Source organism: Anthonomus grandis, chromosome 10 (assembly GCF_022605725.1).
Source record: "Anthonomus grandis grandis chromosome 10, icAntGran1.3, whole genome shotgun sequence".
Lineage (NCBI taxonomy): Eukaryota > Metazoa > Arthropoda > Insecta > Coleoptera > Curculionidae > Anthonomus > Anthonomus grandis.
Window position 1 is genome coordinate 15,171,371 of NC_065555.1, and position 144,179 is coordinate 15,315,549.

At 33.6% G+C, this 144,179-nt stretch overlaps 3 protein-coding genes across 4 annotated transcripts; 2 read left to right on the plus strand and 1 right to left on the minus strand.

The window, feature by feature from the left end:
* The first annotated feature begins 4,988 nt into the window (after positions 1 to 4,988).
* LOC126741287 (uncharacterized) lies at positions 4,989 to 95,657 on the plus strand. 2 transcript variants are annotated; one of them, XM_050447673.1, is made up of 6 exons: positions 4,989 to 5,011; positions 9,726 to 9,846; positions 42,205 to 42,524; positions 80,014 to 80,145; positions 80,866 to 80,977; positions 95,346 to 95,657. In XM_050447673.1, exons 1-6 carry the CDS (start codon positions 5,003 to 5,005, stop codon positions 95,537 to 95,539), a joined length of 888 nt encoding a protein of 295 aa, XP_050303630.1. In that variant the 5' UTR covers positions 4,989 to 5,002; the 3' UTR covers positions 95,540 to 95,657. The 2 variants fall into 2 exon arrangements, with proteins under 2 accessions (XP_050303630.1, XP_050303631.1); XM_050447674.1 differs by lacking the exons at positions 4,989 to 5,011; positions 9,726 to 9,846 and adding an exon at positions 25,011 to 25,388.
* Positions 59,213 to 60,845, minus strand: LOC126741289 (uncharacterized). Its single transcript, XM_050447676.1, has 2 exons — positions 60,706 to 60,845; positions 59,213 to 60,443 (listed from the first exon to the last, which is right to left on the minus strand). The coding sequence occupies exon 2, from the start codon at positions 60,350 to 60,352 to the stop codon at positions 59,531 to 59,533; it is 822 nt and encodes a 273-aa protein (XP_050303633.1). The 5' UTR covers positions 60,353 to 60,443; positions 60,706 to 60,845; the 3' UTR covers positions 59,213 to 59,530.
* A 45,016-nt stretch (positions 95,658 to 140,673) lies between the features above and the next one.
* Positions 140,674 to 142,070, plus strand: LOC126741421 (uncharacterized). The gene is made up of 4 exons (XM_050447826.1): positions 140,674 to 141,072; positions 141,126 to 141,317; positions 141,373 to 141,715; positions 141,771 to 142,070. Exons 1-4 carry the CDS (start codon positions 140,870 to 140,872, stop codon positions 142,068 to 142,070), a joined length of 1,038 nt encoding a protein of 345 aa, XP_050303783.1. The 5' UTR covers positions 140,674 to 140,869.
* Positions 142,071 to 144,179: the final 2,109 nt, after the last annotated feature.

Below are 144,179 nucleotides of genomic sequence, written 5' to 3' on the forward strand. Positions count from 1 at the left end.
CTTGCTGGTTTCTCTATATTTTTAACACTTAAGTATGTCTCTCCTCTAATTCTTTTTTGTTTTCTGATATTTTTTTTCCAACTTCCAATGTTTTTCTTCTTCCTCTTTAGTGGAAGTTTTTCTGAAATAAAAAGCAATGAGTATTTGTATTTTTAAATATTTTTTTATAACGTACTTGTTTCTTCGATTGTGTCCTTAGAAGAACTGGAAGAGCTTGAGGATGTAGAGCAAGTGAAGCAACTAGAAGAACTGCTTGTACTATCAGATTCATTTTCAGGATTATAATTATCTGACGATGATGCTCTGTTGTCATAGTTACTATCAAATTCAGTTATTACAACATTTTGTTCTTTAACATGAGATAGTGTTTCTTTTTCATCTTCTGGACGTTCATCTAAGATAATAAAATTAACTTGGTCAAAAAAATACACCTAAAACAATAATAAAAAAACTACCTGCTATATTATTGATTGTATGATTTTCATTGCTAGCAAGTATTGATTTGGTAGTTGAAACATTTTGAATTTCAGCCAGAGGTAGTATGTCTTCTTGAGCATCGGTGCCAGAAATTGAATCTAAAACAATATCTTGGCTTTCAAAATAATTCACCAATATTAAAAAATATTATCTCTACCTGTTATATTATTCTGTATTGGTAGGAGAGTGTCATAAATTTTAATGTCTCCTGCATCGCATGCCACCTAAAAAAAATAAATAAAATTATATTTTCTATTTTGATGCAAAGTCAACCATAATTATTATTACCTTAGTTCCATTTTGGTCCATACATTGCTTATCTCTTTCATGTTTAGACCTAACGCTATCCATTATTTTTTGTGTTCTAGATGTCACGTGAATAATTTTATAATTGATTTTTTACTACTCAAAATCTATACACGAATGTTACAAAGTATACCATACACTTACAATGTCAAAACAACAAATGTACCACATTCACTGACTAGAAACTTTTAATGCAAGGCCAAAACCACGAAAGTGTCACATTCACGATACGCACGTTGCGACAGTCGAATACAAACCAAGATACGTCAAAGGCAGTACAGCTACCCCCACCAAAACCATGATGTTTTTGAAGGTGGTAGACAATGGTACAGTGAAAACATCTTGTCGGACTTGCATTGTCTTATTTATTTAATGTAACACGACGTTTCGGTTGGTAAGTATCTCCAACCGTTATCAAGTGTAAACTGGTTGTTAAACACTTGATAACGGTTGAAGATACTTACCAACCGAAACGTCGTGTTACATTAAATAAATAAGACAATGCAAGTCCGACAAGATGTTTTCAAAACCATGATGCTTGCAGATTCGTTGGTTTGGCATTGTCAAGAACTGGTTTAGAGGTGCTTGAAAATGTAGATAGGTAAAAATTGTCAATTTTGCACATTCATGGTTTTGCCTTGGGACCGACGATATGATTCAAGTCATTTATAAGACGGACCTCTTATACCATAATGAAAGATCTTATTTAATAGTAAAGCATGATTAATGGTATCAAATGCTTTAGTAAGATCAAAAAAGATACCAACAGAGTTTAATATAAATTCAAAATTATTCAATATATTTGTATAAAGAGATATTATAGCATCTGATGTAGAGAGTCAAGACCTGAATCCGAACTGATGACAAACAGAACAAAACAAAAGAATCTAAAAATGCAATAAGTCTTTTTTTAAAAGATTTTTCAAAGATCTTTGAGAATACAGAGAGGAGAGCAATAGGCCTATAGTTACTCACTTCTGCTGTCTCCCCCTTTTTATGAAGAGGTATGACAACAGCTGATTTTAGCTCTTTAGGAAAATAGCTAAACTGAAATGATAAATTTAGAAGATAGGTAAGTGGAGACATAATATGTTCAGCACATGCTAGTAATAAGTAACAAGGTACCTCGTCTACACCAGATGACTTTTTCCTGGAGGAAGATTTATAATCTCAAGTGTTTCTCTTTCAGTGAGAGCGAATAGAAAAAGAGATTGGGATAAACTGTTGAAAGGCACATTCATTCCCATGGGTGCATGAAAATTATCTGTGATCTTTCGCACTGACTGTACAAAAAAATTATTAAATGTATTAGCAATATTGAGGTTGTCAGTAACTTTCTTTCCTTTATCAGTAACCAAATTAGGAACACACTTTGTTCCGCGATTTGAAAAGTTCGTGATTGAGTTAATAATTTCCCATGAGGCTCGAGTTATATTATTAGAAGTAAGCAACTTTGTTGAATTATAGGCTTTTTTAGCATTTACGATATATTTTCTATGTACCTTCAATCTCCTTCTATAGGATGTCAGTAACTCATGGTCATGAACGGTCTTTAGTTGAGTATGAAGGAGCCTCAATTGCTTGCCCTTATTAATTATCAATGGTGTTATCCACTGATGAGACTTTCTGTGATATGGCTTCGATTTGTTTACATAAGGAAAGCTCATATTAAATAAACTGGAAAACGTGTCAAAGAAGTAAGAAAATTTACTTTCAAAATCCAGAGTCTCAATAACTGACAGCCAATGTTCTTTGGACAACAAGTTGTTAAAATAGCCTATGTTTTCATCAGAGAATTATCTAGAACTCATAGAAAATTTGCTTAAATCGTGACTGATTGGGTTTCCGAAGTCAAAACTTAGTATCTGAACACAATGATCAAAAAACGCTACTTCAAAGGTTTTAGTTAAAAACAGTGCAGCGTTAGTGAATATATTATCAATCAAGGTACAGGATGATCCCTGAGATCTAAAAGGTTCAGAAAATACTAGTTTAAGACCATATGAGCTAAATGCGTCCACAATATGTACTGATTCTTTACATCTGGAAATAAAATCATAGTTAATATCATCACAAAAATAAACAATAAAATATTAGGTTTATATAAAAGCTTTAACAATTTCTCAAAGTATTCACTAAAAGTTTTAAAATCAGAGCTAGGAGGACGATATATACAAAAAACTAACATCTTAACACTATTTACAGCCTGGAGAAGAGCAGCAGCACATTCAAAGTTACCGGACAGTGAAAAGTCTTTATTCTCTACATGTTTATAAGTACTGAAATCAGATCTGACAAATATTGCCACACCACCACCACCACACGAGTCCCTACAGTAGTATGACGCGACCTCATAGTGATTAAGTTTAAAACATGTAATCTCTATATCCGACAACCAAGTTTCTGTGATGCAGACAATCTCGGGATAGACATTTAAGTGTAAGAACAGTTCCAAGTCAGCAGATTTAAGTCGAATGCTTCTTGCGTTTAGATTAACAATCTTCACTCCGTTTGTGACTTTAATTTTTTTTTGGCCTTTCCCGAATTTGGTTGACCTAAAAAATTCAGATGATGAGATGGATCTTCTACAGATCTGGGCTCAGGCGTCCTCTGAGGCTGCAATCCTATATCATTATTCACAACAGTAATATAGTTCCGGCTCCCATTTCGATCTTCCGATATCTTATTTATATAGTTGTGGCAAAAAAATAGCATTGGAATTGCGGAAGTAGTGTTCAAGAATTCTATCTTGCTCTGTAATAAAATCATTCAACACCGGTCGATTTGGAGATTGTGGAGCACCAATTAGAAGCAAATTAGTATGCTGGGATGCCCCAATGAGTTTTGTGATCGCAGGAGTATCAATTGGAGTTCCTCTTAAGGCATTTTCTTGTCCCACAAATAGAACTACACAGTCCTTTTTAGAGAGTTTGCTGCTATATTCCATAAATTCAGAAACCAAGTCCTTAAATGGTAGCAGACCATCAGCTTATATCGTGTGAACTCTTATGTAGAATACCTAGTAGGAATTTTGTGTAAATTTGTTATATTTAGGAGTTTTAAATATTTTGATCTTCATCATCCAAGTTTCCTAAGTTTGAGGTACACGAAGGCTCATGTCGGTTTATTGGTCAAAATTCTTTATCCCAGTAGAATTCCGAATTACCTGAAAAAATACTTTTTATATATATTTAAAAAACCACATCAGAGACATCCACAGGTATTAAAGAAGCAAAATTTTACCATAAAACAGTACCCAATAATAGATTTTAGGTAAAATAACTATTTCAAGTTAAGCTATAGATTCTGCTTAAATCTTTTTATATAAATAAGCCTTATTTTAATATATGTATACTTCCTATATCATAATTAACGCACTACTTTCCAGGTGTGTTACTCAGTTACGTTTAATAAGCCACATAAAAATAAACTGATGAAGTAAACGTAATCACTTAACGTGCACGTTATGTTCTGATGTTTGAAAACTGAAATATCCACTTAATTATGCGATTTTTACAAATAAATTAAAATACGAATCAAAGTTTGATTCTCGTAGTATTTTATTTTAATTTGGACTTCAGTTATCTTGAAGTAAACAGGTCTTACGTCAGCGCAATCTTTTAGGATACGCTTCTATATTCTAATTTCTTGGGGAAAACAAGCAATTTAGAAATTGCAGACCCACGCACACGCTTCCAGGTCCGTTAACAATTTTTTTTTTATATATTGATAAGATAAAGTGTATCAGTTATTTTTGTTATGAATGATCTGCAAAAAAAAATTGAATCAATGTAGGGTTTACGATTTAAGTATTTAGTAAAGTACCTATTTTACTTAAAGTATCATGTAGTAGTCATAAAAAGAAAGTTATTAACGAGGCAAAGAGAGTCATTCACCATTTTGTGTACATCTTCTAAAGTTTTAATAACGTCATATCAACTTATAAATAAAGTTTTTCTCAATATATTGGTCCAAATCCCTAGAACCTGACAAAGTAAATCCTACACAAATGGTTTTTTTCCTTCACTTCCCATCATCTCCAACGTAAACAGCACCTGATTTGAGTAAAGTCTAAAAATATTTACAAAAATGGAGGCTCGCCTTTTTACGTCACATAGGTAAGCCTACGTTTGTTTACCCACGTGAAGTTTATTATATAAAGTTTGTACATAACGGAGGTTGTAGCCAAAAAAAGTATGTATAGTGTTGCAACATGTAAATGTTACAGGTACGATGTTTTATATAAAAGATTATTAAGTAAAAGAAAGTGGCGCCCAACAGATAAAAAAATGTCAGTTATATACTCAAAAATACTGCTGTAAAGAAATTATTTTATCTGGTTGAGTGTAAACACTAAATAAAAATAATCTTTGTCATAACATTTTATTTAAATCTCGTAAGTACTTTGCTAACTTCGTAGCATAAAGTGGTAAAACTGTTATAGCTTTAAATTTTGTTGTTTCTTTTTCTTAGAGAAAGTAGAGGTTCAGTCATAATTTTGAGCCGAATTAAAAATGTAATTTTTTTATATTTTTTAACATTTTAATGTATTCTTTAAGGATTTAATAGGCCATTAAGGGAGCAGGATTTAGGAATAATTCCTGCAGGTCACATTATAATTATAAAATGTAAGTGAAAGATAAAAATTAGAAAAGAAATTATTCAAGCTTACAGGGAAGCAATAAATTATTAAAATTTTTTTTATGCGGGATTTCTTTAAAAATTTATGTTTTTTGCAGGAAGAAAAAGCCTTATTAAAATTAAAAAATATTGATAAACCTTATTCGTTTGAAAGTTTAATAATTCTTTTTGTACAAGGATTCAAATTAAAGGAAGAGCAAAAGATTATTTAAAATTCTACCAAAAAAATTGAGTTTTGTTGAAATTATCAATTATTAAATTTCTGTAATAATTTTGTCTTAGCAGCATATCTTCGAATGCAAGTATTTAAGTGTATAAATAATTGGAGTGCCTGGGTACCCTTTTGGTGTTTTTCCTGTAATAATATTGTGAATACATGTACAAATTATACACCATTTGTACCAATTTGTGTTTGGAAAGTCTTATATAATTTTAAGTAACATAAAAAGTAATTTAGATAGCTTGTATATTTTTGATTATTATCCAAAAGAACTCAAATTCAGAATACAAAAGGCTTGGTCGTCAAGGTCTCACTAGCTCCAAAATGTCCTCCACCAACACCGCTATCATCACACTGATCTTAGCGATAAGTTAAAAAAAAAATTTTAGTACAAAACTTTTGGGGTTTTACTTTAAATTTTTGAATCCGATGTCAAATTTTTTTTTTCGTTTAGAAACGTCAAATTTTGACAGATGATTTTTCTTATGGAACTAATATATGACTTCATAGTTAAAAAGAGCCAAATTTTCTGATTTCAAATATATATAGTTTAACTACGTTTTATTAAACCGTTTCGGAAATATCGGGCTCCAAACTTTAAAAAAATAATATATTGGAGATCTTGGTGAGCGCTGCATTGTTATTGTTTGGCGTTTTTTTTAAGATAAGTGAATTGAGTAGAAACAATAAAAACAAAAGATTTATTATTACTAAGGTGATATTTAGCATCTTTTTGTTGACAAGGATACATTATTTTAACAATTATTGTTAAACTTTAATTTAGACGTAATTATAACTAGAACTGCTCCATATGACCACCACCATTATCAATAAAATTTATATAATCCTGCTCAATTTTGTATTTCTTATAAATTGTCTATGATTTTGATTAATATCATCTATCGCGGTAATAATTTTTCTGCGGAGCTTCTCGACATTTTCAGTTCTCTGTTCGTAAACTTTATTTTGCAGGTAACCCCAAAGAAATGAATCAAGAGGTGTCAGGTCTGGACTGTTTGGTGGCCGACACGAATTGGCCCAGTTCGTCCAATCCACAGGTTATATCTTTCATTTAAAAATATCAAAACAGGTAACACATTATGCGGTGAGGCACCATCTTGATGCCAAACTATTTGCTCGTATTGCCTTATGGGTAGATCTTCAAGTTCAATTTGATAAGTAAGCATCTCTAGGTATCTCTCGCCCGTCAAGTTGCCGTTATAAAAAATAGGTCCTATGACCTGGTCATTTAAAATTCCATACCATACATGTAGAGATTGCCGCCCTTGAAACTTAATTTTCCTTGTTATTCGGGGGTTTGTTCTTGACCAAAAGCGAACATTTTTTCGATTGTAAATGCCCGCGGTTGTAAAGGTGCACTCGTCGGTATACAATTTTTTTTTAAAAAAGGTATTGTAAGACCCTGTTTATTTTCTAAAGAATTGAAATATTTTTCTTAGTCATTAAGATGAAATTTATCGGTCTGACCGAAAAGAGGTCCAGGATATTTACAAAACTAAAGCTAGCTCAGCGATACCGTAAGTAACCAAATACGGTTTACACTTAGCGTTTCCCCTCGGGAATTATTTTTATGGGTTTCGATAAAAGAGTGAGATAAATATTTGGTTTATAAAATTCATTTGAGTTTTGGTCACTAAAGAGTGAAGTTATTTAATAAAAACAATAAAGGGTGTTGCGACGTGAAATAAGCTGTGTTGGTTTGGTGTAGTGTTTTACTACAAGAAAGGGTGAGTGTTTTCACAGAGTATGCTTATTTCTTTCTTATTGAATACACCGATGTTTTACCTTTTAATTAAAAATGAGATTAATGAAATATTTTAATGACCGATTGTTGTTTGTCTTGCTTGTGTTGTTGTGACGATTGTTTATTGTTTCTTGTTAAGATACTGAGCTGGTCTGGGACCATTGCACAGCTCGTTGTATTTAACAAGGCTTTGTATTTGGAGAGGACCCTCGCGTTTTGGTGTCCATTGCACCCCTCAGTACAAAGTGTGTTATCGTCAAGTGGTCTAGATCGGAGATTGCTGTCTCAATCTCATGTTTTATGATAATGTTTTTGGTAGCATTTAGGCTACGGTTTGTGAGTAATGTAGTGCTCACGTTTTGGCATATTGAACGATTGTATATCATTCAATATCAGTACGTTGTCGTTACTGGGATATTTAACAATCGGATAAAAATAATAAATTGGTGAATAATGAATTTTGGGATATTTAAGTTAAGTGGTTAAATGTTGGTGAACATGAATTAAATGGTTATCGTAAAAGTAAAATCACTGAGCAAGTTTAAAACATATTAATTCATATTTTTCATATTAATGAGTTTTGATTAATTTTTTTATTTAATTAATTTTACGTGAATAAGTGTGCTCAGGTTACTTTTATTATTTCAGGTCTACACGTCACCATCTCTACTTTGGAGTCGCCCAAGCGTCCAGTTGTTTTACAAGGTGTTTATTCTATTTTTATGATTTATTTTGATTATTTTGGACTATTTTGAATTTATTTAACGTATTAAAAATTATAGAATTATTTAAATGACGCTCACAGGTTTTAATTATTATAGTATTATCTTCTTCTTTTAGTACTAACATCTCTTGACAAAATTCCACCCGTTTATTTCTTTGCTCTACACTTAAAGTTTGAACAGGTATTATTCGAAAAGCAAAATATTTATACTTTTTTAAAGTTGAATAAATTTTTTTGGCCGATCGATCAAAGTAAATTCTGGCATCTTCTATGGAATGATTTCGGTGTTCTAAAAAGAAATTCAACATTTTTGATGGGCAATTTGAGGGAGACAAAGGCCCGAACATGATAGCGTAGATCTAAATGTATTCAAAAATTAGTAAAAACCTTCGAAATATAGCAAAATATGTAATTCTTCTTCTGGATCAACAAGAACTGTCCGACGTTTTCTTCGTGTCCGAGTTTTCCTGATGCAAAATGCTCGTTCTATATTTTTAAACGTATTTTTTGCCGGACTGGCACGTAAAGGAAAGGTTTGACGATATTCCTCTCTGGCGGCATTTGCGTTATTATTATTTTTATAAAATATACGCACGATGTCACATTTTTCTTCATCACTGTATGGCATTTTTTAACATTTATGGGTCAACAAACAAGTAACCACAATGTCATCTGAATGATTTGTTTTTTAATAAATGTCAAACAATAACAATGCAGCGCCTACCAAGATCTTAGTAGTTAAACTATATATATTTGAAATCAGAAAATTCGGCTCTTTTTAACTATGAAGTCATATACAGGGTGTTCCATAAAAAAAACTGATCATCTGTCAAAATTTGACGTTTATAAACGAAAAAAAAAATGTTGACATCGGATTCAAAAATTTAAAGTAAAACCCCAAAAGTTTTGTAATAAAATTTTTTTAATATGATATTTAATTTTTTATATATATTTAATTTTTTATGGGGAAAGACCCTGTACATAGTGCTCTTTTTAGCTGTGTCTACTGATCAACTAAAAACCCTTTTGTCCTCAGTGAGCTTATGTAGAGGCTTTGCAAGGTTAGCAAAATTTCTTACATATAATAGGTACATACAAAGGCCCAGAAAGCTTTTTAACTGGTATTTGTCAGTGGGTCGTAGTCAATTTTCGATTGCTTCTATACTTTATTGACATCTTTTCCCAATATTACATAATAATAATAAAAATAATAGACAGTTTATATTTCCTCATAAGATATTACATATGCTCACTCATAGATATAGATAAGTTTACAATATAAATATAAATGCAAAGAAAGAAAATCCCTCAGTGCGTATTAATTCAGTATGTAACTGTAAAGAGGAAATAAAGGTCATGTTTTAGCTACTTTCAGATAAAGGAGCTGTTAGGACCTTGGATATTACACTTATAATTCAAAAAAAAATCGCGAACCGCATTATTAACTGTAAGAATAGCATGCATACCCTAAATCCATAACTAACCGAAAAGAAAAAAAATCTAAATTATCCCAGCTTAATTATTATTTACTAATAGGAGGCAGGAAATAAGGAACGAGGGGCATAGGTATATTGACTATTTTTCTGTTCTAGACTCTTATAGTAGAAAAAAAATATACATATAAAAATGTATATTTCCAAACGCGCGTCAGATACAAACACGGAATGCTGACACAAGAGAGAGCAGAACCAGGGCTACAGATTTACCAGAGATGTGAGTATTAACAAGAAATAACATAAATTATTTTCAATGCACCAAATATTATTTTGTTTAGATCAAAGAACCATTTTTATTGATTTTTTGAAAGCCGATGTAGATTTAGAAAAATCCCAAATTTTGTATTTATTAATTTTGGACACAATATTGTAAGAAAATGACTTACTAAAAATTTCTTTATGATGTAACGGTATAGACAAAAGGTCATGTCTGCAAATATTTGTATTGTGAATGTCAGTACGATATCTGAGCTTATTATAGATATAGAGATATCGTGCTGCTTTAAATTTCATTATTTTATAAAAAAAAAAGTGCAACTCTCGGCGATTTAATATATTAAGCCATTTAAATTTAACTAATTTATGTGATACCTTTTCCCTACGTCTAATTTCACAAATAAACCTTATACACGAGTTCTGTAATTTTTGAATTCTTGCAGACTTAGCGCAGTCTAAAAATGGTCCATATACTATATCTGCATAATTAAAATAGGATGGAATTAATGAGTCGCATACATTTTTTTTTGTTTCTTTTGATAACAAAAATTTATGCTTGTAAAGTTTTTTAGCATTGAAAATCCTTTCTCGAGACAACTTGTAATGTGGTCTATGAACTTTGGCTTGACGTGTATCATTAGGCTTAGATTTTTAGTTGAGACATGAAAAGGGATACGTTCTCCATTAAGAATTGTTTGGACATGATTCAAAACCGCCTGCTAATATTCTACTATTATTACTACAAAACAACATTTCCACGCTCTTGCTTGGATTTAATTTAACAGAATAACTGTCGAGACTCTATTTATTAGAGCAAGGTCAGCATTCAAACAAAAATTAGCTCTTTTAGCATTACCAGCATTAAATGATAAATATAATTGTGTGTCGTCTGCGTAGAGGTGGTATTTACAGAATTGCAATTGATCCATAAAAGCCGACGTTAAAATGCTATACAACAAAGGACCCAGAATGCTACCTTGAGGGACGCCAGACCTTACTATTACCACCCTAGAATTATCTTATCCAATTAAAACTCGTTGTGTTCTATCACTTAAAAAAGATAAAGTTAATTTAGTCGCTGTAGTATGAAAATGAAAATAATATAAAATATTAATCAAAAGTTTGTGATTTAGCATATCAAATACCTTAGAGTAATCAAGCAGTATTAAAATCATTGCATCACTCTTGTACAAACTGGCGACAACCTCATCGATGACGTCAGTATGAGCGGTAATACAACTAAATCCCTTTCGAAATCCCGACTGTTTTTGTAATATAATATTCATATCAGTAATATAGGCGGTTATTTGTTTTTCCAATACTTTTTTTAAGATTTTTGAAAGGGCTGGTAAAATTAAAATTTATCTAAGTTTGCTATATTTTAAGGGATTATTATTTTTAGGAAGTGGCAAAATAAAAGCAGACTTCCAAGATTTTGGCAAGTAGGAGTATAACAGACAAATATTTATAATATGGGTGATTAATGGTAATATAAATGGACAAAAAAGAATTATTAATGTTGTGTTTAAATTATCATGCCGAAACGCCTTAGATTTAAGTTTAATAATTAAATTTGACAATAAATTTTCATCGACTGGTGTAAAAGAAAATAAAGGTGGAAACGCCTGATTAGATCTATAGAAATTGAAGGTTTCGTTTGTCGGAGGAGTAATATTAGAAGTTAATTGACTGAACCAGTCGTTAAATTCATCGACTTTTTTTAGATGTTCGGAAATTTGTCTGGATTTGTAATTTATTCTATTTAACTTATAAAGCTCCTTCCGTTTGTCTCGAGTAGTGCAGTTTTAAAATGTGTTATATAAATAAGCCTTTTTTTCATTGCGTATGGCAGTGGTGGTAAAATTTCTGATCTGCTTATAATAGTTCCAATGTTCCAAATTTCTTGTTTTCCGAAAGCGCATTAAAGCCCGATTTCTGTGTTGCTTCATTATTTTTATATTATCAGTAATACAAGGATAGTAAGGTCTGTTTTTACAAGTTTTAACAGTAAGAGGTGCGTAAATATCTCTGTCAACATGTCGAGCACTTGTGATATTTGTTTAGTCAAAATTACCAGCCCACGAAAAGTAATTAAATGCCTAGAAAGGAGCTGTCCTAATATATATCACCAGGATTACCTAAAGAGACCTTTAGATGATTGGAAATGTAAATTATGTTCTTACTGCCCATCACAAAGGGATCTCTTTGAAGAGATGCAGAAAATTTCCAAGTCGTTGGTGGAAATGAAAACTGAAATGGTGTAGCGCGTAACTCGGTTCAAACCAATTTATTTCCAACCCGTGTGAGTCATACCTACCATCCAACCACAAAAAAAATTACTAAGTCCAGACAAGCAAATTTTGTTTTAAAAGATTCAGAGATTTGGTGGCCGCCAGCTTTTAGACAGTGGAGAAGGTAGTGGGAGAAATTTTAATAAGAGCGCCACTAGATTTAAATATTTTACACCAAACCCTGATATTTTATGATGGTAATATAAGCCCCCCCTTAATCAAGAAAATGATGACCTATATTTATGCTTGTACCTAGATCCTAAAAGCTGAAAATAATTTGGGAAAAACTCAAATAACAATCCATAGGTCCACCAGATTGATATAATCATCCAAGAATTTACATAGTCACTTCCATTTATATAAAAAATTAAATTCCACTGAGATATTTAAATTTAGATAATTATTCAAAATGTAATACTGTAGTAATTTTAAGTAAATAAAAAAAAATTGATAAAAGAATTAAGAGTTACTTGAGGCGAGGAATTAGTAAGAAAAAAAAACAAATCCGCACTGAACTACTGTTCAAGGGGAAAATCCAAAACGTGATCACGTGTTGTTTACAAGAAGTATATGTTTGGAGCCTAATTCACAATACCTCACTGGCCCTAAATACCTTTTACAAACTCTAGTCAAGTCACATTAATCTAAATAAAACTTTTAAATAGTAAGGTTCGAATTTGAAAGCCTATTAATGGTATGTTGAACTTATTAACCAACAACCAACATTATGACTAAATATGTTATTTGTAGCAAATAGCCGATCCCTTACAAGGTGATCCAGGTTAAATGTCAAAATCAATTATGTCGATGCTCGACTCAAATGAAAACCCTCAGGTTAATATTAATAGACTTAGCAAGAACCCCTTAACGTTTTTGTTTTACATAAAAGAAAATAAACCCATAAAATTGAAATTAATAAATCAACCCCCAACCCTAAATCAAACCGTTCAATAAGAGAAAAATAAAATAAAATGTGCAAAAACTTGCGTGTCCTCTAATCTCTTGTGTATTTTGGCTAAGGTAGCTTAACTCGACAGCTCTAGAACCAGTCAGCTACAACCAGGGTAACGACCACATGGGCAAGTCGATTTCAGGCAAGTTCCAATCCAAAATCGCAGAGCCACAGTACAATGCTCAGTCCAGGCTGTGTTGAGGCTCACTTCAGCCGGTCTCCAACAGTGTTGGGATGACCAGAAGAAACCAAAGAATAGGAAGAGACCAGAGAATAGGGGAGAGAATAAGAAAAAGGAGAGGCCTCTAAAATAGAGGACAAAAAAAATCAGTAAAATAAACACACAATCAATTCTATGGCAATTACCAACATGTTGCTACATACCTTAGGTGGTGAGCGAGGCCTAGAGTCTCGTTTTGTCGTTAGAAAATTTCAAAATCCCATAAATGGTGTGGGAGCAGCCGACCAAATCCAAAAATATCAGGTCAATCCGAAATCCTCTCGGCTACAACTTCCCACTAGACGTTCATCAAATTAAACCCCAAAACTTGGGAGGAATATTTTTCCATTCAACCAAATTACCGGCAAGATGAACTTAAATTTTCCATTTTTTTTTAAAACCACAAAATGTCTACTGTTCTTCCTGATAACGGGATGGCTACAGGCTGGACAAGGAACTGACAACTGACCAGACAGTGACAGGTGACATTAGCAGTGAACTTGTCACTCTCTCTCTTCGACACGATCTGACCCTGACTCTTGGTGCAAACTACGCGGAGCCTCACTCTATCAAAATAGAAATTCCGCGATACCACAGCAAAATGATACTGTTCGGATACTAAAACATGGAAAACTAACAAAATTTTGCCAACGGGGCTACGAAATTCCAATTTTCCTCTTACGTCGCTCTGCCTGATTTATGACGCTCCGTCATCCGCCAAATGGAAACCAAACTTTAATGGGAAACAGCAACGCTGCCAAACCTCCACAACAACAAGTGTGTCAATAGTCATTACTGTCAATCGGCTAGTAGGGTTAGAAACCAGATGTCAACGCACGTTTATTTACTAAAACTTAACTTGAAGAGTTGAAGGGAAATATAGCAAGCAAAACTGGGGAGGCCAATTTTAAATCAATTAGGATACCTTGCCCAACATGATTCCGCTATAGAAGAAAGTATTTGTAAGTTTTCCTACACTAACGGATCACCATCTAAAAGGTCTTATTTACTCCACTCATAGCGCAATCTGTGGCACAACAGCGCCCTCTAGAAGTCCCTCCATACCTTAGACATATACCGGCCTCATAGAAACTCTTGACAAATAAATCAAAGGTCAGAAAGTTCCCAACACCAGGTACATGAATAAGGACTAAGGAAACATAATACGACTAACTCCACAGAAGTGTGCTGACAGGATAGGGTAGGTAAATACATTCCTAAAAATAATCAAACCCCAAAAGCCTTAAAAAAAATAAATTGCATTACTATCAAACCCCAAATTCCATTTATAAAACTGTAAATCACACAACCCTTTCAAGCCGATACCAAAACCCATAAACTTTTGCCCGAATTTATATGAAATCCCATGTTACATGCTTAGGGCAAAATCTGCATGTAACAATGGGAAAATCGATTGAGTTTTGTCATGGCTCATTTGAAGAAAATAATAGCTTAATAAAAAAACAAGACAAAAAAATCTCAGAATGTCAGATAAAATAGAAGCTCTTCAGAATAAATCTATCCAGCTGGAAAAAGAAAATATTGGCCTCAAATCGCTCCTTAATGATTAAGAACAACATTCAAGTTCTAAAAGTGTTCAGATAGTTGGCGTCCCTGAACTAAGGGATGAAAATGTAATCTCTACAGTCGTTAAGATTGCCAGAGCATTAAACGTCAATATTGGGGAGGATCACATAGATCACTGCTATCGTATAGAGGAGGTCCAGGAAGAAAAACATGAACCTCGTTCCATGTATGTGAAGTTCATTTCAAAGATTAAAAAGGAGCAGTTTCTTATTGCTAAAAAATATAGACGGAATCTTTGTGTGGGCAATATATGAGGGTGGGCAGGGGATTCACGCGAAAAAACCCGTGTCTAATCGTGCGTTGTTTAAGAAGTGCCGTGACTATAAAGAGAAAGAAAACATAAAATACTTGTGGGTGAGGGATGGAAAAATTTGTATGCGAAAAAATGATACTTCGAAGAAGTTTGTAATCTATACATAAAATTCATTGATTGATGTTAACTGATAATGAAGGTAAATATTTAAAGTTTACTATCAAAACTGTGAAGGTCTTAATTCTAAGTTATTTAATCTTAGGCTATCAATCTCTTCTTCAGATTATGATGTTATTGTCTTGACGGAGACTTAGATCCAGCCATCTCAAATCAAAGATCAAAGGTATATAGTTTATCGAAAAGATCGTGACCTAATTCGATCAGGTAAAGGAACGAAAGGGGGAACCCTGGTCGTCGTCAAGACAGAAATATCATCCCAACTGTTACCCATATTGTGCAATAATAGTAACATAGAGGATATCTGGATTAAATTATGTTTTTCTTCTCACAACTTGTATTTATGTAAAACTTATATGCCTCCAAGGATGTCATATGACACTTATAATGAATTTTTTGATACTGCAGAAAGGTTTTAGGGGACTTTAGTATACCCACTTTAGTAGATGTGGAAAATAGGAATATTTTTAATAACATAGAAAGTAGATTTTTACAAATGATAAACCTGTTAGACTTGCGACAACATAATAAAATTCTTAACGACAGAAATAGGACTCTTGATCTTATTTTGATCAATTTTTCTTTAACTTTAAATAGAAAATATGTTCGTTTCAGTATGATTTTGTATCATTTATTACGTTACTTCGCGTTTAGATATATTTGTTTTTCGTTTAAATATGTCATTAGCCTAGTCTAAATGATACTTAGTAAAAATCTTTATTTTTTATAATGTTAAATAAATTTGCTTTGGAACTTTAAGCATCACTTTTGTTTTCTTTTATAAGGGAATATCCGGATCATCCCACTTTGTTTTGCAAACTTGAATTTAGCAATACTTATAACAAAAAAACGTTTAATAGCCAATATGACTATAAAAAGGCAGACTTTTTAAAACTTTACAGATTGTTTTAATTAACCAAGTAGCAAATATTTTTTACAAAAAATATATGATATTTTAGAGATAAATGTGTGCCAATGGCACGTGAATGTAAAAAGGATTACCTACCGTGGTTTACTAAAGAAATAATTTTAAATTTAAAAAGAAAGGAAAGATTAAGAAAAAATACAAAGAATCTAATAGTCCCGCAGATAGAGCAAATTTCAGTTATATCAGAAGTAAAGTAAAAAGTGACATTAAAATTGCATATAAAAAATACATAGAGGAGGTAGAAACAAAAATAGTTAGCGACCCTAGTAACTTCTGGAGGTACACAAGTTCAACAAAGTCAGGTACTTATTCATCCAATACACCAATGTTATACAGAGACCAGGAAATAATCGAGAGCAGGGATATCGCCGACGCATTTGCCTCGCATTTTTCTAGTATTGTTCAATCAGATCCCTCTGGCTACACCCTGGATTTTACTTCGGCGGTTCCTCTGATAAATGCGACTTTGTTTATAAAGGGTATTATTGTGGAAAATATTAGGGTCGCCGTAAAAAAATTAAAACCTAAAAATCGGTCGGTTCAGATAAGATACCACCCTATATCTTTAAAGCATGTATTGATTTTCTAATTGAGCCCCTATTAATAATATTTAACATATTATTAGAAAAAAAAATGTATCCAGATTTATGGAAAACCTCAAAAATAGCTCCTATATTTAAAAGTGGTGACAAGGCTGATATTTCAAATAATAGACCTGTAGCATTAATTTGTTGTCCAAGCTAAATTTTTGAATCAATATTATATAACAAAATTTATAATCATTTAATCGGTGTTATTCCTGAAAAACAGCACGGTTTTATGAATAAGAGGTCAACAGTCACAAATTTAACCACATTTTTGCAGAAACTGAATGGCGTGGTTGACTCTAACGGACAGGTAGATTTATCGATATATACCGATTTTTCTAAAGCGTTCGGCAGAGTCAACCACGACATTTTGTTAAGAAAGCTAGATTGGTTTGGCTTATCGCACGATCTTCTGCAGTTGCTTGCTTCATTCTTGCAATCAAGGATAGAGTATGTAGTATATAGAGGGTGTACATCTCGAAGTTTTGTCGCTTTGTCAGGGGTGCCTCAGATGTCTAACCTGGGGCCATTGATTTTCTTATATCTTATCAACGATCTACCATTGTGCTTAAAATATTGTGATGGTGAAATATTTGCCGACGATTTTAAATTTTATAGAGCAATTAATAGTATTAAGGACTGCGAACTCCTTCAGCATGACCTGATTAGAGTAATACTTTGGGCAAAACAAAACAAATCATCTTTCAATGTTGAGAAGTGTATTACAGTAAATTTTACTAAAAAAAAGTGCCAATTAATTACAATTATAAAATGGGTACTAATGTCTTAAAATGTAAAACAGAAATAAAAGACTTGGGAGTAGTTTTCAACAGTAAGTTGCATTTCGATGCTCATATTAATACAGTTGTTAATAAGGCATTTAAGATTTTAGGATTTATAATTCGTAATGCCTGTAACCATTCCATTACTTTTTCCAATATTTTTGATAGCGTTGGAAGAATGCTTATTGGTCTCAGATCGCTTAATGTAAGAGGATTTAACGTCTTGGGTGCTTTTTTCCACATTAAAGGAAAAACAGAATTTTCGAGACAGAAGTTTATGACATAAACAATATAAGGTAGTAGAAAAGACAGGCATAGTCAAATGGTAAGTATATTAATTTCATCAATGCCCGTAGCAGTAGTTTGATTGTTATTAATAATCTTTACAATATCATACTCCGATATGGCCAAAAACCTAAAACTCTTCTGAAATAAGTAATTTTTAACACTTTTATAATAATTTAGAGTATTTTTATTTAAATTAATTTTTAGAACATAGTTAATAAAAAACTAAATAATTTTTTCAACTTTTTCACTATTCTTAGGAATATTATTTTTTGATAATTTTTTAGGTTAAGTAATTTTATTAAAGGCCAAACATCTTTTTTAGCAGTTAATTGTAAGTTAAAATATGTTTTTTTTCATTACGTATTGCAAGAGTGGTCATATTTCTTAGGAGATTATAACTATTCCAGTCATCAATACTTTTTTTTTGTATTTTGCTAGCATTCTATCTCTATCCTGTATCATAGCCCTTACAGCGTCAGTCAACCATGGAGCGTACGGCTTGGCAATGCGAAATTTTATAAGTAGTGCATGTAAATTAAGCAACGCAACTATTTTGTCGGTTATAAAAGAAATGTTTTGATCAACATCTGTTCAATGATATATATTGTTCGAGGGTATAAACCGATAATCCGACTCAAACTGTTGCAGATTTATACTTTTGAAACAGCGTGTTGTCTTAAAAATAGGCGCATTTTTGGTTGAATAAAACGCAGTCTCTATATAAATAAGTTCATGATCACTATATAAAAGAGTATACTACTATATAAATTACTTATATAAATAAGTTCATGATCACTTCCATCACAGGACGTTGTTCCACTTGCTATTACAGAATCTTTGCTCGTTGTCAGGTCATAGTCAATTACTGAATAGAGGAGGATGTTATGCGCGTTGGTCCCTCATTTATCTTAAAGTTAAACCCAATGCATTAAATAACTCATTAATTTTAATTACATTCGAATTTTTATAGTTAAGTGGATTTATATTGAAATCCTTAATACAATAAATATTATAATGGACTGGAATAAGATTTATCAGAGTATTTTCATTAAATTAATAGTAGCATCTTGGCCCGACTGCTTGTTAAAGGCATCCACTAAAACAGGCTTCTAAATATCCCTTACTTTTGATATCAATTGTAACGAAATTTGGGAACACACTTTTATTGGCAACGTCAAGAACACTAACTTAACTCGCCTTGACTGTCGTTTAATTGTTTCCAAGTAAAGACTGACTAAATAATTAAAACTGAATAAAATATCACGAAGCGCGTCTTTTTAAAGCCCGATGGAACAGTTTCGAAATATTTAACATTTTCTTCATTGTTTTGGACGAAAGAGATCAATAATATTAAAAGAATACTGACAGTCAAAGCAAGCAAGTATGTATACCAAATCTAGAAAGTTTAAGATACAATGATTTACAATAATATAACCTAAATAACCTAACTTTTCCCTATTTGCCCCTAAACAAAATGAACTACTTAAAAACTAGATAGTATGATGAAAATATTAAGCCAAACGTAAGTAAAACCCTAAATAAACCCTACGGATCAACTTTAACTACAAAATATGGATAAAATAGGACAAAAACTAGGAGAATTATTACCGTATATTCATTTTCATAATAATATTTAAAGGACACTTTTAGGGACTGCACACAACAAGACTAGGGAACCTTGGGGCCGTCAAGCCCATACTAATGAATATTCTTTGCCCCCTGACGGGAATAACAAAGTTATAGAGATATTAATAAGCTAATAATGCATTAGGTCTAACTACCTAGATTGTCAACGATCGGGCCAAGTGTCTCAATCAATTTATCGTTAAACAGTCTATTAAGGTATATTCTGACATCATTACATTGATGAAAGGTGCTTCATCCTGTTGGAAATAGATTTGTTGCCGTGTCTCCAAGTTAACATTATCCAAATAAATTTCCAGCGCTCTATATATTATGAGGTCAACATAACTTCTTCTTTACAAAACGTTTATAGTAAATTGATTTTAAGGCTTTTTGGGATCAGTAAAGATTTTCTTGAGACCAATATTTAAAACTGTCAAATTTTGACAACTGGGAAAAAATTTGACAGTCATAATTTAACAGACGTAATCTAAGACCTGGAAATCTAATAAAATCTATTTCCCTAATGATTTTTGATATAAAATATGTGACGTTAGTTTTTTTTCTTTCTTGTCCTCAGCAATATACTAAGTAAAAGGTTGTAAATTGAATAAGATACTTCAATAAATATTACAACATTTATATGCTAAATAGCTTTACCTTTAAGCCCGTTTCAAAAAAATCCAGTGACTTATAAGCTTAACGTGTTATAAATATTAATATTTTGACTATAAACCTCACACCCATTATCTATATCCCAAAAGCGTATTTTTCGGCTGTCAAACTTCGTCTTTCTGGCGCTTTCACTCATTTTAATCCTATAAATATTAGGGTTGTCCTAAAATTATTTAAGGATAAACGCATTATTGCATACGATGATTACGATGAATATTGACAATAATTTACTTGACATACGAGATGAAGTAGATGGATAATTTCAATGACGCCACCGTATAAAACTGAAATTATCAAGTATCACCTGATATTATCTGTCCAGCTGTATGGCTATAAATATCTATTTTGAAAATCCTTTAAATTTATTGTGGATCCGTAATTAAATCGGCAATAACCATATATTATTATCGTTTCGTATTTGGTCATTTATTATTTTTGTTTAATTTAGCTAAAGTAAATAAGAAAAGGTTTATGGCCATACAATGTAATAATATAAATAATCGTTAGTCATGTAGAATTAAGTTATGCTAAAACATGACTATTTATTAATTAAACTACTCATTAGAATTTACTTATATCTGTTATGGGAGTCCTCGTGTACCAAAATCGGCTTTAATTGTATAGTGTACATTTTCATTATTAAAACATACCTTTGCTTTAATAATTATTTTTTCCCACCAAATTATACAGTTAAAATATTATCATATGCTTCATATGCATTACGTAACAGATTGCAAAAAGGCAGTATTCTTTCGTTATCGTCAGGCAACAATGTTTGTCCTGGTCGATACTTATATGGCGCAAATTTGTGTTTCTTTAAGATCCCGCATTTTATTACTAAGCTCATATCGTAAGCTCCTGCTAAATCTCTAGATTCGTTTTCGATAAGGGCTTCGAAATATGTCAAAATAAAAATTTCAACATTCTTGCTTACTTCAAATGGATTAGTTCTTTTAAATGTACGTTTTCGTTACTTCACTAAATTTTCTGTAGAGAATTATATCTATCTTCGTTTTGGCAAGTTACGAGTCTAGAATCTTTGGCAGTACTTTTCTAGCGCTCTGTCACTATTTTTTCGGCATACAAGGTAACATTCAACCATATAAAATTCTTTAGTATGCGTAAAAGGCATCTTAGATTAAAAAAATCACAAACTTTGCTATCGTATAACTACCAGTATTTATTTATTTTATTAAATCTCTATGGCGGCTGTCATTTTGTTATTCAAACAATGATTTATTTGTTTTGCCCTTAAAAAGTCTAAAATTAGCTATTAATTGCCTTAATTTGGTAAAATTATTATTATTGCTAAAACTTTGTTATTTTTAGGTTTAGGCAATAGAGGTAAATAAACTTTTTCATTAATTTTTTTTTTGTTAATGTAACATACGTATTCGCATATTATACAAAAAAATTAGATTACTAATAATATATAAATGAAGTATTCGACGCTTATCCAAATTTAAAGGCAGTTAATCTCCTTATAAAACGGTGAAATGTGATCATATTTTTTTATATAAGAGAGAGAAAGAGAGATATTTATTATAGACCAACCGGTAACTTAGACCTTTTGGCGTCTATCAGAAATTTTTAATAGATGATCAGATGAAAACATGTATAAAATGTCTATGTATAATGCAAAAGTATGTGTATTTAAATAAACAGATAAATGAATACAATAAATACAAATAAATAAATAATTCTAAAATATCTATGTACAAATCACAAATTATCTGTCGGGACATCAGGGTCTTGTTCGTCTGAGTATAGGGCAGCCAAAGCAGGGATAAGATCTTGAAGAAAATGCAAATAGCGTTGTCCTGTTAAGTTTTCTTGGAAAAAGTATGGCCCTATTACTTTATCTTCCACGATACCAGCCGAAACATTAATAGATTTACTGTACTGTGTATGAGCCTCAGTTACCCAGTGTGGATTTGACACTGACCAGTACCGACAATTTTGCCGATTTACGTCACCGTTTAAACAAAAGGTTGCTTCATCCGAAAACAAAACTCGTAACACAAACTGACGGTTATTATTGCAAATGTTCATCATTTGCTCGCAAAATTCAAATTCAAAACAAATTTATTTATCATGAAGGTAAATAAATAATCATATACAAAATTGTAGCATAATAATATACATATGTTGTACAACCCACCAAATACATGATAAATAGGATCATGCCTCGATTATAGAGAACCGTTTACACACATTCATCATAAGATAGAACCTGTGTCGCATAGCCCTTCAAGAACCTTAAAAGTAAAAAGTAAAAAAAATAGAGTTTCTTAATTAATCGAGACATGCATGTGTTGAGTATCATATTTAAGTATTTAAGTAAGGCAAAGCAGGCGGGGGTTCTGGATATGCAGGAAAGGTAAATTAATTAATATTTATAACAATAATAAGTAGACAGCAATAAAAGATCGAGCGGCTCAGCTCTTTTAATTTTTATCGTAGATTAAGTATTGTTTTTTTGAGAATCAAGTAGTTTATTACGAATATATTTTTTATATGCAGTAAACAAAAAACTTTTGCGATTAGCCGGAAGTCTATTCCAAAGTTGAGAGGCGACAAAAACAAAAGATTTTTGAAAATTTGCTGTTTTATGTTGTAGTATTCTAAATAAATTTATAAATCTAGTGTTATGCTCATGAAAAAAATTTGTAAAATTGTTAGCTAAATATAATGGCTCCCTAGTTTTTATAACTTTATACACGAAAGAATATATGTGATATTTTCTACGATTTTTCATATTTAGAATTAAGTTATTGTTTAAATAAGGAGAAATGTGACTTCTAAATGGAATTTTGCAAGCAAAACGCATACAACAATTCTGAAGTTTTTGTATTGAGTAAGCGGAGTCTTCAGTCAATGAATCCGAATATACCACATCACAATAATCAAATAAGGATAAAACAAGTGTGTTACATAAAAAATATTTAGTTTTAGGAGGTAAATGATTTTTTAAGCCGTAAAGTTTTCTTAAGCGCATGTATGCAATTTTGAGCTTATTCTTTATATGTGTTTGAAATGAAATACCGCTATCAATGTATACTCCTAAGTTTTTGACCTCTCGTACTACTGGTAGCTGCTCATTACGAATTTTTGCATTTAAAGTTGTTGCTGCATTAAGGGCGTTCTTTCCACCACCCAGAAAAATTACACATGATTTAGACGAATTTAATTTCAAATTATGGTCGCAGGAAAAGTTATCTATATTTTCTAAATTCTTATTAAATTGTTCTTCTATTATGGGTAGAGTTTCACGTGAAAATGAAGTATACAGCTGGGAATCGTCAGCATATTGTTGTAACATTGAGTACTTTATGCAGGATTTCATATCTGCAACATACAATGAAAAAAGCAACGGCCCCAAAATAGAACCCTGGGGAACACCGGTAGATACAGGATAATAACTTGATTTTTCAGTTGTGGAAGCCTTGTTGATTACTACGCAATTCGCTCTATTATTAAGATATGACTTAAAGAAATCAATCGCGTTATTCGAAAAACCAAAATAATAAAGCTTTGCTAATAACATTTCGTGGTTTAAAGCTTTTGGTATATTGGCCATCCTTGACTTGAAACAAGTTTATTAAAAAACGATTCATTTTATTAATATTTTTATTCAAAAACCATTCGTTTTATAAAAATATTTATATAAAACTTTTTTGTTTTTCATTAAAAACCCCTCAATATAAATCAAATTTTACCAAAATCCTATAAAATTGTCATATTTATGGCCACTTTTTCTGAAAAATCGGCCAACCTTTACTTGGAACAAATTCATTCAAAAACTATTAACTTCTTTCAAAAACCTATCGTTTTATCAAAATATTTATAGAGACAGAACTTTTTTGTTCTTCATTAAAAACCCTTTAATTTAAACCAAACTTTATCGAAATTGGGACATTTATGGCTCTTTTTTAGGAAAATTGGTGAACCTAGAACAAATTTATTTAAAACCTATTAATATTATTAAAATGTTCATAGGAACAAAAAACAAAATATTTTTTTCTGAATATAAAAGGAACAAAATGTAAAACTAAGTAGATACATATACAATTTTGAGTTACCATTTAATTTGTTACTTTATTGGTAATAAATTCACAGCAATATTATTTCACCGTACGACATTTTTAATCTAACCTAATTTTAAATACAATAAATAATCTTATTTTCAAAGAAGTACAGATTTCTCTTAGTTTTAACCATATAGAATAATTTACATAACCAATATATTTTTATTTAATACTATTTTGATATGTATATTTCTTCTTAATTTTCTCAAACATAATTAATTAAATATACTTTAATTTTTATTGGATAAATAAAAAAACAAACAATCAAAGCCTTAATATTTTTTATTATATCAGAGTGTTTTTTCTGTGTATATCCAATATTTATTACCAGACAAATAAGTATTAATTTTTTTGGTTATATTTTAGTCACAAAAGGGGCATAAAATCAAACTTTAATGATAGTATACGTAGTATTTTTTGACAAAAAAAATTGTTAAATTTTTAATTGTAGTGGAATAAGTACTTAATTTAAAAACATATGTGGTGGCTAATGGAAAATAGTCCAGCAAAGTTTATGTGAAAACAAAAAAAATCTTTGTTTATTTTCAAACAAATTTTCAATAAATCAACTTAAAACATAAAAATAATTTACGTTAACCTTCATTTTGATAAAATTCTTTATTCATTTTTCAAACTTATTACGTAAACCCATAAAATATTTAAAAAAACAATAGACCAAAGTATATAAACTATCAATGGCTGTAACAACCTGTACATACATAGCCCAAACGCCAAAAACGCGCGTGAATTTTCTAAAATTAAATTCGGAAAATATTTTCGGTCGTGTAACGTCATTAACCAGGCCTAGTTTTCGCAACAACGCTCCTGATCAGTCTGCGAAGGTGACATTTGCGTGAATTTTTACCCAGAGGAAAACTCGTGGTTTGATTTTTACAGGAATCGTAGAAACCCTACAAGGAAACAATTAAATTGTCATTAAGTGCAGTTGGGGGCCCGTCTGGTGTTCCACTTAATAAATTAATTTTTTCAGTGTTTGGCACGCGGTGACATTTGAAGGACTATTTAGTTAGTTTCGGATTTTTTTTTGGTCAAGTGAGAGTGATTTGGATTATAACTAAATAATACTTAAAGGTAAATAAACTTTTAATTAATTTCATTGATTATTAATATATAATATTCTAAATAAAGTTTTTTGGAAATTAACAATATTAATATATTTTACTAAATTACGATTAGTTTATATAATGTTATATGTATTACCTAAGGGGTTTAAATATTTATAAATAATTAGGAAGAGAAAATTTTAAAAAAAATTATTAATTAAATATCATAAAGAATCACAAAAAAACTTGCAAAAAAAATATTTTTTTAGTTACTATTTTAGTTATCTATAGTAAAAAAATAACAATTAAACCAAGCAATATCGATTGTCTATTTTAATGTTGTATATTATGGACACAATTTTTGTCAAAAAATTTTATCCAAGCACTGATGAACCTATTTCTGAGTGCATCTAAGCATTCTCTTTGGCGGCAAAATATTCCCTTTAAAACTACGAAATTTCCATAAAAAAATCAAATACTGTCTGGTTCCTTTTTACTGCATTTTTAGGTATTCCTTTGCAAATAAAATTTTAAAAAAATAGGCAAATATTGTAACTGTAAACTAGTTATTTTCACTTAGCTTTTTGGTTTATTTATGGTATATTTAAAAAAAGTTAACACAGAAAAAGAAACGTTTTTTTATTTTTCTTTAAATATTCATACCACACAATTTTTTCTAGAGTAAATAAATATTTCTTGGCTCATAGAGACATTTATATCAAGAATTTTTGGCGAAGAATTCACTTTTATTGAATTTTTGGAAAAAAAAACTTAATATTTTGTTAAATATTTATATATTTCATGCTTCTCTTGATCCATTTTTAATAAATATTTTTAAATTATACGTTCAGTAGAAGAACCTACTAAAAGTCAACTAGGACAACTAGAACCTATTAAAGTCACGTTTTAGTATTTTTTCTCTGCCCATAAAGTTAAGTCAATATTGAAATCACTGTTTTTATTAGGTAACCAAAGATTGGCTGATTCGTTGTTAATGCTTTTTTAAGAATTTCTTGTGAAAATAGCATAAAAAATAATCAAATATGATACCCATACTAACTAGAATTAGGTTGTTTTATATTTTTTTAGTTTATTTATGCATTTTTTTAAAGAAAAAATCAGCAATTAAAGCAACAATAAAACTACTTAGATGTAGTCCCAAACATTTTTTTGGGACATTTTTAGTTACTTTTAATACATTTTTGATTAAAAAAAAAACTAAAAAAATAGTCAACTATACATCTTCTAAACTGCCCACCTTTGTTTTATGCTTCTTCTTCTTAAATTATAATGCCAGCGGAAGATCTTCCTTTTGGTCATATTTTAGTATTTCTTTCCTTTGGCATAAATTATGACGATAAAATGAATATTAAAACCGCGAAATTTTTACTAAATTACTAAATATCATCTGGCTAATATTAACTATTTTTTATACCAAAAAAAGATGTAAGAAATAATTAAATATTAGCCATTAAATGATTTAATTATATTTAAATGTCAGAACATAGTAATTGTCCAGAACATTGGTGAACTTTCAAACATGGCACTAGGTACATGGAAACTATTTATGTGATGGAACGTTAAAGTCCGATTTAAAATGTCTAAATTCCTTTGTTGAAATAAGCATTATTCTTAAAATAGTTTTCATGTTTTCTAATAAATATCAGTAATTTATAGAAGTATAACAAAAAAGATTAACATGATATTTAACAAATAAGGGAGTGACATGTGTTCTTCTTATGATTACTAATTTTAATTAGTATATGTATCATATTTGGTTATTTTTTTACACTTTATTGGTAGGAAATACTTAAAAATGACTAAAAACCAATCAGACATTTTCGGTTACTTAATAAAAATTTGACGAATTTAATATTGATTTTATTTTATCGCTAAAAAAATAATTATTCTTAATGGTTCTGAAAGGTTCTGCTAAAAATATAACTTAAAAATAAGTATTAAAAATAGGATAAGAGAAGCATTATATAGATTAATAAATACTTATTATTTTTTCTTGTTTTTTTTCATTTAAAGTAAATCCTTGTTGAAAATTTCTCTAAAAATGGACCAGAAAATATTTGATTGCCCTATGATTACCCTATGATAATTAAGTAATTTAAATATTTCGATTAAATTTAAAAAGAAAATAAGTTTGTTCTGCTATATTGTATGTAAAGATACTAAAATATGCTTAAAAATAGGCATTAAAAAACTTTATTTTATAAGTGGTTGGGGTATTTTTATTGTTTTTTTTGACAAAAAAAGACTAAAAGTATGATTAAAATAGCTTTAAAATATTCTTAAAGCAGACAATGGAAATTTCTTGGTTTACTTTTTTTTATCAGAAAACGATTGTTATATAGTAATAGTTTTATTTTAGATCAATCACTTAAACGTAGTCTATTCAAGAGTTTAGTATTAAGTAATTTTTGTTATTGTGAATATTTGTATGGGTTTTATTTAGAGTAGAGCTTAAAAAGCGGCCATGAGAAAGTGCCTTTTATTTTTCCATATCTCTTTAAATAACGCCAGAAAAAAAATAAAAATGAAATCGGCAAATTTCGGTTTTTCTCGAATGTCTCCGGATCTACTCAAAATTTTAAAACTTTCTAAACGGCGCGGGAGTATTGTTAGGCTCTAAAATGCGCAACTTTTCTCTAATTTAATTAACCTCGTATCTCCTATAGCTGCCGAGATCTCCATGATAGACATCCTTATTTTGGACACACTGTATAGTATATTACGGTTTTGCAAAATAAATTAAAATAAAATGAGGTTATTTTAAATTAATTTTAGTGTATTGACAGCCATTTGTTTAAAATATAAAGAAAACAATTAAAGCAATTTGAAAACCACTTAGTCGTCATAAAGCAACTAAAACTTTTTTAAATTATTTTTTAGATCCTTTTTACAAATTTTTGACCAAAGAAAACTGTAGATACTATATACTATAGATTTATATTTCTTAGGATTGGCTTCTTTCTTTTCTTTGTGATCGTTGTTTCCTATTTATATTGTCAGCACACAATATTTATTTTGGTCACATTTTAGTATTTTTTCTCTGGGCATGAAATGACAACAAAATAAATATTAATTAAATATTATTATTAAACACTAGATTTCGATTAAGTTAGTTTGGTTGATTTTAAGTAATTTTTTTGTTAAATTAGATCTTTTTGTAGTCATTATTTAAATAAAGGCGGTAAAAACACTCTTATTTTAGTCATATTTTAGTACTTATTTTGACCAACATAATTAAATTAACAATAAAATCACTAAATATTAATTAAGCATAAGAATTTTTTTTCTTTCAGCTTTATTTTAAAAGTAAATTATGGTAAGTAAGGTAGAATTAAAAAAAGACTTAAATTGGTTTAAAATATTAAGATAATTTCTGGATCTGTTTAAGTCTTTTTTATGGAAATTTTGGCTAAATATTCGCTAAAGATAACTAAATAGCTTTTCTATAGCTATCATTTTTAATACAAAAATGCAGTATAAAAATCTTCATTTTGGTCATATTTTAATCACCAAATATAACAATTAGTAAAGAGAAAAAAAAACATTTTTAATCTAGCTGGTTTTCTGTAAAATTTATTTAATTACGAAATTCAGCATATTTTTAATTAATTTTCTGTTTTTTTAATAAAATAAAAAAACAAAATATGTAAATATTATTGTTCAAAAATCCGGATAAAATTTTACTTAGGATTCAAAAAAAAGCAATTAAACCAAAAAATATCCTTTTTCTACTTGTCTAATTTCTTTTGTTAAAAAAACAAACAAACACTCATTAAAATTAATTGTTTTTTTGTATTTGTAGGCGTCTGTTAGTACTTTTGTTTGCGCCAAAATATGGCCATTGAAGCTGTTAAATTGCCATGAAGCAATTAAATATTATCTGGCTTTTTTTTAAGTCATTTAAAGTATCTCTTTTTAAAAAATAAGTATATATCGTAAATTTACTAACTATAAGTAAGTTATTTTATATATATTTTAGCTTATTTATGGTAATTTTTTAAAAGGTCATTATTTATAGAACAAAAAATATATATTTTCTGCCTAATTATCTCTAAATATTTAAACCACTAAATTGTTATGGAGTAACCAAATATTTGTAGGCATTTTTTAAATTAAATAAAAATGAGTTTTTGGCCACGAATTTCCTTTTAATGAACTTTTGGGAAAAAACAATTAAATACTAAGTTTTTTTTGTGCTTCTCTTAACACAATTTGAATTGTTACTTTCAAATTTCAAATATGAATTATTGAAACGATATTAAGATCACAAATTTTCTATTAAGTAAGCAAGCAGCTTCGCCAATAAAAAATAAAAATAACCAAATGTAATAACCTTTACTAACTAGAATTATTTTATTTTATGAATATTTTAGTTTGTTTATAGTAATTTTTAGCCAGGAGAAGGTGATTGTTTTAAGGAGCGTTCAAGTACTACGTAACAGACTTTTTAGGAACCTCCTAACGTAGCATAACAAAATCAGACTGACCCTCTATAATAGTGCGTTACCTAACTCATTATTTGTTTTAATAATTCAGCTTGATAGTATTCCTTGAAGTGATTTTCTTTTAATATTACCTGATGGAGAAACTTTTAGGAAAATACTTGTTTTTCATAAAAGTTGACTGTTATTGTTCAAATACTGATACCTACATGTGTAAAGGCTATTGGAATAATTCTTATTTGATTTGTTACTCAGACCTTAGCTAAGTGATTAAGACTCTGACGCTTTGTGTATAATATTTCTTACAAATACTGATAATTATCATGTATTGGTTGTGTGCTAGCACAAAGCAATTGATATTTAGAGAAAAATCTTTTTTAAGTGCAGTTCTATTTGATGCCCATTATTTGGATGGAATAAGAAATGTGTTACGGTGTGAATTGTATTTTTATGTATGAATTGTGCATCTGTCGGTTTAAGTTAAATTTGAGGATTTCCAAACATTCCTATATTACATTAACATTAATATTAAAAAACAAAACTAAAATAAGTAATGTCTTCTATTAGAAAACCAAAAACGTGTCTCTTCTTCTCAACATGATCACTGTCTTTTAATGTACTAAACTTTACCTTACTTTTCCTTTACTTGTTCAAACAGTGATCACTCGCACTACATTATCTGACCCCGGATGAACTGCTGTCACTCGACCAAGAACCCACTTGCACGAAAGGAGGTTATCCTCTTTAAGAAGTACCATAGCATCCAAGTTAATATTCGTTGAAGGCTGTCTCCATTTGCGTCTTTGCTGTAGCTGATTTAAGTAGCATTTGGATCAACGTTTCCAAAACTCTTGAGTTATTTTCTGAATTAGCTGAAACCTTGTAAATTAGTAGCCTAAATTTCACCTCTTCAAAACATGGATCAGGAATTCCCAATTAAAAAGTGAGCTGGGGTTAATGGTTCAAATTCGGAAGGAGAGGATAAAGGAGTTCCTTCTATTTAAGCTAATATAGTAGAAAATTCTTCATAAGTTAAAATGGTATTTTGAATAACCCTTTTTAAGTGATGCTTAACCCCCTTAATATTAGATTCCCATAATCCACCAAATGTTAGTGATCGTGGAGGAATAAAGTGCCACTCGAGATTGGTCAAAATCTTGGTAAACGAATTTGATAAAAATTCAAATAATTTAGACAATTCTTTGTTTGTCCTTACAAAATTTGACCCATTGTCTGAATACAAATGTGAAGGCTTACCACGTCTTGCAACAAATCTTCTAAATGTAACAAGAAAGGCATTCGTACTTAAATCTGTTAGAAGTTCGAGGTGCACAGCTTTAGTACTAAAACAAATAAACAAACAAATATAGAATTTGTATTGTTTTGCACTGCGACCTTTACGATCTTTTAAGATAAAAGGATTGGCTTAATCTACACCTCCAATAGCAAATGGAACAGAAATTGTCCCGCCTGGCAATCTGCAACCTGGCAAATCTGCCATAATAGGATTGCTGCTTTGAGAATTACATCTGAAACATGTAACGCACTAAAGTACTTGTATATCTCTATTTAAAGCCTTTAAAACTATAAATAGATATAGTTTGAATAACAAGTTGAAACAGTTAAGAATTAGGGGGATTGTTTTACACTGGTTAAAATCCTATTTGTGTAATAGGGTCCAACGAGTAAAATATAAAATTGTTATGTTAGAAATTTTTAATGTTTCGTATGGTGTTTCCCAGAGAACGGTCCTATATTGTTCATTCTTTATATCAACGATATGGTACCTGCAATAAAAAGTGTTAAATAAGTTTGTTTGCAGATAACACTATGTTGTATGTAGTAGAAAGGAACCTGCATGAGATGCAGGCAGACATGAACGGTGACCTTTGTAATTTATTCGAATGGCTCTGTATAAATAAATTAAGCTTAAATACAAACAAGTCTAAATTTTGCGTCTTTGCAAAGAAATCAAAAACTTGTAAAGCTGACATGAATAATGTGCGGATTATTGTGAATTGTAAAGAGATTAAGTATCTGGAAGTAATTTTAGATGCTAACCTGAAATTCCTTACCCATGCAGACTACATTATAAGAAAATTTTCGAAAAAAGTAGGATTTCTGACACGAATCTATCAAAATTTATCTATGCAAACAAAATTACAGCTATACAATGCCCTTGCACTTCTCCATTTACAATTTTGTTCTGCGCTGCTGTTTGGTTTGCCTCAGTATAAAGTCGACCAACTGGATATAATACAAAACATAGCCATGAGATTAGTATTAAAATGTGATCGTTATACTCCTGCTGCGTCTATGTTAAATGACCTAAATATGTTATCTGTAAAACAAAGAATTATGTTTAATGTGTACTTGTTTATCTTTAAAATAAAGAAACGTCTACTACCCGAATATATTTGTCAAAAATTGAGAGTATTCGCAGATGTACATGAATACAGCAAAAGAAATCGTACAGATTTTATTGTGGTAGATAGATGTCGAACCAGTCAAATGCACAATACTGTTTTATTTAAGGGCTTAATTGAGTTTAATAAGCTACCCACTGACATCAAATATTCTGATAATTTAAACCAGTTCAAGCGTCACCTGAGAGGATTAAAAAAATTTTAAATAAATGTCGAAACATTGTGAAATTTATTTTATTCTTGTCTTCGACAGTTTTGTTCTAATCTTTTGTAGCCGTTGTATATCTAAAATTTTAACTTTTATTTTAAGCTCATAATTTTATCTTTATCATTTTATATTTACAATTTTACCTTTACCATTTTATATTAGCAATTAATTTTAATTTTAATCTTGGAATTCTATTTACAATTTTAAACTTTTTCACTTACCATTTTTAATCTAGGTTAGATTTATCATTTTTTAATGTTTAGTTTTTCATGCTTCTCAATGTTTTTGTATTTTTTTCTTCTTGCAACCCTATGCATTTTGTAGTTTGTATATTTTGTATACTTTTTTTGATACCAGTTTTTTGTATGTAGCCATTATGCTAAATAAACGATTTAGCATAATGGTTATGAATCATGAAGAATTGTCCTCCATCCAATAAAAATAGATATATTTTATTATAGCTTATTGAGGCATGTTTTAATCTGCCACCAACTCTTAAAAACTCTTCAGCATCAATAAATGGACTTTGTGCTTAAAGTCTGTCTTTAGGTTTTAAATTTCCTCCCTTAACCAAAAGTGATAGTTCATTGGATGACTAATTCAGTCTGAGCTAGTTTTACTAATAAAATTATTGCTTTTTCTAACTCTTTAGGAGAAAAAGGACCTACTAACCGCTTATGTTTATCAGCCAAACGTAATTTACTATTAAATACAATACGACAACAGTATGACTAAACTCAACTGTCAACTTCATTTACTTGAAGAACACTAACATTTTTTACTAACTCCGGTAATTTATATTTATTTGAAAATATCGTTTGTTGGAATGATATTTTGAAATAAAACGCGTATCTTTAAAAGGTTGAACCCTGCCACCAAGAGTTACATTTAACTAATTCCATAGAACCCATACCACGAGTTGCGATATTCGCAGGGTATCGCAACTGGTATTTACTTGGTAGTCACATACTTTCAAGCTTCTAACTTGGTTAAATTTCTTATTTCTGATACTCTATTGCGTACAAAGACTTGTAATTAATCAAGAGGTATATGTAGCCAATGTAGGACTATCTGGGAATCACGCCAAAGAAAGTAACTTATATTTGGCTGCAATGCTTCACAGATAATTTTAATTAAACGAGCCAATATAAGAGCTCCACATAGTTCGAGCCTTGGCACCATTGTAGACTTTAATGGTGTGACTTTTGCTTTTGCACATAACAAATTAACATGTTGGTTGCCTTGAACATCAAGAATACGAACATAAATAACAGCACTATATGCTTTCTGCGTAGAATCACTAAATCCATGTACTTCAACACTCGAATTTGTTGCTACTACAAGAACATATCTAGGAATTTTTACTGTATTAAACGCTTAAACTGTTACGAAACTGATTCCATGTTAGTTTATAATTTTCAAGAACATCATCATCTCAATTCAATTTAACAACGCGGCACTCCTGAATTAAAATCCTAACCAAAATTATCGATGGACTTAAAAGTCCCAACGGGTCAAATATTTTGGCTATACTCGATAATAAATTTCGCTTGGTAGCAGGGAGTGAGGTATCGATAATTTCGATATTTAGATAAACTGACCCATTGAATCCCCAATGTCTTTACTTGTTGATCATCTCCAGAATTTAAAACACTCAAGGGTTCTGTGAAGCTTCTCAATGAAGCTAATACCTTAGGAGGATTCGAAGTCCCTTTCCGCAATGGAAAAGACCCGAACAACACGAGACTAGAGATTTCATAACAAGCATCGATTGCTTTTGTAATATTAATAAATCCCGTTATAAAGTCATCCACAGAAAAATCCTTCAGAATAATTTCTAAAGCCTTAGGAAACTTATCCTGATTTTCAAAAGCAAGATGTTTTATACATGTTATAGCTAAAATGGTGAACTGACCATTCTATAAATCACAGTATTCGAGACAAAAAAGGAAAGTGGTTTACTTGGATCAACCCTTAAAACAATCTTTTGTTAGCACTATTTTTGGGATCTAACTACAACTTTATATGCTCTAAACCTTAAAAAAACATTATTTTGTATGGGAGGACCTTTACTCAATCTGATTTACGGATTTACTATGACTTGGAACCACAAAATCATCAAACACCACTCGTAACTTTGTACTCAAACTCTCTTCTCTAATAACGCCGTGATGTGATAAAAATCCAAAAACATTTGTTGTATCTTTGATCTGCTCTAATTCCATATATCCGAATTTTCTATATTCAATTATAAATTCTTTATATTTAACTTTAAATTCTTCATTATGAGTAAATTTACGCTCCAAATTTAGAAAGCGTTGAATAGCAAGACCCTTTGTAACTCCCAATTTAGTTATCAGCTCTTTCACAGGAATTCTAAAAACCAATCGTCCTTCGAAATTTCTGTAGTATCGACTAATAAGTTGATGCTCACAAATATCATCATCCTCTAACAAAATAACACTGTTACTTGCTTCCAGAACTTCATCTCATCTTCATGAATTTTTTCAAAAGTAACAAATAAAGAATTAACTAGTTTGCTTGAGGCTTTCAAAGTTATTATAAGTAACTAAACCCAAAGTTAATAAAATTAATAATAATAATAATAATAAATCTGAGTTATTGTTATAATCGACTCTCTGAGTCCACTTTGGTTCTGTCTAGCCATGAATCCTCTATCATCTCGACTCAATTCCACCTCTTAAGGCTTTGCTATTAAGAAGAATAGTAGGGAAATCGCAAGAGTCAATCATTTGCTCTATATGGACGATCTGAAGCTAATGGGTGCCACTAGTAATCAACTGAATCAGATGCTGAATATCGTGGAGGAATTCTCTGCTGATATCGGAATGAGGTTTGGGCTGGATAAGTGTCGTATTAACAACATTGTACGAGGAAAAATGCAGCCCGGATCCTTCGAGATGCAGGATGGCCAAACTATAGATGCCATGGAAGAGGGTGATACATACAAATACCTAAGAATGGTGCAGGCAGCGCGAATAGACCACCGAACAATGAAAGACAAACTCACTGCTGAGTTTACAACAAGAGTAAAGCACATAGTGAAAACGAGCCTCAACAGTAATAATCTATTTAAGGCGTTGAATACGTATGCCTGTACAGCACTATTCATTTGTACACAACATATTCATTTGGAATTGTGGGATGGAGCAAGACGGACATCTAGAACTTGTAACGGAAGGCACAAACATTATTGACTAAGGCTCAAAAACACCACCCATGAAGTGCCACAGAAAGAACTACGCTACCAAGACATCAGGGAGGTAGAGGATTGGCAGACATTGGCAAACAGTTAGACCGACAAATTTCAGTTCTGAGAAATTTCTTTCATGAAAAGGCTAGATCGTCCGCTCTGCACCGTGCTATATGCGAGGTCGATGACTCTACACCTCTGAAACTGAAGAATCGCGAAATCGAAAGTCACCACGTCACTGATGAAGAAAAACATCGATCATGGGCACAAAAACCACTGCACGGGAGACACGTCAACGAGGTTAGCCAGGGACATGTCGAACCAACGCGTCGAACTACTGGTTAACTTCGGGACAACTGTTTCCCGAAACGGAAGGCTTCCTCTTGGCCATACAAGACCAAGTTATTCCAACTAGAAACTACTTGAAGTGCATTATTTCGGATCCTTCAGTACAGAGTGACAAATGTCGATATGGATGCCAAGTGACAGAATTCATCCAACACATAACGGGAGGATGTCAAACGTTTGCCCAAACTGAGTATAAGGCACGTCATGACTACGTGGGAAAAATACTGCACCAAGAACTTGCATTTAAACTGAACCTCTTGAGGACGGACAAAGTTCCATATTACAATTATACTCCAGAGCCAGTTCTTGAAAATGGCGAGTGTAAATTGTACTGGGACCGAACTGTTCTCACCGACCAAAGAACTGTCTACAATAGACCAGATCTTATCCTGGTGGATAAGCGACTAAGGAGAACCACGCTGATTGACGTTGCTATACCTAATAACAATAACCTCCAAGGAAAATACAACGAAAAGATCATCAAATATCGAGATCTTGAAGGCAAATCAGACGGCAATGGGAGATGGAGCATGTTCAAACAATTCCGATAATAATCTCGTCAACTGGACTTATACCAAAAACCCTTGTAGAGAACCTCAAACAACTGGGACTAAGTGAGCACCACTACAAAAACATGCAAAAAGCGGTGCTACTGGGGATAACACGGGTCGTCAGAAAGTTTATGGGTACAGAAGACCGAACACCATCCAGGGCCCGACAACCTGGAAAGGGTCCCCTCAGAGCTTAATCCTTTTGATATCTTAGATATCTGGGATAACTGAATGTTCCCCGTAAAACGGGAGTGTGATTGCCGCAAGGCAAAAATTATAATAATAATAATAATAATAATAATTTCTTTATTGCTTTCAAGATCTAATTAAAATAGACAATAGCAACGTCACAAAACAAACAAAATTAAAATTTGATAACATCTACACAGTACCTACTGCTAATAAAAATAGTAAGAACAAAAAGATAATGTTGGACATAATAATGGGTGCATTACCTTACCACTTGTATCTCAAGTATGATGAATGATGAAGATAAATAAATTAGTAAACAAATCCTTAATATAAATCATAATACACATTTAAAATTGTAAATCAAAACTATAGATACACTTGCCCAACAGATACCTTGCAGTGTCTTTCCTAAACTTCATGATATTTTTCTCTTGCCTTAGGGCGAGAGGTAATCTATTATATGTTTTAATAGCAGCAAATGCAGGAGATCTTTGAAAAAAGGCAGAGTGATGAGTTGGGACACTCAGTTCAGCTCTTCCCCTTGTCACAATAGACATACCCTCAGCATATTGATTTTCATTAGTTTGAAAAAAAATGCAGGTGTTTCTTTGCAAAAATAGCTAACATAAGAACGTACAGAGCTGGAACAGTGAGTAGACCAAGCTTAGTAAAATAAGTCCTAGAAGACGTTTGTGGTGTGAGTCTGAGCATGCATCTTATGATGCGTTTTTGTGCTACAAAGACTGACACGGCGTCAGTTGAAGATCCCCAAAATCACGATGCATAGTAAAGTTGCTTCAGACAATTTAGGGAAAGCTCTTCTCGTAGACGCCTTATTAACGCGCAGAACTACTTAGTTTTTTGCCAATTTTTCTTTTGAGTGTCTATGTGTGGGACCCATGTGAGACAGGAGTCAATTTGTATACCAAGGAATTTTAAGGAAGCTACCTCTCGAAGAGACTTTTTTTCAAACTTTACTAGTAGGTAATTTTGAGGTAAAGTTTTGGAGAATGTCAGTAGCCCGGTTTTATCAGCATTTAGCTTCAGAGCATGATTGTCACACCACTCCTGCATCCTCTCTACCACCTGAGAAGCTCTGACAGATAGTTCTTCAATCAGATGTTCTGACAAGATTATGGAAGTGTCATCAGCATATTGGTTGATCAAACATTTATTATTAAATCAATTTGATTAGATATGAAATATTTTTAGTCAGCAAGAACAATATTAGCAGGTATATTCTACTGTGAAATGCCAATATCAACCATGGGTAAATTTTTGGTAATTTTAGGTTACACTAAGAAAGAAATATTTAACGAGAACTCATTACACTAATACTTTACACTATTACTTCACACCTTTTTTTTAATACGATAACCTTCATTATTTATTCTCACTACTGACATATTTGCATTATAAACTTGTTAATCTAATTCCTTACAAAACCTCTCGGAAATAAGTCATGACTGACTGCCACCATTTTAAACTGCCCGAGCAGTACAATATCTATTTTGACTACCTTTTACCAAAGTCTCTGCAGTGGATAATAAAACATAATCTCTTTTAGCATTCTGACTTGTCAGCGCAATAGCCATTTTAGAGTTATCTATTTCCTGAGAGACCTTTAATGAAGTCTGATTAATTTCTTTTGCTGTTTTACTTTTAATTTCAAAACTAGACTTTCGTTGAGAATTTGAATACAATAATGTGTAATGCCTTAACTTACATTTTTAAAACCCTCACATTTTAGAGAAATGTCCCTTACACAAACAGTTTGAGCATAACTTTAACTCTTTTACCCTTTCCCATCTTTTAGGAATTGAAAGCCCTATAAAATCATTATTATAGTATAAATGGCATGATCTTAATTATATAAAAAACATATTAATATTTTATTTTCTTTAATAAAAAAGGAGTTGTGGGGCTTATATATTATAATAAAATAATTGTGGTTATCGACCGTACTGTTAAGAAATACAAATTTATTATCAGGTAATAACCGGTTATTACTGGTAGACAGTCGCACTTCTCAGCATCTATATACAGGGTGTCCCGTAATTAATTGTACATAGGTTAATATAGGATACCTGACAAGAAAATAAACCGTTTGAGCTCAATATCGCTGAGCAAAATGTTATTGGTTTTCGTTCTACGGGGTGTTAAAACTAATTTTTACCAAACACTTATTGAAATGTTTTGGAATTCACTGGACAGATTTATTATTTGGCGTACTCTTATTATTTGGGATGAGGAACACGAATATGATATTTATTTTACCATTGCCACTAGATGGCACCACATACAACAACATTGAGTGATTAGAAAGGTCATAACTTTTTTGACCTCCCTGTACGTACATTTGCGAGTGAATATAATAAAACAGCATTTAATTCTAGTCAAAAAAGATATACTTCTTTGATCTCCAAAAAGTAGACCGTTTTCGAAATAAACGCATTTTTTTATTAGGTTGCGTATGAACACTTAATCTAAAATTTAATTAACAACGATAAAATTAGCAAAAGCTCTTGATTATAATAATTGTTCAAAATGTTCACCATCCACTAGGACACATTGTCTAATTCTTTTATTTGAATTTTGGCTGACCTCAAACAATGATTCTTCTTGGGCCCTGATGGTATTGACTCCTTCCACAATATTTTGCCACAATTCCTGATGGTTATTTATTTTATTTTTATACACAAGTGATTTCAAGTAGCCCCAGAAATAAAAATCATAGGGATTTAAATCGGGGGAGCGCGCTGGTCAAGCCACTGGGCCTTCCCTCCCAATCCAACGTCTAGGATATCTTTGGTTCAAATATTCCCTGACAACGCGACCATTATTTGCCGAACATCCAATGGCACATCTTCTTAAAGTTCAGGCAGTACATCACGAAGAAAAATCAAATAATTCCCTGCAATGAGACGTCTTGGCAAAATATACGGACCAATCAAGTTCTCCCCTACAATGCCTGCTCAAACATTCACAGAGAATTTTTGTTGGTAGCCACGGATAAATTTAGCGTGAGGGTTTTCATCAGTCCAGACATGATTGTTTCTTGGGTTGAAATGTCCCTCTCGGCAAAACGTTGATTCATCACTAAACAAAATAGCTTGGTGAATGTCTGGGTGTTCAGCCCCTTGTTAAAGGTACCAAGTGGCAAACGCGAACCTATTAGCATAGTCTTGGGGCAACAGATGCTGAACCTTTTGTTTTTTAAATGGATAAAAATGGTTATCATGCAAAACTTTCCAAACTAACGTTTGGCTTATCCTCAGGTGATCAGCAATTTTTCGGGTACTTGTATTTGGATCCTCTTCAATATTGTGAAGTATTTCCTCCTCAACATTATCACGAATAGGTCTTGCACGAACTCTTATGCCTGGGTTCACCTAAAACAAAAAGTACATGTTAATTTTTTGTTTTTATTTTTTTTAAGTAGGTACTTACTTGTAATTGTCCTCTCTCACGTAGACTTCTGTCGACCTTAAGAAAAAATCTTCTCTCTGGGGCCATTCGATTAGGAAAACGTTCCGCATAAATCGCGCGAGCCAATACAGCATTTCCTCTGGATTCACCAAGGGTTAAATGCATATCTGCCAATTCATTCCACGTAAATCGCTCCATAACATTTAAAATAAAGCAACGGCAGAACAACTACCTTATTTAAATTAATCAAGAAGATGACGTTATAACAAAGTTTTGATTCGTATGTCAAAAATATCCTAGCAACGGTCAAAGCTATTAGTTATTTTGTTATCATGTCCCTCTTTGCAATTTGCATGGCATTGAGTTAGCGGATATGCACACTCAGTGAATCCGATGAGAAATTGCTGGACACCAACTTTATCCAATTAAAAAACAAAGAGTTCTACATCTGTTGACCCATCTTCAACAAGGGGCTAAACACCCAGACATTTGCCAAGCTTTTGGTTGTGGTGGCCTGCATGGTTTCTTAGCCAGCGAGAACCCCTAATTGAAATCCTTGTAATCTTATTTATGGGATCAGTTTCATCTACTTATTTACTTGACACCAGTTAAAGAATCATGTGGCTCGCATTGCCAGTAGCTGCAGGCTAAATTAAAGATAGGGGTGAAGTTATTAAGATAATTCACGACAATTTAACATTACGCTGCAGGCTCTGTATCCAACAAAATGGCGGCCACTTGAGCACCTTTTAAATTAATTATTAATTATTATTATTTATAATTTAGTATTTTTTACCGTTATCCAATAATTTTTTTTTCCTTAGTTTTTATTAAAGTTATTTATTTTTAAATTCTGATAAAATGGTGCCTTTTAAGAAAAAGATGCAGGGTATCTTTTTTTCTGTTAAATAAACCAAGGATTCTTAAAATTTTTGATTATCAGTGGCGTACTATTTTTTTTTATTAAAAAATTACTTTAATGCCTATCTGATCTACGCCACTGGTTGAAATGAATGACTTACTATGATGAATTTACTTTTTACATTTAAAGCATCTTTATTTGGTAGCTTTATTGAGAAAATATGACACCGATATCTTAAACAGTCAAAAAACTAAAAATTAACTTCTTAATTTTTTTAAAAACTGCAACCCCGTGTATTTTGCTTCTGAGGCATTTCCGACCCATAGTGTCTTATATCAAAAGTTATATTAAGTTATATAATAACTTTTCAGCCATTTACCCTTAAACATAAGATATCTGATTACACTAAAAATTTAAGCAAAGGCACACTCTTGGCAAATAAGGGATATTATAACTTAGAGAGATTTTATGTAGATAATCTGATCTGATGCTTCTTTTCAATGTTTTTGTTTTTACTGTCATTGATAAAATTTTAACTTTTATTACTAACTGTTTTTTAATTGTTTTTTTAGTGTTTTATATTTTCTTAATTTTTTTTATATTTCTTAATATATAACTTTGACTTAAACAATATTTTTGAAATCATAAATGCAGCAGAAGATCGTTTATTTTTTTCTTATCTCTTTTGCTTGTTTTAGTGTAAATAATGGAATATAAAGCAAAACTGAAAGCCCTAAATTGCCTTAAAATTACAAAATTTTTTTTTACTTCTAAAATTTTAGCCAAATATTCTATGAAAATAAATAAATAGTTTTTTATATAGTCGTTTTTCTCATTGATTCATTAAACTTGAATTTATTTATTAAAAACATAAAAAAACATGTAAATATAATTTTTCAAATATCTAGAAAAACACACCTCCAACAGTATAAATAACATATTACATACATTCGGATAAGATTACACTTAAATTGCAACATAATCTGATAAGAAATTCGCTTATCTGTGATTAAATCTCTTACTATTTCGGACTTTGATTGATGATTTACTCATAGGATTTACTTTTAAGTACAGGTATATATATAAACAGTAACTTATCCTATTTCAGCTTCAAATCAATTTTACTTATAAACTGGTGTTTTTTGTTACAGTGAAAATATCGTATGAGCAAAAAGTGCCCCAAGTGATGTTTCTTCAGGAATATTGCAAATGTTGCCTGCTTCTCTTTCTATCGCTTGCCCATAAAGCAGTGCTCGCCTTACCACTATCAGAGATCGAAGATGCAGACAACGTTTTAGTAAGGACAGTACCACATGGCGCTACGGTCGTTTTGGAATGTAGAAGCAATGATCCCACACATAATTTCCAATATTGGCATTTATTAAATTCGGGAATCATTATTGGTCCTGAAAATGAGTTTGATAAAGCCAAGTATAGGTTTGAGGTGTTGTCGGGGAATTTGACCATAAGGGTAAGATATTTTTAAAATATATATCAGTTGCTAGCTTGTGTCAATGTTCTACTAATTCCTGTCAGTTTATATTTGTGTATCTTAGAAGATTGAAGTCAGTATGGCTGTCATAATTTCTGACAAAATTCTACTAAATCTCTTGGTGATGAAGGTGAAAGCTTTATATTTAAGAACACCATGTCTCTTCTTTGACCATTTTAAGGAATCACTAATCATTGAAACTTTTATAAGGAACTCCGTAATTTTACTACTAACACTATAAGAAACGAAAAACAAACACATTTAATCAATAACGTTGAGAGCTGCAGCATAAAAGACAAATGAAAAGAAAATTACAAAAGCCAATATCTTAAATAAAATATATATCGTTGTGATGAATTTATAATTAGTTACCTATTTTATTAGGTATTACGTGACCTTTTTAATAAATATCAATTTAGAAATTACTATCTGTTTTTATGAAACATTTTTAAAAACTTTTACATAATATGACGTAATACACAATAAAATAGGTAACGAATATCTGAAAGTGAAAATTACTAAATCAACTTTTTGCAGACTTAAATACACGTTTAGTACAAATTAAAAAAGATCTGATAAAGAAATCGCATCTATTAATATACAAATTAATTCTAAAGCAATAGGCTTAAATGAAATAAAAATTACTTTGCGGCAATTCTGTTGTAGGGTAACGGGTAGGGTTGATGGCCGGCCACTAGTAATTTGCCACTTTTACAAAATTCCGAAATATTAAGGTTTTTAAAAATTAAAAGGAACAATTATTATTTGGATTGCAATCTGGCAACATTGATATTTATTTTCTCTAACTGTCATCTGTCTCAGTCAAGATTTTCTTGTTGTTATGGCATGTGTTGTTCGAAGCTTAACAGGTGCATCCAGTTTTAAGGATTTTACAAGGAATTTCTTAAGGGAAGCTATAAACAAGGTTAGTTATCCTGGTAATATTATTGTTCTATATTTGTATATTACACTTTTACAGCGATTTAGAATGTATTTCTTAGATTATTGGTGGTTTCAAAAGTAAGGTTTTATATTTTGGCAGTAATATTTAGTGGCCAACGACTGTATTTAATAAATATAGTAATTACTATATTTTAATGTGCCAAGAGCAACACAGTTTAGAGCAAGCGAGAAATTTAATGGAAAAACGACCCTTGGCCTCATTCCTATTCTTTCTTTGGAGGAAGAGAATCGTTTAGAGAATTGGATTAAAACATGCCAAGACAAAGCTTTTTTTGTAAGAGTGGAAGATATACAAGATTCAGTTAAAAGTTTTCTGGACGCAAATCCACGTGCCAATCCTTTGACTGACAATCTGCTCGGTAGAGGTTGTTATAGATCCTTTTTAAAGCGACACCCAAATTTAAGCGAGAGAACTCCAGAGGCAGTAACAGCAGCAAGTTCAGTTGTGTCAAAAAAAGATATAAAAAAATGGTTTACCAGTGTTCAAGAATACTTGAATCGTAAAGGTTACAGTGAAGTTCTTCAAGACCCTTCACGTGTTTTAAATGGGGATGAAACCTGCTTTCTTTTGTAACCCAAGAATAAACGAGTGTTAGCTGTCAAGGGAAGCAAAAACGTATATCAAATAGAGCATCACTCAAAACTAAATTTGACAATTATGTTTACTTTCGCAGCATCTAGAGAAGTAACAGCCCCAATGGTTATTTACCCTTATAAACGGATTCCTAGCAATGTCGTAAATTCAGTTCCACGAGAATGGGGCGTAGGAGGTAGCGATACGGGGTGGATGAAAAATGAAAACTTCTATGTATACATAGGAAACGTCTTATATAAATACTTAGTTGCGAAAAACACAAAATTTCCTGTTATTTTGTTTGTTAGTGGACATAAAACTCATTTAAACATTCAAATTAGTGAATTATGTTTAAAGCTACAAAACATTTTAGTAGCATTGTATACTAACGAGATCAGAATTATGCAGCCAGCCGATGTTGCTGCATTTAAACCATTAAAGGTGAATTGAAATCGGGCAGTGTTAAAGTTTAGACGAGATAATCCAAACTCAGTAGTTACCAAGGAGAATTTTGCATTGGTACTCAATACAGCCATTAGTGAATTAAAATCAGATTCCATCGTTAATGTTTATATTAATCGCAATATTTCTGCAAAAAAATCAGTAACATACGAAGATTTTGTAAACACGGTCGGAGCCGCAAAAATATTAGAATTGGAAAGTGTAGAAAATTCCGAAGAACTAATTGGAGATTCAAAATTGCTCTTCAGAATATTTAATTTATTTTAAACTAACCAACCCACAATACAGCTTACAGAAACCAATGGAATTGCAAATGATAAACAAGATATCTCTATCACCAGAGAAAACATATGTAGGAATTTATCAATGTCTAGGGTTATGATAATAAAAGTTTCTGGTATCAATTAAATAAGGTTTAATAATAAAGTCAAAAGTTATACGGATTTTACAAACAGCAGCACAAACAATCTAACAAAGATTCGACACAGCGGTAACACAGCCAAACCAACATGAACAACGGATGATTATTTGAAATAAACATCTAAGAAAGAATACTTCTGTACTCACGTCTTGAGTAACCTCTTAAATTTATTCGTCTTATATCTTAAATAAATCATAACACCAAAACCCCGTCTAGATTATGATGTCAAGACAGATAAAAGCACTCCCGATAATAAATCAAGCGTCTCTTGATTTTCCGTCTTTTCGGGAAAAACTTTTAATATATAAACGTCGTTTCGTCGTTATCGTCGTAATATTTTTTAACGTCCCGCCGCGCTACTTTCGCTACTCAAATCTAAACAGAGACTAAAAGTAAAAACCCCCGATTTTGTTCTTACATCAACATTTCGGCTTCGAACTCGAATACCTGGAACTACCGCAAAGAAAGCCGTTTCTTAAAAACGCTTCGATTTCCATGCCTTTGGCGGCTTGCCGCAACGATTATTATTAGAAATGCTTTGCCGTTTGTTTTTATTTGTTACTTTGGGTGGTCTCGTTTGTAAATAATATAAGAGATATTTATTGCATTAAGAAGATAAGGTATGATAAAAAAAATATGTACAAAATTAAAGATTTCCACACTCGGCCATACTGACTAAGAATCCGACTCGGATTCTGTCTGGTTGTCTATCCATGGCTTCATAAATTCAGCACATGATGTGATACGTATAGGACCTTCATGGATACCGACCTTAACAACATCATATCTTTCTTTTCCTTTTGATTTTGTCACCTCATACGGTCCAAGAAATTTTGAATGTATTTTCAATCCCCCTCCAAACTGCGTTCTTTTAATGGCGACCAAATCACCTTCCTTATACGCCTTGGCTTTCTTTCTTCTCAAATTATACCCTTTTGTGTTTTCTTCCTGAACCTTTACTAGTTGTTTCTTACACTCCTTCCTGAGTTCATTCCTCTGATCAGAAAATTGTATTCTTGCTTCTTCCTCGATCAAATGTTTTAATTCTAAGTCCTCCTTTCTCTTCATTTTGACTCCTATTAAAACTTCGAAAGGAGTCGTATTTATACTTCTCTGATAAGTCGAGTTCAGTGCCCTTTGTACTCTATCGATATAATTGTACCATTTACTTGGGTCATCAATACTCAACTTAGTGAGAACTGCTATTATTATTCGGTTAATTCTCTCTATTTGCCCATTTCCGCGAGCTACTCCTGTTGTTATGGTTAAATGACAAATTTTTTCTTCAGCACAGTACTCCTCAAAATCGTTTGCAGTAAATGCAGTGCCTTTGTCTGTGATAATTCTATTGGGATTTCCAAAAATTTTCTGTTGTTTAACAAAACAACTTATTGTTTCCTTAGCTGATGTTGATTTTGTAGGGTACAGCCACACAAACTTTGTAAACTCATCAATGATCGCTAGAATATACTGATAGTTTTTATTCGTTAATGGTATGGGCCCTAAATGGTCGGCATGATATGTGTGCAATGGACCTTCTTGCTTTGGGATAGGATGTAGCAGTCCTTCTTGCTTACCCTCTTTCCTATTTCCTAGAATGCAGGGTACGCAGTTCGCAATTACAGACTGGATCTTATCTTTTAACTTGGGAATAACAAATTGGCCTTTTAATATTTCCTCAGTCTTCTTTACCGCAAAATGTCCCTCGTCATGCACTGTCTTGATTATCTCAGTTTGCATTTTTTTCGGTATTACGAATAATTCAAGGCCGTCTTGAAATTTATATAACAGGTCATTTCTTACAAAATAGTCACCATATTCTTCACTTTCTAAAATCTTCTTAATAGCAATTATATGCTCGTCTAGATCTTGTGCATTCTTGACTCTATGTCTTGTGCTTTCGTCATCTGTTATCACCATGATTTGAGGAAAACGACTTAGTGCATCCACATGAGGCATACGCTTTCCTTTTCGGTGTTCAATCTCATAGTCGTATTCCTCCAATAAGAGCGCCCATCTAGCTACTCTTGTGGTCAAGTCTTTCTTATCCATTGTCTTCTGGAATGCAGCACAATCTGTTATGATCTTAAATTTTGAACCAAGCAAGTATATCCTAAACTTCTTGACAGCAGTGATTACCGCCAATACTTCCAACTCATACGATGTATATTTTTCCTCTGCAGGCGTCGTTTTTTTACTTAAAAAGTAAACAGGATGCAGTTGGTTATCGTCACTAGATCTTTGCATCAGACATGCACCATACCCATGTATGCTAGCATCTGTATGCACCTCTGTGGGAAGTCCTCGCTGGAAAATACGTAGAACAGGATAACTTGTTAGCAGATCTTTAAGTGTATCGAACGCTTGTTCCTGCTGCTTTCCAAATCCGAAAACAATGTCTTTCCTTAACATATCACTTAATGGTTTAGCCACTAATGAATACGATGGAATAAATTTTCTAAAGTATCCTGTAAGACCTAAATACGATTGCAGCTGTTTAATATTTGAGGGTTTTTTAAAATGTTTAATTGCTAGGGTTTTCTCCTCCGATGGTTGAGTTTTTCCGTCTTCAATAATAAACCCTAAGAACTGCACTCTCTTCTTTAGAAATTGACACTTTTTCCATTTTATTTCCAGACCATAATCCTTAGCTACTTCTAAAACTTCCTTAAGCCGCTGAATCCCTTCTTCATACGTCGTACTTGGTATTATCAGATCATCCATGTAGTATGTCACTATATTCCTTGCTGTTAAAGGTCGAAAAATAAAACTGATAAACCTCTGAAATACGGCCGGGCTATTGCACAACCCAAATGGACATTTGAGAAACTCGTACTGTCCGCTTGGTGTTATAAAAGATGTAAATTTAATGCTATCTTCTGCCACATCAACGTGAAAAAATCCATTTTTCAGATCAATTGTGGTAAAAATCTTTGCATTCCCTAGTTGTTCTAAGACGTCTTCCATAAGGGGTAAAGGAAATCGATCCTTTATTATGGTCTTGTTTATTTTTCGGTAATCGCAACAAATTCTGACAGAACCATCCTTTTTCCGAACTAAAACGATCGGACTTGCGAAATCAGAACTACTTTCTCTAATAATTCCATCCTCTAACCATTCAGCAATTTGTTTGTCGACTTCTATTTTCTCTGTTACAGATAGTCTCCTAGGTCTTTGATATATGGGCTCTTCACTTTTCAATATAATCTTCATTTGGATATCTGTCGTCTTGGTTTTTCTTGGCTGATAGTCTTCAATCATTTGTTTAATCATCTTCTTATGATCTACCGATTCGAGGTGCGTCAGGTCAGGCGCATTCTCAATTACGTCGTTTTTGTCTATCGATATTTTCATTAGAAAATTCTGGTTTTCCTTTTTACACACCACTACTCCATCTTCCCCTATGTGTACATGCGCTTGTTCAAGCAATTCATTTCCTAGAATCACCTGGAAATTAAGCATATCTTTTGGAACAACGTGAAATAGAATGTCAAAATCCTCTCCACCAATGTCTACAGTTCTTGAAAATGATCCTAACGTGTAAACTTTCTTTGCACCTAAACCACTTACCGTAATCACATCTTTTGAGAGCACATCACTTACAAAGTTACTGTTAAACACATCTTCACGTACAGCATTGATGTCACTCCCGGTATCAAAAAGAGCATCAACTTTAAAATCACCAAAATTTACGCAAATGGCACTTTTTGGCTTGATATTAATTATGGCAACATTATTTTTAGATTTCACATCCTTGTTCGCACACTGAGAAGCTATATGTCCGAAAGCATTGCACTTAAAACACTTCGCTCCTTTACTCCTATTTGGGCAATCTTTAGATCTGTGACCTCTATCTCCACAATTAAAACAACTAAAATTTACCTCTTTCTTTTTTACATCATAGTTCATTTCTTTCTTTACATCACGTTGAAATCCTTTATTAAAATTATTTCCTACTTTCCTCTGAGTTGAGTTTGCACTCATATGTGTACTTGATCCATGAGTTTGTGTGCTTTTTCGCTTAATCTGATCGTACAACTTTATTTTCTCTTTAAAATCAATAAAGTTTCGTGCTCCATAAAGCACTATCTTGTTTGATGACTCATCCTGTATACCATCTATTATATACTGGATTACAGCTTCAGGTTCAATATTAGCTCTACTGCCTATCTCGCGCATAACAAGAACATATTCTTGTACTGACTCTGAGCTATTCTTCTTCCTTGCCGTAAGCATTTTATGCACTTGAGCACTCGAGACCTTAACTTCAAATTCCTGTCTGAGTTTCTTTTTCAATGCATCCCACGACTTAATTCCACTCTCAGTCTGAATGTACAACTTAGCCAGACCTAATAACGATTTTTTTGCAAAAATCAACTTTTGAAGCTCATTCCACCCAGTTATATGAGCTATTTCTTCAAAATCTGTGATCCATTTATTGATGGGGTAATCGTCTTTGCCATCAAAAATGCGGATACTGTCCTCTATGTCTCTAAATGTCAGAGAAAAAGAGCTTTTACTCTTACTTGTCCTTTTTGGAATATGATTTGTAAAATCTTCCTCTAACGATTCATCGTCTTCTAACTCTATCGCGTTCTCATCGTCAGAACTTTCGTCTTCTTCCTGGCCCTCATTTTCACCGTCGTCATTATTCTCGTCAAATTTTAAGTCATTAAGAAAAGAACACAATCTAGTTGCCACTTCACCATGGGTACCACTGTATTTTAGATCTAACACACCACACACAGTTACAAGATCACCTAACTGAAACTTATTCGTAACTTCCTCTATTTTCTCCCGCAACTCACTAGAATCTGAGCCTAACCCGAAACCAGAAAATTTACGCAAATTTTTCCTCACTTTTCGCGGTTCACCTTCGTTACCATAGGCAATAACATGTAACAATTTTACCGTCTTATATTTCGCATTCGTAATATTTTGCGCAACTTTACTAATTTCATCAAGCGTAGCCATCTTTATTTTAACACAACCCCAAAAAAAAAATTAAACAAACCCGAAAACAACGCAAAACCAAAAAACGAAAAATATGTAAAGTAAATAACTTCTTTCTTTTCGTAAAAAAAAAATAAAATAAAACGTCCGTCTGTGACTAACAACCCAAAAGAGGTTTTGTGTTAGGTATTTTTCTTAAAAAAAAAAGCTAAAAATATTCTCAAAAATAAAACCTCGCGCCTTACTTTAATCTTAAAATTAAACACGTCTTTTAAACACAAAAACAAATAATTAAAATATCTCATGCATTACAAAACTTACAATAAAACAGCAATTATTGCAATGTATATAAAATTGCAAGTCATAAAATATCTTAGGTAAAAGTGGTAAAACCTAAAGATTAACCTATATTTTAAAACAATATTTGTCCTTAGAAGAAAATATAGTTCCGATACCTATTTCCTTGGTATTTTTCTTTGTTGGCACAATCCAGCAAAAAACAACAGCTACAAGCAAAATTCTACGGGCATGCATCATACCTTATTACGACGTCAAGGATCTTCTTAAGCTTTACCTTCATTACCCAATTACTATGACACATAAAGCTTCAACGTCACAAAGCTTTTGGCTATACCGCTCTGATCCTATCTCAGTCCAAGTTCATAATAAAAAAAATGCAACGAAGCTCCAGCATTGCAGTGTCCACAGAAAAGTCACTACCGTGATATACCGTCTTTAATTTCTTCGGCACAGAAATTTCGTTCATGTCAGTCCTGCGAAATCCGTATTAACTTTATCTAACCTTATCCCGGCTGAGCCCCCAAAAATGTAGGAATTTATCAATGTCTAGGGTTATGATAATAAAAGTTTCTGGTATCAATTAAATAAGGTTTAATAATAAAGTCAAAAGTTATACGGATTTTACAAACAGCAGCACAAACAATCTAACAAAGATTCGACACAGCGGTAACACAGCCAAACCAACATGAACAACGGATGATTATTTGAAATAAACATCTAAGAAAGAATACTTCTGTACTCACGTCTTGAGTAACCTCTTAAATTTATTCGTCTTATATCTTAAATAAATCATAACACCAAAACCCCGTCTAGATTATGATGTCAAGACAGATAAAAGCACTCCCGATAATAAATCAAGCGTCTCTTGATTTTCCGTCTTTTCGGGAAAAACTTTTAATATATAAACGTCGTTTCGTCGTTATCGTCGTAATATTTTTTAACGTCCCGCCGCGCAACTTTCGCTACTCAAATCTAAACAGAGACTAAAAGTAAAAACCCCCGATTTTGTTCTTACATCAACATTTCGGCTTCGAACTCGAATACCTGGAACTACCGCAAAGAAAGCCGTTTCTTAAAAACGCTTCGATTTCCATGTTATTGCCTTTGGCGGCTTGCCGCGACGATTATTATTAGAAATGCTTTGCCGTTTGTTTTTATTTGTTACTTTGGGTGGTCTCGTTTGTAAATAATATAAGAGATATTTATTGCATTAAGAAGATAAGGTATGATAAAAAAAATATGTACAAAATTAAAGATTTCCACACATATATCTTCAGATATTTCACTTGAGCCTCCAAAGAGCAATAAAATCATATGCAACGTACAAGATATCCCTATTATCACGAAAGACGATCTACTTTTGGATTTTAGAGTACAACTTCCAGAAAACGGTGATTTCACCGGCATAAAAGACAGTACCAATATCACAAAAGATAATATAATGGCTTTAGATATTCCATCGACATCCAATATTCCTTTACATAATCAATCCTTTGGAGATGCTTCTGAACAAAAAATTACCACAGGATAATTATTCATTGTCTAAAGAAACTGACACCTCAATAGAAAAATACTTTTTTTGTCCAAAAACCCCAGAAAGAAAGGGTAAAAAACAAACAGAAAGGTTTCTTTTTGTGCTCACTTCTTCGGATCGTCAACATGCAGAGAGGCGTAAAATTGAAGAAAAAGCAGAGCAAGAAAAAATAAAATTAGAACGGAAATAAAAGCGAATTAATGCAAAAGCTAACAAACAAACAAGTCAAAAAAACAAAAACACCAAGATCAAAGTAATTAAAAAAAATGCCACAAAAGACAATGCTGAGAGCAAAAAAAGTCAAACTGTTCTAAAGAAAAAATAAATTGTTGCTTTATCTACTGACAAACGAGTAGATCAAATTGGAAGCAGCAGCAAAGAAAAGTTTTATTATGATCTAAATAATAGTTCCTGAGATCTGAACGTTGATGCAGGTGATACTGTAGACATAGATATTTTAAAGGCAGATACACTTTCCAGTCATACAATTAAAAGCACTACTTTAACAAGTGGAGTTAGAGTGCACATACCAGAAGTACTTCGCCCCAAAGATGATAGCCAAGAATTATTCACAGAACAGAACAAATTTCCTGATTCTGTAGAGAAAAATATCAATATCACAATAGATGACACATTTTTTGATGTTTTGAACAGCAAATATGCTAATTTGGAAATCAGGATAGAAAAACATGCTGGTGAGTCGGCTAAAAGAAAGTTATTTTTTGAAATTAATAGGTATCCAGAACAGGAAAAAATACGTATTCTCTCAGATAAAACAGTGAAACACTCAGAAGACACCAACCCATCTGTAAAGAATCTCTTGTATACTGGAATATGTTATTCTTGTTCGTAATAAGACTAAATCCAAAGTTGGAATAAGATGTCAATTTTGTGTTAGAAGTTATCATATCGGCACTTGTGCAAAGAAACAATAAGACATTGAAAACTTCGAAGATTTTGTGTACTCTACATGCTATAATAAAAAAAACATAAAACAATAATAGCTATTTATCTATCAAGGGCATTGTAAGGACGATAATGCCTGGAAGGTGGAAATAGTAGAGGGTATAAGTTTTCGCCTGATGGGCATTAGAGTCTAACAATGCCCGTGGTGCATACAATGCTTTATGTTTTACCTAAAAATTGATTTTTATGAACAAAAATAATGTTAATTTTAATTTAAAAAATAGGGTCTACCTGTACAGGTTGGTATACGTACATACCTACCTACAGAAATTTATCAAGTGACTTGCAGTGATTATTTAAGTTTGACTTTGATGTTTCTGTCAGTTAGTCAGTTGGCATTTTTTGTTTAAATATTTGCTTAAAATGGAAGAAATTCCACAATACAAGAGGAAGGTCGCCATAAAAGCGACCGAAAATCTTTTGCCAGTAAAATCAAGGCAACAGTATGATCGGGAGTATGGCATATTTGGTATTTAAAAAGATGCCAACGCAAATTGTTCTAGTAACCGAAACCATTCTAATGGCATATTTTCAGGAACTGGTAAGGTATTGATTTTATTTTAATAGGTACATATATTTAACAAATTCTAATATTTTTAGTCGGAAAAATACAGTCCTCTTCTGGACCCTCTCTGAACCAAGTATTCCTAAAGGTCTACGTTAATGGTCTATAAAAGTATAGACATCTCGCAATACCATCGTCTCTTTTTTTTTTAAGTTAAATCGAAAAGATATATCCCGAAGAAGTCTAAAGTTTTGGAAGGAGAATAAATAATAACATTTATTAAGAAGACTCCTGATGATATCTACTTGGTACACAAAGTCATATTGGTTATTGGTGTTTTTGGAGGTTTAAGACGAGATGAGTTGGTCAAAATGACAATTGTTGATATTGAAGATAGAAGAATGGTCTTGGTTATAAAGGTACCAGAAACTAAAACTTCAACTTAAGAAAGTTTTACTATCATTGAAGAAGATTTAGGCGCCTTAAATTTAATAAAAAACTTTATTTCTAAAATAAAAATTACAATTTTGAAATGTCCCGGAAAATGTAGCTGATCCCACTATAGAATGGTCGGTGTCTTTTGTGATGATAGAGGTGGCAGCACTAACGCTATTTTGTATAGTTTGTAAATTGTCCATTAAAATTATTTTTGTATAAAATGGATGTTTATCCTTTATTATGAGAGAAATAAAATTGCATAAGCAATAAAATTTCCGAGCATTATCATAATGCCCCCTTATAATGCCCTAGGTGCGATAGCAGGTATTATTGCTACAATAACATATTCAATTTTTAAGATATTATAAATCAATAATAGATAGGTAAAACATAAAGAAATTTATAATGGCCAATAACTGTAATTTTACATGCCAATAACTATATTTGTATAGCCATTAACTGTGAAGTTTTATAAGTTTTTAAATTTGTGTTAATTTTTTATACCCAATGTTATTTTACTTAAAATAAATTGATTTTTTATAAAATTTGGTGTTTTCTTATTATTAAAACATCCATTAAAAATATTTTATTTAAAGACTTTCCCATTTACAAGGTTAATATAATTCGCAATCCCTTAAGTGGCCAATGACTGAACCCGTTACCCTACGTTTATTTTCCCATTTTTAGTATATATGCACGTCATATGTTATGAAACTATAATAATAATAATAATGAAACGACGAGCTAAATCCAGATATTATGTAAGCTTTCTTTTGCGTCAACTAGTGCGACGACAACCCACTTTTAGGTTAAAGACAATTCCTATACGCCAAATTCACCCGAAGACATCCAGAACTACATAAAATTACATTAAATAAAATTAAATAAAAACATCAATTAATCGAATGTTCAAACAACCCTCCATTAACAGCTAAACAATATCCTAACTGATCATAAAATTCATTTCTAACGTTACTAAGTTGATATTGGGAAATTTTATTACATTCTAACGAAATAGCGTTTTGTAACTGATTTAGATTCTCAAATTTTACACTTTTATGAATGACACTTTTTAAATGACCCCACAAAAAGAAGTCATTCGGTGAAAGATCAGGTGACCTGGCTGGCTAAAGTATCCGGCACCGTGGACCAATAATATTGCCGTTAAAAGCATTTTCCAAGCACTCTCTAACCATAGGGGCATTATGGGCCGGGCAACCATCCATTTGGGACCAGATCATTTGATCTTCCTGAACAACTTCTTCCAAGGCGGATCCAATTTGATTTTAAAATAAGTCCTAATAGGTTTCAGCCTGTAGGTTATAGTCCATAAAAAAGGGTCCAATGATATGGTGTCCGATAATTCCCACGAATACATTGGTTTTTTGGGGATATTGTGTCCGAGTATGAACAAAGCGATGTTCATTTTCTTGGCTCCAATACCGGCAATTCAGAACATTTGGTTTATTGTTGAGGGTAAATGTATATTCATCGGTAAAATAAATATTTCTTAAAAAATTCCTATCATTATTTGCTCTTTCCATCATTTTAAAACAAAATGCCATTCTTCGCTCTTTATCTTCTTCCTGCAGCTCTTGATTTTCGAATTTATACGAATAATATTTGTGTTTTTTTTAAAGTGCGCAATACCGTTGTATGATGTTTATTCACCTTTTGTCCAAGAACCCTCGTACTAATCATCTTGTTGTCCTCCACACTCAGTAGAATATTAAGATCTCTGTTTTCTGTTTCTTCGGCTTTATTTTCGATATCCTGAGTTGAACATTTATAATTATTTATTACGGTATCTTTGGACTCTTGACGAACTTATTGACAATACGTTTAATAGTTAAAATGGACGGAATGGGCTTGGTAAGGAAATAAACTGAAAACATTTTAGATACTGCTCTTAAATTGTTTCCCGCTTAATGTCACTTATTTATGGCTATTTTTTCGTTGATTGAATAATTCATACTTATTTTCAAATATCGACTGTCACTGATTTATTGACACTTTTCCTCACGTCAGTGACAATATTCATTTTACTGGTGCCCGTTTGGTTTTATCTGAACCGAAATTTTGCAAATACATTTAATTGAATAATTTAAGATTCGCTTATTAAAATTTTTTAAACTTTGCATAAGGGTTTGCCAGATTGATCTCTTTAAAAAGTTATCTTACATTTTTTCTATAAAATGTACAGGGAAGCCAATAATTGACCCTCTTAAAATTTACATGGGTTTTCCTATGTTAAAACGTAGCTGATCATAAAAATGTTATAATTAAGAAAAACTAGTGGAACTCGAGTGGAACTGGAGGCCCTTAGACGAAAAGTGAGTAATACCATAGAGGAAATTGTCAGTAACGTCACGTCAGAGAACATGAATCAGCTTTCTAGGTTTCTTTCTTATTATATTGTATCTAACTTGGCAAAGCTGTAAAATGTCTTTAAAGCAAAGAAATACATAGAAGGGACAAATAAAGCGTTGCAATCTCATCTAAATAGGCCCCGAACTTTAGAAGGAATTCATCTCTTGATTTATTGCTCTTCCGTTACCATCATCGAACTCACCACGGAACCAGATAGTCCTGCTTGGAAAATACGTTTAGAGTAAAATTTGAAGAAACTTCGTGCAAAATCAAATATATTTGATAAGTATATTCGTATCAGGTATATTTAATATATTTGATAGTTAGATAAACAACAGCTATGGCACAACCAGCAGGAATAAACCTGACTTAGTCACAACACCATTACAAGCTTCAGGAACGGAAAGATCCTTTTTTTATCCTTTTTGCGAAAGCATAATCAATTTAAGAGGAAACAACAAGACAAATTACACATAAGACAGAAATAATTTTTTTGAGAAATCTCAAATAACAGTCTTCAAATCAAACAATTTCACAAGTGCCACCCAACCCTAATGGTTTCTATGACTACCATAGCTTTATATAGTCATACTAGGCTCACTATAAGATGGTGTCTAAATGTTCAACAAAGAGTATCGTGAATTGGATATATACTTGCCTATATGAGTTTACAGCTAAGGAAGTTTTTCAGTCCATCAGAAAGGCCAGCAATTGGAAATCGCCAGGTCCAGATTGACTATATAATTGTTGGCTCAAGAATATTTGAGAACGCTTTTAAAGTTTGGCTAATTATCCTAGAGAAGTGCTAGATGATCCTACAAAGATGACTGATTCTCTTTCTAAGGGAATATCTACAGTGTGTCCCAGGATGAGCGAATTTATATGTAAAAATGACAAAAAATTTTGTAGTTGAAATTTGACCATTTGGTATCCAGCCCTGCTTGATTAAACAATAAAATTTAGCATATTTTTATTTTTTTTAAATAAAGCATTTTTTGATAGGAGTATTTGTTAAATTTTATGAGTAGGTAAAATAGTGTTATGTAAAGTTATTTAAAGTGCAAAATTATGCCCAAATACCGAATTTCATAACCATAGGCCTACTTTGATTTTTACGTTTTGTGTACCAATTAATTTTTTTATTCATATTTATTTATTAAAGAAAAACTAACTAATTTATTTATCTAATAGTTAAATCACTGATCTAAAAGTTACAACCTATCCTCAAAAATATGTTTGTAATAAAATGTACATAGTACGTCTAATTTAACAAGGAAATTGAATTACAAGCATCTCTAATTCTTTGTTTTAGTAATTCCCTGCCATTTAGTAAAGGTTCGGAATAAACAATTTGCTTGAGCCGGCCCTATAAATAGGAATCAGAAATTATTAACTTAGGTGACCTTGGCGGCCACTCAATAGGGCCGCGTCTTCCAATCCATTGATTCGGAAAAGTTCTATTCAACCATTCTGCTACTCGAATAGTGGAGTGCGCTGGATAGCCGTCGTGTTGAAAATAAAGATTTATTCTTTGATTAACTGGTAAAGATCCTAAGTATTATTCAAAAAAATCTTTTCAAAATTTGAAAATACGTTTTTTGATTAAGACCTAAATGGTAAGAGATGGCGCACCATACATTGACTTTTTGAAAATATTGCCTATTGCCATGGATTACAAAGTTTGGCGTTTCATGGGATCAAAACCGACAATTTTGAGATGAAATTTGAGATCATTTGTCATTCATTACATCATTTGTGAAAGAAGATTTATCCAAGAATATAATTTTTTTATGAAAATCAATGTTCTCTAAAATTGTATCGCCTAACCAAGTAGAAAATAATAAACGGCGCGCTTTATTATATATTTTATTTATTTTTATTTATTTTAATTATTTCTAACCTTGGTTTGAATGCTTTAATATCGTTGGCGTGATAAATTCTTTGCAATTCAGATTTGCTTATGTTCAGTAAAGTCCAGTTCAGAGATCTAATAGAATCTTTGATGTGTCGCAGATGCCGCACTAACTAGTCCGTGTGCCTATGTCGTATTTATTGTCGCATGATATACATGTTTAAATGGCAAAATTTTATATTGTTTTTCTATGAAATCATTTTGAATATACGTAAAGCCCCATGTTTTTTACTATTTTTTCTTTTTCTTTCGAAAATGTCCATTTTTAGAAAAAAAATTATATTACAAGAAAATAATATCACAAAATTGACCGCGGACTAAAATCCAAGCATCTTACAAAATATTTTAAACACTTCCAGCACTGACAGACTTGTCACCTCTTATTCAAAAAAGTAGTCCATTTTTCTCAAAGAGACCTCTTGATAATAAAAATACGTTATCACGAACTGCATAACACGTAAGTTAAGCGCTTGCCTACGAACCCGATGGTCGCTGGTTCATTTCTCCACCAAGTCATATTTCACTTTTTATTTTTTGCTTTATTTCCGTTCTCCCGTTCAACTTAACCTCACTCTGCTTGTTTTGTTTACTTCTATTTTATTTAGTTTTGACACCGGAATTAATGTGAACGTCAGCATTATTTTTATTTTGTATGTATTTATTTTTTTGTATTACTTTCGACGTCTTTTTAAAGAGATCTTTAAGGATGGGTCTATCACCTTTAATAGTTGGGAGGGAGGTCATGTGAGGTTATTATTATTTGATGGGTTTTGCCGGTTTTGCTTTTTACACGTTTATGAAAGTGGAGAATTTAGAATTTGGCCTGTATTCGTCTAAATTTTTTGCAGTTTTTACCGTAAGGAAGTGTGTTTTTTTTATTTGTGTTTGTGGATTTGTTTTGGTATTATACCTAAAGACCTTAAAATGTTTTGACCCTGGGAAAATAAGCAGGAAAATTTGGCAAATGAAGAGGAAAGTGTGCGGGCTTATGGAGACCGTGGGTGCACAAGAAAGACAATAAAATTTGTGATGAAACCAATAAGAGTGATCTGGACAGTGATTTAGACTTACCTAGTTCTGATAGTTCATTCTTTAGTGTTTAGAAAGCAAAAAGAAGCAAGAAAAGTAAAAGCTACAGGGGAAAATCAAGCAGTTTTAAAACGTAATTGTTTAAGTACGGACGCCAAACAAATTTATCTAAATGTCTATAAGGAATGATTCTCGATTCACAAATGATTGTAGTTGAAGGGTTCGATATGGACTGTATAATTTATTTGTAATAACTTTAATATTTATATTAAATACAACCGTAAAAGTAACGACTGGTACATAGGAACGGCGTCGTGGTGTGAGCTTATTGAAGACTCTCATTAAACTAACTACGAGCGGTGATGCCGCTGTTCAAATTTGGCCCTAACATGCCGCCCGCCTTGAAATATCAATATCAACATTAGTAATATAAAAAACAAGCAAACTAAATAAATTTAAATTGTTACAAGTGCCTTAGCCTTAAGAAAAAATATTAAACTAACTTAAATAAAATACAATACCAATCAGGCATTAACAGAACATATTTTAAAATTAATTCTATTCTATTAAATTATTTTCACTGATAGGCAGCACACAAAGTTTTGTAACAGCCCGTTTACAACAGGTCCTGTCCTTGCACATAACTGTGGCGACTCGTACGACCTTGTCTTCACCGTAGTGTAATTCTGTGACTCGACCTAGCTTCCATGCTGAAATCGGCAAATTGTCCTCCTTAATCAGCACAATCGATCCAAGCTTCAACAAAGAAGGATGATTTTTCTTCCACTTGACCCGGCTTTGCAACTCCGAAATATATTCTTTGTTCCAACGCTCCCAAAAGTGTTGCACGATTGATTGAAGTCGCTGAAACTTGGCAAGACGATTTTCAGGCACTTGCTTGTAGTCATCATCGGGAAGGGCTGTCATCGGTCTTCCCAGCAGAAAATGAGCTGGGGTCAGAGGTGTCACATCCTCAGGGTCCGTTGACAATGGCGATAAAGGTCTGGAGTTTAACACTCCCTCTATTTGCGTTAAAATCGTGCTAAGCTCTTCGTAGGTAAGTTTAGCTTCACCAATTACGCGTTTTAAATGATACTTAACACATTTAATGCCCGATTCCCATAACCCGCCAAAATTAGGAGCCCTGGGAGGTATAAAGTGCCAGTTAATACCTTCACTAGACAAAGCAGAATCAATCTTATCAGAATTGGACTCAAAAAATTGACGTAAAATTGAATTGGCCCCGACAAAATTAGTGCCATTGTCAGAATAAAGGTGCAAAGGTTTACCTCTTCTCGCAACAAATCGCCGCAAAACCAAAATAAACGATTGACTTGTGAGATCTGTCACGCACTCTAGATGAATACATTTTGTACTCATACAAATAAAAATACATATGTACGCCTTTAAAAGTTTGGGATTTCTAGTTTTTCTGTCCCGAATTTCAATTGGACCTGCGTAGTCAATACCAGTATATGTAAACACTGGTTGGTACGCTGATACTCTACATTCGGGTAAATTTCCCATAATATAATCAGCAGTTACTGGTTTAGCCTTAAAACAAATAACGCACCGTCTAACAACAGACCTAGCTAGGCCACGACCAGAAATTGGCCAATATTGTTGTCTTACAGTATATAACAACTGCTGTGGACCGCAGTGTAAAAGACGTTCATGGGTATGACGCATAATCAAAGTAGTTAAAAAATGTTTATTATGTAAAATTACAGGATGCCTTTGTTCCTCAGAAACCTTCGCCTTTTGAATCCTACCACCTACTCTTATTAAACCATCACTGTCAATATATGGATTAAGGCTCAAGAGTTTACTAGACATTTTTATTTTCTTCTGACTTAAAAAGGAATGATATTCACTGGGAAACGATTGTTTTTGAGCAATTTTTAACAAATTCTGTAACGAGAAATTAAGTTCACTACAAGACAGAGGCCCACAGAATTTCCCTTTATCTCTCAAATTTTTAATAAATCTCAAGACATATGCAAACACCCTTTGTAATTTAATTAATTGTGAAAATTTATCTAAATTAAAATCAGGTGCCTCGAAAACAATAGACGAATGGGAAACAACTTTTTCCTCCGGTATTTCTTGTGGTACAACTGGGAACTCTTGCAAATTATCTGAGCATAAAAAATAAGACACGGGTCCCTTCCACCATAGCTCAAAATTTAAAAGTTGTTGGGCTGAAATGCCTCTGGATAGACAGTCGGCAGGATTTTCCTCTGACCTTACATGAAACCAATCAATCGAACTGGTTAAGGCCTGAATTTTAGTGACTCTGTTTGCCACGAATATTTTCCAACGACTTGGGCAGCCCTTTATCCAACAAAGAGCAATAGTGGAGTCAGTTAAATAATAACATTTATCAATGTTTAACTTGATGGATTCCTTTACCTTATCCACCAACTTTGCAGTAAGCAACGCAGCACACAGCTCAAGGCGAGGTAAACTTATAGTCTTAATTGGGGCAATGCGAGACTTTGATAACAATAGATTAGAAGACACAACCCCATCCTCTGTAGAGCTTACTATATAAACGCAACCTCCATAGGCACTTTCGGAGGCGTCTGCAAATCCATATAAACAAACCTTTAGGAAACCATTGCATAAAACAAACCTTGGAATTTTTAACTCATTTAGAGTTTGAAGGTCTTCACAAAAATGTATCCATTTTTCAGTAAGAACTGCCGGTACTGGCTCATCCCAAGAGAGCTGGCTTTGCCATAAAGATTGCAAAATAAGTTTTGCAACGACAACTATTGGCCCTAGCAGTCCCAAAGGGTCAAATATTTGGCTTGTTACTGACAAAATTACCCTTTTGGTCAGAATGCCCCTACCAGAAAATGATTTTATCGAATAATGAATAGTATCACTATAAGCATTCCAAATGATACCCAAAGTTTTATTTTGTTCAGTTTGGCCAATTTGCAAAATACCCAAAGATATTTCATTATCTACATGAAACTTAGGCAGCAATTCAGGCCTATTAGAAAGCCATTTTCTTAATTTAAAACCTCCAGACTCCAAAATAAATGATATATCTCGTTGAAGCTGCAATAGTTCAGCACTTGAAAAGGTTCCGGCCAAAAGATCATCAAAATAAAAGCAGTTTAAAATAATTTCACAAGCCTGCGGAAATTCATGTTTAAAATCTAATGCCAACTGCTTTAGACATCTGACTGCCAAAAATGGCGACGAGGCGCAACCGTAAGTAACAGTCTGTAGCTCGTAACATTCAATAGAAGCATCCGAGGACTGCGGATCCTTCCATAAAATTCTTTGAAATCGTCGTTCATCGGGATGAATAAGTATCTGACGATACATCTTGGATATATCTGCATTAATGACAAACGGGTAAATTCTAAACTGTAAGAGTATAGACAAGAGATCTCTTTGAATAGTTGGGCCCATCCAGCCAATCCAGTATCTGTCTTGGCTGACGCATCAAAAACTACCCTAAGCTTTGTCGTCAAACTTGATTCTTTAAGAACTGCATGATGCGGTAAATAATAGCATAACCTGGAATCGACGTCGCTGATAGAGAAGTTTTTGACTTTAACCATATGCCCTAAGTCCCGGTATTCATTCAGAAAATCAATATACTCTCTTTCTAAAGACTTATTTTTGTTTAAACGCTGCACCAAAAATGTTAAACGCTTAGCAGCCATTTCCTTAGACATTCCTAATTTGCTAACATTATCCCTAAAAGGAAACTTGACGATAAAATGACCTTTATGATCACGACTATAATTTTGCATAAAATGATCCTCACAAAACTGTTCAGAATCCGAGTATAGCTGATTTAATGTCTCTGGACAATGTTCTAACTCCCAAAATTTTGTCAACTGCATATCAATAACCTCATTTGAAATATCTCTAGAAAAACAAGAAATAACAGTGTTTTCTGAAAAACCAACTTTGTTAAAATTCTTATTAAAATGACCGCCAAAGATCCATCCTAATTTCGTTTTTTGTACAACCGGCAAACCAGGTGAGTTTATTTGTTCATTTAATAAAATACGGTAGAAGATGTCTACTCCTAATAAGATATCAACTGGCCCTGGTATGTTAAAGGAATCATCGGCTAATTCCAAATCAGCAGGCAAATTCCACTGCGAAACATCAAATGACGTCGTGGGTAAAAATTGAGTTATTTTGGAAATAACAAGACAAGAAATAAAATCGCTAAAAAGTCCATTAATTGAAGAAATATTTAAATTTATCCTGGAGTTGACGGTGGTCGTCAGAGCCTCACCGACACCCATAACATCAAAATTAATCTTATGCCTCTCTAAACCCAATTTATTTACCAAACTATCCGTAATAAAATTACTCTGAGATCCAGCATCTAATAATGCACGCACAACATACATCGCTCCGTTAGAATCACAAACTCTTATTTTCGCCGTCGATAAAACTGACAACGTCGTCCCCTGTCCACTCGTATGACCAACAAGTGTCGTCATCGGCTCCGCGACTGCTTCACCTGCGTCTGGGGCATCACGCCTATTATGCTGTTGATCGTCCGGAGTATGGCTACTTGATGAATGAAGAAGTGTATTGTGCTTGAGTCCACATTGGCGACAAGTTGAATTACTACAGCAATTTTCTATGGTGTGAGAGGGATTAAGGCAATTAACACATAAATTCAATTTATTTACTGCTGAACTTCTAGCTTTAACATCCAATTTTTTCAAGGCAAAACACCGATAGACGGAATGATTTTTCTTACAGAAATAACAAACAAATTTGGCTTGCTTTTGTAAGTACGTGGTAGAATGGTGACAACGAACTTTATTTTCGGTACGCGGCAACGTCCTTGGCTGTTTAACAGATTCCAATTTTTCCAAAATTTCGCATCTTGCCTTTAAAAATGTATTTACATCTTTAAACTGGGGCAATTCTCCTGAAATTTGATAAGACTCCCATTCTCTCCGTGAAATTGAATCGAATTTACTAGTAAGTAAATAGACAATCAAAGTGTCCCAATTGTCTGTATTTTGTCCTAAACTTTTAAGCGAGCGCAAATTCTTGTTAAACAAGTCATATAACTTTCTCAAATCATTATGCGATTCTTTAGTTAATGCAGGGTACTCAAACAAAGCCTTTATGTAATTAAAGATAATTAATCGTTTATTCTCATACCTGTCAACCAATAGAGACCAGGCAACAGAGTAGTTGTCATTTGTTACCGATAAATTAGCAATAGCCTGCAGAGGCTCGGCTTCTAAATATGATTTTAAATAATAAAAACGCTGTACATCGCTTAGATTATAATTATTATGAATCATTGCAACAAAAGAGTCTCTAAACTCCAGCCATTTTTCATAGGCTCCGTTAAACATAGGAAGCTTTAGATCAGGCAGCTTAACAAACATAGGAGTATGAGAAAATGTTTGAGTTTGAGCTGATGGCTCCAACTGAGAGAAAGTTTGAGGTTGAGCTGATGGCTCCAACTGAGAGAAAGTTTGAGTATTTGCAGTGCTCTGGACTGTCACCGGTACATCAGGTATATCGTGAATAGACCTTGCAACAATGCTGGAAGTCGCCTTTGCACTTTTACCTGAACTACTAGTATGTGACATATTGCATGACTTAAATTTATTAACAACAATCTTAATTTTACTAATAATAGAATAAAACTCCTCCTCAAAACTAAGTCTCTCTGAAGATTCCTTTTCAATAATTTCATCAATATTTACATTTTCCTGATCAGCGGCACTCAACTCTTCCTCAATGTCATTTTGAATGTCTTCAAACTGGCTCAAGAGAGGTTCGGCTCTGTCTAGGCGACTATGAAGTTGAGTAACCTCCAATTCAGAAATATTATTTAGGTCAAGGGCATCAAAATGGTGTTTAAGTCTTGTCAACTGACCTTTAATACCACCTCTTTTTAATCTAAGTTTGTTTAAATTTGACATTTTAACTATTGAGATATAAATAAAATGTAATTGTACGTATTTCACTAAACAAACCTACCAGAACTGAACAATAAAATAACCCAAATAGACTGACCAAAGTAATAAATGTCAACGGACTTACATGTCTTCCTGATTACCACTTTAGCAATCAAACCATTAACAAACTTGCAAATTCCGGCCTGGGAACTAGCAGTAGTAGGCTCCAAAAATAGCCTCGTGAAGGCGTTGCAAAAATGGCCGCGACAACAGGCACCAAATTTGCCACAATAAATGTAATTTCTACCTCAAATCCGGTTCGTCTGGACCAAAATGAAGGGTTCGATATGGACTGTATAATTTATTTGTAATAACTTTAATATTTATATTAAATACAACCGTAAAAGTAACGACTGGTACATAGGAACGGCGTCGTGGTGTGAGCTTATTGAAGACTCTCATTAAACTAACTACGAGCGGTGATGCCGCTGTTCAAATTTGGCCCTAACAGTAGTGGTGTGCAAAAAACAGCGTTTTTAATCGGGGTTTCCTATAGTACAATTATTATGCCTGTAAAAAAGGGATTAAATTCAGAAGAAAAAGGAAAGATGCAGGACAATCAAAGGGACTTGACACGGAAATTGCTAAATTGCTAAGGAAAGGCGTGTATTCTAAATACAAAAACAATAAGGTTCTGACCATAGAGATGGTTAAGGACACCTTATCGGCAAGGGACAAACATTTCTCAGTCTCAACCTTGCGGAGATACCTGGTAAAACTTGGATTTAAGCTTAAGATGGTTAACAAAAGAGCTGCTGTACTATACTACTACTGTACAAGTTTAAAGTTTTGTTTTGCACAATAAAGTATACTTGTATAATGTAATGCTTTAGAATCCTTATGCTGATGTGCGAGATGAAGTTGGAATCCATAGCGGCAACAGAGAAACTGTTTCCTTTCTTTATGGAAGAAACTGCTAAAGAACAAACAAACATATAAAAGGCAAAAAAACAGAATTTAGAAAATTGCATTAACTCTTTGGGCCAGATTCAAAAGAAAGGTTAAATCTATACAAGTGTTTGGTATCCTCACTATAGTTTTAGGATCCAGTATACTTAAAATGTCGTGTTTTGTATTATAAGATTTTTAGTTATTAGTATAAGCATTTATTTTTGTTAATTTCCATCTAATCTCTCCTAATATGCACAATAACTAAATATGAGGCAAACAAATTAATAAATATTACATTCAGGATGTAAAGTGTGTTTTTTTATAAGTAAAACTTGTGTCTTTTACAGGCATTAGATATAGACAGCTAGATGATTTTTAATGTAAAAGTTTATTTAAAAAAATTTACTTCCACTTTTCTGACTACATAATTACTTTTTATCAAAACAAGTTATTACTAAATATAGAGATGGAGGTTTTCATGAGTATATTATAATATTATATCATAATATGTATTAATTTAAAAAAAAACAATAATAAAGGACATTGAATAAGGCAGTCAAAATCCACATTAACAATCACTACCAAGTAAAAATAAATCTCAAAAAAAGGAAATATATAAAATTTGAAGACAAACCAAAACATTTTATCCTTTTGTGTCAAAAAGTAAATATTTAATGCATTAATCCACACAATAAATGGGCCTAAGTAATTCGTACCACCTATTCTCTCATCACTTGTTATAAACACCACCCCACTGATGGCGCTAAAAACTAAACTTATTAAATTAAAATTTTTGGTTAAACTCATTTTACGTACTTAAATCTTATATTTAAATTAAATATTATCTTGCTATCAACTATCCTGAATTTGTAACTTAATAAAACTAAACCCAAAGATTCCGAATAATAAAGTTTTAAATACAAATAAATGTTAAGGCCGGACCTGTGCAACTTTTCACGCTTCAGTGGCTGTGACTGAGGTCACACGTCTAACAAAATAGTACGTGATCGCATGTAGTCAAATTTTACGAATCAAATGTATAAATTCTTAAAAAAATTCTTAAAACATTTATTTATTTAATGGAATGATTAAATATCGCTTAGAATATTACTTTACGACTCTTTCCACATTAAATTTTGCGATTTAAACATGCATGTCATGTGACAATGCAAGCAACACCGACACACGGACTATTCGCGGCACATCAAAGATTCTAATAGATCTCTGAACTGAACTATACCGCCGAATGACATCCGAGAGTTCTCAGCAATTGACTCTAAAGCAAGGATTGTAGCAGCATCGTTGTCATCGTATCTCTTTTTATGCTTTTTTTTAAATCTCAACACTATGCGTGGCCTCAAAAAGTTTAATTAATCGTCTCGTAGAAGATATTGTTACTTTAATTTGCGGATATTTTTCACGAAAAAGATTCAAAACGTACTTTAACTACATACTATTTCCACTACCATACGATTCCACAATGAAAATTTTCGGTTCCAAATTTAACATTTTTATCTAAATTCTGATATTATTAATAACTTTTATAAACTTTACAATAAGATAATGACATAAATACGTTTTTTGTACATTACTGTGACAATGACAATGTTTTATAGTAGCTGCCACATTTAATTGGGAATGTTAATGTAGCAAAAAAGTAAATGCAGCAAAAAAGAACCCAATATAATAAGCGGCATGCATTCCACGAGCAAAAAATTCCTACCGATCGTAAAAAGTAAAATATTTATTTGGTATTTGTTAATTAATAAATAATTTAAAAATCAAAGTAGGCCTATGGTTATGAAATTCGGTATTGGGAATAATTTTCCATTCTAAACAACTTTTTCCTAAAAACTTTTTTTATATCTTGCCTAGAAATACTACTTTACCTACTTATAAAATTTTAAAAATGCTCCTATCAAGGCATATTTGATTTTTAAAAAATAAAAATATGCTAAATATAATTTTTTAACCAAGTAGGACTGGATGCCAAACGGTCAAATTTCAAGTAAAAATTTTTCTCGTATAAATTCGCATTCGTAATTTTTACGTATAAATTCGCTCATCCTAAGACACACTGTATATGTCGTTCGAGAACGGCGATCCTACTATATCAAGCAATTACAGACCAATAACATGCCTTCCAATTGAATAGAAACTATTTACGTCAGTGCTCAACAACCGAACATATAATCACTCTACTACCAACAATATTCTAGAAGAAAAACAAAGATGTTGTATTCAATGTTAGTTTCGTAAAAAAAGTGGTCATGGAATAGTAATAGTATCTACAAGTTATGCAGAACCCAAGAGCAAAGTCTGAAACAACTTCTCGAATTCAACGACTATGACCGAGGATCTTTCGAGGACCTATAAATCTGTATTACAAAGATCTCGAATTTAATATAAACTCAGCTCGACAAGAACGAACTGCATAAATGGAGTAAGCTATACATGCCAAGCTACCAAAAGGTCTACAGCTGGATAATTTTGATAAATCGTCTTTAGTGGCATGGCTTAGAGCTGGTTAGCTCTATCCAAAAACCGAGGATTTATTTATAGTCATCCAAGATAGAGTAATAAGAATATGGAATTACGAGAAACACTACCTTCAACTTAAAGTCGAAGATGTAATACAGTGCATTAGTCGACAAAACACATTATTGCAGGTTGCCGACAACTTGCAGACAACGCCTTTTTAAGTCGCAACATTCCAGCTACTAAAATTATTTACCAATAACTGGCTTTTAAAAATAGCCATCTTAAAACCTGTATTATATCGAACCATAAGGATGAATCGGACAGCAGTTGATTATAATAGAGCTGAGTTTTTCATTATCATTAAAAACAGTAAAACTATTCTTATTATTGATGTAGCAGTGCTATTGACTAACAGTTTCAGCTAAATTAAAATGGAAAAAATTACAAAATATAAAAACCTAGCTATAGAACTAATCTGGCAGTTGTCCAAAGTCGCTGTAATTCTACTGGCTAATTTGGATAGAGGGGATAATATCAACAAAGCTCTCTAAAAATAATTAGAACATCGGATTATCACCGACCGTCATAACGCATATGCAAAAGGCAGTAATATTCCAAACATGTCACAATAATAATCCAAAAATTCCTGAAGGTGGCTAACTGGGAAGAAAAATGTTTGAAGAAGAAGTGTTTTTTCTTCAAGATACTAGGCCACCTATCACCATAGGATACTATCACCACATATAATAATAATAATAATCTATTTATTTAGCTTAAGCTACAAAAGGGTATACATAATATATAGATAATATAATGCATATTTTAAAAAAAACTTAACGCAAATAAATTGAAAAAAAATTGTGTGCTTGTACAAAATGGCATACAAAGTCTCATACACAGAAAATTTATAAATAAAATTTAAGCCTAAAATAGCAAAAATAAAACAAAATACGAGTTAAAATTGTAAAATACATATAAAATAAATAGACATACAAACTACAACTACATAAAAAAGGTAAAACGACAGGTAATATTATGAAGATTTTTAGATATTCCTGACACAAGGTTCTCTGAATTCTGTTGAGATCATAAAAAATAATAATAATATTCAAGACATATTATAAATTTGTATTATTTTATTTAAAAAATAAGAGCATAACCAATAGAAAGGGTCAGGATAATAAAGGAAAAAAAAGAATATTCCAGGCAGTTAAGATATTTTTCTGTACAACTAAAGTCAATTTTCACGAGTTTTTCAAGTAATCATAGTATAATTTTTTTAGGCAATTAAACTCATTATCTTAAGATAAATTTAAAATTTTCCAGAAAATTAAACTATTTTCGTAAGTGATTAGGCAATTAAGATAAAAGGAAAACTCAGCTCTCGTTATTTGAGCTGCCTTTAATTTAATTTCTAGAACATTTTTAAATTGTTAATTACAAATTTTCGCCTTTTTAGGATTTTTTAAGAGGAAATTATTAACTTTTATTTTCTTTCAAGTAGTTAAATTACTTTTGCACAAAGTCATTTTTTTATAATTAATTAAGGCAACTAAACTCTTTTTTTTACATTTTCAAATAATTAAGTAAAATAAATTTTTTCAACCTCCTGTATCTAAACAAACTTTACATTAATTGCCTAGAAACTAGATTTTCAGAGGGCAAATTAAGGTTTCCAGGCGGTTATAGTATTTCCTGTTTTCTTTCAGGCAGTTGAGGTACGCAAGAGGATTAACATATGAAAGGAAACATATGGAAAGGGGAAGAAAATTTATTTAATAAGTTATGACAACATTTAAATATTCAAGCCTTTCAGACACAAAAATTTAATCACGTTCATATCATAAATTACATCATCAATTTAAGTCCTGGATAAACGTTAAAAAAAATTCTTAATACACATAATAACCCAAGAAAAGGCAGAACCAAGTTTTTTCGGTTAACGTAAAATAATCTATTTTAAAATTGATTAAAATCATTATAATAATGTAACGTGCAGTTAAGTATGAAAATGACTTTTTGTATTTTCTTCTTCTTCTTCCTCAAATACAATTGACTCGCGTCGTATTTCGACGGCTGCCCAATATTGTTGTTTATGGACCTACAGTTTAACGTGGGTTCCGAACCACAATGTTTTGTTTTTATAAGACAAACACAAACAACCATGCCGGGATTCGAACCCGAGACCACACGATTGCATCGTGAACGCTTTGCCCACGGTGCTACCAGAGAAAAACAAACCACTGTGGTGGTTTGTTTTTCTCTGGTGCTACCGGGGTCGTCATTTTTGCATTTTATTTTTATACTACTCACGCATTTTAAAATGTTGGAGAAAAATCTGGATTTAGTGCACGACGGTTGGCATTGGCTGATATTATGGATGATGTGGTTGTGGTAGGACATAAACATTTTCAATATTGCTTTACTATTCTAAGTCGTTAATCGTCGCCTCTAATATGATTAAGATAGGTTTAAATATGAACGTACGCAGAAGGCATACAGCCATCAGAGTTAAAAATCTGAGTTAAAAAAACTAACCTCAGATTCTCTATCAGGCAGTATTCTAGGCCCTTTAGTTTTAATCATATTTACAATAATTATTCTAGAATGCCTGGAATATTTTAGCGGTTATCAATATGTTGATGACAAACTGTTAATAGTTAAACACCAATGCAAAAATTAATAGAAATTTCTATTGAGTTTTTTAAGTCTCCTAAGACTCAATCCAAATCAGTCCAAAGACTGCGGAAATATTTTTTGGCAATGACAACGTGCATGAGTCAAATTGTGATCATCGGCAAAAAATGTGGACTTCATTGACAACTTCATTTAATTTTTTAAATAAATCGTGGGTAAACGATCTCACAATCTAAAATTGATTAGATAAACATGCTTCATCATTAAATGCTGCACTTAATTTGCTTTGCTTACAGGGTCCCTAGAAATAGACGGCCCAAATATTTATATGACAAATGGGTTTTAACTGCTATACAAAACCGAAATTTGTGTAAAATTACTTTTACAATTTCAAATCATAGGACATAAGTATTAAGAATAGGTTTCTCCTATTAGACCCCAGCTTTAGCTAGTTAATTCTAGACCATATTAACAGAATTGTTAGCGTTATGTTAAAGTCACTTTTGTTGCAACAGTAAATTTATGCAAATATTTTTCTTTATTTTGTATAACATACTAGCTGAATGCCCGCGGCGTTGCTCGTGTGAAAATAAAAGAAAAGTCGAAGAGGGCCTCCAATAATAGTAAAAGCAACCCACAATAAACAAAAATAAAATCCGAAGCCACGGCTCAATGATTGTACATGCAACTCATAATACACAAAAATAAAATCCGAAGCCTCGCCTCATTGACTGTACATGCACAATTGCCACGCCGTTTTTCTTGAGGTCAAGGGGCGCGATTAATAAAATATAATTATTAAAAAACCAAAGTATATAGATTTCAACTGTTACTTACAACAACTGATTACAACTGTTAGACTGTGATAAAACCAAGACACAAAATAATTTTAAAAATAATTCGTTAGATGCAGAGCGAGCGATAAGACTGAGTCGAGTCATATCATGGAAGTTAGCAACAGAATCAGAAACGAAAATCAAATTTTTACAGTCGCCCAGATAAGTTCTGCACGCAATCTATTTTTTTACATATTTAAGGATTAAATCTGATTTTAAACATTTAAAATAAAGTTAAGAGAAAGACTATAATTACATATAGACAAAAAAAGTGTAGATTTCATTTTTTTTTCGGTATAAAAGATAAATGTTTGTTAAATAATACATAACTTAAAAAAATCACAGTAATTGTAAAAAAATTTTTTACACCTTCAAACTTGGTGCATAAATAAAAGATAATAAAATACATGATATATCTCAGAGACACACGTTTTTTCAGGGGATGAAGGGGTGTAAGCCACCCCCAAATAGTTTAAAAAATTGTAGTAATTAGTAATAATTTTGTTGCACCTTTAAACTTGGTGTATAAATAAAAGATAATAAAATACATGATATATCTCAGAGACACACGTTTTTTCAGGGGATGAAGGCGTGTAAGCCACCCCCAAATAGTTTAAAAAGTTGTAGTAATTAGTAATAATTTTGTTACACCTTCAAACTTGGTGTATAAATAAAAGATAATAAAATACATGATATATCTCAGAGACACACGTTTTTTCAGGGGATGAAGGCGTGTAAGCCACCCCCAAATAGTTTCAAAAATTGTAGTAATTAGTAATAATTTTGTTACACCTTCAAACTTGGTGTATAAATAAAAAATAATAAAATACATGATATATCTCAGAGACACACGTTTTTTCAGGGGATGAAGGGGTGTAAGCCACCCCCAAATAACTTAAAAATTTGTAGTAATTAGTAATAATTTTGTTACACCTTCAAACTTGGTGAATAAATAAAAGATAATAAAATACATGATATATCTCAGAGACACACGTTTTTTCAGGGGATGAAGGGGTGTAAGCCACCCCCAAATAAGTTAAAAAATTGTAGTAATTACTAATAATTTGACTTTTTTTTAAAAAGATTGAATATTTAGTGTAATATCAATCAACAATTTAATGTGGTTGAATGTGTTTATTTCATAATTTTTTAAATATAGATTTTTATAGGTTAATAAATATTTTATATAATGTATAGGGAACTGGATACTCAAATTCATGATCAGTTATTTCGTTAAGTTCTTTATATTTATCAATTTCGGCCTGTTGTAAAAAGAAAATCATAAAAAAATTAGAAAGACATTTGTGTAAACAAATAAATAACATAAATTAAAATCACCCAAACTAATTAATAAAAAACCTCTACTTTACAACCTCACTAGACAAAACATCTAAATATTATATAGCAAAGTAAGCAAATAAGCGCACAAAATTCCGTCCTAAGTCCAAAATTTTTTATATTATTTGGACTCCTAGTCGTCGGTATATTAACACTTACACCCCTTCATCCCCTGAAAAAACGTGTGTCTCTGAGATATATCGTGTATTTTATTATCTTTTATTTATACACCAAGTTTGAAGGTGTAACAAAATTATTACTAATTACTACAATTTTTTAAGTTATTTGGGGGTGGCTTACACCCCTTCATCCCCTGAAAAAACGTGTGTCTCTGAGATATATCGTGTATTTTATTATCTTTTATTTATACACCAAGTTTGAAGGTGTAACAAAATTATTACTAATTACTACAATTTTTTAGGTTATTTGAGGGTGGCTTACACCCCTTCAACCCCTGAAAAACGTGTGTCTCTGAGATATATCTTGTATTTTATTACCTTCTACTTATAGACCAAGTTTGAAGGTGTAACAAAATTTTTAACAATTACTGTGATTTTTTTAAGTTATTTATTATTTAACAAACATTTATCTTTTATACCGAAAAAAAAATCAAATCTACACTTTTTTTGTCTGTATGTAATTATAGTCTTTCTCTTAACTTTATTTTAAATGTTTAAAATCAGATATAATCCTTAAATATGCAAAAAAATAGATTGCGTGCAAAACTTATCTGGGCGACTGTAAAAATTTGATTTTCGTTTCTGATTCTGTTGCTAACTTCCATGACGTAGTCGAGTCACCTCTCGGGTATCAGTCTCGCTTGGACCCGCCTTGTTGTTATGTCTACCAAAATATAAATAATACAGAGGCACTTTTTCAATCGTATTTATTAATCAGTTTTATGCGATATTTATCATATCGCTGGGGCCTACATTATAAAAAAACATTGTTGCAGTTAATTTGTTTTTCTTAAGTTGATGCTTGCGACTTGTTGGTGCGGGCAGTCTCCGTTCAAACTCCGAAGCCACGCCCCCTTAGTTCTCGAGGTCACGGGTAACAATTTGCCAATTTTTTACCCCTTGTCGGTGGAATTTCGAAAAATCCGTTCTTATCCGGTGCCTACATTATAAAAGTAACCCGTTGGCAAAATTTCACGTTTCTAGCTATTGTAGTTTGGGCTCTGCGATGATGAGTTAGTCAGTCAGGACAAACTCTTTTATATATATAGATAATAAACAATACAGGTTCTTCCCTTCCTCTAATTTTTTTTTATTTGCTAATTTTGATACTTGCATAGTCAGATGCCGGAAATATTAATATTATTATTATTATTGTTATTTACTTTTTTATAAGATAAGTTTCAAGTGCCTTTGAAAAGAAATTAATTTTGTTTATAAAAGTTGAATCTTTTGGGGATTCCGATCTTTGTTAGGCAATGTTATCGATTTTATAATTTTAGCGTTTTTTCTCTAATTCAGTCAAATGTTCACTATATTTTTTAAATTTTAATTAGAATCCACAAGGTAAAATTGGTATTTACAATTCTTTTTTTCATTTCCGTAGTTTCTTCATTAATATTATTTTTCTAATCCATTGAGAGCTAATACTTACTTCTTTCAATTCCATTTTTATTCTTACAATCAGTTTTAGTCAGTACTTCTTTTATAAGAATGTTTCATAAATTCTTCAGATCTGTTTAATATCTACATAAATTTAATTTTTAACTCAATATTATCACTAAAGCTCCTATATTTTAAGTTTTAATTAAATATTTTATGATGAGTTTAATCTGGCTTATCCCCTTTATATCCTTAAATTTAACAGTAAAAACCTATTACTGGTTTGCTGAAAAAGAAGGTGTGGGATTTCCATTTTCGCAAACAGATTTAGTAGGGAATTTTCAACGTAATCGCCCAACAAACTTAACCAATTTCGTAGGTGTCGTGAGCTATTGGGTTTGTTTTGAATGTAAACAGGTGCTTCATAAAAATGACAAACATGTGAAAAAACAAATAAAAAAGTGATTTTACTTTGAACAACATCCTGTCATAAACGAATTTATATTTTCGACGAAAATTATACAGTGCATTCATCGTGAAAGAAACAAATTCATTTAAAATTCAAATATTTCTTTTTCTATTATTTTTCGGACACCTAAAGTGGAAATTAATTTGATACCCTGATAAATACTTGATACCCCAATAAATTGAACACTCTGTATATTAAAAAACTTTACAATTTTGAATACTTTTTGTATAGCATACCATATAATCAGCGGTTTGTCAAATTTGGCGTAATAGACTAATAAAACATACGACATTAAAAAATAAAAATGTATACTATAATATTTATTGCAACTGACGTTGAATTAGTTTTCCATTTACTTCAATGCATTTTTGAAGTCGGTAAATAACTTCCAATTGCACATTTTCAATCACTTGCGGATTGATTAGTCTAATTTTTTGTCGAATTCTTTGCTTTAAATCATCAATATTATTTGGTCTATAAGAAAAAATCTAATGCGGTTATATCAGGTGACCTTGACGGCCACTCAATCGGTCTCTTTGTCCAATTCATCTGTTAGCAGTTGCATTACGAACTGTTCGAAAATAAAAAGTTCTACTTACTTTTTAAGAAATCACATAAAAAATTATTCATCAATTAGTCATAATTTCCCTGGTTGAGACATGCTGTAACCAAAATTCTCATTGCGAAGGACGCATTAAATTAAACGGACAAAAAATAAAACATAGTTGCATGCATAGCACGACCAACCGACAAATTCATTTTTGTTGGTATTATTGTGTCATCTGACTGCCAAATACCATATTTATCTACGAAAAAAATCTCGAGCGTTAGAAATCTATAGTTAAGGATATATTTTAAATAAACTATGCGCCAAACAGTTTATTAGACTAGTTGCATTTTGCATAAAGCCACTACATGCCAAGAAATTGCATAAGTCAATTAAACGCCGTGATACTGGGCACTTGGTTTAGTAATGCAAATAGCAGCTAAGTTCGGTACTTGCATCTGCGATCCAAAGTGAGCAAAACTTGATAGATGTCACGTGATCTGGCACAGAAAAATAGGTAATGTATCACGTGATATTTGTCAAATTTTTATATATTTTCTCGCAGATGCATTTACCGAACTTAGTTAGCAAATATCAACTGACGTTTTTTAAGTGATTCAATTTAAATTTTTAAAAAATGCTAAACCGGACTGCTGTTATACTAAATCGCGCATATAAAATAAATTTAGAGATATGTAGATACCACTAGCTATCTAATATATCTGCCTAGTGCTACTATGGAGTATTTTATACCTTTGGATATGATGGGCAACCGGATTTTGATATTGAAAGTGGGGCAGTAATAAAATTTTTTAGGCAATTTTTAGTTGTTACAAAGAAACTTTAGTTTTATTTAAAATTTTTCAAGGTATGATATACCTATGCAGTTTTAATTTGCTTAGCTTATTATGTTAGTGAATAAAGTGGTTTAGTTTTACTGTAAAAATCTAATAATAAGTAAAAAACATAACCAGACTATTTTTTATCATAACTTCTAAAATGTATTATTTTTTGCTAAAAGCTTACATAGTATAATTTGAAATAGTATCTTAGATATAGCTTGCAAAAATTAGATCTGTATTAGAATTTATCGATTTTTAAGGGCATTTAAAACTTAATTGTGTTTTCCACAATTGTTATTTTGGCGCTTGGTAGCGTTATGCATAACTACGTCCAATTAATCTAGAATAAATGTTCGTGTTTTAAATTTATATATTTTGTTAGTCTCTTACGTCATATTTGACAAACCATTGACTTTAGGCATATGGTTTGCTATACAACCTGTCAATACCTGAATTTTAAATAAATTTGTTTTTTTCATTTCATATTATACTAAAAGAAAAATGTTTCACATGCACTGGTCTGCCTCTTGTCGGTTAACAAGAGTTCAGTTTAATACGAGGTAAAGAGAAACAGAAAATGGCAAATTCGAGTAACCATCAAAAGTTTATTCAAGTTAGAATTTTAAAAGAAGTTGTTTTCTTTATTTCAGGTACTCATCCAATTTTTTTTTAAGTTACCTTGCATTTTTTTTTGAAAAATAGTAAAATAGGATCTAGTTTATTGAAAACTTTTTAATTAAAAAAAAGAAATCTCAAAATTTTGACTATTTTTTTAAGGCTTTTGCTTAACTTTTTTTATGCTAACTTTATTCACTTTCTACATTCAGGAGAGACTTTTTTTATTTCAGTTCTTTAAAGAGGTGTGAATTATTAGTCAAACATAGGCTGATTTTAAAGATCTAATGGCAATAATAGACGTAATACTTTTATTTCTCGAATATAAGATTATTCTTTGATTTGGGTAGAGATAAAGTGTATTGTTAGCAAAATAGTTTTTCAAGAAGGAATAAATTACTAAGTCTTTAATACTTGAAAAAATGGGGACACTTAAATTTATTAATCAATTCGTTGCACTACAAAGCCTTATAGATGTTTTTAGACCCACTAGTACATATATCTTCAAGATTCCTGTCGAAGGTTTTGAAGATGATCAGTAAGATTACATCCATTATGTGCATGTTTGGATGCTTTAATCTTTTTCCTGAACCTCAAAAATCTTTTTTTTCTGGACATTTTTTTTCCGAGGTTTTCTGATCCAATGTTAACTCACCCAATCGATCTTTACTGATTTCCTCATTTATGCATTTGAAAGAAAGAGGCAGCTTTCATTTGGACAGAAAATGACAATGTAAAAATCAACATTGGATGTTTTGGTTACCTCATTAGCTTCTGAAAAAACAATTGCAGATTTTATATTTACAAATAATGCGTTAGATGCACATTTAGTTTTTTTGCCATATGAATTTTGCATGCATATTTTTCATCTTTGTTTTCTGATGCTCTCGTGCTAATGATGCAAAAATCTTTAAAAGTCTTCAAATAGTTGTTGGTAAAGGAAAGACATAAGAACTATATTAGTTAATGCATGTCTGCCCAAATTGCAAAAACATATATTTCTTTTATATTTTGAGATAGTCTTTGTGTCAAGTGTTTCTTCTATACAGTACACAGTTGTATCTCAGCGTGCAGTGATAAGTAAGCTTCTACATTCAGATGGCAACGTTCACCAAAGCTTTTACTTCAAAGAAATGTTTTCGCTTTTATTTTGGGTATATTGATTAATAGTCTGCTTACTACTAAGAATTTTTAGTTAAATCTAAGTTGACATTGAAGTTGTGATGGCAATAGACCAAACTAAAGATTAATTAGAATTGATCTGGAGTGGTTTTCCAAGAATTAATAAATTAGTGATTGTTTCACACTTGGGAAAATTTGTTTAATAGACTTTATTGATTGTCAAGATAAGACAAAACAAGACCTTAAACATATGTTGTCTCTTAAATAAATATATCTGCAACATTTCTGTCAAAACCTAAAAATGTTCAGATAGATCACATCCATGTACATGTTTCAATGCTTTAATATTTTACTAAAAGTTTTTTTGTTGTTTTTTGATCCAGATTCAAGTCACCTTCTTCATCCTTGACTGGCTTCCTGATCTATGTATTTGGATTACGTGTGTTGACTTCCATTTAATCAGAAATTGACCATTGTAAAATTTAACATTTGACTTTTTGGCTGGCTGATTAGCTTCTGAAGAGACAATTTTAGATCCAGAAGGTACAAATATTGTTTTAGATACACATTAATGTTTTTTCCATATAGATATTGGATACATTTTTACCGTCTTTATCTTCTGTTGCTCTCGTGATAATGATGCGAAGACCTTGTCTTCAATAGCTGTTGGTAAATGAGAGGCATATCACGTACATTGGTTATTGCATGTCTGCTTAAGTCTCAGAAGCATATATCTCTTGTCGATTTTTAGATAGTCTGTGTGTTTATTCTATACAGAGCTTACCCAGTTGTATCTTAGCGTGCAGTACTTAAGTCAGCTGCTATGTTCAGGGCAAGAAGACTTTCTCTAAAGCTTTTTCCTCAGATAAAGTTTTCTTCGCTGGTATTTTGGATATATCCTTATATAGGTCCATCCATACCTTTGAATTTATTAGATGGATTTGAATTCTTACTTAAACTCAAATGGAAGATCGATCTAGTTTGGGTGGAGATAAACACTATCATTAAAAAGTGGGTTGTTCAATAACTTTATTGATCAGTCCGTTGCAAGAAATATTAAGGCTCATCAAAAAATATATCCTAAAAATATATTCACAGAAAGACTACATTTATATGCGTGCTTGGATGCCTTAATATTTTGTTGAACCCGAAAAGTTTCTTTAATCCAGATTGAAATTACTCAATCAACCTATAATGGCTTCCTCGACTATGAATTTATTTGGATCACTGCTAGAAAACGACTATGGTAGAATACATCGTTAAATATTATGATTAGATGAGTCTGCCGGGTTTATATGTTTTTCCATAGAGTGATTTATATAGCTGCCAGATGGATAGGTCAGATCCTACATCTACATCTTTAACTTCTCTTTATTAACGCCTATATATCCAAGGAAATTTTCTTTGCTGATATTTTGGTTGATCTAAGGAGGAATTAACAGGTAGAAGCAGTGAAATCTAAATACACAAAAAAAATTTAGATATTAAACTGATAAAAGGCAAATTTCTATAATTACAATAATGATGTTAAATCAAATATTGCTAATAAAAGGCCCTTATATCTACATACATTTTTCTGAAAGTAGATATCTCGTCTCTCGTTAAAATAAACAAGAAAGAGGATGATATTTCTACACTCTTACCATATAAATGAAACCTTTACATAAAGCAAAAAATTGCGTTATGGAGTAAATTAGAGCTGGATGTCAAACACGAACTTTTTTTTCAGGCAGTATCAAAGGAAGAAGAAGGCCTTTACGAATGTGTTTCCAGAGGAGTAAAAGGTGAAAACGTGAACGTTAAGGTGATTCGAATGTTGGTTAAAAGAGACTTGGAAGATATATATTTGAACGACTATAATGTAAGTAATATATTTTTAACATGAAATAAATTATCGTTCAAGATAAATAAGATTCGCATTTCGACCTTTTTGCCCTTTTTGATTATTTTTAGGAAGCTCAAAAAGCAGTTGTCTCATAAAATCGACGTCCCTCTTTGACAGGAAAGAAAATAATGGGGTACAGATAGGGTTCTTTTGATTTAGTTTAAATATGTTTTGAGAAATACGATATTCAGATTTCTTGTTTTTTTTTATTTCGGATTTTGTTCTTGTCTTTACCTTTTTTTATGTGCACGCATATATATTTTTGACTAAATTTTAGAAAATATAAAACAAATTCACGGAACATAACATCTAAAACATAACACTAAATCATCAAATATCTATAAATCTAAAGTGTGATACTTATATTAATTTAATAATTAATAAGTCCACGTCAAGTAAACCAAAGTGGGTCATTCAAACTTTTTTCATCAAATCAAAAGTCTTAGTGGCCCGTAATTTATTTGACTGATGTGGACAAAAATGTTTTTTCTCGAAAACATACAATTCCCTTTTTTCTTTTACTGAAATATCCATCATTCTTAGGGTGGACTGTATTCCCCGGGGCGTAACACCAGAATATTGAGGAAAACTTGTAACTGCATTACGACTTCAAGTAACTCCCCTATTTTTTACAATTTAACGTATATATTTATAAACAAGAATTTAAGTAATTACTTTGTTATATTCTATTTTTAGATAAACCTTATCCGGATTCTAATTGCGGCCATTACCCTAGTTTTGTTGTCTATGGGGGGCTGGTTTGTCTACAGAATTTGGAAAGATAGATACAGATATCCCAGTTACTTACGTAAGTAGCTATTTATAAAATATTTCCATTTAAAAATGAAAATCGTTTAAAAAGACGTATTTGTAATGTAGGTATCATAATTTTAAACTGTATAATGATAATTGGAATATAATGCCCACCTAATTACCTTATCACATTTATTTATGGGTATATTAACCTTTAATTGGGAATAATTTGGAAAATGATTGCTTTAAAATTACCGAAATGAAGTGATAATGTTATGCGCAATATATATATTTTTAACTTGGAAATAAACTAATTAGAAAAAAATAATTAATTACCCATATTTAACTAATATTACTTTAATGTATAGGTGGTTAATTATGTATATTTAATTAATTTAGTAGGCAATTCTTTGAACAAATTTTAAGACAAAAAGTTCAAATAATCAAAAAACCATAATTCAAAACATGGTTTTTCCTTAGCATCTTGGACGAAATCAATCAAAAATGTTCCTATGAACATTTATTTTAATGGTCTTAGATTTTACTTTACTAGGTGGTAAAGTTAAGAAAAAAAAAATTCCTTAAAAAAACAAATGCTGAAAATAGAATGGTAAAATTGGTTAAGATAATCAGATTTAGGCGTTATGGCTATCCACAATAATGGCTTTTATTTTTTATGTGAAAACCGTAAATCAAGCAAAGAATTTCCAAGAGATTCCATAATAATATACTTTAAAAGAAATAAAGAATTCAAAAATATTTTTTTTACAAGCAAAACCAGTGGCATATCCTTTTCTTTTAAAAAAATAGTCAGTTCAAAGCCTGCATGAACGCTAATAGTAAATATAAAAATCTTAGTTGTGTATAGCAAAAATGCTATATATGCATGCTGAGAAACTGCCTACCAATTTTCAGAAAAATGATTACAGTGGTATTAAATTTATCGAAAAAAGTAGGTTTTTCTCTTTAAAGTTTACCACCCTGTAGTGTAAAATCTAAGACGTTTAGGACATATGTTCGTAGGCATTTTTTAGCTTGATTTCGTTCAAGGAGCACACCCTTGAATTTGTTTGCAATATTAAAAAACACTCTGTATACTAGTAAGAGGAGGTATTCTTAGTTTAATTACATTTTGAAGTCCAGTGACGTTCTTACCGGTACCGAAACGACTATTTTGACTACAACAATGCGCCACACTGACTTTTATGAATTTCTTAAGATTTTTCTAGACAAGCCAATCTTGCTTATTTTTTTAGAAAAAATAAATAAATTCACTTGCATATCTCTAGGTAACATAAGAAACATTTTTTCATTGTTCATGGAAATGCCAATGCTGCAAGACTTAGGAGAAAGATTTCCTCAGCATGTAATTATGAAATTTTACCTACGTTATGCAGTTCGTTACGCAAAAAGGTAAATAAAACGCCCGGGTCGTAAACAAGTTTTTTATTAAGCGACACCCTACTTTGAACAAATCTAAGTAAAGACTTACTAAGCTAAAAACTAAAATGACGAACACTTGGCCCGATACCATTAAGTCTTTGTTTTGCACGCCGACACTCGGCACTTGGTAATTCGATATTGTTTTTTCTGCCACACTATCCCGTTTAGCCGCTCAATATTTATTACATTTTATCAGTTATTTTTAACATCCTCCCCGGCGGGCTCAATCTAAGAAATAGCAACTGGATAGGCCTCTTCATCGTAATTCCATTGCTGGTTCGTATTTCGCAGGCTCGAATACGCCCATCTCTTCCCAGATAAACGTCTTCTATTCTAACTAACTTCCACTGCTGCCTTGGCAAACGCGTTGTACCTTTGATATTATAATGTGCGGATCTTAGCTGTTGTAGATAGTCAAAAGACCATACCTTCCAGAATATCTTCATTACGGCAATTCTTCTTTCCCACAACTTCAATAGATCATCTGTTTCATTAGGCACCTTATCAAAATTTAAAAAATTTGAAGTATGGGTTTTTCCATTCAAAAAATGATTGGGAGTTAATATCATGTTTTCTGGATCACTGTTGCCTATATAAGTAAGTGGACGAGAGTTCACAATGGCTTCAGCTTCTACTAAGGTAGTTTGAAGTTCATTATAATTTACCACAGACTTTCCTAACATCATTTTTAAAGCATGTTTAACCGTCTTCACCATCCATTCCCAAAATCCGCCCCACCACGCTGCCCTCTTAACTATTAACTTCCATTCAATTTTGAGTTTGGAGCAGATATTTTGAACACTACTACTGTTTAAAAATGCAAATAACATTTGGAATTCCTCTGCTGTTCGTTTAAAAGTCTTAGCGTTATCTGAATACATTACACTGGGAACACCTCTTTTAGCAAAAAACCTCCTTAATGCTCGATTGCAGCTCTCAGTAGATAGATCGACTACGAGCTCCAAATGCACTGCTTGAATAACTGCACACGTTAATAACATTATGTAAACTTTGGTTTTTTGATCATCATTTGCAGTAGCAATATATAAAGGTCCAGCAAAGTCTATTCCAGTAACTTTAAAGGGGTTGGCAATATTAATGCGATCCTTAGGAAGGGGTGGAAACTGCTGACTTCCCGCTTTCCCTTTAAGTTTCTTACAAATGACACATTGGTTTATGATATATTTAATCCTTCGTCGCCCTTTAATCATCCAAAAGGTTTTACGTAGTTCGGCTAAAGTTGCATTCAGTCCAGAATGTGCTGTAGATTTATGACAACTCTGTGTAATGAGATCTTCTAGATGAGTTTTCTTTGGCAACAATGCTGGATGTTTACTGCTATATGACAATGCAGATTCTTGTAGACGACCTCCGATTCTTAATATTCTATCTTCATCCAAATGAGGCCCCAAGGTTAATATTTTTGAACTCACATCGATGGGCTCATTGTTTGGTACAGCTCTTATTTCTTTTTTGAATTCTTGTTCCTGTTCATATTTGATCCAATACTTAGAGGCCTCGTCATTATATCAAGTTTCCTTTCTACTTTAGGCACTTTAAGGTTTGAAATAAATCGTTTTATATAAGCAGTAATCCTAAGAACTCGTTCCAGGCTACTATAATTTTCAATCCTTAACAATGGCTCTTTATGTCGCAAATCCTTTTCCAAAATGTTTAAGAATGTTGAACACATAGTATCGTTATTTTCAGTATTTTTGTATTCAGGCCATTCTTCTTTTTCTCGATTCAACCACTGTGGACCGTGCTTCCACAAACTGGACTCGAATAAAAACTTTGCAGAAATTCCTCTTGTTAACAGGTCGGCTGGGTTCTCATTACCAGGGCAATATTTTCACTCACCCTTAGTGATAAACTGTAATTCTATTACCCTGTTAGCCACATATGGTTTCCATCTACTATCTACTTGGATTTCCTTGTATCCAAGCCAAAGATATTTTGGAATCAGTCCACAAATAAATTTTTGTAGGTTTGGTTTTAAGATTTTTTAATAAATAGTCCTGTAGTCTAGCTACACAAAGTGCTGCTGTTAGCTCAAGCTTCGGTAAAGTGACTGTTGTATTACCCTTCTCATTTAAAGGAGTAATCCTATTTTTTGAGATTAATAATTCACATTTGTTGGACTTAATATATACAACAGCACCATAAGCTAATGGACTCGCATCACCAGATATGTGTAACTCATATCCTTGATCATTCTGCGATAATACACTTCTAGGAAATGACAATTCAGATAGTAAAGGCAACTCTTGACACCATTTGATCCACATACAAGTCAATTCATGCGTTAATGGACAATCCCAATCTAGTTTTTCCTTCGATATGCGTTGTATTAGTATTTTAGCCCTGACTGTAAATGGATCCAAGAAATCAAGAGGATCATAAACTTTTGACATGCAGCTCAAAACATTACGTTTAGTGGCTGGCTTATTCGTTAAATCATGTAACGCAGGCTGAATGTCAATACACAGTTCATCCGTAGGCCCATACCATTGTATTCCCAAAATCTTTCGAACTTTAACGTTTAATTCTGCTTCGTTATTATTTAATTTTCTTATCTTTCATTGTTACTGTACCATTTCCTTAAATTCATTTCTGCTTTCGACAAAATCTCTCGCGATTGGCTATATAACATTTTGGCTTCTTCTAGTGAGTTACAATATGTGACCAGGTCATCCACATAAAATGAGTTTTCAGGTTGATCTAATAAATGCTTTTTCAAAGTTGCAGCTAACAAAAATGGACTACATGTTACCCCAAAGGTAACCCTTTTCATCCTGAACTCTGCAATTTCCGGTAAATCTGACTGAAGACTGAAATCTGATGAAGACTCGTAGCAACTCAGGTACTAAATTTTCACCAGATTCCAACAATTCGTTAAGTGAACTGAAACCTCGCGCATGCGCACTCGCGTCAAAGACGACCCAAATTTTCGTTGTGTCCTTTTCCTCGCGATATACCGGCCGATGTGGCATATAGTAGGCTCGACCCGAAATTGTTTGATTAGCCGGTTCAGCACAATCGTTAATAATGTATTCTAGCATTGTGGCATCATATTCCATCAACTTCGAATTTTTACTGAGTTTATTTACTAACGAATTTAACCGTAATCGTGCACTCTCATAGTTGGAGTCTAGCTTAACATTGTCATTAATCCACGGAAGATAAACTTCATAGCGACAACCGTTAAATTTTATTTTATCTTGAATAAATGATGAGGTGGATTTATTTGCTTTGACACTTTCACTTATAATACCGATTGAGTCCAAGTCCCAAAACCGTTGAACTTTAAATTCGCCTGTATAATCCACCTTTGGCAGTTGTACATTCATTACATTAGAAACATTTACATAACCTGAAAAGTCAGTAGATTGATCCACACCAAGAAGAGTCCAACCTAATTTAGTGTCCAACGCGGTTAAAGAGTCCGTTAATTTTTTAACGCTACCTGTTACAATTTTCCAATAGTTGTCTGCTCCTATTAATAATATTATAAAAATCGCAGGTATCAGCCATTGCAAAATTTACGACAAAATCGTTAACAACTGAATCCTGAGTTACTAAGGGCTGCAGAGAATCAAAACATATCTCAGGCATTGCCAATGCAGACATTTCTATTAAATTATCATCATATTTGGATTTAAGCCAAAAATTTACACATTTACAAGCTTTGGGAGGAACTACCGAGGAAGTCCCAAAAGGCATAATAGAAATATTATGTATGCCCGTTACTTTCAAATTTAAACTTTCAACATCTGATTTCTTTATAAAAGTTGTTTGACTCCCGCTGTCTAAAATCATCCTTATTAATGCTTGATGATTATTATTATGTAGTAAAGATGCGGCGGCAGTCTGTAAATACACATGGGTCAGGTTTTCGTTAGCCAATAAACTCGAAGAAGAAGAACTTTCGATATTTTCGGTTAAACTCACGTTATTATTACTTATATTTTGCTCTATTGTAGCTTACCTACAGCGTGGTTGCTACTTGCGTGGGTATTTGCAAAACTAGGGTCACAAACAGAAGTTAAATGTTTTTTGCCACATTTTTCACACTTTAAATAAGATGTTTTACAAAATCGGGATGTGTGATTAGCTTTTGTACAACGAAAACAACAATTTTTCGATTTAAGAATATCCTTTTTCTGTGCCAAAGTTAAATTAGCCTTACACAATATCGTTTTATGTTTTCCAGCACAAAAAAGACACTTTTCCTCTACTGGTGTGAATAAACCTGCTGCTGTAAAACTACTATTTTTGTCTTTTCTAAATTCTACATGTTTTGGTTTTTCACTATTAGGCATAATACATTAAGCCTGTTCTACAGAATCTATTTCTACCTTTAAAAACTTAAGAAGTTTGGCAATATGGTTAGCGTACGAGAGCTCAGAATCGTTAGATTGGCCACTTGCTACTGAAGCTGACTCCGAGCATTCAGATAAATTTGATTTTTCCTCTAAAATATATTTATTAAAATCAACTCTCATGAAATAGGGCAAACTCTTTAAAATTACTGATTTTAACATCATTCTATACTGATCCGAAGATATTCCTAATGCTTGAAGTGACTTCGTAATCGTTACAGTATTATTATATAATTTTCTTAAAGCAAGAATATCTCCACGACTTTTTACAGGTTGTAAAGCCAACAATTTTTGTATGCAAGTGTCGACCAGTTTTTCTGTATTGCCAAACTCATTTTTTAACAACTTTTTAACAATGGCGTCTTGGTAACATGCTTCATTTGGAGTTAAACCCTGTATTGCAATCGCAGTTTTCCCCGTTAATAAAGTCTTTAAATAACTAAATTTAGCATTGTCATCAAGCTCGTTATTATTATGAATTGCTGCACTATATTATTCCCAAAACATAGCCCACTGATGCAAGTCGCCATTGAATTTTAATAGTTCTAATTTAGGTAACCTTACCAATATTTTAGGCCTTATCCTTGTATTTTCTGGTGCATCACCTGTTACCTGTATATTAGCAAAAAGCTGCTCTGGTTCTTGCACTGTATTTCCCTTAATTGCACAATCCAACTCAGCTATGATTTTTACGGCCTTATCACTATAGTCCAAACTAGAAGTTCACTCGGCAGTCAATGTATTTTCATCGCTATCCGCACTAAAAGTTGCCATATATTGTTCATTAGCAGTAGACAGTTTATCACTGGCTTCTTTAATTCGAATTCGTTGTACTTTTAGTTTTTCCACGTTATCGTGTTCGTTAACCAATAGTTCTTCGGCGGCTTTTATAAGTTTCGTTATTTGTGCCCGACTCGCCGTCCGATATGCCTTTTCCATCGTTAAGTTTGTAAAAAACACTAAATAATATCAAGTCCCTTACTGAATGATTTTATCGTTACTCGTTATACATTCATTAATCGTTATTTATTTTACGCGAAAAGCCGCGACGTGAGTCATACCGATCCAACACATTACTTATCTTATGCGAGACTTTACAAAGAAATACTCGACGATACGTTAAAAAGGATGTTTACTACCGTAAAAAACTTCCCGGGTTTCGGCACCATATGAAATTTTACTCACGTTATGCAGTTCGTTACGCAAAAAGGTAAATAAAACGCCCGGGTGGTAAACAAGTTTTTTAAGCGACACCCTTCTTTGAACAAATCTAAGTAAAGACTTACTAAGCTAAAAACTAAAATGACGAACACTTGGCCCGGTACCATTAAGTCTTTGTTTTGCACGCCGACATTCGGCACTTGGTAATTCGATATTGTTTTTTCTGCCGCACTATCCCGTTTAGCCCGTACCGCTCAATATTTATTATATTTTATCAGTTATTTTTAACAGTAATAAACGAACATCTGTACGTCTTTATGCTCTTTGAAACAGCCAGCTTGAAAAATGTATGGTTCTGATCGGGAGGTCTGTAGCCGTACGTACAGTACAAATTAAACAATTTATTAAATCCTAATACAAGCACTCGGAATTTATCTAAGTTATTAAATACTAACCATGGCACTGTATGGCAGATTTTAAGAAGACCAGCGGCTATATCCCTATCATATTCAACACCTACGAGTTATCATGCTTTAATACTAGCTTGTCCTGATTGTTTAAGTAAGATAAGAAGAACTTCAGGTCTTCTAACTAAATATTTTTTGCAGATTTTCAAGAAAATTTTTCTTTCAATATCTGGGTTGAAATTATCGGTGACCATCTTATTGGGCCAAATTACTTTCCACCTAAACCTAAGGAAGAAGATGTTAAAGATCTTTAGAGTTTATTTTACATAGACATTTTTTGCATGTTGTATATGCACGATGGAGCTCCACAACCCACAACCCCAAACTATATTCGCTAGATTGGGAGATCAGGCCTACAACTCTGGCCCCCTCGCTCGCCCGACATGAATCGTTCAGATTATTTTTCTGGTGAAATCTTAAAGCTGGTATAAAAAAATTTCATTAAAAGTAAAAAGGATCTACGCAATAAAATTAATATTTTATCTGACATAATAAAACGTACGCCAGGTATTTTCAGATGAGTGCGAAATTCATAATGAGGCAGCTAGACAGTTGTATTGAGGCCGAAGGAGTCCAAGGTCTTGGACTTAATTTAATAAAATTTGTTAGCTTACATGTCTTACTTTAGTGCTTATTTATTGTTATTCTTGTTAGACATATTAAATTAAGTGCATTTAATTTTTTTTCTCCAAAACTAAGAAAGATAAAAGAAAAATTAAGATACAAAAAAGTTGTACTGTAAATGTTTAAAAGAAATATTTTTTTACTCTAGTTCATTTAAAGATAGTAACAAAAAATACATAGAAGTCAATGGCGTGCATTTTTTTGGTCAAAAATCTTAAAAAATGTAATTTAAGGACTTAAATAACACTTCCCTAGTATAAATTACACCACTTAATTACAACAAAATTCTATAAAAGATTTTCACGAAAACCCAATAATAATAATACTAATAATAATAATAATAATAATAATAATAATAATAATAATAATAATAATATTAATAATAATAATAATAATAAGCACTATATCTTGGCATGATCATGAAACGGGAATAGCTAAAGCAGCTTCTAAGTTTTTGAGCTCTCTTTAAAATGAAATGGGTTTATACACCGCAATAGCTTTTAACGCTTTACGAGACTTAAATTTGTCAATTTCTGATGGTTTAAGGTTTATCAAAGAATCATAATCAAAACAATGATTTTACTAATTTCATTAAGCTGACGCTAAAAAAATTACAGATAAGATAAATTTTTTGCGGTTTCAAATAATCACCGATAAGATAATATTCTATCATTTTGAAGCCATTGAATTAATAAGAGTGATAATAAATGTCTTTTATTACGTAAATTTAGAAATATACCATACAATAATTTTTTTCCGAAGTTCTGAAGAACAAGACGTAGTCTAGCTTTAGAGAAACTACTCTACTGAACCATGTTCCATCACATAAACCAACTAAACCTAAGCTCAAATAAGAAAAACGGAATTGTTATCATTTCTAAAAAAAGAACGTAGACTTTCGTAACCCAAATATAAGCCTTGACCAATTCTTTTGGACCTTCTTAATACGATTTATTTCTATCAAATCCAAATATGGACCATAGACAAAATCAAAGTAGTTGAAGTTGGAGAAGACTAAAGATCCACGAACCATTTTACATGAATGAAAATTTAAAATATGGCGAGTATAATATAGAATTTTTAAAATTTAAAACTACATTTGAGTCGTCAACTAGATATTCGCGAAATGAAATCTAAATCATTGGCAGAGTTTACCTTAGGAAGAATAATGTTATGCCATAGGATATTCAAATTAATTTAAGGAAAAACATTTTTTAGGGTCAAAAGTCATATTGCAGTTCGGTTTAAGATTGTTCACTTAGGCTAATTATATAAGTAAATTTATAAATCTTGAGTATTTAACTAAAATGGCTTTTAGTAGTCACAATGGTCAAAATGGAAATAAATGTTGCTGTCATCTGCAAAAGCCTTTAGCTTACAATACTTTAAAGCCTTATGTAAATCAGACGTGTAAATAATAAAAAATATTGGGTCAAGAGTAGACCTCTGGGGTACTTCAGACCATACATTAACTGCATTGAAAAAAGAGTTTTTAGAACATACTCTTTGAGATCTCTTTCTAAAATATTAAGTTATAAGTCATACTGCTTGATCTAGAAATTCATAATATTTTGACTCTGCTCTTAAAAGGTCATGATTAATAGTAACAAAAGCTTTCGAGATATCCAAAAGTACTGGTGCTGATATTTTTTGTCAATTACTATTATTATGTCAGTAATTGTAGCCAAAGAAACGCCTGTGAAACCCACATTAATTTTCTAGGATAATTTTATTAACATTACAATACTCAATCACTTGGTTGTATAAAACCATTTCAATAAAGAATTTTCGACAGGAATTTTCAACATTACCGGTAAAATACTAATTATTCATTAAAAGTAGCTGAGTTTTTACCTTAGGCGAGGGTTTGCCTTTAGATATCTTCCTCTGATCAGGAAAGTATCTATGCTCTGTGTAACAATTAATTATCTGAGTAATGCAAATGTCCGAAAAAGTACTGCTAAGCTTTAATATTTTGGCATTGATCTGATTGACTCTTCCAGAATTCGCATTAATAATTTATTAATTTGAGGGACACTAACCATAATAAAATAAAATTAAATAATTTTCAAAGAATAATCAGAAATGCTTTGTAAATATTTACTAAAAAATAAGCTCATATTATTTAAATTCAATAAATGATAGAGAAAATTTAATTCGTCTCTTGAATGTCTATTAGGCTCTTTTAAGGTTTTTATTTTTTTAAATATTTTTTTCATTACATATTTACGTAGGTGTTTTTCCCGTCTTATTAGCGATAGTGTAAAATTTCTTAGTCTCTTATACTGCCGTATTAAGAATAAGAGTCGAATCTGCATCTTTCGGCAATTTTGAGATTTTCTGGTATTTCACATCATATCAAAGTTTTACATCTATTTGTTAGATCAAAATGTCGTAAAACATTCATTACCGGCCAGCAAACTATATTATTTCTTTGTCGTATGTGAAATTATGCTCACTTTGTTAAGCAAAATTGTCCAAACTGCATATTTTTAGGTATATATGTCGTATTTGCAGTTCAAATACGACAAATAAACCTAACATAGCGTACATGCGACATATTTACTTAACAATGAAGTAGATACGTCAAATTGATTTAACACCGGAAAAAGGTGTTTAATTTCGAAGATTATAAAGATGCTGTTCAAAAAGCTAACTCGTCCAAAGTAAAATTAATTGAAATGAAAATTAACAATTTTTTCAATTGGGAAGACAAAAGTTCTCAGTATAAATTAAGTAGAATAAATCCTCGGCCATATTTAAACAATATGGTGCAGGTTGATTTTGAAAGAGGAAATCAGTCATTGTCGTACAAATGCAAATTTAATGAATAAGAGGCTATAGCATTAAATTTTGTAGTAGCAAAGCACCAAAAGAATGGTTTGGAAAAGCCTAAATGCAAGAACGACTTTCGTGGCATAAGTCGAAATAGGAAGGACACTCTTATAAAACGACTTGGTGCAATTATTACCACTACCAGAATGAACTTTTGGAATAATTTGCCAGTATCCGAACATATTGTGAATGAAGATGAATAAATTATCAATCATAATCAAAATTTCAGTTGATATAATATTGCTGTGTATTTATTGGATAAGTTAGAGTGTTCGTTTTAGTTACAAATACAAATAATATTTTTTTTAGTTACGTCAAACGTTGGTTAAGTTAAACAGTTATGTTTACTATTAAGTTACAGCTCAGCGTCTCATAAGCATTAAATATATCATTTTGTAGAATCATTTATATGAAAAAGTTATAATATATATTTTAACCTTTGTTAAGTGTAGTTTTTCTATAGACATGGTCACTTATGATTTGTTAAACTAATTTTCATTACTATTTTAGTTGCTGGTTGTTAGGCAAATTTGTCGTAACTAACAAAAACATGTTTTATACTCTTAATTTCTTGAAAACAAGTTTATATTTAAATTCTACGTCACAAAATTTATACATTAAGGTTAATTCAATTTCAAGGATATTAGTACTTACGATGGCAGAAAGACAAAATGTTTTTTCTCATTTTCTCAAAATATTCAAATATGGAGATATGACTGGAGATATATACTTCTATTGTCTTAAGAAAAATATTATTTCTCTATTGATTTCACTCTGATGTACCTTGTATAATTACTGCTGAAATATCTAGACTTAAAGATTCTAAATTAAATAAAGGATTATCTTAACAAAATTATAAGCAAAACTGTTACTAATTTAGCTTCGATAGTTCTTAAATCATACTACTGATGATCATATGATACATGATGATACATCCTATTTTTAAATAGGGTATATTTTTTAAGTTTGGCAACATTGGATATTCGCTGTCTCGGTACTCCTTCGCAATAATACCATACGCGTGATTTCGCCGGCATAGATTCATACTTCAGTATTCGTTCGTGTTGGCGAGGTTCGAAGGCAGTGTACTCGGTCCTGAGGACGCATCAGTAGTAAATACGCGACAAGTTAATAACTGCTTATTGGTTGGAAAGTATCTATTTCGTTGTTATTTTTTGCAAGGTATTTATCTATTTCACAAGAATAGGTACTAGTGGCCATAAGGTATAAGTTAATAGATATAAAATGTGTTTTTTTACTATCTTTCAGTAAATGCACCGCAATGGCGTCCAGTTCTAGGGCATTGTCAGAAGATGCGTTTAGAAATATTTTAGAGTCTGAAGACTTTTGGGAAAGTATGGAAGACTCAAACCAAATGGGCTCGAGCAGGAAAAGTGTATCCGTTGGTGTTCCAAACAGAGAAGCTGTGTTAGAAGAACTAGAAAGATTGGCTGAAGAGAGTGACGAGAATGAAGAGGACAATGAAATACTGAGTGACCACAATTCCGAAACAGAGCAAGAAAACTCCGATTCGGTAGAAGAAGAGTTGCCCATCAGATACAGTTAGTATGGGAAAGACAATACCAAATGGTCAAAAACAGCAGGTATTAGAGGTAGGACCCCTGCTCATAATTTGATTACTATCTTGCCTGGCCTTATTGGCCCTGCTCGTAATAATCCTCCACGTGAGCCTGTAGATGCTTGGAGTTTACTAATTTCTAATGAGATGATACAAAAGTTAGTTGATTTTACCAATTTAAAGATCCTCCACCAGAGAAAACTATAAAAAGTCTAAAAGGTTTGCTCAGTCACAAACTAAATTTTGGCCTTCGTTTACTGAAAATAAGGCGTTTTTTTGAAATCAAGGCGTTTTTTGGGTTGTTGTATCTTCAGTCCATCTTTAAATCTAATCATGAAGACGTTCGTTCTATGTGGGCAACAGATGGGACAGGAAGACCTATTTTTCGTGCTACTATGAGTAAGATAGTAGTACTAGAGCACTAGAGTATGGCCAGATTTTCGTTTTTATTGAGCTGTCTCAGATTTGACAATGTAGAAACCCGAAAAGAAAGAGAAAAAACTGATAAGTTGGCCGCTGTGTCGGTATTATTTGATGAGTTTGTAGCTAGATCAAAGTCATATTATTCACCGGGAATTTACCTAACTGTAGACGAAATGCTTGTACCGTTTCGAGGAAGGTATGGATTTCGGATGTATATTCCGAACAAACCTGCCAAATATGGAATTAAAGTGCAGGATTTGGCTGACGCTAAAACGCATTATCTCGTAGATGCAGAGATTTATGTCGGTTCCGAAATAAAAGTTGATGGTGCAAAAAAACCTACATTATCAAATCCAACACGAGTGGTTCTTAGGCTTGTGGAGTGTGTTAAAGGCACCAATAGGAACATCACCGGGGAGAACTGGTACAGTTCAGTGGAACTCGTCGACAAACTCAAGAAAAATAGTTTGACGTAGGTGGGAATCTTACAAAAAAATAAAAAGTCTGTACCACCTGAATTTTTGCCGAACCGAAAACGTGCAATTCATTGATTCAACGTTTGGATTTACTTCTTCAACCTCTATAGTGAGCTATGTACCAAAAAAAAAGTAAAAGCATTATATTACTTTCTAGCATGCATCATGATAATTCTGTCAACGAAGCAACCAAAAAGCCGGAGATAATTCATTTTTATAATGAAACAAAATCTGGAGTTGACGCATTAGATGCGAAATGTGCGTTGTATTCAGTATCCAGAAGAACTAACCGTTGGCCAATGGCAATTTTTTTTGCTATATTGAACATTGCAGATGTAAATTCTCGAGTATTGTACCAATTTGCATCAAAAAGTAAAGAAATAAAACGATACTCATTTATCAAAACTCTTGGGAAGCAATTAATAGATAAACATTTGCAACTCAGAATGGCCAACAAGAAGGTGCACTGAAATGTACGAATCCTCATTGCTGAACTTTTGGGGGTTGCGAATCTAGTTTCTGAGCAGCCTCAAGTACCTCCTGAAAAAAGTAAAAGAAAAAGGTGTGCCATATGCCCCACCAACAAGGAAAGGAAAACTGCTATCCAGTGTGACATTATGTAAGTTGCCCATTTGCAATCAATGCTGCAAGAAATTGTGCCCTAAGTGTTCTGAAAAATAATTTTAGGTTTTTTTCGGTTTATGTACTGTAATATACCCAAGTAATTTTAAATTTTTGAATAAAAGTTTTGTTTTATTGATTTTATGGCAATTTTATTATTATGGGTCCTAAGGACCCATCAGTAGTACATATGTAATAAAAATGTGTCGGTAGTAGTTCAGGGTTAACGACTTTATGTCAACTCTAAGCATAATCTTTTAGTAACCTTTAATATTAGGCAACTTTTTTCAACTGTATTTTAATTCGACTTCATAAGTAAAACTTTATTTTTTTTTAATGATTAAAGTGTCTAAAAAATAATTTTTGCTTCAATTTACCTTAAAATATTATTGTTATGATGGTTTGGTTACAGAACCAGAAGAAGAAGATGATGATGACAGTACCGAGGAACTCTTCAGCCAGCCAAGTACGTCGAAACAATCGAGTTCCGTAAACAACATCGTACCTCCGAAGCAAAAGTCCATAATTAAAGAACGTTCACCATTTGACGACGTTGATATAAGCACCGATTTTAAGAGTATTTTAGAGGCAGCTAATGAAAAATGAATCTCAACACGCAGTTTTCTTAGATAAATTCATTAAAATTAGTTAGTTTTTAAGACTTAATGATCATATTTAGTTTGTAACTATTTTAGGAATTATTAAAACTTTATTTACTAAAGGACTCACTTTCCAGTGAATTTTCCTTTCCAGAAAAGTCTCCGACCAAAGTGTATTCCTTTGCAAAGCAACATAACTGTCCTTTGGCAATACTGACAAAGGGTTACGCTATTTACGACTTGCAGCAAGTCACATTTCTGTTTATTCTTGGGCCCACATGCAAATTTAAAGCATATAAAAGGGAGTTCTCAAGTAAAAGGCAAAACAAATATAAAGTATTTTTAGCCCTATCAAAGTTCCCTTACGTGTGCTAAAGTTAAGTGTTGGACTTGTGAATAATTTAGTTAGTTGTTCTGTTCTTTTATGTTTGAATCATTCTTGTATTCCCATTGGGAAGAGTTATTTTATTCTTTTTTACTGTAAAGCAGGTCACATTTTCTTTATATTATCGGTTTTTTATTAAGAAAAGTGTTGTCCTAATCTCGTTTATGAGTATTTTACAGCATGATGTCAAATTATGAGCCATATTTTTTTTAAACTTTAATTAATTTGAGCGCCTAAAATCATTTCAATTAAGTCGACTAAGTAAGTTTAGATAACCTACAATTTTATTCTATCCTACAGAACAAAAATACAATTTTTAGAGTCAGTATCAGATTTCTTCTACAGAAATACTTACAAAAAAACAAAGAAAACTTTAATTACTCGTTGGAAATTGATCAATTTGTTGTTATTTGTATTTTAAGCCTAGTGTATACTTAATTGTTTATAGATCTAATCTTAGATTACTGAAAGGTTATCTTATGGTCAGAATGATCTTAACTATGGTCAGAATAATCTTTCTTACCGATAATACAATTCTTCGTTAATCCTAGCGGTCCCAAAATAATAATATTTTTTTGGATCCCAGAACTGGGTCAAAATTGACCCTTTTTTTTGTAAAATTTTTATATAAAAAATATGGGAATCATAATAAAAGATGTTTTTATATTTTGCTTTACGTTTATTACAAAAATAAACAACTAAAATTTTTTATTCTAAATACATATACCCAAAAAACTTACGAAAAAGAATAACAAACTACATATTTACTTTTATTTTTCCAAAAAATCACATTAGTCCTTATTCTCCATCCTCGTCTTTTAAACAATAGAAGCATAATACTGTTTTAGACATTTTAATTTCTGAGTGTGTGGGACAAACAAATTTTTGACACTTGTCACATTTTGTGGATTATTTGTTATCATTTCCCTAGCACTGAAAACATCTACTTCTTTTTGCGCCCGCATGGGGATTGGACTGCTTCTTTTTTACTGGAACTCCCGTAGTTTCAATAGCTTGACATGTAGCTGCGGAAAACCCTCTACCATCCTCATGAATTTTTTCTGCTCGCCGAACAATATTATCATGGGTCAGCATGTTACCTAGTTCTTCTAAAAAAAGTTTCCTTCTTATTTTTAAGTTACCATTCAACAAGCGACATCAAGCCAATTAAAAAATAAACGTAGAGGCCATCTTCTTATGCATCTTTTGGAAGAGTACTCACGTACAATTTTATCCAAGCAATCGACACCACTTTTTGTCTCATTCTAGGAGGTTATTAAATCAGGTTTAAATTTCAAATCACTCGCAACGTCATGTTGGTGATGCATTGAAGATAGCAGTACCACAAATTTTTTGGGTTTCGTAACGTAGGACACTAAAGTAAGATTTCGTGTGAAAAGAAACTGTGAAGAATACGTTGCTCTTTCGCGAATATCCAGTAAGCACTTTGGCAGGTCTTTGCGAGTTTTGCACAATTGTTAGATTCTGGGTCAAAAAATCTTTAGAAAAATTATTAGTGGTTATATTTCGTCCACTACGATACCAGTGGCTTGCTAAAGTTTTAACAACTCGAGGTCCTTGATTCTATTCTACTATTACATTTATTTTTCCTAAATACACTTCAAAATTGCAGCAATAAAAATTTTCAGCATCACAAAGGGCCCATATTTTTATACATATTTTCCCGGTTTACTTGGTATGTAAACTTTGAATGAGCAACGATCCCGGAAAGTTACCAATTGCTCATCAATAGTTCCAAAAGCTGAAACATTGTGAGATTTCCTGCAATTCTCAGCAAATATCTCAGTGATCATACGAATCGGAGCAAGTTTATCCTTCTTTTTTCTCTTAGCCCTTGTAGATAGATCATCGAAACGAAGGTGACGTAAAATGTCAGTGAACCTATTTCTGGACATAGTAGCCTGAGAAATAGGCCTGGTGAATGCATTGTTTGTAGACGACCATAAACTACGTACACTTTCTCTTGATTCTCGGAATCTACCAGTAAGAATAAGGATTCCAAGGAAAGCGAAAAACTCAGTAGTGTCTATCTCAATCCATGATTCCATCTTGACTTCATGACTTTCATTATAGGTGTTTATAAAGTCTTTAGCTTTTTTGTTTGTGTATTTTATAATAATATCTAATAAATCATTAGAAAAGAACAGCTTAAAACAGTCAATGATAGAATTTATATCTTTGCTTTTATCTGTGTGTCTAGTTGATTTTTATTTTTGTAAAGAAAGTACTGTGTCGAAAGCTCACTGTTGAGAAAAGTGGACTGTATTTATTATTTTTTGACAATTAATGGTTGTGAGACCTTACCTGGTTTTCTCTCGATTACAGTTTTTCACTCGCGTTAGCTGGCCAGCTTTTTCTCAGTACGAAATGAGATTTATCCTATAAACACGGGACTGTAGCAGGTAGTACTAGATACGTGAACGATGCGGTTTAGTGATTTATAGATTGTAGATTGAGAAGGGAGTCGTTTCGGCTGATCCGCCGCTCAGCACTGCTACCTGTGAGATATTTTGTGCATAACTCTACTTGTCTTAGTTTGTCTCAAAAAGTCTTAGACTTCTGCCGTACAAAGCTATATTTTTGGGAGGTAGTTGTCCCACTTCTTGAGGTGTTGGTTGTACCCCTTCCAAGTACTTGAGCTTCTTGCAGAGTTGGGTCGGGCATTCACAGAGCAGGTGTTCTGCTGTTTCTGTGGCATTGCTGCAGAATCTACATTGGTCGTCCTCTGTTATACCTATTGCCTTTAGTTGATATTTCACTGGGCAATGACTGGTTAGGAGTCCGACTGCTGTTCTGATGTCTGATCTGTTCATGTCTAGGAGCTGTTCAGCTCTTTTTCTAGAAGTGGTTATAAACTTTTTTGCCTGTCTTAGTCCTGGTGCTCTTCTCCAGTGCGACAGCAATTGTTCTTTTTCCCACCTGTTTAGGTCTTCGGTGATGTGGGTCTTCATTAAACCACAGTATGGCTCTGGACCATAGTATGGTGTTTGAGCCCCTTTTTTTGCAAGGCGATCGGCTTCTTCGTTCCCCTCTATACCCCGGTGGCCAGGTAGCCACATTAGTGTTACTTGATTCTTTGTTGTAAGGCGCTTTAGGGTTTGTTTGCACTCCCAGACTAGCTTTGAATCACATTTAAAAGCTTTCAGGGCCTTTAGAGCAGCTTGGCTGTCTGATAGTATAAATATGTGTTTTCTTTGGAGGCCTTGGTTGATGCACTCTTCTGCACATATGTCTATGGCAAGCACTTCAGCTTGAAAGATGTTAGGGTATTTGCCCAGTGACTTTGAGATCTTAATGTTAGGGCCAGACACGCCCAGTCCTGCTTCTTCTGTTAGTTTGGAACCGTCTGTGTACCATAGCGATGCATTGTCGGCTTTTGGTACTTCTTTTTTCTCCCATGATTGGCGATCATCTATGATCACTTCGAGTAGAATTTCTAGATCCAGCATGGCCGTTATGTGGTCACGTGGTTTGCTGGCATTTTCCAGTTTAATTTCTTTGAGGATGCGCAGGTGACCACTTAAATCCCCAGGCTTGAATTTGCCGGTTTGGAAAAGCCTATGAGCACTGTTAATTGCCTCTTTTTTCACGCTTATGTGAAGTGGAGGCATGTTTAGCAGTGTGTCTAAGGCTGTGGTAGGACAAGTAGACATTGCTCCGGTTATTCCTAGACATATCAGCCTTTGGACTTTGTTTAATTTGGTCTGTGCGGTTGTTTGTTTGGTCTTCGGCCACCATACCAGCGAAGCGTATGTGATGATGGGCTTAATGACTGTTTGGTAGATCCAGTATACCATTTTCGGTTTTAGCCCCCATGTCTTGCCAACGAGTTTGCGGCATGTCCAGATTGCCACTATGGCTTTGGAAATGGTCTTGTCTAGATGATTGTTCCAAGTTAGTTTGTGGTCCAAGGTAACCCCCAGGTATTTCGCCTCGTTAGAAAATGTTAGCTGAGTTTCGTTTAATATAGGTGCTCTGAGTTCTAGCTTCCTTCTTCTGGTAAACGGCACTAAAATTGTTTTTCTAGGATTTAAAGATAATCCTTCAGTTTCGCCCCAGTTTTGTATAGTATTTAGGGCACTTTGCATTCGATTCGATATTACGCCCTCGTGCTTGCCCCTAACTATTACTACCAGGTCATCTGCGTAGCCTAGAACTGTGAATCCGGATCTACTTAATATGTTAAGAATTTTGTTTACTACTAATGTCCACAGTAGAGGTGACAGAACCCCTCCTTGGGGACATTCTTTTACTGTGGTTACTGTTGCTGTCGCTCCATTTATTTCTGCTGTGATGGAGCGGTGCTTGAGCATTGATCCTGTCCACTTTACGATGGGGGCCTCCACCCCCCAGTCTTGCAAGGCTTTTGTTATGGACAGGTGTGAGGTATTGTCGAATGCTCCCTCTATGTCAATGAATGCAGTAAGAGCAATTTCTTTGCAGTCGTTTGACTTTTCTATGTCTCTTACGAGGCAGTGCAGTGCACTTATTGTAGATTTGCCTGCTTGGTAGGCAAATTGTCTAGGGTGGAGCGGTGTTCTAGAAAGAGTTACGCTTCTTATGTATTGGTCGATTGCTTTCTCCATTGTTTTTAGAAGAAAGGAGGTTAGACTAATCGGGCGATATGATTTTGCTTCGTTTTCAGGACGACGCCCCGTTTTTGGTATGAATATTACATTAACCTCTCTCCAAGCTAGTGGTACGTGTCCTAAAATGAGGCTAGCTTTAAAGATTTTTTGTAGGTGTACTTTTAGTATCTCATAGCCTCTTTGTAGCAGAGCTGGGAAAATTCCGTCTTTTCCTGGAGATTTGTAGGGCTTAAAGCTTTCGATTGCCCATTTGATTCTGTTAGTTGTGAGGATTTTGCTTGCCAGCCTTTTACTTCTCCCGTTTGGGTTTTGGAGCCCTTCGTTTTGGAGGTTTGACTGGTTCTGGTTATCGTCAATAATCTGCGATCCCGGGAAGTGAGTCTGAAGAAGTACCTCTAGGCTTTCTTTTTGATCTTTACAGTATTCACCGATTGGCTTTTTTAGTAGACCAATTCCGTTCGAATGATTTTTTGAAAGGATTTTTTGCAGACGTTGTGCTGGGGCTAATTCAACTATTCCCTCGCAGAACTGCCTCCAAGATTTCCTTTTTGATTTTCTAAGTTCTTGGTTGTACACGGTGAGGGCTGTTTTGTAGTGCGCCCAGCCTCCAGTAATTTTTGCTTTGTTAAACAGTTTCCTGACCTCTCGTTTCAAACGTCCGAGTTCTTCGTTCCACCAAGGCACGTCCCTTCGGATAGCCTTCTGTTTTACGGGACAGCTATTCTCAAAGGAGTTACTGATTGCGTTGATTAGATTGTTAGATGAATCTTCTAGTTCTTCAATTGTGTTTAAATCGGTAGGAGTTTCGTCTAAACTCAGACAGAGACCCTCTACATAGGAGTCCCAATTGGTAAGTTTTGGTATTCTCGTCTCTTCTGAGTGACATATTTTTGCCTCTAAATCAAACAAAATAGACTGATGGTCTGAAAAGGAGGGTTCGTTTGACACATGCCAATTAGTTATTGTGTGTGATGTGAATGAGTCAGAAAGGGTTATGTCTAAGACTTCTTTTCTGACTGCATTGATAAAAGTGGGTTTGCTACCTTTGTTGATAATGTCTATGTTGTTAGAATTCAAGTATTCAAAAAGATGATTTATGTCGGTGCTGCCCCAACCAATGTTGTGATGTGCATTGGCATCGGCCCCGATGATGTAGTGTCTGTTCCTTTCTTTACACTATGAAATGAGACGTCGTACCATCTCGGGTGGGGCTTGATCTTCGTCCCTTGGAAAGTAGGCGGAGGCTATGAGAATATGCCTTGTACCACCCGCTGTTGGCACTTCTACGATTGCAGTTGCCAAGTCTTGGGTGATGAATTTTGGAACAGGTAAAAATTTTAAATTGTTGTCGAGCAGCAGAGCTGCTCTAGGTTGTTCATGTGTAGTGCAGTAAATTAGCTTGCATGATTTAGTGTTAAGGCCCTTTATGCATCCTCTGTTGATCCAGGGTTCTTGTAATAGCCCTATATTTATCTTCTGTCCAAAAACTCTCCTTCTTAGCTCACTCGTGGCGGCTTTGCAATGCTGGAGGTTGATTTGGATACATTTGACTTTAGAAGTGGTGTGATGTGATTTTCTTCTTGGCTGTGGGTTAGCCATTGAAGAGTTATTGGGGACTTGGGGCTGGTCCGGGGGCACCTTTGCCACCCTCTGGTTCCGAGGGCTTTGTGCCTTGTTTGGAACTGCCAGCGCGGTCGCTTGAGGAGCTTAGTTGCCCCTGAGATTTTGGGTTGTTCTGCGGCTTTATGGTGGTGTGACCAAACTTGTAGCTGATCACATAGCCCTCTCGCTGCCGGGGAATCGAGCAGTCATAATTTCGGAGTGAGGAATTACTGATTCGTCTGCCATCCTGACAGATGCTCCTTCCCAGGGTGTTATGGTTGTGGCTATGGTCTGCAGCCACTGCTTGGTGGCTATATTTTCGCAGACTAGCGCTAACCAACCGGGTCTGTTGTGGGCGCTGAGGAACTTCGGTCTAATGTTACTTTCCGAAGTCGCTTCGTCCACTATTTTGTCCATGATGGCTTCTTTCGTAGCTGCGATCTGAGCCACTGTCATCAAAGCATCAGGGAAGTCTTTGGGCAATATTGCTACCCTTATGCCTCCAGCCATTTGACTGAAGGTTGGTTTGGGAGCTTTGGAAGGCGAAGCACTGCTGCTCGTTTCCTTCTTTTTGGAAGGCGGGGCACTTGTGCCTGTATCCTTCTGTTTGGCTCGTTTTTTTTCATGAGTCTCTGGAGTGTGGGATTCCGAGCGGACTCTTTTTGGCCCCTTACTAGAGGGATCAGCCCTTTCTCGGATTGGCTCCAGTGCTTTCTTACAGGGTTCTTCAGCACTCAGCCCAACTTTTGGAGTCCTCGGTGTCCATATTTTCAGATGTTTTTGAGGGGTCATCCTCCCCTTTTTTATTTTTGTTTTGGTCCATAGTTGGTCCCACGAGTAGCAAGGGAAATAGACAATACTCCCGCGACAGAGCCCTGCATGCCCCGGGTCGGGCTATTTAAGCCAAGGGTCGCCACGTCCTTGGAGTCCGCATAGTATCGATTAAGCTTTCCCTTAACCACGCATTCATTGGCCCATGCTGTTCCACCGTGAATTGGAGGGATTTTTTATTGTGGTTCACCTTCCACTTGGCCGGCCGATTAAGGCAAGCCCTCACACTCTAGGACTCTTCCTCAGCAACCACCGGTCCCAGGGCACGAGGTATAACAGGCAGGTTTCCGCGGAGAGAGTTCGCTCTGGCCCCACTCCCGAAGTAGGGCACAGATGCCCACATTGCGGGATGAGGTCAGGGCGAAGTCTCTCCTCCACGCTGTTTTCCCTGGCATTTGGTTTAGCGATTTACTTCTTCTGGAAATATTTCCTGAAGACCAGTGGTGAATAATGGAATTTTGTGAAACCATGATGGAAAAGGCAAAGAAAAATGAATATTTTTTAAAAAATATTTTGTTTTCTGATGAATCTTCTTTTCCATTACATGGCAAACACAATCCTTCCATTGTTCGTTATTGGTCTCAGGCAAACGAGCACAGAAGTTTTTAGTTTCGTACCCAGTATCCTCAGAAATTGAATGTTTGGGCAGGTATTTTGGGCGACAATGTTATAGGGCCATTTTTTATTGATGGCACTTTAAACGCCCAAAAGTACCTTGAGTTGCTGCAAAACCAAGTTCTTCCTGCCATTCAAATCCTACCTGATGTAGACCTGGGATCGGTTTATTTTCAGCAAGATGGCTGTCCTGCTCATAACGCGGCTAGGGTAAAAGAATTTTTAACAAATACTTTTCCTAACCGCTTTATAAGTGGGACTGGCGAAATTAAATGGCATCCTAGATTTCCAGATTTGTCTCCAAATGACTTTTATCTGTGGGGTTACCTTAAGCAGACCATTTACGAGCATGAATTTAGTAGGCCAACAAATTTAGAGGAGTTGCTATTTTAATGCGTATTCTATATCCTTTTATAGCATTGCAAAATGTTTATTAGTTCGTGAATTACAGAGTGATTTATAAAAAACGTAAAATTTTACTATAATTATGGTATCCAAAACTATTGATTTTAGAAACTTACTTTTAACTACAAAGTTTTATAATTTTTTGTGCTGTACAAAACTTCTTTAGTTTTTTTTATGACGTTTGGTATCTTGGCAATCAACTTTTTTTTTTAAATACGGACCTGCACTTTTTATAACTTATTTTAAAAGAATTTTAATTTTTTTCAATGATGTATCTCATTTATTCGTTTTCCAACGTTTCACCGTATCCTACCCCTAGTCCTAATTCACTTACACAAAAATCCAGCCTAGATGAAGAGTTCTTTAAGTCTTGTGTTATTTTCGAAAATAAAGTTTTTACATAATTTTGTTAAGTTTTGAAACTACAAACACTCTTGATGTTGTTTGGAATTAAATTAAAAATGTTTGGTGCAATATAATTAAAAGATCTCTTGTTCAAAATTGTTTTAGTTTTCGGAGTAACTAAGTTTGTGTTGTTTGTTTAAAAATGAAATGGACCGTTCCTGAAAAAAATGCCCGAACTTGTCAATTTTAATATTGGGTTTAGGGTTTTTCTATGTAGAAATTAAATATACAGGGTGACTCAATTTTTTTTTTATTAATATTTTTTTTAAATAGAAACCACATTTTTTTAATGCAGAATCAAAAAGAACGCATTTTTTTACAAAGGATATACAAATAAATGGTGGTTACATAAGCAATTTTTAATAAAAAATTATGATAATTTCTAATTTCTAATTTCTAATTTCCTGGCATATTTATTCTTTTAAATCCTTTAAACTCGCTGGTTTAGTGACATACACTTTACTTTTTAAGTATCCACATAAAAAGTAATCAAGGAGAGTTAAATCTGGCGAACTGAGTGGCCATTCAATGAACCCTTGTCTACCTATCCAACGATTTAAAAAAACTTCATCTTAATAATTGTGAACGGGTAAAGCATTGGGTGGCGAGGTTCCATCTTGCTGAAAAAAATATCACGTTGGTGCATGTCGGGTTCTTCCAAATCTGGATACAAAGTTATCAAAGCGGGGATAAGATCATTTGGAAGAAAGTCCAAAGACCTCTTACTAGTTTTGTAAAAAAATTCGCTCTTTCTGATTCTGCATTAAAAAATGGTGAAGTCCTTGGAGTAGGCAGGTGGACTCGATGTTGATGAGCCGCAACTGCTAGACGCGTTCTTCTTGCCGGAACAGCCCTGGGTGGAATCAGGCCTGCCAGCTCAGAGGAGCACTTACCGTGATAATAACGGTAGAATAAACAGAGATCAGCCACCTTTCTCCTGTGCTCTAGACTATCCAGACACCTTGTCAGTTCTGGTTTGTCGATAAGACGAATAGCTCTCTTCTGTATAGAATCCAGCAGGTTTAAACGATGCTTGGGTGCAGAGCTCCAGACATGCGAGCAATACTCGAGGGAAGGGCGTATTTGAGCCTTTAAAGAGTCAGTAGCTGTTCTGGTGTTTGTATGTATTGTATGTATTTGTATAATAAATATTATATATTCTGCATCAATGTTATGAATAAACCTACTTTATTAATATATAGTCTGGTTGTTTTATTCATATTTAGTAACCTCAGATCCTGATAAATATTGGTCTTTTTTCGTTGTTGAAAGAGAATACAAGAAATGTTTTCTATTTTTATGGCTCATTTTCATAGTACGCAATTGAATCTGATGTATGGATCGCACGAGACAAAAAAGTGTAATAGCTCAAAATAAAATAATACCTTTTTATACTTTTTTATTTTAAAATGAAAATGTTAAATAATATAATAGATCACTAGATAAAATCATAAAAAAATATGTTCTTTTTGGACTATTTTTAAAATTATCATTCTTTTATACTAAATTTTAATTGAGCGGAGTTTAGAGCCTGAGAATTAATGCAAAACTATCCATTAAGTGCCTGAAATGAGTTAAATTATATTTTAGTAAAAGCAAAATTAATAAGATCATGTAACAAAAGTATTTTCCGTCATTTGCTGAAAATAAACAATTTCTTTACGCAAGTAAAGTGTTCTGTATGTTTATTTTTCTCAGATACCATAATTCCTCTTATAATCAGATTTGAAATACGCGCCTTAATTATCTGAGCCAATCACAGACAAAGCGCCGTGATTGGCCCGCATGGCTGCGGAAATTAATGTATCCTCCAAATATTTAGTAAAAGAGATGTCTTTAACTCCATCTTAATGTTGAGTGTCGTAACCTACATCTAAAGAATGGAATAGTAGGCAGTTTGCTTTAGTTAAAGAAAAAACAATATAATGTGTTTTGAATATGTTCAGTGAGCTCTTAAATGTGTCTAACCAAATTTTTATTTTATGAATACCCGTAATTTTGCTCCTCCTTATATAAGAGACTAAGCTTTATTTTCAAAGACATGCTGCTTTCTTTCAAATAAATGAGGCCTAAAGACGTTGAGTGAATTATCATCGAATCCATAATAGGTCAGTTTTACTTCAACGCCTAGACCTGTCATTATGTTGAAGAATACGAAATTGCGTAATGAATGAATCATATATTCGAAGAAACCCACTTTCATCAAGTAAAACTTTCCAACTTTGAACATCTTTTTAAGTTTTCATCTGAATTTTCGCGGCTTTCAAAAACGTCGTCGCATTTGCATTCCCGTACGAACTATAAATAACGTGGCTCAAAGACTCACGTCGACGAGGCGACTCCAAGACGACGTCGGATTTACTACAATCTATACGTGAGGCAACTTAGTTACAAACTTTGCTGGATTTGTTTCTGGATGAATACGAAACTCGGAACGCTCAAATGCTGGATCTCGTTACTGGAAACACACTTCGGAGCGCCCAAGCTACAAAGTAAAATAAAATAAATCAGTCTTATGTATTTTAATTTTGTTGTAAAGCACGACGAATGGGTAAGTCATTAAGGCGACTTGTTAGATTGAAGTAGTTTGAAAAGGACCTTTGCAAAGTATTATAAGGAAGTAATGATTTTTTTAGTAAGTTTATTTTAGTATTAAATTTAGAAAATAATCGTTTTTTATGATAATAGTGTATTTTTTATACTATGAAAAAAGTCGCACCCCATTAGTAAAATGGCATTAGTCCCAAAACGATTTAATGCCACCCCCTATTCGAGTGCGGACTGGAAGTGAAACCTGATAAAACGGTTTGATTTAGTGCTGATTATTTGGTTTAACGACAAGAGATTTGTAGCTCCGGCCGGATTTAACTAAAAATTGAATTTTGCTTGATTAAATTTTATTGCCGATTTGACCATTTAAATTCTGAAAACGTCTAGTTATGTTTGGCTTTTAATGGAATAAATCACAATAAATAAGATTATGGATGACTTTTTGTGAGAACTTTACTGCTGATTGCTTCAGATGACTAAATCGGAAGTAGTGGTGCAAATTAGCAATTCTTATTAGAGATATAATAGCTTAGAAAAGTTCAAAGCTAGAGATTGCAAACATTTCAGTAAAATTCAACTAAATCTCACTTAAGCATTAAAATATCAGATATATTTACTAAACTCTCATCCTTGCCCAGATAATACGGGACATACCAGAAACATACCACTTGTTACATACCAAATGTTTCGGACATTTATCGTATATTCTAGCAATAATTTTATGTAAAACAATGATGACAATTTTTTTTAATACTTTCAATCTTTTAAAATCAACCCGTCGGCGGGAATTGCAGCCACCCTCAAAACCTTAAATGGGAATGGAGGTTAACTGACAGCTTATTTTAAAGATCTTTTTATTCTAGTTACAACTACAAAATTTGAAGTTGCTAACTTGAGTTTTCGCAGTATGAAAACTTGTCAAAGATTTTGAAACAATACCATGGTTTAATACTTTTAGCGCTAGTTTTTTGAGGTTCTTGATTTAAAAAACTATATTTCGGCGCTTCATTCTTCATAGATTACTATACAATTATTCACTATGTAGTACCGCTTCCGGTGCTAGGTGGCGCCAGGTGTAAAAGTCAGATAAATTTATCTGACAGGTATCCTACTTACCGACACGGCTGTCAGCCATCACTTTCGTTTTTGGCGCTTAGGTGGTAACAAGTAAATTTTTCCACAAATAAATTTCAGCTCAAATCCAAGGAGTAAGTTGTAATTTTAAGTAATAACGTTATTAATTTCTTTCAGTATAATGGGAAAGGATTCAAGGAACCGAAAAAGGTCAGTTTCTGGCTCCGATTCAAGGGAGTCAGCGCTGGCTTTCCATGATCTCGACGCCCGTATGAAGCGTATTGAGCAATTCATACTTAAAACAACACCTGGAAATACTAAATCTAGAGGCAGACCAAGAAGAAGCCGAACTAGATCATCGACTTGTGTTCAGAACATTCAGCGCGTCCTCAATGACGCGACTGTATTTGGCGGAGCCCTAACTCGAGTGAGCAGGAGCCCCGAACCCCTATCCATCCACGTAAGAGGTATAAACGTCTAGACACGAGTGAGCTGGACCAACTTAATCATAGACCTTCCAAGATCACCGAGCAGGTGCAAGTACACAGCAGAACAATAAACTCTGAGGCGGATAATAGAGAGGAGATCCTAGTCATCCACCCAGACAAGGATACAGAATAGTTTCTAACTCTGAAAGATGACATTCTTGAATGCTTGAGAACAGACCCTAATGACATTATAAGCGAGGGCACTGAACTACACCCAGCCCTGGTCTCTAGATGGTCTAACATAATTAAATGTGGCCTAGATAAACAAGAAAGACTAGATCTAACTAAAAAATATCTTATACCCAAAAATTTAAAAACCTTAGAAGCCCCGGATCTAGATGAGGAAATTCTAAAAATTCTATCACAAGACATATTAAAAAAAGATAAGTATTTAGCTATTATTCAATCTCAGTTAGGAGCTTCTTTAGCAGCCTTGGGTTCATCATTAAATAAAATCCTAGGTCAAGAAAGTAATGATCAACTTAAAGCCATTATAACTGAACTATCAGATACTGGTAAACTGCTAACTAATTTACATCATTATGTATCAATATCAAGGAGGTAAGTTATCGTACCATCTCTAGATGATTCCGTTCAGCAAGTGGTGGTCAAAACGACCCCAGACTCTAAGTTATTTGCTTCTGATTTTGCAGATAAAATGAAAACTGTAAGAGATTTAGAAAAAAACAGTAGAGATTTGAATGAATGAATGAATTGACGAAACAGTGAGCTGCCAAGGCAGTTGTGCATATAGGTCTCCTGATGGACCCGTCATGCCCCACCGAGGGTTACCAGAGCCCAATGGCCTTAGAGAAACCGATAAGGCTCTCTGGTCTGAAGGACTTAAAGTCGCTCGGTACACTGAAAGTGTTACCCAAGTATTTGAACCTGGCGCGCGTGAGTGCTGGGCACTCCCCGACTACATGGTCAACGGTTTCATCCTCCTCACAGCACCATCGGCATTCCGGGTTGTCCGCAATACCGATAGTATGGAGATGGCTTCTTAAGTGCCAGTGACCGGTGAAAAGACCTGTCACTAGCCGAATTTCACGTCTTTTTAGGCGTAGTAGATTTTTGGTGAGACAGGCAGAGGGCCCACCTATGTGCGCTTTGGCCTGTCTCATACCAGGGGACTCAGACCATCTTCGGTGGGGCCACTTGTCCAGCAGACCCTTCATTGACGCGACCGCAACGCATTTGGCGATACCAACTATGGGTTCCGGCCCCATCGGCACATTCGCGGATCCCAGTCTGGCGAGAGAGTCCGCTTCCTCATTACCTGCATGGCCTGCGTGGCTAGGTATCCAGACGAGCTGGACCCTGCATCCAACCTGTACCAGTTTTTTCAGGACTTTTATGCACTCTAGTACAAGCTTGGAGCTTATCTTTTCGGCCGTGATAGCCTTAATGGCAGCTCTGCTGTCCGAGCATATTGATACAACTGTATTGCGGTGTCCGCTGCTTAGGATTTTTTGTCCGCATTTTAATACAGCAAATACTTCGGCCTGGAAGACAGTGGCGTGCTCCCCTAGCGAATATGCCCTACTGGTATATGGGATCCCACCAATAAGCCCTAATCCAGCTCTGTTATTCATTCTGGAGCCATCTGTGTACCAGATGGTTCCCCTATTTAGCAATGCAGGTCTGTTGGAATGCTGCCACTCCTCTCTGCCTGCAATATGCGTCATGAATCCCTCGCAGTCCACAGTCACTGGAGCCATGCAGTCACTGCCCATCAGAAGGAGAGGACATTCCTGTATGGCCCGTGACCAAATTTTTGCGTGACCGGTCTCGCCAGCACGTAGTTCGCCGAGGACGTGTAGCCTGTACGCACTCCTCATTACCTCGAATTGCACAACGAGGTCCAGAGGCGGAAGGCTCAGCAGAGTCTCAAGCGCTCTAGTTGGCGCCGTCCGCATGGAACCCTTTATGCTGAGACATGCAAGATGTTGGACTCTGTCCAGTTGAGCACGAATTTTCGCTTTCTCCGTACATGGCCACCAAACGATAGCCCCGTATGTGAGAAGAGGTCTCACAATGCGCAAGTAGATCCAGTGGAGGATCTTAGGAGACAGATCCCAGGTATTGCCAAAAGCCCGCCTGCAGGCCCATAGCGCGCAGGTGGCCTTCTTTATTCTGGTGTCTGCATGATCGTGCCAGGAGAGTTTGGGATCCAGCTTGATTCCCAGAAATCGAACTGTCCTGGAGTAATTCAGCTGCACGTCACCTAGAGATATAACAGGGGGCGTGCCAAAGTTACGTCTCCTCGTGAATAGTAGGAGCTCTGCTATTTAACTCTGCTATCTTTTTTGGGTTAATCCTGAGACCCCCCGAGAGGCACCATATGTCCACCATACGCAGGGCTCTCATCATAGGGCCGTGCAATGAGACGGCGTCTTTCCCTGGGCAAAGGATTACCAGATCATCAGCGTAGGCCTGTGTGTATAGGCCAGCATTGTTTAAAAGATTTATCAGGCTGTCGACCACAAGGCACCACAAGGTAGGGGACAATACTCCTCCCTGCGGCAGCCCCTAGCCGCCAACGTTTCGACAATCTCGTTGTTGAGCTGGGCAGATATATGACGTTTCGAGAGCATGGCCTCTATCCAGCTAACCAAACAGGGTTCTGAGCCGCGGCTCTCGAGTGCTTGGCAGATTAATGCAAAAGGGGTGTTGTCGAACGCCCCTTCAATGTCTAGAAACGCACCCAGACAGGCCTTGCCACTATCCAGAGCCCCCTCCACCTTCCTAACGAGGTGGTGTAGGGCCAGGTCCGTGGATTTGCCCGCCTGATAGGCGTATTGGTGCACATGCAGTGGTTTGTTGACCAGGATGCTTTCCTTAAGATATCGATCAATCAGCCTCTCCATCGCCTTCAGCATAAAGCTGGTAAGGCTGATAGGTCGGTACGATTTGGGATCTGTAAAATCGCTTTTTCCGGGTTTCGGAATGAAGACGACTTTCACTTGACGCCATAACTTTGGGACGTAGCCCTAAGCAAGGGACGACCTGAATAGTTTGACTATGTGTGGGGTTAGTTCTTCTAACCCGTTTTGCAAAAGGCATGGATATAGTCCATCCGTGCCCGGAGATTTGAAGAGGGGGAATGTCTTGATTGCCCATTTCACCCTCTCGTAGGTAATTATTCTTCTAGCAGTCTCGAACGCTAGGCGAATCGGAGCCCGAGAACAGCTAGGAGGATCGCGAGATGAGTTGGAGTCTGGGAAATAGGTGCGCAGCATGACCTACAGTGACTCCCGCTCATTGGTAGTAAAGTCGCCATCTGGAAGTGACAGCGACCCCAATTTAGTTCCAGGTTCCTTGGACAGTACTTTGCACAGTCGTGCTGCGGATGGTGTGTTTTCAACAACATCGCAGAACCGCCTCCAGCACTGTCTTTTGGAGTCCCTGAGTGTCTTTTTGTATTGCCTTTGAGCTGCATGGAACGCATCCCAGTCAGTGGCAAGCTTAGTGCGCTCAGCCCTGCGAAGGAGCCGACGCATAGTGTCACGGTGCTTTTCCGTGTTCCTGTTCCACCAGGCATTCTTGGCATTGGCGGGTCTTCGTCTGAGGGGACAGCTGCCCTCGAATGCCGCGACTATCGCACGAGTCAGGTTGACAGTCCCGATCTCTGTGTCGGCCGGAAGTGTGTACCTTGCCGGCAGGTCCGCAAGACCACCGACTAGTTCCTCTCGAAAGTGGTCCCAGTCAGTGCACCTTGGGGTTCTGTAGACTGGGGTATCGCACCGAGGCTGCTTCTTTAATTCAAAAAGAATGTGCCTGTGGTCCGACATTGTGACCTCGAGGGACACTCTCCATGAGCTGAAAAGGTTCACAGTACTAGGTGAACAGATAGTAAGGTCAATAATTGATTGGCACCTATTGCAGTAGAAAGTTGGGACACTGCCTCGGTTGAGTAGGTCTAGGCTATTTGAGCACATGAAATCAACCAGGGAGCGGCCCCTTGGGTCCTCATCTCCGCATCCCCAAAGGCCGTGATGTGAATTCGAATCGCAGCTTATCAGAAGCGCGAGACCCAAGTCTTCACAGTATTTGACCACCGCAGTGACGGCCGGGGGGGGGGGGGGTGATTCAATTTCGATGGGAAAGTAGGCAGAGCAGACTACCAGATTCTTTTCCGTGTCCATTGACAGTTTGACAGTAGAGATTTAAAAGCCACAAAATCTGGTTTAACAAGAAATCAAGAGGCCGACCATTTAAACTGGAGATTTTACCCGTCTCGTTCCTCGAGGAAGTTTAGACATCAGGGGCAAAAACCTCAGCAGAATGTGACCTACAGGCACAGACCATCAAGACCAGCAAGACAGAAATATCAAAGGTTAGTATCTTAGCAGGTCCTCTCAAGTTTTTTTCAGATCGTTGGTACATCTTAGACGCTGATCCCTTAGTTTTAAATTGGATAAAAGGGTACAAAATTGATTTTAATGGCAACTTCACAATGTCATCAAAAACATATGCTCAGAGTTTTAATAACATTGAAAAAGCTCAATTAAGCCAGGTAATCATTAAAGGACAATTTTTGTCACTATTTTTTGATTAAAAAACCTAATGGCAAATAAAGATTCATACTTAATTGAAAGAGATTAAATGATCATATTAAAAAGAATCATTTTAAAATGGATAACCAGCGAACAGCTGTTAAATGATGCAAAGGAATTGGTTTATGTCAACCATAGACTTGAAGGATGCATAGTACCTAATTCCTATGCATCAATCTAGTAAAAGATATCTCAGATTTAAATTTGGTGTCTACCCACTACACCGGACCATGCCATGACCGTGTTAGGAACGTATCCGGCACGCAAAGCAACACGATACATTCTACTATGCCCACTAAACGGATCGACGGCGGTCAGTGTCCGTATCCATCCCGTATGTAACGTCCACCAAAACGAAGGAATCCGGTCGATACGTGCAGCATCAGTTCATTCTCGCATGCCTTTCAGTGTTGCGTGGACGTCTGGTTGGAATTGGATTAAAAAAAATAGATATGGCTATTAGAAAATTAATTGTCAGACAATTGGCAATCATTGCGATAATTTTGGACGAGGAAGAAGGAGAAATCCCAAAAAAAACTCTGGATTCTCGATTCTATAAAAGAACGAAAAACCGAAGGAGAATATTGGACATTATTCAGGCACTTGGTTGATGACGAGGAAAAGTTTTTTCAGTATTTCCGAATGTCTACATTCCAATTTAACGTGTTACTGAAAAAAATTGTCTCACTGCCAGGAGAAACACCAACTTTAGAGAATGTCTATCATCTAAAGAAAAACTTGCTGTGTGTTTACGGTAAGTACAATAATTCGTTTAATATATATTTTAATTTCAGAATCAACAAAAGCTACAAAATCTACTTCTAAAAATTAAGTCTTATAAAATCAAAATAAGACGAGGTTTTTTTCTATCCATGGTTGGTCTTTACGAATCCAAAATATCGTTAGTAGACGTATCCCAAGTCTCAGGAGACGTAGGCATAGGTGTAGCACTTGCTTGAACGTACGAAGGAGTCGATGCTGGAGATGGAGTATATGAATATTGAGGTGTTGTAACAAAACTAGGTGGTGCGAGCTGATGTAACTCCATTTTGGAAACTAAACTGAATATTTTGTTTTTTGCTATTGCTTGTAGGTAAGGTGAAATTTTTTTTACTGTTTCTGATATATTCAAAAAGAAATGATTTAGTTCAACGTGTTCACGTTGTTGTGGAATAAGAAGTTGCTCGTCTAATAATCTAGACATCAAAACAGCGGATGCTGACTTTTCTGGTAGAACTTTAGCCTTCTTTATTGTCTTTGCTTTTTTTGCTTCGCTGTGGTGAGGTTGTGAGGATTTATTACAGACAATAGTGCCATCTTCGTTCTGAATTTTAATATCCGTAGCATTTTTAGAAGCAGCCACATCCACAGCATCGGTGCTGTTGGTCTCATTGTCAAAATTAGAGTTCTGGAATTCAGTTGCTTTGTACTAAGACTCTTCAGCGTCGCTTGTGACCTCAACGGACTCTAAAGTTTTTTTTTGACAAAAAACGAAGCAACGAATGACATTTCTTCCTTGTACTTCCATTTCTTAATCTTCTTGGCTGCCTGTCCAGTTTTGCTTTTTTTCTTATTTAATGCTTTTCTATATGCATCTCTTAGCCCTTGCCATCTTTGTTTGCAAGCAGCAGCTGTAAAAAAAACATAATAAATATTAATAATAAACATAAATAAGAGATCTATATAAATACTAATATATACATAATACGTTTATTATGCACTCAAAATACACGATTATTAATAAAATAATTTATATTTTGTTTGCAGGTACTTAGCAACGGGTGACTCGTTTACGATCATTGCTTTTAGCATCGTATGGGAGTCTGCAAGATGTGCCGTATTGGAAGTTTGTGATGCTATAATAAAAAATATATTGCGACAAAGTATTCCCATGCCTGACACAGAACAATGGGAAAAAAATATAGAAGAATTCTGGAATAAATGGAATGTTTCTAATTGTGTAGCTGCTATAGACGGAAAGCATGTTGTAATTTTAGCACCACCAAACAGTGGTTCTTTGTATTTTAATTATAAAAAAAATATTTTCTATTGTACTTTTAGCCTTGGTTGATGCCAATTATAATTTCATAGCTGTTAACGTCGGTGCTTTCGGCAAAGAGAGTGATGGGGGGTATTTTGTCAAAATCAACAATGGGCAAAGCTATATTCGAGAACAAATTTAATATTCCAAGTAACAATTTTTTTTCCGGGGAGTAATGTAAGTGCATCATGTGTTATATTGGGAGATGAAGATTTTCCTTTAAAAAATAATCTTCTAAGACCTTATCCATCACAACAGTCGATTAACGATGATAGGAAACGCCACTTTAACTATCGCCTTTGCCAAGCACGACGTGTAGTGGAAAATGCTTTTGGTATTTTAAGTCAAAAATTTCGTATTTATAATAGACGTTTGCATTTAAAGCCAGAATTTGCGGAAAAAATTGTACTAATAACTTGCATTTTATATAATTTCATAAGACGCGGAGAAACTATAACTTTTAGGGAAACAAATACTCCTGTACAATTTAAAAATTGAAGAGACCAAGGAGGTAATGCAGTTTTAACCGCCTTTGAAGTACGTTATCAATTTGCAGATTTCTTTAAACTACGCAAGGCCAATTGGACTGGATACCCATGTAATTAAATTACTTATATAAATTAAACAATAATTTAATGAACATACCTGGTTGATTTAGTTGTTCCGAAGTTTCCTTCCAAGCCATATATTTTCCCACAGTATCCATATATTTCGGGTGTTGTAGATTATATAAAAACTCATATTGCAAATACCTTCTATTAATTTTTCATCCTCCATTTTGCACTGTCTACGTGTACGCGCGTCTTGATGAACAACAGATGACTACTAAAGACAAGGCGTTTACAATTACAACCCATTTTTAACGGTCATCATATGCGGGTTAAAACCGTATACTCAGCGTCTTACTGCCTGCGTGCACCGGTTTGACAACGTGCGCAGAGCGTGTTAGCACCTGCAAGTCCGAACTAATTTCAAATAATCCCAACTATCTTTTACATGTTTGATTCTTAGACGAATGTTCATTTTTTCTCAATGGCACTGTCAATCGTCATAATTGTCGGTACTGGTTCGACACGAATCCAAGGATATACCATGAGGTTCATACTCAACACCCTCAAAAATTAAACGTTCAGGTTGGTATTTTTGGTGATGACATAATTGGACCATTTTTCTTACCGGGAAATTTAAATGGAGATACGTACTTAGACCTTTTGGAGAATCCGTTAACTCTGATGAATTTTCAAGCTAATAAAAGATAAGTTTTATAATACCAGTTCCGAAGAAGTGATGGCAACTTTACAAGTTAACAACTATATACCAATAAGAATTCTTAGTACCGTCCCAAAGATGTTTAAAGGATTTATTTTTAAGCTCCGTACACCTGCTCTTGAGGATCAATTATTGGGGCAATTTGGTTTTATTACTAGAAGTTCTGTTGAGTTGAATGTCCTTTCTTCTGATGATTTTTTGTTCTTTGTAGGAAATGTGTCAAGTATATGCTCTATACACTGACTTCGGCAAATTAAATCATCGGTCCATATTTTTTTAAGATGTGGCTGAAAATACCGATACCGTTACTTCTGAGCGATACGTTGCAATGATTCAGAACTTCTTTACAGTACAACTTGACCATTTCGAGTGAATGAAAGCATATTTTTATAACAGGACCGGGCAACAATGTAACAACAACAATGTAATTTTTCGAAGGCCACTGTTATCTCAGAATCTCTAATTGTAGACCACACAAGTGGCAGTCAATCCCTGTAGCCAATAGAATTAAATTCATAGGAATAAACATTAACCCCAATTTAAATTGGGAGAAACATATTAAAAAGCTTTATTCCAGATTAGCTAGCTTGTGCGAATTGATTAGAAGATTAAGGGATGTAGTGTCTGAGGTATCTCTTCGCCTATTTTATTTCGGACAGGTACAGTCGATCTTACAATATGGTATCTGTTTCTGGGGATCAGCAAGAGGAGCTCTAGATATATTTAGAATGCAAAAGCGCATCATTCATTGTTTATTGGGCCTGACCTATAGAACTTCCTGTAGACCTTACTTCAGCCAACTAAAAATACTCAACCTTCCCTCCTTATACTTTTCTTCCTTGGTGTTATTCGTGAAAAAATATAATCATTAAACAACACATTTGCTTGATTGCAGCAATGCTTTTCGATATGCTGCAAAGAGTTACGCAAAACTTTTAGGATCGACTCCAAAAATACACGAAAGTCAACTGAAGACATTTGGCGGATATAGTTTTTTAAAAATAATTTTTTTTTATAATGTATATTAAGTGGCTACTGTTTACCTTCTTATTTATGTAACAAAAAATATTAAAAAATATTTCTTTGACAATACGATGATTTACGTTTATTTTCTTCTTGTTTGACTGCCGGACCCTGTATAAATGATATCTTAAACTGCTTTCACTACAGCTCTTTTTTCCTCGTTGCTGATGATTTTAAAAAATTTCGTAGATTTTTATTATTTTAGTAGTGAGACTTAATAATTGGTGCTCTGAAAATGGGAAGGACTTAAATGCTGAGAAATGTTATTTAATTCAATATGTTTTAATAAGTGTAGGGAACCTTCAATTTACTCCTATCCCATAGGATACCATACTAGAATCTGTTAATCAAAGCAGGGATCTAGAGGTTTTATTTGAGAGCAATCTGAGCTTTATTTCACATATTTCAAATGTAGTAACTAAATCTTTTCAAATGCTTGATTTATTTAAAAGGTGTGTCAGCAATTTGGAGTCCTTGAAAAAGAGGTGTCAAGTATATACTTTAAACATAGACTTCTCCAAGGCCTTTGACAGGGTAAATCATAGGTTTTTAGGTACTTTCTTCCTACTGTTCTATAAATGGTACGAATTATTGTCATAATTCCTTTTTAGCAAGAACTGGTAAGTTTATTGCTGAGGTTGATCAGTATTCTTGCAGCATTTACCAATTTCTTGTACATTTTTCTTAGAATATTGGTTTAAACCTGTTGACAAAATAAGTTAATAAAATATTTATTAAAGAGCAACAAATTAAATGTAATATAATAGTAACAATGTAACAACCCTGACCTTTCATGCTTTTGACACTACAAATGTTCTACGATATATACCCATCTCTGTTCCACTCATTGTAAAAAACGATTAAAATTAATAATACTTGCAAATTTAAGAATGGCAATGGCAGTTTAAATATTAGACCAATATAAAGGGTAGTTCGAGGATAGATGGCCCAGGTTTTAAAATGTCATGGTCACATTTCTATATGTTGAATTAGAACTAATGTTAATTTTTTTAACGAATCTTTATTAAGTTTAGAAACATGTGTTAAGTAATTAAATGCATTAAAAAATAAAACTTATAATTCACAAAAAAAAATAAAAATAGTTTACAAAAACCATCTCCCCCACGGTGCTAAGGTGAGATGGCGCAACGAGAAAAAAGGTGTTTTGACCAAAATGTCACTTTGATTCGCATAAAACCACACCACAGTCGTGGCAAAAGTTCACAAACTTAGAGCAGGAATCGTGAAACCATTTGGAGCAACGCAAGCAATTAACCTAGTCGTCAGATGTTGTGGTTTGGGAATATATTTTGCCACAACTGATGCAAGCTTGGTCATCGTCGTCCATATCATCTGAAGAGTCATCCAATGTCAGTGGCTCTAGATCTTCATCTGAGGATGAGTCGCTTTTGGCAGCTTTCTCAATTTTCTTTTTGGTCACTTTTGGCTTCTTCAAAACTGATCTTTATTTCTTTCTGTGTCTTTTTAAACGCTTTGTTCTTTTTTACGCCAATTCTTGTCTCTGTAGTTAAAATTTCCGCTAGCTGCTTGCTCCTTTTGCGAACCGAATTAATGTTAGCGGAAACAACTGGAACGGGTGAGATTATATTTAGCATTTTTCCGGGGGTACTTTTGACGAGAGTATTTGCATTAGTTTCTGTAACCGATTCATTTTGTTTTTCTGGTACAGAATCATCTTCAGTCTGCCAACTGCAGCAAGGTTATTGATTATCATCAGATAAAGCTTTAGTAAAACTTTGAGAACTACCATCTGGAATTTTATTTTCACCTGCATCGAGAGCCTCAAGTACGATACTATTTTCAGTCAAATAGGCGTCATCTGGGATAGCAGAAGGATTAAATGGCATAATTCCCGTAGCCTTGAATGCCGAAGTTCCATTATTTACAGTTGCAGACTTATTCCATCCTTCAGCAAGTAACTTTCCAAATTGTAATCTAGTGAGCTTTCGTGCTGGATTATTTTTAATATATAAACTAGCTGAGTAGTAATTTAATTTTAACGATCTAAAAAAACATCTATCTAGTGGTTGTAAAAATTGCGTCGTATGACTTCGCAAGCAAAGCAGTATGATGTTGTGTTCAATATAGTATTCTAGCATCTCAACGTTGACATCAAGCAGTAACAAAACTGTCCCTGTCGGCTTTCTCGGAACGAACTGATCTTTGAGCCACTGAAAAATATGTAACTGTTGACATAAGCCGATCTTTCTGACATATAAATCAAGGATCCCGGAGGCATCCCATCCTCGAACTCTTGCTTTTTGTTTTTTCCTTTCATGACGCAGGTTGGGGAAAGAAAAACGCCTTCCGCATTACAACAGGCTATAACCCTAATGGTTTCTCCCTTTTCACCGGAGCTGATACTTGCGATGTTTTTAGATCCTTTCTTAACACGTTCGCTGCCAACTCGGTCTATAAGACCAAAAATTTATTAGTTTTATTTGCCATTATGGTTTATAAAACTGAGAAGAATATTTGCCACGTTCGCTAACGCGATCTATAGCACCAAGCAAAATATTCAATATTCCTATGTCAACTGTTTTATTTTATATTGGTTTAGGGCTAATGATAGACCGAGTTAACGCCTGAGTATAGCTGGAACATATAAGTTTTTTTAAATACGATAAACTCGAGATGGTCTTATTATTTTGCATATTTTGATTTAAAAATCTATGAAATTTATTGAATCATTCCAAGCAGAAAAACGATTCACCATCACAGCCTTTACAATAAAAACGTACTCCAGTGAGTTTTCGTGCTTCGTTTCATTCTTTTTTGGTTCTAAGTTTTTTATAGCATTTACTGCAAGGTCTTCATTTTTTTATAGTCACTTTTGTTTATTCATGCTTTTGGCGTTTTCTTTTTGGAGTAATCTCTACATCTGGTTTCTCTCAAGGATCCTGGCTTCACATAACTCATATTTGACAGCTTCTCGAAACTGAAGTAAGGGAACTGTGCTATCAGCTATCAATTACTCCATATCATATTATCAGCTAAATCGCCTTCTGTATCTGTGTTTTGTGTAGGTACGAAGGCAGCACTACTTCCTGGCAATGGAGAATTTGTGCCAGAATTAGCAGATAAATAGGGAGCTGGTAGAATATCGGTAGTTATATCGGAACTTCCAGATGATTCATTATCAGTGGGTTCATAGTTTCTATCTGCGATTCTATCGTCTAAAAAAATTAACCCATAAAGATGTATAAGAACTTCGCAGTCCAGTTATTTTCAGAAGTTAACTCAGTTTAGGTTGACTAACTCAAATTTAAAACGTGTTTTAGATATCATAATAGAGTTGTAAGCAAATCAAAAAATTTAAAGATAGGTATAAAACAGGCGCTAGTGACATAATAGCAAATTTTTCTTGGCAGTGAACGTGTTAACAATAACATGCCCCGGCCTATTATTAAATTGTAAACCCGTCTCATCCATATTGTAGATGTGTCCAGGTTTATTCATAAGATCATTCTCGGTCATAGTATTTTCTAGCAGCTGAAAGTAAGTCTCAACATCTTTTTTGTTCATACCCAAGGATCAATTAATGGAGACCCCTTCTGCTTTTCTCACTGACAGCCTTGGGTTTCTCTGCAGAAATAACTGCAGCCACGGATAACCATCTAATCTCTATTCCTTACTAAAATTATGTTTAATACCCAGCTGTTCGGCCAATCTAAAAGCCATACTTCGCACATCAGTTCGAGTAGGAGAAAATCCATTTTTTTGAAGTTTTAGGATGTGTGTGGCCAACTTTTTTTCAGTAGCTTCATCTAACGTGGAGGAGGGTCCAAGAGGACCTTTTTTATATTGTCTACCAATTTTCTTCTTCGTAGAGTGGTTGCCGGTACCCCAAAATTACGAGCAGCCTCATTAACTCCCATTCTATTTTCATTAACGGCTTGAATGGCGTGGGCTAACTGTTGTTCGGCCCAACTAGCCCTGGAACAACTTCCAGTACGCTTGTATTTGGTGGGCATACTGAAAAGAAAAATAAATATTAATGAGCCATCTCACCTCAAAAATAAGTGAACCATCTATCCTCGTTGTGAGAGGAGAGATGGCGCACCTCAAAATCTAAACACGTTTTGAAATATGCGCTATTTTGAGGTTATATAACAAAACGTAAATGTTTTTACTTACCTGACACGATATTGTGAATGAAATTATTGTTAAATTTAAAGCTCACTAGCACAAAGAAGGAATTCCGACAAATATTTTTGTACTATACGGATCACGTATAAATTGATATTTAAGTAGACATTTAACCGATGAACACAAACGGTGCGGTGCGGTGGCATGCCTGATATGAACTGAAGTACCTCAGAGCACAGCCGATTCCCTTTAACGTTAGCGGCGGCGCTGTAAAACCATTGCGCCATCTCACGTTTTGCGCCATCTATCTTCGAATTACCCAATGGCTGCTCTGAACCCCCACTCTTGACATCCCACAAATTAAATCTATCTCTGTTCTACTTTAAAGAGAAATAGTGATTAGGGAAGTGAAACCCTCCGTTAGAGTGCAATCCTATTTTAAAGAAAATATTGAATTTTCTTATCGGATTCTACTAATTTACAAGCAAAAAACGTAAAATCCATCACAAACCCAAACATACACCGAATATAATCTATAATTTTTCCATTTTTTATTTAAATAAAATTATTTTTAAAGAGCTTTTTAAATAATCCTATGTAAAAATTGTTGGCTAAATGATAATTTTTTAGCAAGGATAGGGAAATAGGTTTTTTATCTATAAATGCAAAATTGGATGATTTCATAAATATCAAATTCGTTCAAGATAGTCAAATCGCAGATATTTAAAAAAACTAATTGGTGCTATTCAATTTAGTAGTGCTTATTGAGTATATAAATTAAATATGACTTTTAAACCATTTTCGCCAAAGTTAAAGAGAATTATATTTTACGTAATTCTTTTTCTAAATGGTGTTCAAAGCGATGAATCTACAAAGGACTGGACCAATTTTGTAAATGAAGTTGAAGAAGCCATTGCCTCGTATTCGTCATATATTTTTCCTACTAATAATGATCAATATTTTCCTGCTGAAACTAAGGATCAAGAAGACATAACTGGTAAGAATTTGTTTAATAATATCTTTTATTTTAGGTTATTCTTAAATTAGGTGTGAGTATGTTTCAAATTGGTGAATCTGGAAAATCACTAACGAAGATGACTCGGCAAAAAAATTGAAAATGTCAATGCGGCAATAAACACAAATCGTATTGATTCATTATAATCTAATCAAGTTTCATCCACAATTGTATACTACCAGCAATTTTGTTCAACATTTTTATTATTACCGTTAAAAGCCCTTAGAAGCCCTTCGTCTTATTCTTTTTCTCTTGTGATTCAGATTTAGGCTAAATAAATGACATATTCTATAATATTTTAGTCATGTTACCTGGAATTATTTACAATAATAGATCTTCGCGTATCCTTTCGCTTTTAAGTAATACATCCTTATCAACCAACTTAATCATTATTATTCCAGACATAAATTTCAGGAAATATTCAATAAAATATATACAAGAAGTACCCATATTTTACTTCTAAAAATGACTATAGATCTTAGTCCAACATCAGATGAAAGTAGGAATTTAGATTGAAATTGACACATCTTGAAAAAAAAATTAATTTTACAATGTAGTCGTTTTTACAGAAATATCACTGAGTGATATAATATCCGACGCTGTATTAAGAGTTTTCAGTTCCATAATGTGGAGTTATCAGTTTCGTTATTGTGGGGGTTTTTTCCTTCTTATATGAGGGAAGTATACACCACTCGTGGATATTAAATTTTTATTTACAGGTGATATGGAGAATTACAGCAATTTTGCCCCGAGAGCAGCAATACAGCATCTTACTCCGTACCAACGAAGACCCTCTCTCTCTCTCATCGCATTTCGCAAGTGAACAATGACAAAGAAAAGCGGCGTTGCCAAAGTTAACAAAATTAAAAATGCCTTGATTAAATAGAAATATGACTTATCACAGTTATTCATTTATTAATTCAATGATTTTCTTCTTGTTCTTCCTCTTTTTTGTCTTCCAATATATGAGGAGCAACTTTTCAAAACACATTTTGTCCTTTGTTTTTCCAATTATTGTGTTCGACAATCCTGTAAAAATGAAACGTTTCAAACGGCATTATGTCACTGTGTAATCGACGTGCAGAGTATAGGATTCACATCAACATGCATTTTGTCCACAGATGTAGTCGAATCAAAACGCATTATGTTATTTCGCCACTAGAAGGTGCTGTCTCGAACAAATCAGCTGATATATAAAGCTAGTGTTGTGTTAGTTTTGTTTGTTATAACCTGCAATTCAAGCAACTCAGTTTCTGCAGTGGAACAGGTGTATATTGTCCAGCTACATTCTTTAAATAAAATATTTAGGAACTAGAAAGTGTAGGTGCTAAAGTGCGTTATAATGGAAAACTCGATAACAGTGTTATTGTGGGCAACTATAATGAAGGGTCAAGGAAAAGGCAACGACAAATGCTCGTTTGTTATATTAAAAAATATTCACACCTATACCTATTTTTTATAGATATCAAGACCCTGACCCTTTGTTGCTTAATTATCAACCACCTTGCCTCGACAGAGAAGGAAAATTTAACTGTCTCAGTAGTTCAAGAAGCATCCTAGCAAAAGCAGAGAGAAAAGTTTTTTATAAACCAGACAGAAAGGAGCAAGATAAAAGACTGTCCCTTTTAATAGATGTTGCTCAACCAAGACGCAGCCGAGTTCGTGGTGAGGTGAGAAAAAACAAGCCACATCGCGTTGCAGTTAAATATTTCTTGATATCTACAGAATAACAAAGACTACCTGTTATGCTCCAAGTTTTTTGCTAAGTTTTTTGGGGTCGGTCAGCGAAGACTAAACATAATTGCTGACGGAATTTTATCTGGAATCGGGATCATAGAGAGAGGAGGGGATCATAAATTTCGGAATTTTTCTGCAAAAAGAAATAAAACAAACGTTTTTCGTAAAAATTTTTGAGACAAAGTTTAATCTAGGGTTTGGCTCTCCCGCTTCCGATACCTGTAGCTATTGCGTTAGACTTAAAAGTAAAATTCAGTCTTGTGAAAATGGTGTTATCAAAGAAGGTTTAATTGCAAACATCGTAATTCACAAAAAGAGACCTAAAGCTTCCCATACTTTGATGAAGCAAATCCCAGAAGCGAGCATAACGTACGTGTTTGACTTGCAACAAGTGCAAGCAATTCCCAAAGTCAGTATTGGCGAGGCTTTCTATTCCAGACAAATTTAATTTTACTCTTTTTGTGTGACTGCTGTTGCAACTAAAAACCCACATTTTTATGTCTGGAACGAGACACAAGCTGCAAGAGGTGCTCAAGAAATTTCTTCAGCTTTGATAGACTTTTTAGAAAAAGTACATATTGAAGACTCGGTAACGCAAATTAGGCTTTTTGCGGACGGCTGCGCAGGCCAAAACAAAAACCAACACGTCATCCATGCCTTAACATACTGGCTTCATAAAAAGTTCCCAAGAAACATAAAACGGATAGTAATATATTTCCCAGTTCGCGGCCACTCCTATTTACCTGCTGACAGGTTATTCGGTCGAGTTGAGAAACATCTACGAAAAACTGAAGAGCTGTTGAGCCCCATAGCATATCAAAATTTACCAACAATACGGAATTGTCAGGGTTTTAGGCGAAGACTGGTTCCTTAAAAGCTACAAAGATCTCAGAGAAATACTGAAAAAAATTGATGTAATTAGTGACATGAAAAGAATATTTTTACAAAAAATTATAAAAAACAGCTTCGTTGATATTAAGATAAAACTTGAGCCCACCTATATGTTTGACGGCGCTTCGAAGCAATTGATGTAATTAGTGACATGAAAAGAATATTTTTACAAAAAATTATAAAAAACAGCTTCGTTGATATTAAGATAAAACTTGAGCCCACCTATATGTTTGACGGCGCTTCGAAGCACCCAATGGCAATAACAAAACGAGGCCAAATTTTGATAAGGGATATGCAGGATCGCTTTTACATACCACTGGTAAATAACATCAAAGAAGGAAAGAAAACTGATGTGCGAAAGCTGCTTTGTGCAAGATTTGGACAAGACTGGGAATTTAAAGTCCTGCTTTCTTCGCTCTTCTTTTTTGATCATGCCTTAAACACCACGACGGAACCAGAAGCTGAAATTCCAGATCCTGCAGATGATGTAGGTGAAGAAAATCCCATGTGCGACTGCCTCGAAGATGATCCTAACCAGGAACAAATTTGATTTTTTTTTTCAAGTGAACTTTGTATGTTATTACCATTAAAATTATTTTGTAAGTTTGCATTTTTCGAAAAAAATAAACAAAAAAAAACATATTTCTGGTACTTAGTTGACATTTTATCCTTAAAGTCGAATAATTTCACTACCAACACCAGTTTTTTGTAAAACGAATAAATTGGAACAAACAGCATTATGTCCAATTTTGAACGAAACAAAACGAATTTTATACATTGTTACGAATCAACACGCATTAAGTCCAAACATTTTTTCGATTTTTCCAGATTTTCTAATAAATATTGATTTAACTGAGATAACTTAATGAGTTTTTATGTTAAATTCTATTAAAACAACTCCATGTTGTAAAAATATATAGCAGGGTTTAAAAGAAAATCGTTTTTCGTCAATACCAAAAAAGTATTTTCTGGACAAAATGCGATTTGAAAAGTTGCTCCTCATATGTGCCAATCTTCTTACTGCATATGCTATCTTCTTTTTGTTCTGCAAAAGACAAAGGACTCTTACAAAGGGGACTCTTACTCTTACTTACTTACTTAAGGAAGTCGTCTTATAAAAGACGACTTTCAAACTTTTCTCAAAATGTTGCATCTGGATCAGTTTCACGGAGTAAACCTTGAAATGTTGAAAAATCAACCTGTTGATTTCACTGTTGTATGTATTATTAAAAACTCCCTTTAAGAATGATATTTATTGATCTACTCTTAGGAGTTGCAGCTAAATATTTTGCTTCTAGAAGTTCCTACAAACCAGACATTAATGAAGCAGTAAGTTCAGTTGATGCTGGATTGAAATTTGATGATTTTCCAGCCCCTTAAATAATGATCCCAGCCTTAGAAGAAGACAGCTTAAAGCCTCCCAATTTCTGCAGAATCCCAATAGGCCTCAGTATCAGTTTTAATGTTGAAAGGTCACTCAATTTTCATTTACCAATTTACGGATTTTGATAGCGAGTTAAATTCAGATATCGACGAACGGACTTTTAAAAAACATTTATTGATACAAAAGGGCCTTAAAACTAGGTGAACAAAAATATGAACAGCAACGGTATTAGCCGAGGCTTTGACACAATATTAATATTAACGATATATTACAAGCGATTTCTTAAATATAAAAATAGTCCCTAAGCTAAGCATTTTATAAAATAATATAAACAATTAATTGTGGTTTGAGGATATGTCTCCTCCACCCTCAGTTCCGTCAACGTCCTCTTGACAAGTCTCTGCAGGATTCTCAAAGGGATAGCCTTCATTCTTCCTTGTTTTTGCCAATGGTAGATGATCAATGCTTAGCAGCATAAAAGGATGATTGATATTGTCGTAAGAACATAATTGTGCATTGGAACATGTTGTGCTAGGTCATGGAAATGTATTGGTTTGATGATATCTTCTTGGATTTTCTTAGGATCTTGAAGATGTCTAATTTCTAGATTGATTGAAATATTGTTGATGGCTAATGAGTATTTGTGTTGATTAATTATTACGTCACATTAATTTTGAATAAGGTTACAGTCTTGGAGTATAATCTTCTGAAACTGGAAGCAATTTTCATAAATTGTTTCAGGGCTTTTTGTACAAAATAGGAGTGCATTCCTATAAGTTAAGGTATGTACCTTGAAATTGTTTAGAACAGTGGCATACTGACAATTTTTGGGTAAAATACATCCATTGGCAATTGGTCCAGAGCAGATCCATTGTGAGTTGACTTCTTCGCATTGGCTATACCATAGTTCGTTGCACTAGGACTTATAATTAATTTTGATTCATTATTGGGGCACAGGATAAACTAATTCTAAATTACATACATTTTGTTCAAATATGGGTATCTTAATTGCTAGAATTGCCATTTCATTTAAAATTAAAAGGCCGGTTTTACAGATTAAAGTTAATTCTGATAAATGCTCAATTGGCCATAGTGCATTTTTAGGATAGTGAACTTTCAAGTATTGCCATATTTCATTGATTTGTGTTAATGTTAAAATTTCGAGATCTAAAGTTTCTAGGTGTCCAAAAGATAAAATACGTAATATTTTTTCTAAAAGGTAATTTAAGTTGGTAATCTGAATATATTGACTTTGCAGATTTAACATTAAATTAGACTGGGTATTTGATTTAGAAATTTCATTATGTATGTTTTTCGAGTTCTCGTTAATCGTGTGAATATTATTTTTAAACTCTTGCATTACATTTCCTGCGAATGAACTAAGGTCGTTGATTTTATGCATAAACTCTTATGCATAGCTGATTAAATTTCAATATTTGCAAATTCTGGGTAATAACCTCTAGGTCGTTGTTATCTAAGTTTTCTGTAATGAACTTGATACCACTTCCTAGGTAGTTTATTAAACCTCGTTTTTTTCGATTTTGCATAATATTTAATTTATTTTCGTCAAATACATTTAACTTTGCGAAAATGTCATATGTATTATTTCATGCTTTAGAAGTCAAATAAAATTGTGATTTAATTAAAATACTATTTTCATTATTTACAGAAGGTTGCATAATTAATAAATTGGTAAATAATTGAGATAACGAATACTTAAGGATACTTATATTAAAGGGCATATATGTAGTATGATATTGACTTATTACTAAAGAGGGAGCAACTTCTATATAATATCCATTATTGTGGAGTTTGTGCACCTGAAGTGCTTGACAAGGGCTCGTTTGATTGAGTAGGGCCAGGATCAGGGTCGGGATCAGCTGGCTGAAAAGGTATAGATTTTTTTAAGTCTTTTGATTTTTCTATGATGAGTAGATACTGGTTTTTTCTTATCGGTACCTGTTATTTTATTTTTGTCTATTTGAGATACTTTTAGGGATACGTACTCTGGGTTCATTTTATTTCTAAGGGTAGTTTTCTTATATACCATATCATTTGGGATTATTTCTGGAGGTTTTTCTGTATTTTTATTTTGTTTTTGAGTATTTGTAGCTTGCTTGTTGTAAGCTGTCTTATAAATTTGTTCGTGGAATGGTAGTAACTCCTTTTTTCGTCTATCATTATATTGCTCAAATAAGGTTAGGTCGTTATCGATGTTCGGTTCGTTTACGTAAGGGCCATATAATATGGAAAAGGGCGAATGACCTGTTGTCGAGTGAATAATTTGATTGTAGATTAAGACGAGGTCAGAAGTCATGAGGTTTTGAGGGGTTTCATCGGGCTTTTTCAGAATTCTTAGTTTTTCTAAAAGTGTGGAATGCAATCTTTCTACAGGACTGTTGGAGGAAGAATTTCCTGGAGTAGTGTAATGAATTTCTATACAGAAAAGTTGACAGAATTCTTTGAATAAATTATTTTGAAATTCCTTACCCTGGTCTGTGACGATTTTTAAGGGGGTGTTGTAATGTGAATTTCCTTTTGTTGAGTCTTGTCAGTTAAGTGCTGGCAAAAACTAGTTTTACGGTTGTATTTAGATTAGAAAATACTTGTCTTCGAAACTCGAGTTTTAATTCGTCATTTTTAATAAATATAGTGAAGGTAACATCTGGTTTAATTATGTCCTTGATAATTTTTAAAATGTGTTGTTACTGATTTTCTTTTGAAATTTTTACAAAATGGTGGTTTTTGTTAAAAGGTTTAGTGTAGGTATGTTGAAATTCATCGCCGTAGTCGATGACAAGACGATTTGATGCATAATTAAGGGGTAATTCTGATATTGGGATATTCTTTCCTTCTGTATTATTATTGGAGTGTGCAGTGACGTCAGAATCGTCGTGGTTTGCGACAGGGTTAACAGGGTTTGAGATGTTTTGGGCTGAAGCGTCTTCTTTGTATCACTATCTTTCATTAAAAACAAAGTCGGCTAAGTCAAAATGGGATAAGTTGGTAACTGTATTGTCGACATTTGGGACATTAGACTGTGAATCGGCATCATTTGTTTCAAGAGTGTTAAGATTAATGTGGAAGAGAGCATCTGCTATTAGATTCTCTTTTCCTTTTTTATAGTGAATTTCGAAATTGTATTCCTCTAGTTTTATTTTCCAATGAATTAATCGGGCGTTGGGTTCTCTGATTTTTGAAAGCCAAACTAGGGGATTATGGTCAGTTTCAATTAGGAATTATTGGCCATATAAGTATGGACGGAAATGTTTAGTCGAGTCCACTATTGCGACAAGTTCTTTCTCTATAATTGAGTAGTTTTTTTCTGCCGAATTTAGGGTTCTTGAAAAGAACGCAATTGGATGGTCATTTTGTGATAGCACACTGCCTATGGCTATGTTGGAGACGAATTTTTATACTCTAAATTTTCTATATCAATTTGAGTATTTCTCCGTAGACATCTCGTTAGAGGAAAGGTAATTTTGGCAAAATTTTTGATGAATCGGCGATAGTAGCCTACAAGCCCTAAAAAGGCTTTAATTTCTTTCTGATTATTTGGTGTCGGGTAACGTTGGATTACTTCAATTTTTAAAGGATTGGGTTTTATTCCCTCGGAGATAATGAGTGTCTTAGGAAAGCTACCTCTTTACTCAGGAACTCTGATTTATCAGGCTGTATTTTGAGATTAACTTCCCTTACTTTTTTAAATATCTGACATATGATCTATGTGTTCAGATAGGGATTTAGAAAAAATAACTATGTCATCTATGTAGACAAAACAAAATTTGTATAAGTAATCACGGAAAACTTCATGCATCATTCGTTGGAACGTGGCGGGTGCATTTTTGAGGCCGAAGGGCATTCTGAGGTATTCATAGTGACCATTGTTGACGGTAAAGGCCGTTTTTTCAATAGAATCGGGATCCATTTCTATTTGATGGAATCCTTGGACGAGATCTAGGGTCGTGAGGTACGTGCATTTTCCGAGATTATCTAAAATTTCATCTATTCGGGGAAGAGGCCATTTTTCTTCTATTGCCTCGTTGTTAAGGGATGTATAGTTAATTATTATCCTATGTTTCTGGATGCCTGAAGCATCGGGCTTCTTCGGAACTATCTACACGGGTGCGGAATACGGAGATATTGAAGGACGAATTATTTTGTTCTATAGTAATTTCTGATTTTTTTTTCATGAACTTTATTCATGACATAAAGGTAAAATTTTTGATTTTTCGAGAGGGGTTAAGTGATCGAAACGTAAGATGTTTTCAGGGTTTCAGGCAACTTAAGAGTTTTGCTTTCATAATCTAGCAAAGCTTTTAAGTTTTTAAGATCTTTTGATCATATTAAGGCATCGAAGTCGTTATGCCAATTCAATACTCTCATTTTAAACTCGTTTTTTATACCTAGTTCTTCTAGCAAGAAAATTTTTAAATTTTTGGTTCCTTTACAAGTGTTCTTGCATGCGGTTACTTCGAAAGGTTCGATAAATATTTTGTTGGAATATTTGGTTGCAATTTTAGGAGATATGATAGAGTTAGAGGCACCGGAGTTAATTAAAATTGTCAATTGCTTTTGTGGTAAATAAAAGTATGGAAGCTCAATTTGTTGTGCTACGTTATTTAAGTTGATGGTAGATCTGGGCCTGGTTTTGAAAAATTTGCGAAATTATCAATTTCGAAATTTTGTTCGGAATTGGGGTAATAATTTTGGTCATTAGGATTCGTTAAGGTGGGATCAAAAGAGGTTTCTTCATATTGAAGGTCTGGCTCTTAATATTCAGAATAATGTTGAGGTGAATAATCGGTATAATATTCAGACTGGTTATCTTCGACATAAGGCACATCGGGATAAGAGTTATAGCGTTGATTGAAAAGGGAAAAGATGCGCAAATACTGTATAAAATTTCGTGACCGCGGCAGCCAGCCGTTCTTTGCTTTATCTAGCAATTTAGAAGCTAAGAGGTGGCGCCCCCATACGTAGGAATGATGAAACTCGCTTGGCAGCCTTGGTATTAAAAATTACGAGACATAAAATCGCAGAGAAATGGGAGTTTTCGCATTGCGCTATTTCTGTTTGAGGACATATTCGCATATTCCATAGCATAAATTTGGGAGAAAATATTGAAAGGTTTAGTTTCATATTTTGTTTTTTTTTTCTAATTTTTAAGTATAAAATCTAATAAGTAATATAATTTTTCTTATTTTTATAGGTACAGTATATTATAGAGTTTGCCTACATTTCGGCAGAACCAGAGGCTGTTATTTTTTATACAAGGTGCAAAAATATACATATGGTAAAGTGTTTTAAGCTTTTGGGCCTACGGCTTATAAATTAAAAAAAAATACCTTGAAAAAAAATTAACCTTAAAAACATATACAGGGTGTTCCGTTGATCATGTTACAAACTTCTATGGCAGATAGAAAACGTCAAAAGAAAAAGAAAAGTTCATATAAACATGGGTCCGGAAAAGCTTCCTCAGGGAGCTAGAGTTCTTTGAAAATAACCTTTAAAAACTAGTTTTTTTTTAATAGCTCTGGAACTACTTTAGCTACCGCAACCAATTTTGGGAGGTAAATTATTGTTAGTACGTTTATTCTTTTGAACCTACTAAATAAAAAAAATATTTACCAGGGGCTTCAGAATCAGGGGAGTATTTGGTAAATTTGGGCCCATTTCTTTAAGACTTTAATTTCTGCCCGTTTGGGTATTAGATTATGATGTTCCTATGCTTTTTACATAAAAAAGGTGCTCTTAGTAAAAGTCGGTAAATGATAAATATCACCGTTTTTGTGAAAATTGACGAAAAGCAAGTTATGAGATACAAAAATGAATTATCTATTATTATTAATAAACAATTAAAAAAAAAATCTGGCGTAAATATAAAATAAATGTTTAAAAAAAGTTAAGGTAGCCACTTTATTAAATTGGTACTCAAATTAATTAACTGTCACTTTAATTACCTTGAGGCATAATATGTTTAAATGATTTTAAGTGTACTAAAAAACCAACAAATTAACAATTTTAGAAACGTAAACAAATTTTATTAAAAATTGATATTACAAAAATAAACTTAAAATATAAATTGCTCAAAATGCCGGCCGCCACGGTCGATACATTTATTGTATCTACGCACCATATTAAGGTTGACGTGGTTAAAAATATCAGGCGTGGTTTGGATTACTTCAGGAGCTGCGGAAATTCTGGCCACCAGGTCTTCTTCTGACTCGACTGGAGTTTCATATACGAGACTTTTCATATGCCCCCAAAGAAAAAAATCTAAGGGTGTCAAATCTGGTGAGCGCGCTGGCCAGGTGACAGGGCCTCCGCGGCCAATCCAGCGCCTTCCAAAATTTTCATTTATAAACTTGCGGACAATAAGTGGAAAATGAGCTGGCGCTCCATCGTGTTGTAGCCATAAGTTCTGTCGTATATTTAGGGGCAGATCATCTAATAGTTCTGGCAGTACATTTCTTAAAAAAAATAAATAAATATTTCCCGTTAAACGAGAAGGCAACATAATTGGACCAATTAAGCGTTCTCCAACAATGCCGGCCCACAAATGACCGAAAACTTATGTTGATAGCTGCTAAAATGAATACCATGGGTATTCATCATCCACCAAGGGTTTTCCTCACTTCACACATGATTATTCTTAGAATTAAAAATGCCTTCTTTTGTAAATAAAGCCTCGTCAGTAAAAAGGACATATTTTGGAAATTGAGGTTTTTCTGTACACCGGTCAAGAAACCACTGGCAAAAATTCACGCGGGGCCTAAAATCATTGGGTCCTAATGATTCCACCTTTTGCAGGTGGTAGGGCCGAAGAAGCTGTTCATTAACAACGTTCCATACCCTAACATGATTTACATGCATCGCATCAGCAACTGCTCGAGTATTTACTGATGGGTTATCTTCAAATCGCTGAAGCACTTCTTCCTCAAAATCCGGGATTCGGATGTTCCTTTGCGCGCCATTATCTTGGCGTTTTATTTTAACAGAGCCAGTCTCCCTGAGCCGTCGATTGATTCTTTCAAAAAGTGTGTGAGCTGGGATTCGCCTTTCGGGAAACCACTCTTCATATAGTCCAGAAGCAGCTCTACCATTACATCGAACTTCCCCATAAATTAAAAGCATATCGGCGTATTCAGCAAAAGTGTAATCCATTACTTAACCGTAATAAAAAGGGAATTAATATCATGTAAAAAATACTGACAGTGACAAATTTAAAAAATACTGAGAGTGGCAATGAATTAGCATTATTATTATTATTAAAATAATTAATTCAAGATACAGCATCTTAGTTTGGTTTTAGTCAATTTCCACAAAAACGGTGATATTTACCGACTTTTACTAAGAGCACCTTTTTTTATGTAAAAAGTATAGGAACATCATAATCTAATGTCCAAACCATGTTGGGGCAGAAATTAAAGTCTTAAAGAAATGGGCCCAAATTTGCCAAATACTCCCCTGATTCTGAAGCCCCTGGTAAATTTTTTTTTTATTTAGTAGGTTCAAAAGAATAAACGTACTAACAATAATTTACCTCCCAAAATTGGTTGCGGTAGCTAAAGTAGTTCCAGAGCTATTAAAAAAAAACTAGTTTTTAAAGGTTATTTTCAAAGAGCTCTAGCTCCCTGAGGAAGCTTTTCCGGACCCATGTTTATATGAAATTTTGTTTTTCTTCTGACGTTTTCTATCTGCCATAGAAGCTTGTAACATGATCAACGGAACACCCTGTATATGTTACTCACCTTTAGATTGACTTTTATGTTTTATAGGGTAAGTTTTTAGCTGAAAACTTTTAAATGTGTTTTTTTTTAAATCTAAAAATGTCTATTGTAGATTTGATAAAGGTCAAGAATATGAAGACCGAAACGTTATTAAAATTATATGTTAAAGCAAGATAAATTTTATGTTTTAACAATTACCAATACCCAAGAAAATAATTGATTTCAAAAATACATAAGCAGCATACATAACCCAAAAACAATCCAACCCTATATATCCAACCAAAGAAAATGGTAAAATTGGATTATTTTTGGGTTAATATTCTGGTTTGATAAATAGCATCATATTTCTTAAATTGCCCGGGCATTGGGCATTATGAATAATTGCCATGTAAATTACATTGTTCATAACATACGAGCCCAGTCTCACTTCAGTTGGCCCAATTGAAAATTCTTAATAATTTCTGTTTATACTCCCAAAAAAAAAGACAAATTTTATAGTGTTATATAGTTTTAAACAAATAATAAGCTTTACTTACTCTATAAACACAACAAAATGGGAAAGTAAACTCATTTATATTGAACATATATTTATTTTTTAAAACAGTCGCAATTCTTTGAGGCATGGGGTTTATTAAGTTCTGATACTACCCCTGATTAAAACTATCCCAAATTTCTTGCTAGTGGATTTCAGACCTAAAGAATAGAACCCTTGTATATGCCTAAAGTTAAAATAAAATAAAAAATAGAAACAAGAAATTTATTTCTACTATTTAAAATATGATTCAAAAATTTATCAATCAACCAAAATCTAATTTTAGAGATAACACATAATGTTTATATGAGATACTTTTTGGTATTGTAATATTGTGGAATAAAGATTCGATAAAAGAATAATAAATTCATTTTTTACTAAGCGGGCCAACTGAAATAAGACGGGGCTCGTATATATTTTTAGCAGAAAATTTTACATAACGAAATAATCATAAATAAATGGTAGTAAAAGTATTTACATATAAAGATTATTTAAACAATCTTTATCAATATTTTTTATTTTATTTGTTTAAACATTGACTGAAGAGGCAATATTTAATTTTCAGTCATTGATTAGATATGATACGTATTTTGCTATGCGGCTTCTTAGAAGTTTGTTTTTCTCTCGTTTGCTGGTATTTTTCAGTTTCCCATTTAAAAAAACTAAAAGAATTTTCAAAAAACTAAGAAAATTGTTTTTTCTCTTCCTAGTATTAGTACATCTCCGATAAGCACACTCGTTAATTTTGCAGGAATTTGACATAATTCAAAACAATAATAATACAAAATAATACGCCAAACATGCAAAAACTCCCTTAGACGATGCTGGCGAGCTCCGCTAAACAATAATGAGACACAAACGGCAAAAAGATTTCCGCGCGCGTTTGAGCGTGGCGCCATCTACCCGCCGCGCGCTTTTTGGGTCACGTTTTTGCCCGTAAATATGCGTATCTTCTCGCCTCTTCAATCAACGGTTATAGCGTTGGTCTCAATGATAGTTAACTCTTCGGACACAAAATTTCGGGGGCCTTTTGATGGGAAAAAGTTTGGTTGTCGAAAAGGCATTGTTTGTTGATACTGCCTAGAGGGTCCAGTTATGGAGATTGACATTGAAGTAGGGGGGTCTAATTTAGGTTTATTATGATTTTGGGGAGCGAAGACATTTCTTTGTTTTCCAATAACTTGAGCATTTGTCAGATAGAGGATATGTCTAGCGTTACACTTTCTATCATTTGAAATCATAAAAAAAATATCTTCACTTACCACTTCAAAATCAACAGGTCTAATTTAAAACTACTACTTATATCTCACGTAAAGTTTATTGTACTTAAATCCAAAAAAACTCAAGATTTGGAATTCAACGTTGGTTTATTTCTGCGTTCTTATGGCGGACTCTGCAGAAGTAGGTAGAGCTATCTAACAGCACAGTGTCGACATAGAAATAAATAAATTAACATGGCTACAAAGTAGATAGGCAAAATAAAATACAAATAAAAGTAATTTTATTTAATATGAACATACCTCCCTCCCCAGGTGCAGGTAAAATACTAGTTGCAGACAAAACACCCAGATTAAGAGAATTTTTAGAGGTTTGGTTAATCTTAAAACACCCTATACATTTATGTACAGTATTACGAGTTAAATTTCTCCCTTGAATTGAGGAAAGAAGGAGCTGAGGACCTGCATGATGTGGTTTTATATGTTTATGCTTAAGAATAAGCTTAGTTAAGGGATGTTCACCGAAAAAAATTACTGGAAAATTCATTTCAAATTGAAATTCTAAAAGTTGTTACCTATCCTGCACCCTTAAAATATCTTTAAAATCTAAAGAAGCATTAAGCTTTAGCAAACTACCTTCACTCATTCAAAATTTTAATTTCCTTAAGTCACATATTTCTATAGAATCTATAGAAAAAACCTCCTGCTGCGATAATTGTATTAAAACATGCAAAGAAATGTTTAATTCGGGGGTAGTAAGAAAACTAACAACCCTAAATCTTTGACGACAATTTCAAATAAATTTTAAGTAATAAGCCATAACTCTTTATATGGGATAGCGATTAAAATCTAGTTAGTGGAAATAGATCACCAATCTCAATTTTAAATACACTTTTTAAGTCAGACTTTGGTCATGAACTTTGGGGTTGAGATGAACCATTCCCTCCGAAGCAACCTCGAGGCAGAAGGTTTGCTGGGTTGCTAGCATTTCGAATATGACTCCAATTGGATGATGAAGAAAGCTTTTGAATTTGAGCAACTCTATTACCAACAAAGATTTGTAGAATATTAGAAGTAGTATGGATCCAGCTTAGTGCTACAGTTAATTCACTCTACAAAACACATAAGTTGACACTAACTATCAGAGTACATCGCACCTTATCTACTATATTAGCCCGAAGTAGTGCGGCATAAAGTTTTTATCGTGGGATTGTAACTAACTTAAGACGTGCTATTTTACTTTAACCACAAAGTAAGTAGACACGTACCAACATCAAAAACACAAGCCCCATAAGCTTTAGTGCTAGTATCCGAGAAGCCGTGGGTTTGAGTCTCAACAGATATGGTGCATCATGTGTACCTGAGAACCTTCAATTCATTTAACTTTAATAACTATTTTTTAGATTTACACCATTTTGAGTCACCACATTCTCTGCATCATGGTTTTTGTAATTATAAGGCACGGACTAACAAGAAGTTCAAGAGAATCAAACAATTTTGCAATTACTGAAAGTACAGATCCCTTGGTTACATGTTTTGATAAATCACTGACATTAATCTGATACATTGATTAGTCTTGTGCATATGACTAGTAAAATCCTAACGGTTTCGTTTCACCAATTTTTTACCAAAGAAAATCGTAGAAGTAAATGATCTTGTCTTTATATGATTTAGGATCTCTTGACTATTGGGCCTATAATTTTGAAGTTGAAATTCAGCAGTCTTTAAAATAGAAGACACCCCTTTGCATAAATCTATTTCCTCATTCACACACTCAACAGTTAAGACATGATCACTCAGATCATGATCTGTTAAATAGATCAAGATATCCATGTAAAAATCCTGGTCGATAACCTTAGATGACCTTGGAAAGAACTCTGTGGGAATTCTCAAGTTGCTTTAAACATCTCATAGCCAAGAAAGGAGTAGAGATGTTCCATAAGAGACTGTGTTAAGCTCGTAGGTTTTCAATTCCTCTGATGGTTCAGATCTTCAAAGTATACGATGAAAACACCTTTGATGAGGATTTGGCGGTACATTTTAACCAAGTCTTCTTTAATCACCACAATATATTGTCTAATTCTATAAAAAAAATATTGCCTAAAATAACTGACAGCAAATCATCCTATAAAACAGGACAGATACATTAATGTTCGTTTAAGGATATCTCTGTATTGGATGGAGCAGATACATACTCTCAGTTTGGTGGTTTGACTGTTCGCACTCAAAATTCCTTAGATTTTTCAACCTTTTTACATTCAGTCATATGAAACAAATAAGGATATTCACTGATGAAGTCTACACATTTTGACTTTTACATTGAATTTTTATTATTTGAAAGTTTAGACTTCGAAGAATTAATTCTTTTATTGCCATTATGTTTTAAATCTCCAAGATACTAGAGTGATCTTTTAAATGGAATATGCACAATGAATCTGCCATCCCCAGTCGACCTAAGATTATAATTTTGCCTCTTTGGGAAGAGTCTTGTTTGAGCTTAAATCCTCCTTAATCTCCCAAAACTTGGAAATTCTTTTTTGAAGGTCTAAATTGGTACTTACAATTACCCTAATATCTAAGCAGCAGAAAGATTAGATCAAAATTCCCTAAAACCCAACCTAGGTGAGTATTCTGTAATGTTGGTATGCGTTAAGGTAAATTCACAATTGACCTCTTCATAAGAAATTGAGACTTGCACTAATCAAAGGATCAATTTCGCCAGACCGATTGAACTTCGGATCTGCCAAATGTAAATGCTTAGGAATGTTTCAAGAGAGTAAATTAATACGATAGGACGCATGCGTCCAACCAATTATAATAGAAGAAAAACCCCCCGAATAAGAACTAAAACAATATTCGATCTCGACCTGACATCTATACTGCAACTGCGACATCTTTTGACCAATTCCTATAACAGACAATCACGATTTTTCAAGCCTTAATCTCTCACAACATCTTTGTGTGATCAAATGGGCTTGACTACCACTATCCAGCAAGGCTAGGCATAATTTGGACTTTTTCCAGAAAAAACTAGATTAACAATATATATTGCCATGCCCTTCTCGAAGGCACTTAAAACACAATTTAAAATTTTGCACCTTTTCCACTTGACCGCACTAATAATTTATTAAAATCATGGCCATTTTTAACAGAATGGGACTTCCTTCAGAAGTAACATACTATTTTCTGTCGTTAATATATGAGAATTATATAAATAATTATTGTTTCCTCTATTACCCTTATTTACCGATTTAAAATGGCCATACTCCTCTAACCCTAAATATTTTTTGCTCTTAAAAATCTCCAAATTTCTTTTTTAAGAAATCTAAAAACTCACTTGAAGAAGAAAACTCAGAATTCTAATCCAATGCCTCTGTACTTTTTAGTTGAATATTTAACTGGCGTAATGATTTTAAGCATGAATAGATCACCTTTCTTTCTTTCCACTCACGCTCTATCTTTTTATCAAATTTAGAACTACGAATACAAATTAAAAGGGTATCCCAATACTCGGTGGGTTGATTGAAAGTTTTAATACTGCGTCAACTACTTTCTGTAACTCAAAACAAGAATCGACGCTTTTTTACCTTCACTTTCCCACTTTATTGGCTGCGTCTAAATTGCCAATCTAAGGCTTTCTCGAATACCACCTTCTCAATTAGTGACCTACTCAATTTCCCATAGATGCTATATCCGGCCCGAAGGACCATGTTTATTACATTTAAACTCAAAAAAGTCAGAACTGATCGTTGGTTTATTTCTGTCTTCTCATGACGTACTCTGCAGAAGCAGGTGGTGCCATCTAGCGACACAGTGTCAAATCAAAATGGCTGCAAAGTAGATAGAGAAAATACAATACAGATAAAAGTAGTATTATATAATAGGTCCATGTATCCAATATCACATTCTGACTTAGACGATTTCAAGTTATATTGGTCACGATATGTAAAAAGTCTATAATCTCTTCCTTTTTCTGATGATATCTTCTATACTAAAGACTATCAGAGAAAACTACACTCAATTGCTACTCATCATATTTCAGACTTCGGAACATTTGACTTTATAATCGTTGGAGGTGGTACTGCGGGCGGTGTCTTGGCGAACCGTTTAACAGAAGAATCTTTTAAAGTGCTGGTGCTGGAGGCTGGAAAAGAAGGACCATCATGGACATCAGTACTTGGCTTATCAACATATACCTATCAATCAGAATATATGTGGGGATATAATACAACACAGCAGACTAAAGCTTGCTTAGGTACTTACTAATAATGTATGTCAGTCACGAAAGTGTTAAAAATATATTCATTAAGGATCAAAGGATCGCCGGTGTTTTTATCCAAGAGGCAAAGTATTGGGAGGAAGCAGCGTTGTTAATGGAGGATTATACGTTCGAGGTAATTCCAAAGATTATGACCGATGGGAGGAACTCGGTAACCCTGGCTGGTCATACAAGAACTGCTTAGCATATTTCAAAAAATCAGAAAACGCCCAGTTTACTCGTAATTTTGAGCCAGATTTTCATGGAACAAAGGGACCACAAAAAATCGATATTGCAGAAGATACACCTGAGCTGGCAAGAACTGAATTTTTTCATTACTGTCTTAGTTCTTAGTATTTACCTTTTTAGACCAGCGCTCTCTTAGACGCGTTCAGTAGTATTGGAAAACCAGAAATAGACTATAATGGAAAAAGTCAAGATGGCGCCGGTAGAGTACAGTTCTACTTAGATTTCAATAAACGTGCTAGTACTGCCCATGCGTTCGTTGATCCAGTAAAATATCGTGGCAATTTAAGGATTTCACTGGAATCTTTCGTCACGAAAATTCGAATATCCCAAAACAAGGCACAAACCGTTGAATTTATGAAAAATGGAAAAAAATATTTAGCAACTGCTCTTAAGGAAATCATTGTGTCCGCAGGCAGTATAAACTCCCCACAAATTTTGATGCTATCAGGTATTGGACCAAAGACCGAGCTAGAGCAGCATGGTATTAAGGTAGTAGCAGACTTACCTGTAGGTAAATTGTTGCAAGATCATTTGTCATTTCCAAATATTTATTACAGGTAAGCTATTTCTTTTAAATATTATAAAAATATAATATTTTAATGGATTCCAGAACAAATCGTGTATTTTACAACAGTACTCTGACTGAGTCAATGGATTTGTGGAGAGAAGCAAAACGTCCTCTAGTCGTAGGAATTATGGCACAAATAGTCAGTTTTTTCAACTTCGAGGGTGCAGAAGATAGTCAACCTGAAATTGAAATATATGTTAATGCTAGAAGTGATCAGCTTATGGAGTATTTTCAGTTTGTTTCACAACATTCTCGTGGCTTCTCATATCTATTGCTTTGCTTTTTTTAGTATGAATGAAGACTTACAAGAGGCCTATAAGGCAATCAACCGATATACTGATATCCTAATGAGCGTTGTCTTACTGCATCCAAGGTCCAAAGGGAGCGTAAAGCTCCAGTCAAGCAACCCCCGAGACTTTCCATTGATCGACACCAACTATTTGTCAGATCCAGGTGATAAGGATATTGAAAATATTTATAAGGGTATTCAGGCCTTGCTGAAACTAAATGAAACAAAAGTTTTTCAAGACTTTCATGCTGGACTCTTCATACCTTCCATTCCTAGATGTGAAGAGTTTGCAAAAATGTCAAAAGATTGGTGGTACTGCGCTGTCAGAACAGTCTCACATACTGTAAGTACTAATTATCTGGGTTCATTTTTGATGATTATAATTTTTTCTTGACTAGCTTTTTCATCCAGTGGGTACAACCAAAATGGGTCCAAATCCAAAGACATCAGTTGTCAACACAGATCTTCGAGTCCATGGAATTCAACATTTAAGAGTGGTAGATGCTGGAGTAATGCCATCGCATGTATCAGGGCACACTAATGCGGCAGTAGTCATGCTAGCTGAGAAATTAGCAGATGTCATTAAAACTGATCAGCTGTTTTGTCAGAAGAGATGCCTAAGTAACTTTTTATTGCATCTGAATCGAGAAAGTGGAATTATTGCTTGCGAGAGAAGAAAGAAGCTTATTGGATGTTAACGTAGTTAGATTATTATATAAATTTATTGAATTAACTGGTATTTAATAATTATACGTCATAAGTGTTTAAAATTATTCTTAATAATGTAGTTGTTAGAACCAAATTACATTTTATATTATTTTGAATGGTGTGATCATTTTTAATTCTTATATCGACTTTATTTAAGGAAGGTTAATCAGCTGAGGCCCTTTCCAAAGATTTTACTTCAATTGACTCAACTAAAGCCGGTATCTAATTCAGTCAAGGTGGTGAGGTGATATAATCAACAATAAGCCAAAAAGAAAAAATCAGAATAAAACAACCAGTAACCAAATTCTATTTACAATTATGAGAATAATTAACTGAATTGAAAATCAACCAAATGTTGAAGGTAATTTTTTAAGAGTTCTTCAGAAATTGAGATCAGGATGCCTCCATAGGTGGTATCACTAAAGATCGAGCTACTGATAAAGAAAACAAAATTTTAGAAAAAAGTTTGGAAAAGGAAGCTATTGAAATAGGCTTCTGATCCTATTTATTTTCTTATGAAAGAAGATGATGTGCTACTGATTTTTCATATTGAGTAGCATAAGCTGAATTGGGATCTTTTTTCTTTCTCTATCAACCTTAATCAGTGAAATTCAATCAGCTAAATCCTTCCATTTGATTTTATTTGAATGAACTCAATCAACACTGATATAATGAAATTGAGTTAATTGAAGATGAGTGTTATTTTAATAGAGTCCAAACAATTTCGTTTTTATTAATTAAATATTAAACAACCATAATCAAAAGAGTTGATTTTAATAATAATGGAATCAAAATCACCATTATCATCAAAAGATGTATAATATTGTGATAAATTAATATTGATTGAAAAAACGCAAAAAGAAAATATTATGATAAACATGAAATGATAATCGGACGTTCAAACAAACTGTATTCTATGCTTATAAGGATGACTGACTTGAAAATCAATAAAATGTTAAAGGTAATATTTAAAGACTTCTTCAGAGGATCAGAATACAGAAATAAGTTCTTTAGTTAAAGATCTGGGATACACGAAGAATATTGAACAATGTGAACTTGATGGAAATTGTTCTGTCAGGCTTAATACTGTACATTTATTCTAATTACGACAAACCTGAATATCCCTACGGCAAGGGAGACTCACTATTGGTCAGCGGCAGGTGGCCTGATCGGGCTTGGGATAGGGGATAGTTTTTGACCGTCCTCGGTGCTTTATGTATTCTCTCTCGTGGTTAATAAAATAAAATAAACCAACAACTATTGAGTTTTATATAAAGAACCCAACAGAACATGGTGGCAGCGGTGTTAGTGTTGTCGGTTCGTGGTGTTTACGTGTAAAAAGTGGCGAGCGTTTTGTTTCTTAACCGTGGATCTTTCCTGGCGATATCTCTATCCACGACGCTAAAATGGCTACTACAGCAGAGGATACAGTGACAACCACAACAGTTGTGAGTTCTCAAGCACTTTCCACCACAAAAGTTTGATTTTTCAATGCCTCAAGCATGGCCCCAGTGGCGAAAACGTTTTGAGCGCTTCATGTTAGTGTCTGGACAAAATGCAAAGCCTGATGAAGAAAAAAATGATATTTTAATGTATATTCTTGGCGAGGAAGCCGAAGAAGTTATGCTGCAATTTGTCCAAGTTCCTGAAACCTATGCAGCGACAATGCAGGCCTTTGAAAATCATTTTATTCCCCGCAGAAATCTAATTTTTGAACGCTATAAATTTAATAGTCGATGCCAACAGCCAGGTATGCCCATAGAGTTATTTATAACCAGCTTACATTCACTTGCAGAGCACTGCCAATATGGCTAATTGAAAGATGAATTAATACGTGATCGTATCGTCGTGGGCATGCTGAATCGCAAAACCAGCGAAAGACTGGAATTACAGTCAAATTTGAGTCTTCCGGACTGCATCATAGCAGTAAAGCAGGCAGAGCTACAAGAGAAACAGAGTAAGGAGCTGCGAGGAGGTGCGGTGGCCTCAGTCACAAGGAGCCAGGTGGCTTACAAGCAGAATTATCTGCGAGAGCACCATGATGACGTCAGTGATCCTGTTGCGGTACAAGGGTGCAATTCTCGAGGAGCAAATGCTAA

Excerpts from the sequence above, each read along its gene's own strand:
- LOC126741287 (XM_050447673.1), top strand. Across the intron at positions 9,847-42,204 it reads GCTACAGATTTACCAGAGAT|TGAAAATATCGTATGAGCAA; the intron begins GTGAGTATTAAC and ends TTTTTGTTACAG. Across the intron at positions 42,525-80,013 it reads CGGGGAATTTGACCATAAGG|GCAGTATCAAAGGAAGAAGA; the intron begins GTAAGATATTTT and ends CTTTTTTTTCAG.
- LOC126741289 (XM_050447676.1), bottom strand. The coding sequence starts at position 60,352 with ATGAGTACAAAATGTATTCATCTAGAGTGCGTGACAGATCTCACAAGT.
- LOC126741421 (XM_050447826.1), top strand. The coding sequence starts at position 140,870 with ATGAAAAATGGAAAAAAATATTTAGCAACTGCTCTTAAGGAAATCATT. Across the intron at positions 141,073-141,125 it reads TTTCCAAATATTTATTACAG|AACAAATCGTGTATTTTACA; the intron begins GTAAGCTATTTC and ends AATGGATTCCAG. Across the intron at positions 141,318-141,372 it reads CAGCTTATGGAGTATTTTCA|TATGAATGAAGACTTACAAG; the intron begins GTTTGTTTCACA and ends TGCTTTTTTTAG.